The following is a 138,100-nucleotide window of genomic DNA, read 5'->3' as shown; positions in this document are numbered from 1 at the left end:
GCCAGGGGAGGGAGCCCCACCAGCCCTGCAGAGCGATCGGAGGGGCCGAGAGTTAGGGGCTCGGTCGTGTGGACCCTTGCAGCATTGTTTACCTAAAAAAAATAAATAACCCACAAGTTTGGTTGCTAATACAGGAGATCATTGTCTGGGGGTGGGGACGGGGCGTGCCGGAAGAGAGGAAAATTTGGAAGAGGAGAAAAATCTTCCGATGGGAGGATTGGTGGGGGCAGAGGGGAGGAGCAGTTCCTCCCAGATGGCAGGGAGGGTCTCAGAGTTGTTACCTAGTGGCCTTGGTGTTTTTTGTTTTTTGTTTTTTAGTGACCTGGGAAGCAAGGCAGAGAGGAGACAGGGGAGGTGAGGAGAAAATGTACCACGCAGAGAGCCTGAGGACAGAGACAGCGTTTGGAAGAGCTGCTCAGGGGGGCGGGGACAGACTCGGGAGGCCGTGATGAGGGACGGGCCTGCTAGGGCCACATCCTCACCCGACTGCTGTGTCAGGTCTGCTCAGAAGCCCGGTGCAGTCCAGTGGCCACCGCGGCAGAAGGGCAGGACGGGAGAGCCAGAGGGAAGAGAGTCAAGGAGCACAGTGAGAGCGACCGGACCAGGGACACCCAAGGCCTGGCTGCACAGGGACAGAGAGAACTCGGAAGAGACTCAGACGCAGCGGACTCAGCGGGGAGAGGCAGGAGGTCTCAGTGGTGCAGAAACCCAGGGGCAGTGGGAGTAAGAAACGTCACAGGAGAGCGTGGCCACGTGGGGCGCCTGCGGCATTTCGGTTCCCAGGAGCAGACCGGCTGCAGCTGCACCAGGGCCCGGCGTGCAGCTGAGCAGGACAGCTCCTGAAGGCCCGCAGAGCTGACGCGGAGATGCGGCCAGAGCGGGGCTCGTGCAGGTAAGACACTGGAACGGCTGCCGCGGCAAGCGTGGGCGATGACGACGGTGGGTGTGGACAGAGAGGCCTGGGAGCCGTATTTCAAAGGACGTGAAGAACGCGGGGTCCCCAGGCCAAAGATGACAGCGGCAAAGGAAGAGTGGGGGTGGTGAGCGGGACCGCGCGGGTCCCCAAAGCCTCTTCTGCGGCCAGTCCAGAGAAGCGGCAGCAGCTGGACTCGCCTCCCTCGGGCTGGCTCGTCCTTGCCTTCGCTCAGGCCGGCCCTCCGCCCGGTCCCCCACCTGCTTCCGCCTGTTCAAAATCCCGCCTTCGAGCAACCAAAGGGCGCACTCCTTTTTTGCTCCAGAAGATGAGATCTCCCCGCACTCTGACTGCCACTCAGCTGTGCTGAGACAGTCCCCTGAGGCCGAGTCGCGGGCAGCGGGACGGGAGAGGCCCGCAGCTCATCTTCGCCCCCCACCCCACACCCTGGTGGCTCCCCACCCCCCGCAGCTCTGGGCCTGGTTCGCATCCTGGAGCTTGGGGGAGAAGGCCACTCGTGAATCTTTGTCGCCTGAGCACTTCCCCTTCGTCAGGGACAGACACCACCCTGACAAGCTCCTCCCCAGGCCCAGGGGGCTCTTGGAAATAGTGCCTCTGGCCTGCAGTGACTCAGGCCTGTTGTCTGGGTGCCCAGCGGGTGGGAATCGGCTAGTCTATTCCCCGTAGGTGAGTGTTTACGTACATCTTCCTGCTTCGGGTTCCACCTTACGCTTGGCTGTAGGGGACGGATTTAGGGGAAGCAAGCGAGGAGCATGTCCCTACAACGTGGCCAAGCGCTGAGTCCCGCCTCTTCGCCACTCACGGCTTTGTGTACTCATGAACACATTCGATGTCCCCACCTTGTCAGCAGAAAGGCAATGAACGGGGGCTTCCCATTAGGGCACCATATTTCCCTCCGGTGAGAACTCGTCGTTTCTAAGAGTCTTTCGTTCCTCGTCGGCACCGGGACCCCTGGAGACCAGCCAAGGGGGATCCCATTCCCACCGACCAGGAGGCCAGCGCGGGCCCCGGGCAGATGACGGTGAACAGAGGGCAGCCCCTCTGATCCCCACGTTCCCTTGCTCCCCAGTGAAGACGCTCTGTTTTCAGCTGAAAGCAAGATCATTCTAAATGTCATCGCTCCGCACCCAGCTGGGCTCCCGGGAACAAGCTGCCTCGTTTCTGAATCCAAAGTCGTCTCCACTGCGAAGCTGCTGGCACCCAAGCGGGAGGGGACTGGCTCGTTTCCACCAGCGGGGCTGCCTGCATGCTCAAGGAGACGGTTTCTTTCTAAAGGCAGAGGATGGAGAAGAAACAGGCAGCGGGAGAGAGCCACTTCACCGCACTTCCCTGGCCCGTCCGAGGCAGTGAACATACATACAAACAGGCACGAACACATTATCCCCCACAGAGCCCCGGGGAGCACTGCCACTGTCATGAGGCTCCCGGGAGAGGCTGGAGGAAAGTAACCTAGTGGTGTAGTCTAGAGGCCCTGCACATGTCCCAGCGAACACCTGGGACGTGAGGCCGAAGGCCCGGGGACAAGTTGGGGCAGGTGGGCGGCAGAGCGCTAAGATGCTGAGCAAGTCCTGCCAAGTTCCCTTGAGATGTGGCCACACTGTCACCAGCCCCTGCCACCGAGCCTCCGTCCAGAATGACACACAGAAACTCGCGCTCAAGAGGAGAGGAGGCCCAGAGGTGCAGGGACAGGCACTTGGCTGCAGGTGACATCCCTGCGGCTGTAAATAAAAACCCCACCTCTTCATGGGGTGGGGGGCGGGGCTCGGACACCACAGTCCCCCTCATGCACCTGGACTTAAGTTCCACTTGTGAACACTGATGTCAAGTGGAGCACGTCAAAACAGACCTTCACGGCATCCAGCATTCCCACAGGGGCAAGGGCAGCCCCGAGCAGCCCCGCACACACACTGGAGGCCAAATGCGTGTGTTCACAACCCGAAATGACGGTCTAACACAAGGCTGCTGGGGTGTTGTCACACCTGGGGCCGTTTTCAGTAGCGGCGCTGCACCATGAAAGGCTTTCACGCTGCAAGCAGAGAGAGGACCTTCTTAAATCTACGTTCGACAGCTGAAACCCTGTAAGAATACGGGTACGCGGCAGAGCCATGGGTGCGCTCTACAGAACGGAAGTACGTATTTCTCCTTCCGCGTAAAGGAGGAGAGGCTGCCGTTCGTTCAGTGAACAGTGACAACGGGCCAAGTGCCTCGCACTCCTCATCTTCCCTTTTCGTCTCACCGCGAGCCTGGGAAGCACGGACTCCGCTGCGGAACGTCTTCCAAGAGAGGAAGCAGGGCTCCGAGAGGTTGAACCACCTGCCTGAGGTCACACAGGCCGCAAATGACAGAGTCGCCTGATTCCAGAACCCACGTCCTTCCCGCCGCGTGGCTCTGCCTCCTCAAGTTCCAACAAATATTTTTGTCACCTTCTCCTGTACACATCTGCAGACCTTCCTGCTAGGATAATTTTTCGAGTTTTGGAAAAATGCTGCCAGAAGCGCTGGGGAAGAAAGGAAAGAGTTTTTCAACAGGTACAGAAATGACTGAGGATCGCTGTGGGGCATTTCCAGGAGGTACAGCTCTAGAGTGCAATCTCGCGGTCAGCCCGTGTCTCATGCACGTGGGGTGGGGTGTCCTTCTGCATCCTACGGAGGAGATGTGTAAGCTGTATTTGAAGCACAGACGACCAGTGACCCGCCGTTTTCGTCCTCAAAGAACAGTCTCGATGGTGGCGGTATGGCCGTTGCCTTCCTGGCGCCTCGGCTGCATTTCCTCTTTGAAAGCCCTGGTCAGAACCACCTTCAAGGACTCCTTGAAGCGCTTCTTCGGGCTGCTGCCCACGAAGAAGTAGATGACAGGGTTGGCACTGCTGTTGATGGTGGAGAAGAGCAGGGAAACGTGGTGGAGGTTCCCGAACGTCGGCCAGTACTCATAGTACAGCAGGTACAGGAGCCGCATGGGCATGGCGAAGATGAGGAAGATGACGATGGTGACCGCGATGACCAGGTACAGCTTCGAGGTATGGGGCGCCCAGCTGTTCTTTCGGATCTTGACCACCAGGACGGTGCTGGACACCACCATCAGCGGGGTGAAGACCAGGAAGCTCAGAAGGGCTATGAAGATGATCACCGCCCTGCAGCCACTTGGAGAGTGACTCTGCCCCTCGCTGTCAATGCACATGACATATTCCATGGAAGTCACCAGGCAAGAGAGCGCCCACAGAAGGGCACAGACGAACCCCGACTGGTGCTTGGGGCGCTGGCATCGGTACCAGATGGGGTACAGGACGGACAGGCACCTCTCCACACTGATGGCCGTCAGCAGATAGAGGCCCGTGTTGTAGCCAAACAGAAACGTCACCGATAAGGTGACCATTGTGTAGTAATAGCCGGGGGAGAGCTCGAAATCTAAAGCATAGTCGACCGTCAGGATGAAAATGCAGAAGAGCAGCGAGATGTCCGCGATGGACAAGTGGGTGATGTAGACGGTGAAGGGGTGCCTCCTCACCCGGAAGCAGAGGAACCACAGGAGAACCCCATTCTCCACGAAGCCCAGGGAGGCGATGCTCATAATGAACCAGTGCACCACGGAGATTGCCTGGTACAGCTCCCCGGCGGACGCGTTCCTGCCGGCCGAGGCGTTCGCCGGCCCCTCGGCAGCGGACGCCGTCACGTTCGATGCACCCATGAGGGGGCCTTGGGCTGGCACTCTCCAGGTAAGTTTCTGCAAATAAGGAAACAATCAATCAATCAATAAAATTGATGAACTGGAGGGAAAGGGAGAATTTCAGCTATGGATCACAGCCTTGGTAGTATAATCGTACAAAAGTTATTTTGTAATCATAGCCCTGGCTGGCGTAGCTCAGTGGATTGAGCGCGGGCTGCAAACCAAAGTGTCGCAGGTTCGGTTCCCAGTCAGGGCACATGCCTGGGTTGCAGGCCACGACCCCCAGCAACTGCACATGGATGTTTCTCTCTCTCGCTCTCTCTCCCTCCCTTCCCTCTCTAAAAATAAATAAATAAAATCTTTAAAAAAAGTTATTTGTGATCATACAAAAGGTTATACCCATGTAACCTTCCTACAAAACAATGTTTTTGTAGGCTGTACAATCTGTCTCTGACGATGATAAGACTAGATAGGGCACCGAGAAAGAGAGCAGACTCAGTAACTGTTTCTGATCCCATAGTAGCCTTTGATTCTGCATTCTTATCTGCTCGTGGCTCAGAGCCCAGGGGATCCGGCAAAGCCAGAGGGCCAGGGTCCCTGGCGTCGGTCTCTGGTCCAGCTGAGCTGTCTAAATGGCGTTTGACAGGTCACCTTACTTCCCATACCTCGGTCTCCTGGCCTGAGGAACCCAGGTAAAGGCATTAAAATGTGACAACCAAGTACATGTTTGATCAAGGCGGTGGTTGTCATTTTTTAAGGCATCAAGTGCCATAAGCCATGGGGAAGGCCATTTTGCGAGAAGGAATAGCTCACAAGATTGGGTTCAACGGTGTACTGAATAATTTTAAAGTGTGAACAATTAGAGGCATTTATTTCATGTGGTCTCAGGTCTGTCTGTGCGAAGCTGGGCACCTGCTTGGACTGGGTGAGCCGCACAAACCAACACCGACAGATGGCAAGCGTGACAAGGTGTGTTTACACCCCCACGAGGCCCCGGCCGCACAGGCACACACTATTGACAGACGGTGAAGAACGCACCAACCCCGAACCCAGCAGAAACGCTGAATATTTTCAACTGCAAAGCAAACACTCTGAGAAACGTTCCCTCGCGTTTTCCGAACGGCGCCATAAGGATTCGCACAGCCTCCTCCTCCTCTTACATGACAGGTGCCTGCACCACGGCCCTGAAAGTGTGGGTTTGGGGTCTCTGGGTTAACTTGGAGCAGGAGTGGTGGCCAGGACGGCAGACGGGGTTCCGCACACGTTAGCCGCTCCCACCAGCGGAGAACAGAGAAGGCAAGCGGCCGGCAGACAGTGTCTCCTTTGTGGCAACTCCAACTTGACCTTGGCCCTTATTTTAGGCTCTTTTGTGGGTGCGCTAAAATACCGTCCTTTGCTTTTTGAGCTTTGCCCTCGCAGACCAAGGCCCCTACATGCGCTGACAATTAACCTCAAGGCAGTGGATCAAAACGATACTTTGAATTGGCGAATGTCTGCCTTTGGTGCGGAGCGGGAAGCAGACAGCCTATTTTGCGAGCCGGAATGTCTCTGACGACAGGAGGCCTGTCTGGGACGGACCGGCAGCTCCCAACACTGGCAGGGCTCCGAGTCTCAGTCCCAGCACGGCTGCGCCGGAGACCTGGCCCAGCAGGAGGGCTGGTCAAAGGGACAGCTCCCTCCCCAGGGGTGTGACCCTGCCTCCTCTGTCCTGACACCCCTCCCTGCCCATGCACACCCCCCTCAGCTGTTCTCAGGAGATGCTGGAATATTCTCCCCGGGCAGATTCCTCTTCCATTTCTCAGTCAGACAGAAGACAGAGCCCGGGACCCTCAGAGGCCCACCCAAGGACCAGAACCCACACTGCTGGGACACGGCTGACTGGAGGCCTGCAGTGGCTTGGTTCGAAGTTTGCAGGTGACACAGCCCTGTCCCCCAGATTCACGCATCAAACACTAATTCAGGGCCAGCCCCCTGCCTGGCACTGCTCCGGGCCCTGGGGTATGACACAGCGAAGGGCCTGGGTGTCACTGGGCCTCGGGCGGGGGCCTGGCTGCAGGGGTGAACGCAGGCGGCAGCAGGAGGGCAACGCCTGGTCAGGACCCTGTGGCCGAGCCCGGTCTCCTGGCTGCGCTCCTCCAGCCTCAGGGCTGAAACGCCACCTGGCCGAGCTCAGTAAAAATGCACATTCCAGGGCCCGCCTGTTTCAGAAAGCCTGGGGTGCGGCCCTGGAAGCTGAATTTTCACAGCCCAGGGGCTCCTGCTGCAGGGGGGTCGTGGGCCACGGTTAGAGAAACACATTTGCCGGAGGGGGCCATTCCAGGGGCTCATGCAGGGCGGCGATGGGACTTGGACTGTGTCTTAGGAAGTTCACGGTGGCGGCAGACTAAAGGCCGGATGGAGCGGGAGGATGGATGGAGCAACAACGCCAGCAGGAGGCGTTGAAAGAGTCCTGCAAGAAATGACGTTTAAGTAGGATAATGGCTGGAGGAGAGGATGGATTCCAGAGGCGTTTCAGAGAAGAATGGTTGGGCCTCAGCGACCGTGAAGGGGAGGGGGCGGGCGGGGAAGGGCCAGGGGACTGAGTTCTCCATCTCAGCAGGCTGCAGAGCTAAACTGCCAACCGCTGAGACCCAGGTGGGGTGGGGGGAGGGGCGGGAGGCGGCAGGGCCCAGAACGGGAACGCGGCACGTGTGCGGGGAGTGAGGCAGCAGCAGGAGGGCACGGATGAGGGCGGGTTCGGGGGCCCTCCTGTTTGCACACCCAGCTCTCAAGGAATTGTTTAATGAGCCGCACGTAACAACGCAGAGAGTAATGGACACACAGATGAGACCTTTAGAGCATTATTCATTACGGTGCATTAGCCTGAGTGTCGATTTCAAACGCGGACGTGACCTGGACCGTGTGCTCCTCTCCTACTCGAGTGTCTCTGGCCTAGACTCTCGGGGTGAGTCTCCTGTCCCCTTGGTCCCTGCACAGGCCGTCCTTCCCAGCCTGTCGCGCTGCCACCCCTTCCTCTTCCCGCACTCCCTCTGCCCACGCTGGTGCGACCCCCAGTTACCGTGTTTTGCCCTGTATAATGCACACCCATGTTTTTGGCCCAAACTTTCAGGAGAACAATCTTTCATTTTAATTTTTTAATTCAATCATTCATTCATTTATTTATTTATTTATTTATATTTAGATACTTGTTTTTTGTATTATAAAGGAATTTTTTATTTTTGAACATATGGATATTTTTACTACCTTCTAAAGTTATACTTTAAACGCAGGAGCATAAATAAAAGAATTAAAAACATTTATGCAGATACGGAATTAGTACTACCCGTGTATAATGCGCATCCTTATTTTTCCCTCAAAAATTTGGGCAAAAAAACTGTGCATCACACGTGGCAAAATACGTACCTCCGCGGCCACCTCATTCCTTCTCAGAAAAGTAAAAGCCTATCTCCCCGGCTAAACCTCCAGCTTCCTGGAGACAGGACTTGACCTTGCTCACGTCCGGACCTCCAGCACTTGGTGTCGGCACTTCCCGAATTCTTCCAAGACAGGAAGCCGCCACGGCTGCCGCCCGGAGAAGGCAGCCCCACGCCCGGACTGTCTCAGCTCACGAAAGAGTCCTCTAACGGTTAGAGCAGAACTCAGGAATCACACGTGACTCAGGCTTTGACCGTGATGTGATTGAAAAGCAAATAAAAATCCTATCAAAATTATTATCATTAAAAACTAATGGTAATTCTCCAAACTGCCGTGTTACAGAGGCGTTTGATTTAAGGGAACACATGGTTCAAAGTCACGTTCCCAGTCTCACCAGACCCAACGAAACTCCGCCCTCGCCAGCGAAGAAGTGCCTGGAACACAGCCGGTCCCACCTGCTCGCCACCCCTCGACCCCTGCCCTCCTCCGGGTCCTTGGTCATTTTGCGTATTATTCACCTCTGCTGCAGGGCGACGGGGACATGTGAGGTTGGGAAGGGTAGGAGGACAGAGGGGCCATTGCTGTTCACCGGCCAAACCGTCTAGCTCAGCAGAATTTCACGTTGCTCGGCACACAGAGGGTTCCCCTGAGGGCGAGAGGAAGCTGATGCCCCCCAGAATGAACGCCGTGGGCAGCACGTCTTGCTGTGCCCCCAGCTCTGGTGCTGTGAGCTCGCTGCCCAGACATGCACACGGTGGCCTTGCTCAGCTCCGCTTTTAGATGGCGGTCATCTCTGCAGGGGTGCCTGTGGCCTGGCAGTGGCAGGCCGGGGTGGAAGGACAGCTCGGCCCACCAGCCCCCTGATGTGGTCAGTGACACAGCAGCACGGCCAGAGGGACACCTCGGCTAGGGACAGGGAAGTAGGTAGTGGCACCACCACTGGCAGCATCCCAGCAGCATCCTCCTGTCCTCCCCTCCTCTCCCAACTTCCCATTTCCAACCGGCTTGGGGAGGGTGGTAGGGAAGCCTCATTGTCCCCGAGGAAAGCGTAGCATCCCCATGCCCTAGAGGGAAAACTAAGGACTAATAAGCAGGTCAAGTTCAGAGCCACTGGGTCACACAACTGCCCTGGTCCTCACAACTCATGCTGCACGGTGTCCCGTGCTCCCCGGTCCTGGCAGGGTGTCGGGGCCGGAGGGAGGCTCGCATGGACCCTGATCCCGGAGCCAGGCAGCCACGCGGGGGTCCCGGTCCCCACTTCTCCGGGGAGAGCTGAGCCAGTCTCCCCTCTTAAAGTCTGAAGCCACCCCTCACCCCACACGCCACTAAAAGGAAGCCGGGCAGACTGTGAGAGAGAGGCCGGCGGCGTTCACGACTAAGTGGAGGAAGCCGCGGAGCTGGGAGCTCCTTCTTTCTCTCGAGCTTGCTCTCTGCCCCGGGGCCTCCTCCTATTTTTAAGACCTTACCTTTTATAGCCTCTCTCGTCCCTGTTTCCCGAGCCAGTGCGCCTCTACTGCTTCCTACCGAAGGAATGTGACCCATCGCAGTCCCTGATGGTATAGGGGATTTTTTTTTCCCCAAAGACTTGTCTGATTTCTAACTGTGACTGTGCCAGCACAGGGCCGGAGTTACCGCGCCCTCTCTGCACCAGCTCCTTCTGCAATTCAACAGCCCTGCCGCACACGGAGCTCGCCTCTGGAACAACGCTCGTCCCAGCAGGCTCGTTTTGCAGTCTGTGTCATCTTTTTTTTTGTTTAAGATTTTGTATTTATTTATTTTTAGAGAGGGAAGGGAGAAAGAGAGAGAGAGAGAGAGAAAGAGAGAGACATCAATGTGCGGTTGCTGGGGGCCGTGGCCTGCAACCCAGGCATGTGCCCTGACTGGGAATCGAACCTGCGATGCTTTGGTTCGCAGCCCGCACTCAATCCACTGAGCTACGCCAGCCAGGGCTTGTCGCTTTATTTTCTAAGCATAAACCAATGTGTGTTCATTGGAGAAAATTTAGAAATTTTTCATTAAAAAAAAATCACACATGAAGCCACTACTCAAAATGAACCCCATGGAACATCTGGGATACGGCCTTTTAGTCTTTCTTCTATTTCTCACACACACTCTTTCCAAACACTGAGTTGTGGTTTTATCATCTCTTTTGTATCCTGCTGTTTTTCATTCAATAGCTTGTTGTAAATATGTTCCTTGTCAGCGTGTGCTTTAAAAACATGACTTTAATTGTCGCTGGTTGGATGTACCCTAATTTATTTTTAATAATCTAGCCTCAGACATACCCATCGCTTCTGGGGGTTTTTATCAGGCCCCGCTCCTCTCGTACTGTCCCTGCACCCGTCCCTAGAATCAGCCACTTCTCCAGAGCGCCCTGGTCCTTTCAGGAGGGAAGGGTATTTAGAAGCCAAGACCTGGGTGCTGGGTGTGCCCACTGCTCTGGGGGTGCCACTGCTCCCAGGCCTTTTCCGTGCACGCATGCGCGCGCGCGCGCACACACACTGATATCTACATTTCCGTATCTTTATGTGTATAAATACAATATAAATATAGATCCAGATAGCCACGGGATTTACACCAATATATTGAGTTCAGTTTTGTTTTCTTCCTCTCCCATGTGTAACTCCCTTCTATGGTGGTGAGAAAGTTGGCTCCCGTTATCCCTAATATATTTACTTATTAGGTCAAATCACCTGCCGGTAAATAATCTCCTGGGCCTGCCACGGCCCATCCCCCAGCCCTGCACAGATGTCCTGCTCGCCGTGTTGGGCCCCTGCCTCATGGCGGGCCACCGCTGCCAGTGGCCCTGCCCCGGGACACACTCCTCACCCAGCAGACACTGTCCGCCTGGAGTCAGGTCCCTCCCCTCCCCCTGTGGATGACCGCTTCACCCTGCCATGTCCTCCTCACCGCCCTCACCCCAGCTGGACTGCCCCCTGTGCATGCTCCCGCCTGCTCAGGCTCCAGAGCCTCCCAGGAACCAGGCAGAGGGCTACAGCAGGCGGTATACTTAAAGGCCACACCCTCACGCAAAAGCCAAACGAGTCCTAGGCAGGTTGGCATCTGAATGCAAAAGAGGTGCTTGAGAAGAGAGGTTTCACGTTGGCCAAATGACAACGCAGAGGGGACTGCAAGTCTGCCTGTGCCCGAGGCTGGCTCTGCCTCAGAACCACTCCTTCCGCCACACTGGCCCCTTGATGCAAGTCATGAGCAAAGCAGCCTCGACCCTCTGACCTCAGCTCCTTCACTGAGCCGGCAGTTTAATGCCGTTCTCAAGGGCTGGGGTGTCCGAGGAGCCAGAGACTGAAAAGCACTGAGCCAGCACCAGCCTCACGGAAACGCCGAGCTGAGATCATGAACCAGCCAGCAGGGAAAACAAGCACAGTGGTCCCCACAGAGGTGCATGGATGCGAGCCTGGCGGAGCCCAGGTCCTGGCCAGTCTGGGGGGAAATGCTACCTGCGTCTACCTCTCTCAAAACGGAGAGGGACCGATGAACGACAGGGCGGATAGAAAAGTAAGAATCAAATCAGGCAGAGAGGTGGGGTTTGGTTGTTGGGTTGTTGTTGTTTTTTTTCAGCTTTACTGAGGTATAAGGCAGAGAGTTTTAAATAACTACACATTTATACTTGCTGAAGTTTTCTCTCAGGGATCTAGGAAGCAAACATCTCTTTACGTGTTCCCACTTAGTTGGCCATGGTCCACCAAGGGTCCTGGATTCTCAGCCTAGCATATCAGAAGGAAGGAAGGAAGGAAGGAAGGAAGGAGGGAGGGAGGGAGGGAAGGAAAGAAGGAGGAACGCCAGGAAAACGAGGGTTCCAGGTGGGCCATCTGAAACCTTGCCTTGTTCCTAGGCAACCAGAAAGAGAGGCCTGACCCTCAGCTGGACCTCCCCGGTGCGCAGCGCCAGAGAAAAGGGCAAATTCTCTTCTGTGCGTGTGTGCAGTGACCTGGGCAAACAGAAACCCATCTGGGAGGTGGAATTTCCACGGTAGGAAGGGGCCGGGTGGGAATGCGCAGGGCAGGAGGATCTGTCCAGGTGTTGGGTGCTCATTCCCACCTTCCTAACACTTGAGCCTCCTGCACGGAGAGGCCGGAGCATCTTGCTCCCTTTCCAGGTGTACAGCAGGGCCAGCTCAGGGCACTGGTCTCCGAGGGTGGGGATGGTGGTTTTGTCTCCTAGGGGACATTGGGCACTTCTGGGGATCTTTGTTGTTACAACTGAGAAGGGGGACTATGGGCATCTTGGGGGGCACAGCCAGGGATGCTGCTGAACACCCTGCAACACACAGAACAGCCCCCACAACAAAGGGTCGTCGGAGCCCAAGTGTCGGGGCGCCCAGGTTGCGGACCCCACTCTCAAGGTGGGCTCCGTTTGCCTTTGCCTCGCTGCGTGCAGAGCAGTCGAACGGCATCCCGCACTCCCCCCCGCCCCGTGTCCCCCCACCCACCTGCCTGGGAAATACTGCCAAGACACTCACATCAAAGATCGAGACCGAGCAGGAGGTCCCTTTTCACGGACCCCCGGTCACCCGAGGGCTGCACACCTGACTTCATAAGCGACAGAGGCCAGTGCTAATGCTGCTGTCCTCCAGGGAAAGGCAAAAAAACCCCGGTCCAATTTGCCTCTGGCCACGCCCACCCCCTTCTGAAAAATCAGATACGGTGACGATGCTTCCAGACCCCCGACTCCTTTATTCACAAATTGATCCGAAGACTCTTACCCCCCATCAGGAGTCAAAAAAAGAGAAAAAGCTAGCGCAGAAGTTTCAACCCCGAAGTTGAAAAACAATGTTTGGGGACAGTTAACCCAACAGAGAAGTGGATTTTCCAAAACAAAGGCAGGAGGAAACAAAGGTCTTCGCCAACACACCCCGAACGAACAACATCTAACACACTGTGAAAACAACCAGCACGGAGAGTTGCCCGGGCAATAGCTTTTTGAAGAGGAAGAATCTTACTCTGCGTGTGAAAGGCAGCTGAGCGACGACAAAGTGGGGTGCAGACTCACTAGCTCCGAGGGCTCGGGAAGGGTCGGAGGCGGCAGCAGAGAGGCCAGCCCTTCGCATCCGCACCCCAGGGCTCTGCCGCCCCGCCGGCCTGCAGGGTCTCCGGTCCCAGCATCTTCTCCGAGGTTGGCTGCAGACTCCCTTCTCTGCAGAAATCAGAGCTGCTCCCCGAGGCCGAGATATGCCAAGCAGATGGTCCCACGCTTATTAGCAGGAGCCGATTTCAAACAGCACCCTTCAGTGACATGCCCAAGTGAAAGTCTGCGTGCCAATCTGGAGGGGGACACCCTGGTGACCATGCAAGGTGCGGCCCCTTGAACCACCAGGGCTAGAAGGGGCCAAGGAGAGAGATGAGCCAGAAGCAGGCCCCGCAGAGGGGCGAAGTCACGTGTTGGAAAGACGGAAAGGGCTCAGATTCCTGTCTCAGCCTGTCACCAGCCATGTGATCTCTGCCAAGCTCTGTAAGACTCAGTTTTGCCACCTGCAGAATGGAGCTCATCACAGCCCTGCAACCAGTAGCTGTGGTCGAATGAGATGTGCGTGCACACCTGCACGGGGAGGCACGCACTGCTCAACCACCAGGTATCTGTTCCCCTCCTACAACCCGTCCGCAGAGTCTCGTGTGTAAGTACTACGCAGCGGGGGAGAGAGAGCGCCCAGAGGCTAAGGGTGATGCCCAGGCTGCCCCTCAGCCTGGTTTGGAGGCTCTTTCCTGGAGCAGCTGTTTCTAGCAGCCACGGCTTCTCGCCCGAGCAGTGCAGCTGCTTTCCCCACGACCCCGGTTCCCTTCCCCACAGACCCCGGGGAGAGGCGCAGAGGCCAAGTGGGAGAATTCTGGGCGGCGTGACTAGCCAAGCCCCGCAGGGAAGACCCACCCACCCCACTCCCTCCTCTGCGGCAGCGCGTCCTCCCTTTCCAAAGTTTTCCTCCGTGGCTACCGTGTCAGAGCCATCCCGGACCCCTGGGACCCACGGGATCAGAACGGGGTGGGAAGGCAGTCTCAGATTCCGTGGGAAAGCAGACTCGGGCACCCGCGTATGAAGCTTCCCTCGGGCTGTTTCCGTAAGCAGCGAGACCCAAGGCCAGCCACATGGCTCCTAGGGTGAGCCGACCTGCGTGCCGTCCTCCTCGGGGGGGAGAAAGAATGGGGAGGCAGGGGAGACAGGTCCCCTAAAGCCACAGGTGGGACAAGGTGGGAGTCGGGGCGGCCACCGGACAGGCAGGTGACCTCCATCCGAGGAAGCTGTGAGAGCCCATTACCTGGTTATGATGTTCCAAGGGAGGAACGGGTCAGCCTCCTGAAGAAGTTTCCAGTCCCCAGAGGACAGCCAGGGACTGGAAAGAAAGCCAGGACCCCGCGAGGCAGAAAGGAAGGCGCACTCCGTGGAAAGGGGCCAGACGCACGGAGGGAAATGCCACGAGGAGAGCAGGGACAGGCTGGCCGAGGCGGCTCCACAGTCGCGGTGGGGAAGAGGTCCCGGGAGGGAAAGAGGCGTGAGAGGGGACGGCGTGGAGAGAGGCGCCCGCCCGGCTCTCCTGCTCACACGTGCTCCCTCTCAGCAGCTCCGGGACTGTGTGGATTTTTCCCGCGGTCCCTAGGGGGGCCGCGAAACCCCGAGCAGAGCGACCAACTGGAAGGAAGACTCCAACGTCACTACTTAAGTCAACAGGACACAGGACCTGAGCAGTTTGCTCTGTCCAGCCCCTACCAGCACACAGAAGTCCGTGCGGGCTGGCGGAGCACCAGCTGCCCGGTTTGGAGACTGATAGCGATCACAAGGTGAATGAGGAACCAGCCACCAGCAGGCCGGAGTGGCCAGGTGGCGTGTAGGTAGGGGGAGCGCGGCCGGGCGTGGTGGCTAGTTGGGGGGGAGCTGGGAAAAGACCGGCTCTCTCCCTCTAGACCAAGTGGGCAGGAGAAGGCACCGGCTGTTTTTGCGATCAGTTGGCACCGCCAACAAAAGCAGGAATGATTGCAGATGGAGCTGGAGTTTCATTTGCGGTAGATAATGATTTGCATTTAGAGAAAAAATACAGCAACTCTCTGTACAAACAAAACTGCTTGCACTTAAGCCACAAATAGGTTGGCTATTTCTGTGCCTGGCTTGTCTTTGAGGGCAATCCTCCTCCTCCCTTTGAGAGGTAAGGAGAGTCTGGAGGGAAGGGGCCATATGGAGACTGGGTCGCCGCGCCAGCAGAACCTGTGGCGTCTGTGGTCCTCAAAGACCAGGGTCGGAAGAAGTTCTAGCTTCACCTCCACAAGTCAAGTCGCACCTTCCGAAGTTTCCTAGAAAAACAACAGCCCTCTTTCCTCCCTCAAACAGGGAAACCTGGTGGGGGCGGTGTGGGGACAGACTTCATAGAGGCAAAGGAAGTGCAAGTTTAGTAACCCGGGAGGCCATGGAATGCACCTGCAAGTGGTAGAACCCATGAGTGGTAGAGCCCATGAGTGGTAGAGCCCACAGGTGGTAGGGCCCATGAGTGGTAAAGCCTCCTGGGTAAAGCCCATGAGTAGACCCACAAGTAATAAAATTCTTTTCTTCCATCAGGATGTCACTCTCAGGTTCCAGACCCTCTCAATGCCCTGGGTGCTTTGCTCAGGCCTAACCCCAGGGAGGCCCCGTGAACCCCCACGACAGCCTAGAATGCGTTCCCCATCTGGAAGGAACTCGGCTGCACCCTGGATGCCGAGCCCGTGGTTATGGGGGAAACCTGTTCAGTGCCTCACGAAGCCCAGCACTACCCCCGGGGTTAGAGAGTAGGAGTCAGGAAATCAGGGCTGGGCTGCTCCCACCGAGAGAAGGGCCGTGGGCGCGGTGACAGGCGGGAGAGCCCATTCTCACAGCAAGATGACGGCCTAGAGTCGGGGCTGAGGAACAGCGGGTCTCCGGAACGGCAGACAGCTGAGTACGAACTGTCTTGGTTCACCATTTGGAAGCAGAACAGCTTCTGGTGCGCCAGAAACAAGGACTTGCAGGTTTGTCCGGGGTGATGAGTGACTGTGGGTCCCATCTGTTTGACGGACAGGGTGTCAGGGCCCCACCCCCACCCCCCACCCCCACCCCCTGCCCTCCAGTCCTACAAGACAGACATCAGATCTCATGGGGCAGATAAGACTCCAAGATAAAACCCTGAGAACAGAACTCTCCCCGGCTGACCGGCTGACCGGATCCCATCAGCCTCGGGGAGTCTTCTCCTGGCTCGTCTTACCCCCCCCCCAGTACCAATCCGTACTCTTCAGTGCGCTTTTCTTAAACAACACATCTTACAGAGAAATGACATTCTCTCCCCAGTGTCCTTCTCCCCTGACCAGACAGGCCCACCGGGTGGGGTGCAACCCACAGCGGGTACAAAGACAGGGTGGGGGGCACACCTGTGGGGAAGTTAAGGGAGCAGACAGACTCCTGGGTAAACCCTGGGAAGGGTCCAGAACGGACCGGGGCTGCAGATTAGACCCGGCTGTGGGAGTCTGGGTCCCCAGTCCTGTGTCCCCCACTGCTCCCCCCGACCCCGTATTTGGAATCTGCCAGAAAGGAGACTCTTCCCGCCTTTGCAGCGTGACGAGGAGAATGTGAAACGACCCCAGAGGCGGCCAGCCGTGCTTCATCAAAGACAGCTCTCCGTGCCAGGGGTAGGGGCCGCACACGTACTGTGTGTGTGTGTGTGTGTGTGTGTGTGTGTGTGTGTGTGGTGGGGGGGGGGACAGACTCGGGCGTCAACGCAGACACAGGTGCTCCCGACTTGAGTAAAGGCAACGCCTCCTTCCCCTCCGGGCCGGCACCTAACTGGCCGCACAGACGCTTGCCCTCTGGATTCCTTACCTAGATTGTCATCGTGCGTTCTCGCTTGTGCAAACACCGCGAAAACATCCAGTTGTGAGAAAGAGTATTTTTGGAGCACCGCCTTGGGACATGGCGTCTGTCCATGCCTCTGGATGTTCTAAATATTACCCCGGGTCTAGCCCTGCATACTTGGCCGGCCTCGCGCCGGCCCTTCATAAAACTGTAATTTCTAAGTCATCCTTTGGAGATAGCATCGGCGAGCATGGGGAGGCTCTGAAAACAGAGACGGAAAAAGATCGGAGCCGGGTTCCTGTAGGAACCGGCTGGTGCCCTTCCCGCCGGGCCTCCTGAGGCCCTCTCGGCGCTGCCCGCACCGGCAGCGGCAGCCATGGCTAGCCAGGGTCCGGAGGACGCCCCGACGTGCGTGCGATCGCCCTTGCTCTCTCCTCCTGCCGGGAAGCCCGGAGACACGGGTCTAACCTGCCTTCGGAAAGGGACCACGTGGCTACTTGAAAGAAACACGTTTGACATTTCTAATTCAGTCAAAGGCCAAATCTGGGCACTGTTCAACTTGCACTCGCTGTCCTTTTTCTGCCAATAACTGTGGATTTGGGCAGACAATGTTTTTCCTACCTACTATATCCTCAAGGAGGCTGAAAAAAATAAGTCACCTCGGACCAAAGGACAGCGACTTCCACATTGGGACGGCCACAGTTAGCAGGGACTCCGGGTCGGAGCTGGCAGCAGTGTGCTGAAGTACGTGACAGCACCCATGAAAATACACGAGGGGGGGCCAGGAGGACCCGGAATTTATCTATAAAAAATCGTGTATTCATTCTCCCATGTTGAAACTGCAGTCACCTTCCAAGTACTCTCCATGTCATGCAACACACCTGTTGAGACTTTTTCCCACTGCTCAGAACAGTTTTCGAACTCGTCGATTTTGATGCCTTTTAGTGCTTCTGCCGTTTTTTGTTTCACCTCTTCCACATCGGCAAAACATTTCCCTGTGAGGACTTTTTTCATCCAGGGAACCGAAAAAAAAAAAGTCATTCGGGAGGAGATTGGGTGAATAGGGAGGGTTGGGGCACGGGTCGTGTTATTTTTGGTCAAAAACTGCTGAACACTCAGTGTGGTGTGGGCAGGTGAGCTTGTAAACCACCCATCGTGAAATGGCAAAGGCACTGAAAGACTCTTCAAAAAGAAAAATTCACTGAAGCCAAACACAGCCTCTCACAACAACGCCAGCTGGTACACTGATCCAGGTGGGTTCCTAGAACACTCACCCAGTGGGGAAGCCTGTACTCCAAGTGGCCTGCCCTCCGGAAGAGAATTCCGGGGTTTCTCTGGGTCCCCCTCATCTTACCAGAGTTACGTGTTTATGGGTGTTTTCCCCACACAACCCAGCTCTTTGAAGCAGAGCAACAATGCCTTACTCGTTCAGTGCTGGCTGAGTGAAAAAACAGGTGGAAGAAACCATCTATGTTTGAAATCAGGGCCACAGTTTTCAACATTGGTTGTTTTGCAATTGCTTCTTCGGTGTTAGTCTGACTTCCCCAATGAAACTGCGCGTCTCGTGCGGAAAGAACCGCACCTGTGCTGGCCGTGTGGCCTCGAGTGGTGCTGAGGATGCTGGGAGCTGAACGCTGACAGGTGGCTGGACAGATGCACCTCAGCACGGCGCACCCACCAGGGCCCCAGGCCGCCGTTTTGCTGCACCTGTCTCCCCCTGGTGACCCCAACCCTTGCTGGCACGTAACACGACCTCATACTGATGACTTGTCATTGTCTAGGGTATGTGTGGGACCTCTCTGCCATGACTGCCTGTCATATGTTAGAGGGTAAGGGCTTGCTAACTCTTTTTTGTAAAACCGGAGTGTCTTATCACGGCCAAGTATACCCTTACGAGATTATTTTGGTGGCAGATCCCAAAGGTGAAAACGTCCCCAACTCGCTGTGCTTCAGTTGTCTGGAAGCAACCTCTGCGGCCCCTGGAGCCCCCTGCAGGGCTCGCTCTTGGTGAGTCAGTGTCCCTGCGCTGCCCCAGACGGACACTCAGCAGCTGCCGCCGAAAACGGCAGTGACATTTCCGGCCACGTTACCGCGACCCAGCCACCCCCCGCCTAGTTATAGAAATGTTATCTGGCAAAACTACCACCACTCGGCCTCCGGCAGCGGAAATAAAATCCGTCCCAACTGTAACCATTGCTCAGGGTAAACTGGACGGCGCGGTCAGCTGGCCGTGGCTCAGGCCGGCCCCTCGGCCTGTGGCCTGCCGTCCCGTGTCCCCGTAGGCTCACGCCATGGCGAAGGGGAGCCGCACCAGCCCGACGGGGCTGCACCCGCCGTGCTCTCGGTGTCCTCTGAGAATGTGCCGGAGGAGGCGGCTGCTCTATTGGCCAGACTGAGAGTAAGGATTCACGGTATTCGCCCTTGAACGCTCCCTGTGCTCCAGTGACGAGGACGTGCTACGTCACCTGGTCCCCCCGAGTCCGAGGGCGCTGGCCTTGATACGTCCTCCGAGCCGTGAGGTTTGGGGAGGGGGAGCACAGAAGTGAGGGGGGCTCCTTAGTGCTGAAGAGGAGGGAGTGGATGAGGAGGAGAGGCTCCACACACGACGTGAAAATGAGGGACCCCCGGGAAGTACACTTCCTCTCCCCAGGGGTCCCCGGAACCCATGGGGAGAGGTCACAGGTCGTGGGCAGAGGCCCGTGGCTGTAGGACAAGCCCAAGGCCAACCTAGGTTAATGTCGTCATCCATCACAGTCACATTCAAGCCCCTTCAATGGTTCTGACACCCAGGAGTAGCCCGAAGTGAACATTCTAGAACAGGAAAGTTCTAGCATCCGTCTTTCCCGACCGATGCCACAGGCACCAACCCTCCAACACTGGGCTCTCTGTCGCTTCCAAGCTGGAGGTGGGCGCCGCTGCCCCGGGAGCTGCCCAGAAACTAGAAGTGAAGGGTGCCCCCCCAATACCCAGCACATGGGGGGCGGGCCTGAGGGGGGGCCTGGAGCCCGTGGCCCCTCCCATGCTGTTTCCAGACGGCGGGTCCCTAAGCTCTGCATCCAGACCCTGATTTGCCCGTGCCCTTTGCACCCCCACCCGCACGGGGACAATCCAGCTCCCCCCCCCCCCCGCCCCGGCAGGGAACCCTGTGCCCACAGCCGCCGGCTCCCAGGGGCCGTTTTACCCCCGTCCTGCGGCCCCGCCTCCCGCGGCCCCACCTCCCGCTCTGCCCTCCGGCAGCCCGAGCCCTCAGCCCAGCACCTCCGTCTGAGTGCCCAGGACATGTCAGCGGCTGCTCACGGCAGCACTTGTGTTTGTGTGTGCCTCAGACCAGCTGCCACGGGACTAGGTTTCCCGTGTCACCTCTTTCTAGAGAGGGCTGGGCAGCCTCGGCTCCCCCTCACGTCCCTCAGGGTGACAGGTCTCGTGGCGTCACGTCCAGAGACACGAAGGACACGCAAGGCCCCAACACCTTCGGACGTTCGGTTAAACTTCCCCAGGTGAGGCCACCTCAGCGGTGGCTGGGGGACGGTTCTGGATTCCGGCCCCTCCCCAGCCCAGGTGCGTGCCCTGCGCATCACCCCGACCCACGTGAGAAGACTCCCGCAGGGGGCCCCCAGGCTGCAAGGTTGGAATTCTGGCCCCGGGTGGACCCCGCTCACGTGGGAAGGGTGGCCTGGGCAAATGCACTGGAGCACGTCCCAGGCCACGCTCCTGAGTTCCTGGGACAAGGGTCCTGGCACGTCGATGCTTTTTCTTATTTCTTTTTAAATATTGACTATATTCCCTATGCTGTACTTTACATCCCTGGGACTATTTCATTACTACTAATTGTACTTCTTTCTTTATTTATTTATTAAGATTTTATTTATTTATTTTTAGAGAGGGAAGGGAGGGAGAAAGAGAGAAACTTCAATGTGCAGTTGCTGGGGGCCGTGGCCTGCAACCCAGGCATGTGCCCTGACTGGGAATCGAACCTGCGGTGCTTTGGTTTGTAGCCCACACTCAATCCACTGAGCTATGCCAGCCAGGACACACATTGATACTCTGAAGGGTCTACAGCCACGTGGCCCTGTGGCCAGCCCTCCCCGCACCCAGAGGCCCCAGTGCTCACCCACCGTCACCAACCCCGCCGTCGCTGACCGGAGACGCGCCTTCTCGGGCGTCCATAGCCGTCATTGACGTCAGGAGGAGAGACGAGCCGTTGGCCCCGACCTGGGCGTGGCTCCGAGGGACCCAGGTCCACAGGAAGGTGCCGGGGCCCTCGGGGACCCAAGCTGTGCTCTCCCCGTTTCCTGATGCCCTCGGCTCAGGACTGTCTGCCTCCGCGTCCTCCATCCCCCACCTGATGGGGGCAGCACCGGCCGGCCACCTGCGTGGGGCTCTCTCACCTGGGGGCTCTCAGCCCCGGACCCTCAGCCAGGCTGCAGTCAGGGGCTGTCTGCCGGCCTCGGCGAGTCCCGTGTTCTCTCCAGACTTCCCCAGGGAGAACTTTCAGTGGTTGGTGAAAGGGACCCGCAGGGCGAGCACCCGATCTTCACTGCTATGGCACCGCCCACACGCCATCCTGAAATCAGCCACCGCGGCTGTCTTCCTTGGACCCCCAGCGTCCGCGCCGACCCCACGAGCAGTTATGGGAGGGGACCACTGTCGGTCCTTAGCGCGGAGGTGGCCCCACACCCCCACTCCTGAACCCAGGTGCCCACGGCCAACTGGAAGAGCAGGGAATCCGATCCCATGTGGGGTTCAAGTCTGGCTTCCACACGGGCTGATGCACCAACGCTTCTCTTTGGAGGGCGTTTCTGTATGTACATGTTTTGTTTTGTTTTTTAATCTTGAAACATACATACCCTACCCTGACCAGTGTGGCTCAGTCGGCTGGACATCATCCTGCAAAGCTAAGGGTCGCCAGTTCAATTCCCAGTTGGGGCACACACCTGGGTTGCGGGTTCAGTCCCCAGTCGGGGTGGGTACGAGAAGCAGCCGATGGGTGTTTCCCTCCCACACTGAGGTTCCTCTCCTTTCCTCCCTCCCTTCCGCTCTCCCTACAAATAAATACACAAAGCACACAGCTGCCCTGGAATTGACAAGCTTGGCCATTGTCAAGTGTGCCGTACAGTGAGCGGCCTTAGGTGCAATCACGACGTCGTGTGCGACCACCACCATCACTGTCCGGCTCTGGGCTACTCCCATCTTCCCAGATGGAACCTCCGCCCCAGGTAGCGCCGGCTCCCGCCCCAGCCCCCGGGGCCCTCTCACCTGCATCCTGGCTCTAGGCTTCGACCACTCCGCTGGCTCCTGGACGTGGGCTCACGCTCTACGTGGCCTTTCGTGTCCACCTTCCTTCACTCGGCATGATGTCTTTGAGCTTCGTCGGGGCGCAGCCTGGGTCAGGTCCTGCTCCTTTTGAGGGCTGAGTAATACTCCACGGAATCGGGCGGAGCGTGTGGGGACCGTTTGCTCGCCCACTGCCGGGCCTGGGGTGTTGGAGGGTACCATCCGTGAGAGCGCGGCCCTGGGGGTCGGGGGCACAGGCTTTTATAGGTCAGCGCCCACATGCCCCTCTCGCCACCCGGTTTTCAGGGACCCTTTGGAATCGATAATCTGATACACTTCACCTAAAACAACCCCGAAGGTACTTGGCAGGTGGTCCCGGCCCGGAGCTGTGCCTGCGCCAAGGGACCTGTCTCAGGGAGGGTTTAACTGCAAGCAGCAGAAACAGACGCCGGCTAATTCGAGTAGAAAGGGGACTTATTAAAAGGACATTAGCTAGCTCGCAGACTCCCCAGGACAGAAAAATGCAGGCTAGGTCGGGCGGCCAAAAACAACGGTGCGATGCTAAAATCGTGCGGCAGGGTCAGCTCCGTCGAGGCGCTCCCGCTGCCTCCGCCAAGTCCGGGGCCACAGGGGGCCCGGCTGCTCCCTCGCTGCCACCGGCGCCCGGCGCCCAGTGCACCCTGTGTGCCCTCCGCTCCGGCCCTGCTGCCCTGGGCTCTCGGCCTCCCTAACCCCGGCCGGAGAGGACTCTCAGGGCCCCTGCCCCCTTGGCGCCAGCAGCTGAGATAACGGCAGGACCAGACGAACCTGGCCGGCTGGGTGGACATCAGATGCCCACAGGGAGGGAGGCTGGGAGAGTGTTTCCCCTAAAATGGGGAGGAGGGCGGTCCTCCACCCACCCCCCTCCCCGTGGGAAGGGGCCCAGATTCTGGGTAGCTCAAAGGAGCCATGTCAAGGGTTAATGGCATGGACCCTTCAGAGGGTCACCAAGCGTCAGAGCTGACTAAAGGCAGGAACACACCCACCAGCAAACCAGGAGCAGGGGTCCCTGAGGCCCATACTTCAAAGGTCACCAGGGGCCACCTTCACCGAGTCCCACCCATCCGAGTCCGTGGCACCCAGTGGCACTGCCCCTGCAGGTCATGCTCTGGGGGCCCAGGGCCTGGCTCTCGGGCCGAATGGTACCGAGCCTGCCCCCAAAGCCTGCACACGCCTTGTGCCCAGGGCCCGGCGCCTGAGGGTAGCTGTATCGCCCATAGACGCCGCCCCCCCACCTCCCCGGCCCGGGGCTGGCCAGAGGGTGAGTGCGGAACTCAGACGTTCCCCCGGGCAGCCACGCGGGTGAGAGTGAGGCCCCTCGTGGGGAGGCACAGGGCTGCACGCAGCAGGAGAGGAGGCCAGGGGCCGCCCTCCCCCTGTGGCTGCCTCCCAGCCCAGAGCTGCGAGGAGTCCGAGAATTCTAACCTTACACCTGCCCTCCCGACTGTCACACAGGCGGACATGTCAAGGTGCAAGGGTGGAATGTGTCCTTTTGAACACTTTGGTCGCCTGCATTTTTGTGATAAAACACACATAACACAAAACCGACCACTGGAAGCCCTGTCCCGAGGTGCAGTGTCACAGCACAAAGCACAACCGTGACGCTGCGGGGCCACCGCCACCACCGTCGTTTCTGGAGCTTCTCCGTCTTCCCACACTGACGCTCTGTGCCTTTGAATGCTACCTCCCCACCCCCAACACCCCACCCCCTCCCCAGCCCCTGGCCCTCGGGTCTGCTTTCTGTCTCCGAGTCCACTACTCTGCGCACCTCGAGGAGGGGGAATCACCCAGTGTTTGTCCTTCTGAATCTGGCTCATGGGACGTCACAGCCTTGGGGGGACCGGGTGAGCCTTAGGGGGGTGGGTGAGTCGGCCCCCAGGGGGGAACCACGAAGGTAGGATTTCTGTGCAAGGCAGGTATCAGGGACCCACCTGTGAGAACTCGGGGGCCAGCAGCAGGTTGGAAAAGCTGCCAGACCTCAGGATTTCTAAGTGTGGCCCTGCGTGAGGGGCGGGAAGGACGGCTGGGGGACGTTCCTGGCCCACCTGCAGGCAGAGGAAGGGTCCCCAAGGCCCATGGGACCTACCTGTTGGAGCCCAAGCTGGCTGGCCGCAGAGTCCCTTCCGCCTCAGCACCCTGTGGCGGCTCAGCCCCGCCGGGAGCAGCGCCTGGGAGGCGAGGCCTCGGGGGCCCACGCAGGGGTGCGTCCCCACCACCGACACCGCCCTCCCTCCCCCAGCTGTCCCTCTCCTCGCTCCGTCCCACCTCTGTCCCCAGCAACGACATAAGTGTTGTTTTCAACCCTGCACAGTGAAGCCGGAGGCCACCCCTGGCTGCTGTGCCACCCCAGTCCGCCAGCTGACCCCACTGCGGCCACATGCTGCTGGCCCGTGCAGCACGGGGGTCCCCTGGCGCCTCCACCCAGGGGACGTCCCAGGCCAGACGCAGATTGGGGTCACCTCTCCCGCAGGTCTCACCCTGCTGGGCTATCTGCCCCTCGGGGTTTGAGTGTGGTGTCAGGTGCCCCCCCTCAGTCCCCTGCCAGCTCCCGTGGGGCCTGCGTGGCTGGCACCTGACCCCACTGTCCACAGTCTGCCCTAAAACGGGCCCTCAGGCTTCCGTCCCCAGGGCCATGCCTACAGACACGCACAGCCTCCACCAAGTCCCCAGGAAGCTTCTTCATCGTCTCAGGTTCAGCTTTCAAATTCTTACACTGCAGGCCGGGCAACGAGTGTGTCCCGAGCAGGGGGAAGGAGTCGGGGTGACAGGCTCTCCTGAGAATGAAACTGCCACCCTCCTCCCAGGTTCGCTCCGGGAGAATGGAGTTTTAAGCGGCTCCCCCCAAGGACAGGAGCAGCTCTCCCCGTCTCCTGCTTTTTGGTGCCACCAAGTGGTGATGTGGGTTTTCGCACAAAGCAAGTGGTTCTAACAATTATTTTTATTCCTACTGTTTCCCCTGCTTCTGGAGGAGGTTGCATTTTTATCTCTTAAATGGTTATTTTAGGGAGAACTTCCCCCCCCCCAAAAAACAGGGAAGATTCCTTTACCTTGGCTGACCCCCAGTGTCGTTCCACAGGCTGTCTGAGTCAGGGAGAAACTCAATTTCTTGGAAGCAGCGCCCAAAGGGAGTTTTAAAAAATCCTCACCCAAGAACACGTTTATTGATTTTAAAGAGAGGGGGAGCGAGAGAAACATCAATCAGTTGCTTCTCATATGCACCCTAACCAGGGGATCGAACCCACCAACCAGGCACATGCCCTGACCGGGAATCAAACCCACAACCTTTCTGTTTACAGGACGACGCTCCAACCAGCTGAGCCGCACCAGCCAGGGCTCCAAGGGCTCTTGGACGAAGCCCCTCCGTCCTCTCTCAACCTCGCCCCCAATGCTTCCTCCGCCCTCACATCCACGCTTCTCCTCGAACGGCCCCTCAGGTCCACGCAGACACTGGAACGCGGCCCACTCACCAGGGCGGACAAAGGCGGCCACCGCTTTTCTCCCAGGGGGTGACCTGTCTCCCTCTTCTAGGCCCCAAGGTGAGGGACAACGGTGGACATCCAATTGCAACATCCCTTTCTCCCTGGGGGGGGGGTAGGGGGGACTGAGAGGTGGGCTTGCTCCATGTCACTTCAGAGACCTGACAAAATGGGAAGCATGGCGACGTGGTCACGACGCAGAGAAAGCTCTAAACGCTCAAGACCAGCTTACGTTCCTGTCCCGTCTCCTCTCGTTTTGGGAGCGCCCAGGGAAGACCCCCGGGCTCGCACGCCAGGCCTCCAGCCAGCTCCCCGGGCAGGGGTGGAGGGGGGCGAGAACTCCGCGGAGGGCCCGCCCAGCGCCTGCAAGGCCCGGCCTGCTTCCGGCCAGGGCCCCGGATGCCTTCGCGGCTGAGAAGCGCAGCAGGAGCCTCGAGGCCGCCAGAGGTCCTGAGCCGGGCTTGCCAGGCGGCCAACAGAATGCCGGACAAACAGGGATTGAAATTTTCACATACACGAAATAAACCTCGTATGGAGACTGCATTTCGTCCACGCATTTCTCAGGCGGGAAACACAGAAGCAGAGTGTCCGGTTTAAAATGAGAGACCGGCGACCCCCAAGGTGGGCCACCCCTGCCTCCTCCAGGAGTGGAAGTGGGGTCCTCGGGCCCTCGGGCGGACAGGCCACACGGTCTTGCCGGACCCCTGCCCTCCCTTCCCCAGCGACCCGGGGACACCCTTCTGCCCAGACCAGTGGGCACATCAGCACGGCCCCCACGGCAGCCCCGCCCAGACCAGTGGGCACATCAGCCCCGCCCCCATGGCAGCCCCGCCCAGACCAGTGGGCACGTCAGCCCCGCCCCCCAGCAGCCACGTGGCAGAGAGGAGTGGGAAGCGGCAGCCAGAAAAGCCCCAGAGAGACTTGGGGGGTGAGGCATGATGTCCCCTATTTATTTCCTGCCTCGTTTGCTGCTTCCCTCCTTAACGACGCCAGGGATTTAGGATAACTTAAATGCTTATACCCAACTATGTGGATGAAATTAGGACCTTAGACTATGGTAAGCTAATATTTGATTATACCTCAGCTCTAGTTTTGTTGTTGTTTCTAAAGTAAACACTAGCACTTTATGGTATAGAACCCAATTCCAAAGCATCGCCCAAGCACACAGATGCTCAGCTTCGCTTTCTCCCTTCACCAGCCGGCCAGATCACTGATTCCGCCCCCGGAAAGAGCACAGCCGGGCCTCCCTGTGGCGTCCAGCCCCTATGCCACCTGTCTGTCCATAAGACGCTCGGGGACACCAAAGCCCCAGAGGCGGTGACTTCTCCCTGGTCACTGACTGAAAGAAAAGTTCTGGCCACAGAGGTACCAGATCCAAGGGTTTCTTTTTTTTAATAGAACGTTTGTTTAGAAAGTCACAGAGGTAGAAGTGAGCTGTGGAAGAGGTGGGCTCAGGAAATGAGTTAGAGACAAAAGAGGGGGCCCCTGGGGCTCAGAGGAGAGACCAGGGTGGGGCAGAGAGAGAGACCGACAGACAGATACAGACAGATGGATGGGGGTAACGGCAACTTGCCCGGGGTAAGAAGAAGGGAGGGGACTTTCGCAGGCATGCTCCTGGGAGGGAGAGCCGCCCACGGATTTCTTTATCACTGATCGTGGTTACAGACTTTCTGGTTGAAACCGTGGCAAAATTCCTTGGAAGGACGGACCAGGCAGATCCATCTGCAAACCGAAGATGGTGCGCGCGAACGAGACGCGGGCTGGCCGTCTCGACGGGCGTGGAGGCGGAACCGCAGGCGGCCGCACAGAGTCAGGGGCTGGGTCTTCCCAGGAGGAACGCGAGCAGGGCCCAGGTGGTCACGACGCCACAGACTCTGCAAGACAGCCACACGACAGGGGTCGGCGCGGGAGGCCTGAAAGCTCTGACGCACAGGCGCGCAGCCTCTCTTCCCGGCGTGGTTCACCCAGATGTTATTTTTCCCCCCACGACTGTCCCGGTGCTGGCAGCGAACTTCTGACTCTCGAGGTCAGCACGGCTCTGGGGCACGACCAGGCACATTTCCTGGTGACCGACATCAGAGGGTGACGCAGGAAGCAGCACCACCTAGAGGCCAAGGGCTTTTCTCCAACAGCGCTCTTTCTGCAGACCGGGCTCCGAACCCGCCAGCCAGAGCCTTCTAAAGCGCCTTACCAGCAACTCCATCTTTCTCGACGCTCCGGCCAAAAAAACCTCGGGATTCACACCTGACTCTCTCCGCTCTGCCAGTGATCCCTCCTGCACTGACTCCCCTCTGCCCCCAGCCAGTCCAAGCCACAGCCGAACTACAACCAGGTGATTAGGCTCCCAAATTCCTCCCCGGCCTGGTGTCCACAGTCTGTCCACCACAGAGCCACGCGTCACTCCTCTGTCAGAAATCCCCGAGAGCTGCAGCTTCTCCCCAGTCCTCGCCCGTGACCCCCCCACGCGCTCAGGGCCCACGGACATCTCCCGCCTCAGCTCCTCACTAGTTCGCTCCCGTCGCCGTGGCCTCCTCGCTGCCCCCGGCACACCCTGCCCTCCCACCGGGGCCTCCGCCCTGCCGCCCCCTCTGCGCGGACGCAGGGCCTCCCATCGTCTCTTCTCCTTCAACAGCAGCCCCCCAAGCCCCGCCCCCCTCCAGCCCCCCCCCCGCCCCCCGAACGGCTCTCGTGCTCACTACAACACCTGTCATCCGCTCAGGCCTGCAGTTCGCCGCTCATTGGCTTCTGGCCACCCCCGCTGCGGCGTGAGCTCCGTGACATCAGGAGTCTGCTGTCGTCACCGACGAGGCCCTAGAACCTACTGACGCACCCCACACAGCAGATGCCCAGTGAACGTCACCGAGTGACATCCGTTCGCCACATGTGCCAACGAGCCCTACACAGCGCACGCCAGCAACATGCCAGCAACATGCCAGCAACTGAGCTGAGCCCCACTGAGACCAGAGGGGGACCTCGGACCGGACAACCTTGCAGCCCCGGCCCCGGCCACTTACTGCAGCAGGCAGCTCACGTCCGGCGAGTGTCTCCAGTGCCGATAGAGGGCGACCCGCAGGGTGGGGTGGCCCCTGTGCTCCTTGAGGACGCTCCGGGCACTGCAGAAGGGAACGTACTCAGGCCGGGCACGCGCTCACGGGTGCCGCACACCCAAGGCTCCGAGCAGGTTCCCAGGGGCTGCGGGTAAGGAGAGGGGGCGGGGGGCGAGGCAGGACAGCTGGCACCCAGGGCACCTACTCCTTGAACTTATTGGTCAGGAGCAGGAACTGGTTCCGCGTGAGTCGCCGGACGTCGAACTTGCAGAGGTTCTGGAACTCGCGGTAGACTTGCTCCTCGCTGACCCCCGGCCACCTGCTGACGCTGAGGAGGAGGATGGGGGGTCGGACACTGGGGTAATCGGGGCCAGAAAAGTTCTGGAAGACAAGGAGAAGAACAGGAGGAGACTCCCACCGTTCCTGCTGCCGGCCTACCCGGCGGCTGGAAACCCCTGAGAGACAAGGTGGGAGAGGCTCCGTCTGCCGGTGGGGGAGGGAGGGGGACAGAAGGAAGGAGTGGGTCCACGTTGGTTTGGCAGGAAGACGAGAAAAAAATGACCAGTTGAGGTTTCGGTGGTTCTAGGAGCCCCCTAGGGTGTCCCAGAGAACAAGGCTGCCGCCCAGCACAGCCCCTGGAGGAGGAAACAGCGCAACGAAGGCTACTCACGATCTTCGGGACCCCGGCGCGGATCAGGTTCACCTGGTTCAGGTAGGGGGCCAGCGCCTCGAGGCACAGGGCGAAGGAGGGCTCGGGTGTGGGGCCGGCACTGCATGGGCAGAGAGAACCCAGAGCACGGGGGCACGCTGGTGGCCACGCACACGTCCGGGGCCGAGGCTGCGGCTCCACGGACCCACTGGGCAGAGCTGCCCCAGACACTTCGCCTTCCCCGCCCACAGCTGCCAGGGCGCGGGCCGGCACACTCCCCCCACTGCCAACCTCAGAGCTGTCCCCCAGGGCCCGCGCCAGAGCAGAGCTTCCAGGCAGTCACCGTCTGTCGGCGACAGTTTGGTGATGATCCCTCGGCTGACACACGTGAGCACTGGGCTCAGAGAGGCAGTGAGAGGCCACTGTTCAGGGGACAGGCCACTTTGTCATCTGATGCGGCAACACCCTCAACTCCAAATGGCTGTCCCTCCTACAGTGCCTTGCTCTGCCACCTGACCGAGCGCAGGCTGGGCAGGGGCCTGAGCTGTGGTCCCAGGCGGGCCTGGGCCCCCGAGGAACCTCCCTAAACCTGCCAGGGTTCGAGTCGTGAGCAGAAGAGGAAGAAGCAGCTGTATGGCCCAGATGCTGGGCCCAAGGGGACCCTGCTACTGCGGGCGGCCGCCCTCACTGGTTGGCGCATGAGCCTCCCAGTGGGCCCCTCAACACCACCAGAGCCCGGGGAAAAGGGGGCCGGGGGGGGGGGCGGCTTCTCATCTGAGTCGTCAGCCTCACGCCAATGTGCCACAGACTACTCCGTGCGCCGTATCCGTTGCCCTGATGGACAAGCGCCGGCCAAGCCCGGTCTAACAGACTGCAGCCCAGAACTGCTTCCAAGTCAGCCACAAAGACCACGTCCCCCCTCTGACCGGCTCCTCCACCTGGCCTGCGGAGTCCCACTCAACAGGCAGGCATGTCACCGAGGGCTGAGCCGGCGCCTCGAGCCCAGGGCTACCTGTGCACGGACGTCCAGGACGCTGCTGCCGCCTCGGAGAGATGCACCTGATTCCGACCTGGGGCTTCCAGCATCCCCCCCACTGTGGGCCTGATTCTAAGTCACTGCCCGCCACCTGCCAGCTGGCCTGACTGTGTGGGCCCCGAGGACGTGTCCTTCGCCGACCTGAGCACTCTGTCCTCCTGCTGCTCTCTTAGTGACACAGTTATGAGGATCGTGGTGACAGACCAAGCCAGCACAGCATGCTGAGAAGCACTGAAGCAGGGTGACCCCTGGGCCCAACCCCAAGACAGGGCCAGGGGACCAGGACCGGCACGGGGGAGGGGCGGGGGGCAAGGCCGCCCAGGGGAGGAAGCTGCTACCCAGCTCCGGCCAGGGACTCCGTTACACAGTGACACTCTGCGTCCCCCTTTCTCTAGGACAGCCAAGGGGGCCGGAGGTTCTTGACTGACGGGAGGGCAGCTCACAGGATGCAAGGAAGGGCCACTCACCTGTGCAGTCTCCACAGGAGCAGGTGCGCCACTTTCAAAAGGACTGGGGAGAGAAGCTGGAGGTGTGACAGGCATCGAGGCCCCACCTGGCCGCCTTCAGAAGTCACACCTTCCCGGGGAGGTGAACGGGGGTCAGGAGGGTGGCACGGGTCGCCACGGATGAGACGCGGGCCTCCTGGTGAAAGGACACCCACTCTCACCTGAGCCGCTGAGGAAGGCGTCGTAGGCTGCCTCGTGCGGGTACTTTGTCTCTGCTGAGGCGGCGTTCCGGAGCAGGAGAGAGAGCGGCAGACAGGTCAGAACGCACCTGGGGAAGGTGTCTCTGCCCTGGCCCGGCATCCCCGCCCTGGTTCATCCCCACATGGGCCGGGCACACGCGACCTGCACCCGTCCTCCCTCCAGAGACGTGTGCACCTCCCCCCCCCACTGCCCGCCTCTCCCGATCCTCCCCACGCGGCACGGGCACCCCCGGGGGGAGGAAGCACAGCGCTGAGCGCTTCCTCACAGCCCACCCACCACGGCAAAGGGGAGCCGGTGCCCCCCGACCCTGCCCAGGACGCTCCAACGCCTCCAGGATGGCGCCTTTCCGGTGAGGGGGCGACAGGGAGCACGGCACAGGAGACCGGTGGGGGGCCCACCCCAGGGAGACCCGGCCCCTGCTCTGGCCCCGCGGGGCACGCCCTGGCGGGCACCCACCGTATTTCTCGCACTCGCTGGCGTGAACGATCACTGGCCCAGAATTCTTGGTGGGATTCAAGTCGCTGTTGGAGAAGAGACACAGGATGAAGACTGTTCACTAAGACCAGTCCCTTGGGTTCTCCCCTCGCTGTCTTAATACAAATAAAAATGTTCTTAGTCCCGGGACATCTTCAAGCGAAAAGGCAGGGAATGAGGGTCTGGGTACATGGGGCCTGCGTAACTAGGCAACGGGGCAGGCGAGCGAGACCAGCGGGCACCAGGCTGAAACGGCGGCTCTGAGCATCCGGCAGACACGTAGCCCGGGCACCAACCACAGCTCGACGCCAGCTCTGCCCCGAGGGCTGGCTGTCCAGTGGTCTGAGGGACAGAGACATGGTCACGCTGCATCCTGCTTATGCAGCGCCCGGGCGTGAACAGTGCATGGCCACGGTCAGGGGCCCCACCAGGCACGGGTGTCACTCGTTCTCACACTGTTTAAGGAGCACCTGCTGCTCCGTGCATGGCATCGGGCCCAAGAGAAATATCCGGGTCCCAAAGAAAAACGAAACAGAGCCACCCTGCTCTCACAGAAGGCGTCACTCCAGGGACCAGAAACAGGGCAAGGGAAGATAAAACCCTGGCCGACAGAATGCCATGTCATTGTTACACAGCTGCAGGTATTTTTAGCAGGTCCCCGCCCCTATGGAAGAGTTTCTCAGCCGCAGCACCTGTAACGTTTTGGGCCAGAGAACTCTGTGTTGGGGGCCGTTCTGGCCTCTGCTCGCTGGGTGTCAGTGGCACCCCCAGTTGTAAAGGTCGCGACATTGCCAATGTGTCCGGGGAGCAGATTCGCCCGCCTGAGGACCCCGGCTCCAAACAACGACTCCCTTACCTGTTCAGGACTTCGTAAACTTCAGAAAGATTTGAAACCCTTGGGAAATTCAGTTCCTACGATTGTGGAAAACAAATTAGGGAGAATTAAAGATTTGTGCTTTTGTTTATTACCTGCTTCAGGTATTACCAAAGGGCCATTAAAACGGCCTGAAAAACGCTGACTCCCACAGCCGCCGCCTCCTCTCTGATCGTGCTGGTCCTCATCCTTTACGCAGGATGCCAGGGTACCCACTGCCCTCGGACTGGGCTCCTGTAAGGGGCCCGCAACCTAAGCTAGGAAGAGCTGCCACAGACACAGCTCGCACTCTCGCCCTTCAAAGGTGAGGGCTCAGGGGTTCTGGACACACGGGACGCCGAGGCCTCAGACCCGGCCGAGGACACGCATGCGACACACCAGGCACTCTGAGGACCGGAGCAAAGCCAGGTCCCCATGACCTAGAGTCCGTCTCATCTTGAGTGGAAAGGGGCACCATGGGTTCCCTGAGACTGGCCCCACACCCCACCCCTTTGTCCTCGGGACTCGGGTCCACAGAGACAAGCGACCTCACAGAAGGCCGCCAGCGCTAGAAGCATGGGAAGCACAAAAGAGGTGCATCTCCGGGCGAAGGTGCCCCAAGCCCCCAGTCTCGTCCCCACGGCTCCCTCATCGGGTCGTTAACCTCGAGTGGCCAGCATGAGGCTCGAAGACCCCGATCCCACTCCACTTTCCCTGTTCCTCAGTTCAATTCTAAGCAGCATGTAAGTCAGCTGGGTGCTTGCCCCCCCCAAGCACAACAGAACTCACCTGGGAGCTTGGGCAGTCCCACCCCCGCCCTCTAAACCAGGGAGGCTGACAGTAGGGCCCAGGATCTGGCTTCCCAGGCGACCTGAATGGGCTGTGTGGGTTGAAGGCCCGGCGCCTTACGCCCGGGAGAGACGTTTTCTCAAGACTTTTCAAGAGGCGACCCCCGCCCCCAATCCTGATGTCCTTCAAGCATGCTACAAATACCAGGTATGTATCAAGCTCTAGAACAGGTTCCGTGGCCCCATCTAGAGAAGCACATGAACTTGAATGAGTGAAGGAAAAAAATTATGTGTGAGCTGCAATGACCCAGCGGTGCTACAACAGAAAAGGAAACCAGTACTGGCTGTAAGTATGAGAATGAGCAAGGGTTCGAGGAACAATTGTTAAGGAGAGAGGAAGCTGTGGTACTGGGGCAAAGCACCCCTTCACCTACAGCAGCGCCGCCCCTCACCTTCCATATGTCCTTGGTCACGTTTTTGGTGTCGATGAGGACCGGAAACAGCCGGTGGATGTTCCGCTTAAACTGATGGTAGCTCTCTGCGGGGAGAGACCGAGAACGTCGGAGGTGAGTTTGTCGGTAAAACGGGAGGGGAAGTTCTCAGCCTGGTTTGTCACCAGCGGGTTAATAAACGACACAGACTGGGAACCGAAAACATCCTTGCTCCTAAATCACCCAGGCGCTCCACCTCCAAGGCCCGCCTGCCGCCACCATCTGCAGCACGAAAAGCCAAACGGTTTTCCATCAAACTCAGGACGCTTACTGCCAACACCGCTTAACGCAGTTTGCAGAGCTCTAGCCAGTGGAGAGAGAAGAGGGAGGTGTTACTGGGACCCGGACACGAGACCACGGTTGGTTCCGAGGGAAAAACAGCCGGAAGCGTTACAGCGAGGGTCACGTGCCCGATCACGGTTCTTAGCCATCGATGGGCGTGTCTATCAGAAGCACACCTGCGTGCAGTTTAGGGGGTTCGCTGCAAAAACCAACCAACCCCCCTGCCACGTGTGCTCTTCTCCCGATCCGCCCGTCTCCTGCTCCCCAAAGGAGGCTGCTGGCTCCCCTCTTCCCTTTGGAGGCGTCACCCCCGCCCCCCACCTCCAGACGGCAGACTGGCACCAGCAGCCGGTCTCCCAGCTTCAGGGATTCACCCAATCGCTGCCTGCCTTTCAGCCCACGGCCCCAGCCCCGCCCCGAGGCCGCACGCACGCACGCACGCACCCCAGGCTCGGGGCCCGTGCGGGGCTGAGTCTCCAGCGACTTCCTTTCTCGCGGCTTGAGTTGTCCCAGCACGTTTGTTTTGCTGTTGGCATAGTTTCTGAGCACGTGCTCGTTGGCTGTGCCCCCCATTCTCCGATTCCGTTGATATCCCCAAACCGAGGCGCTCTGTCCGTCCGTCTCAGGAGGCCACCTCTCCTAGACAGAACCTCCTCCCCCCATCCCTCTAGACAAGTGCCCTGGGTGTATTTTACTAGCTCAGTTGGTCCCAAACAACCCTGCGAGACCGGTGCTGTGAACATCCCACTTTATCGGCACGGAGACTGAGAACAGGTGTGTCGGCGTGACGCGCTCGAGAACACACACAGGACGAGGGGGCGTGAGGACTCGGCCCGGGGCTCCTACGGGCAGCGCGGCACTCCCGTGGTGGGAGAGTGTGCTGACAGCTGGAAGACAGGGCCACCCAGCCGCTCAGATCACATGCATTGCGTTAACGGCATCGTAAATGCTTTTGGTATGAGGGAAAAAAAAAACCCAAACACAAATACACAGTGTGATGGAATGAGGGAGAACCCACAACACAGGAAAGACCAGTGTCGGGACTAGAGCTGAGATCGCGGGTAGCGTGTCACCCGTTTCCGACTTTGCCAAGTTTCCTACAATGGGACTGTGCACCCTCTGTCATGGGGCAGGAGTGTCAACTCAAACGTAGGCTTTTCCCCGTAAGAAAGTCCCCTGGTCCTCCATGGGGGGGCAGTGGTAAACAGCACCCAGGGCCCGAGCTCCGCAGAGACATTGATAGCAGGATTCCCTCCCAGAGCAGGATTCCGGGCCCAGCCCCTCCCGGGTGGCACACTGAAACCGAAGGCAGGAGAGGGAAGGGCGGGCCCCTACCTGGGAGGGGCCTGAAGAACTTCTCGTGCAGATGCAGCAGGTCCATCATCATATTGTGCCCCACCAGGGGCTGCTTGGAGGAAAGCGACAGGTGAGGGACGTGAAACTTCAGGCACACGAGAGACAGACACCGCGGACAAACAGTCTCTGGCAGAGGGCGTAGCTCTCGGACCCACCGAAACTGTCGCCCCGCGGTAATTCCACCCCCGCCCACCTCCCACCCCCGTGAAAAGTCGTCCGGTTGCTTAAATCCCAGAACAGAAGAAAAGCAGCGAGCAGGGGGGACGTGAGGCCACACTGGACGTCTGAAGGGTGGACCAGACAGACACTCAGTTCCCCAAGCGGTCTCAGGTCCACTAGTACCACGGTCCCCACGTGCCCGAGGGGAGCAGAGGAATGGTAACAATTCGTGTGGCAGTCTTTCCTCAAACCAGTGTCGCGATTGGGTGGAGGCAAGTGAGACCCATAAAGCCAGTGATCAACAAGAAGGAACCACTTCTCTCCAGAAACCTCATTTTACGGTTGGGGGGGTCCCACCCGTGCGACAGCCAGAAACGCAGAAGACTGTCCCCCAACTAAGAATGGAGGAGATGTTTTTCCTACCTTCTGGGCTTTCACCAGCATCTGGAAAAACACGGAAAAGCCCCTGGCGGACAGAAGCAGCTTCTCCTTCCAGCAGCCCTCTTGGTCACAGGAGGCGCCCTCGAGGTACCAGCGATGCTGCTTGCTCGCCTTCTTCACTGTCACCTGAAATGGAAAGGAGGGAGGAGTGCCCCGAATCCTGGCAATGATGCCGAAGAGGCGGTTCCTCATCTTCCAAGGGAAGGGGTGTGGGGGAGAGAGCCACGTTTCCCAGGGGCCGGGGGTGGCTGCAGGGGAGAGAGGGTGGGGCGGCCGGGGGGTGGCCCGCGGCAGGGAGGACTCACCCCGTGGTCCGTCCGCACTGCCTGGATGCCAGGGAGGGCCTGCTTCAGCACCAGCTGGACCGTGAAGGCCTGGAAGCCTACAGCAAGGGGGAGACGGCTCGCACACAGCCCCACTGACCCGCCCTGCCCTCAAGAGAGGCTGGAGGGAGACAGCCGCCGAGAGGAGGGTCCGAGGGAGAAACAGCTCTCAGGTGCGCCAAAGCACCAGGTGCACGGCAGGGCCGGCCCAGCAGCTGCAGCGTGCTAGGGCGCGGTCCAGGGCGGCGGCCTGCAGGTGTGTCTCCAGGCCGGCCACTCTTCCTCTGAGGACCCCGAAGGGTCTTTCTGAGTGTCAATGATGGCTATGGATCGCCACCATGTTAGAAATTAAAACTACACCTTAAGCCCTGGCTGGCGTAGCTCAGTGGATTGAGTGCGGGCTGCAAACCAAAGCATCGCAGGTTTGATTCCCTGTCAGGGCACAAGCCTGGGTTGCAGGCCATGGCCCCCAGCAACCGCACATTGATGTGTGTGTGTGTGTGTGTGTGTGTCTCTCTCTCCCCTTCCCTTCCCTCTCTAAAAGTAAAATAAATAAAACCTTAAAAAAAACCCCAAAAACAACACCTTAAATTTAAGATGGCACAGTTTTCGTTTAAAACAATAAACCCGTTCTCTTGCCCAGGATTTGCGACATTGCGTGTCGGCTGTGTGGAAAATACGGGGGTGCCACGTTCCGCAGACCTCCCAGTGTGCACGCATTTCACCCTAGAGCAACAACCAGGGATGCTCGTGAACGTGGCCCGTGACCTCGTCAGAAAGGCCTCAGGACTGGGGAGCTGGCACGCTCGTGGTGGCAGGCTGGAGTCTTCCAAAACCCCAGGCTGTTTGATTTTTCACCCTCATTCAAGGATACGTTTTATTGATTTTAGAGCGAGAGGAAGGGGGAGAGAGGGAAACATCGGCTGGCTGCCTCCTGTACACACCCCTACTGGGGGTCAAACCCACGACCCAGGTCTGTGTCCTGACGGGGGTCGAGCCCACACCCCTCCCGGAGTGCGGGACGATGCTCCAACTGAGCCGCCCCACCAGGACCCCAGTGCCCACTCCCGACTATGAGCTCCAACGGCACCACCAGCAAACACTGGGAGCTGTGCTCCTTGAAGAGACAGACAGACTTGCTTTTTCCGTTTGAGAAAGTGAATGAAGATACCCAAATCAAAATAACCACAGTCAATTCCTTTAAGTAAGAATAATGCTTCCCTGGCTGGCGTAGCTCAGTGGATTGAGCGCGGGCTGCAAACCAAAGCATTGCAGGTTCGATTCCCAGTCAGGGCACATGCCTGGGTTGCAGGCCATGGCCCCCAGCAACCGCACATTGATGTTTCTCTCTCTCTCTCTCTTTCTCCCTTCCTTTCCTCTCTAAAAATAAATAATATGCAATCTTTAAAAAAAATTTTTTTAAAGTCTAGAAAAAAAAAAGAATAGTGCCGCACGGGGGCGGGGGGAAGGCAGCTAATCCAGCTCTCGACTCAAAAACTTACACGAGCGCTTTCCTTCAAGACAGCCACTGTGCTCCGGCCCGCAGCCGCGCGGTGTCATGCACACTTACTTGTTTACATGCTCGCGCTGACACCCAGAGTGTTTAAAAAGATGAGCAAAGACTGAGATTGAATAAAATTACTACTACTTTCCCTGACCAGTGTGGCTCCGGTTCGATTCCCGGTCAGGGCGCAGGCCTAGACTGCAGGCCAGGTCCCCCGCCAGGGGCGTGCCAGAAGCAACTGATTGGTGTTTCTCCCCCTCTCTTTCTCCCTCCGTTCCCCTCTCCCTAAAAAGAAATAAATAAAATCTTTGGGAAAAAAAAAGAATTATTGCTTCTCTACCAAGAGAGTTGTCAAGTTAAACTGGGCCTCTGTTTTAACAGAACGCAGTGCCCCCAGCAGGCTGATGCTGCGCCTCAATCTGTGCCCAGGTGCCAACGGGTTCACCCACCTGGGCTTTGATACTGTCAGCACAAGTGGCACAACGACAATGGCAAGTGCTGGCCAAGTGACATTTTGACTATACTTTTGACCTCATGGTCCCCTTGGAAAAGGTCTCAGAGGCCCCCGGGGCGCACAGACCTGCCCGGAGGACCACGCCGCTAATCTAGCACTTGGGCACCGTGACTCCGCACCGCTCCGTGGGGGGAAAATTCGGGGACCCACAGAAGCCGACTACAAGTGCACAGGGCACCGGGATGGGGGTGAAAGGGCGGCTCCGAAAGAACCTCACTTCCTCGACCTTGAAGTTCAGAGCAGGTCAAACCGCCTTGGCCTTCCGAACTGCGGTCAGTGCCGTGTCTCGCCCCGAGGACCCCACATTGGCGGGACGGGTGACCCGAGGGAGCAGAGGGCGTGTGACCGTGACCAGAGCGACGCCCGCAGCCACCTGCCTACCAGTGATGCCAGGGAGGGTCATGCAGTCGCCTTCCTCTGCCAGGGCCAGCCACCGCGTCACCTCGTCGATCACCACCTTGATTTGGTCCTTATCCAGGGAACTGCTGGTGGGCACAGGAAAGCAGATGCATGGGGGAAAGGCCGTCGGAGCCCTGAGGCGACGCCACCGTGGGAGTCTTGGCTGCCGCGGCCTCCGGGCTTAACACCAGATCCTGGCAGAAAAACGCGCCCAGAAGAGACCAGTCATTTCCCAAGTCCGGTCCTGCCACGGGGAGCCGAGCCCTTGGCCCGTCCTCTCCCAGCGGTCACAGGAGAACGCGGCCCGCTCTCTGCTCCCCTCGGACACACGGAGGAAAAGGCATGGGTGGCTGGCCCACTGGCCGCACCACTCTCCGGCCCAGCCCGTCTCCCTAACGTGCGCTCGGAGGTGCAAGGCGCCACCATCTGGGCGGCTAAGGAAAAGGCAGGAACTCGGGGAAATGCAGCGTCTCCTGTCTTAGAAATACAAGAACATGATGTTACTTTGAGGTACGGAAAGACTCTTCTCCAACATTTGAAAATAACAGAAGGTTAAAAATTCAAATTGTCCTGGCTGGCGTAGCTCAGTGGATTGAGCGCGGGCTGCAAACCAAAGCGTCGCAGGTTCGATTCCCAGTCAGGGCACATGCCTGGGTTGCAGGCCATGGCCCCCAGCAACAGCACATTGATGTTTCTCTCTCTTTCTCTCTCTCTTTCTTTCTCCCTCCCTTCCCTCCCTAAAAATAAATAAATAAAATTAAAAAAAAATTAAAATTGTTTTTTCCCTTACAAAAAGCTACATTTCTGTGTGAAAATCACAAACAAGGAGTTAAAAAAATATAAACCCAAACTCCACCATTACGTGAGATCGTGATGGAGACGGAATAACTAAGCACAGCATTCCAGAGTTAGAAGCTGTGTCACTGCGCCCGCCCCCTGATGAAGGCAGGAAGAGCTTCAATCACTTGCTCAAAGGCAGACAACTGAAGGCGGGGCCAGCCTGGGACCCGGTGGCCTGCCCCTTCTGCCACCCACCACCCCTCCCCCTGCCCTATGGGACCTCTGTGGGAGGGCAGGGACTCGAGTATGACCTCTGGCACTGGGGCCGAAGGAAAAAAGGCAGAAGTCCTGCCCTCGGGGAACACAGCAGGCTCCGAGTTGAGGCATACAGCCGGCACAGTCAAGGTCGCCCGTGATGCACCCTGAGAGACCCCTAAGGTCACACTGAAGGCCAACGTGCCATGTCACGCTGCGTCCACCGGAGCCATCCTCCCCGCCGCACTGGAGTGGAGTTCCTGCTTCCTTGAGAACCAGTTTAAGAGGTGGTTCTTTTTCCGTTTGCTCTTCATCTTTGAACACTGACCTCACAGCCAACGCAGGGGGAGGTCTCGGCGAGGTCGGACGGAGCACAGGCTGCAGAAGCGTCCCCGGCCCCCGCGGAGGGTGCGCGCCCACCCGCACGAGACGCAGAGCAACGCCAGGCGCAGAGAAACCCGCCGAGCCCCCGGAGAAACGGGCTCTACCTGCGAACTCTCCAGTTCCCGGTCAGGATGCTGTGCTTGATGATCTTCTCCTGTTCTTCGTTCATGTAGGGGATTCCGTTTTTGAGAAACTAGAGACGGGAAGAGACAGGAGTCGGGTAGCGTCATCCTCTGTGCCGGGGAGCGGAGTGGAAGGAAGGCTTTCCCGGTTTCATGCGGATGCGAGGGGCCGGAAACGGGGTGCGGAGACGCTCGGGCCAGCTCCCCCTCCCGCCTCCCCGTGCCCTCCCGCAGGGCCATGCGTACCTTGTTGTAGTCAAAGCCATACTGATTCAAAAACTGAACACTAGAAGCCTGGAAAGAGAATTCCGAGTCCAAAATCCCAAACGTTGTGGGGAAGAGAAAGAAGTTATATGAATGGGCTACGTACCTATGGGAAAAGAGTAAACATAAGGAGAAAAAGCCACATGCATTTTTAAAGCTCTGGCTCGGAGCCGGCTTCAGAGAGGGCTCTTTCCAGCACTCTGTCTGGCCCTGGGGGTCAGTGAAAAAAGGCAGACATCCCGCCCTTGAAGGACAGGGTCCACCCCTCATGGCTGAGCCCGACGGGAGACTCTGGACAGCGTCCCTGCTGGCCGTCGGTGCCTGGGGGCCTCATCGCCCCCAGTGTAACCCAGTGTCCGTGGCTATCGTGAAGGGGCACGCAGGCGACCACGGAAACAGGGAGAGGGGTGTGCGTAAGGTGCATGTCTGGGGGAAGGAAGGGCCCCCAGAAAAGGTGTTGCTTCGAGAGACTTGGAGGACAAGCCGGAGTCTTCGGGGAAGGGAGCAAACGCGAGGGCACAGAAGCGGGGGGATACGGGGGTCCAGGCCCAAAGTGGTTCAGAGCCCGAGCAGATCTGGGGGAGCAGCAGGTGGAGAGGAGCTGCATGTGTTGCGAAGGGCTTTATACATACTTGTTTGGCTCTCCTTGGACGCTGCAGAACACAGACAGTCCTGGGGAACGACAGCAGGGGAGGGGAGGTGAGTGCCGGGAAGGGCTACCGGGAGCTAGCTCTCATGCTACAGCAAAACGTTCTGAACAGCACTTTGCTTTCAGAAAACTGTGTGGGCTTTAGGAGAAGATAAACTCTTTTAAAAAAGAAAAAGAGGCCCTGGCTGGCGTAGCTCAATGGATTGAGCACGGGCTGCGAACCAAAGCATCGCAGGTTCGATTCCCAGTCAGGGCACACGCCTGGGTTGCAGGCCACGGCCCCCAGCAACTGCACATTGATGTTTCTCTCTCTCTCTTTCTCCCTCCCTTCCCTCTCTAAAAGTTAGTAAGTAAAATCTTAAAAAAAAAAAAAAGAAAGAAAAAGAGGAGGCAGCGGAGGAGATACATTCAAACTATGAGCTGTCAAACTGTTACGCTGAAGTTACTAAAATATAATTGTGGATGGTTCTTCACACAGAAGTCAAATTAAACAGACGTTTTATAGTTTCAAAGCTAACCAGAGGAAACACCTAAAACCATGACAATTTATATATTTAATTGCTTTAACGTGTCTGTATTGTTCAAAAGACCACATACTAAGTCGAAAAGACTTCCAAGTAGCGGGACAGCAATAGAACCAGATCTATTTCCCCCACTTTTCGAAGAGGGCTTACAACCAAGTACAACCACCACAACAGAAATAACCAAGGACAAAGATACAGAGCAACACACACGGATGCCAGCGTCATTCACAGGAAAAGCAAGGGTCAGTAAAACCGGTCAGGGCCTGTAGTTACAAATAAAGTTTTATTGGATGACAGCCACGCTCCTTCATTTAGATACTATCTAAGGCTGATTTCCCATTATCAATGGCAACATTGACTAGTTGTAACAGACTGTATGGTCTCCACAACGTGATACATTTACTGAACAGCCCTTTGCGGAAAAAGTGTGTTGACACTGCATTAAAAACGGGAATCAATTGAACAATCACATCACGTCTCCTCTATTACGAGGCGGACACAAGAATTCAAGACGACAGTAGCCAGTGTGAGGGAGGGGACAGGCTCAGTCACTGCTGTCGGTGTGAGTCGCTGAACTGAGCGGGCGCCTGGTCGCAGGAGGAACAGGTCGGCGACACGGGTCCAGGCTTTATAGCACACACTTGAACTCTGCCACTCCGCTGCTGGAGGCACTCCAAACACACTTGCTCACGAAGTACAGGAAGGTATAAATACTAAGACAGTCTGTGCCACCTGGTTTTTTGTGTTTGTTTTTCATTTATTCGTTTTCGAGAGCGAGAGAGGAAGGAAGCGAGGGAGAAACAGCGATGCGTTGTTTGGCTTATGCACGCACTCACGGGGCGCGCCTGGCTTTATCCCGAACGGTAACCCAAGTGCACGTCACCAGGGAGCGGAGTCTGCAGAGCCGTGCCTGGCTTGGAACACCACTGTTCAGAGTGGACAAGGGGTCTGCGGGGGCTGGTATTACAAAGATCTCTAAACCAAAACGATGCAGAAAACAGAAAGATGCAGAAAAACATGTGGGCAGGATGCTCTTGTTGGCATGTTTTCTCTAAGCAAAAACCACACGCATCTTTCCCTGAAGGATGGTACCGGCTCCGCAACGCTGATGTGTTTCGGCACGGAGCTTCTGCTGCTGAACCAATGTCTGCTTACACCACAATGTTAGGTCTGACAGGCGCGACCAGAAACCAAACAAGCATATGAAATCACAGCTGGGTTCTTTGGAAGGTGTCAAAGCTGTTTGATCAGTAAGAAACATCCCTGGCTGGTATGGCTCAGTGGATTGAGTGTGGGCCTGCGAACCAAAGGGTCACTGGTTCGATTCCCAGTCAGGGCACATGTCTGGGTTGCAGGCCAGGTCCCCAGTAGAGGGCGAGTGAAAAAGGCAACCACACGCCCTGGCTGGAGTAGCTCAGTGGATTGAGCGCGGGCTGGGAACCAAAGTGTCCCAGGTTCGATTCCCAGCCAGGGTACATTCCTGGGTTGCAGGCCAGAACCCCTAGCAACCGCACATGGATGTTTCTCTCTCTCTCTCTCTCTCTCTCTCTCTCTCTCTCCCTCTCCCTCTCTCTCCCCTCCCTTCCCTCTCTAAAAATAAATAAATAAATAAAGTCTTAAAAAAAAAGAAAATATTTCAAAAAAAAAAAGGCAACCACACACTGATGTTTCTCTCCCTCTGTTTCTCCCTCCCTTCCCCTCTGTCTAAAATTAAATAAATAAAATCTCAAAAAAACAAAGAACCACAAAGACAGTAAAAGTACCCCTCCTAGTAATCGTGACCAACAGCTGAAGATTGGACTCACCAATCTGGCAGATCGTAAACTGCCGAGCACTCCGCCGGGCCTTCAGATACCACTCGGACGGCAAGTCGAAAAGGCTGTGAAAACACCGGCGTCTCATCCCTTAGGCAATGGCAGGGCAGCAAGGCGCCGGCCTCCGCGCCTCTCCACTGGTTTGCCTTGTTCCAGCTGGGGAGCGCTCCTAGCATTCGGTGGACAAGGCCAGGTCCCCAGAACCCCACATAAAGTAGCGTCCTGCCCGCCCAGTGCCAACAAGTGCTTGCTGAGAAACAACGCTGATGTGGCCAGGGTGCCACCCAGAGGGGCGTGGAGTGTAGGCCTGAGAACCAAAGGGTCGCTGGTTCGATTCCCAGTCAGGGCACATGCCTGGGTTGCAGGCCAGGTCCTCTCTCACTCAGCTCTGAGGCAGCTTTAGCTTTACCTGATCTGCTGAGGCCCAGACAGGCTGGTGCGGAGGCCCGTGAACTCTATGTCCAGACCTGCAGGGAAGGCAAAAAAGACCAGAGTCCCCAGGCATAGACCCCCTGTCTCAGCTCTGAACGCTGCAGGCGGGAGACTGACCCCTTGGCTCACCTTCTTTGTACTCAACAGGCCAGGTGAGTTCAGAAAGGGGAAACGGAGGGAGCCAAAGCAAGGACAAGCCAGTTGCTTGGGCTCAGCTCCATCCGGACCATGCGCGGCCGAGGGGGTAACTGCTGTTTGGCACGCCCTTGGCCAGGCCTAGCAGGAACCTCTCACTTGGAGCCTCCCGAGGCCTAGAGACAGTCTCAGCCAGACGGCCCCACCTCTCCGGCCCCACCTCTCCGCCCCCTCCGCCCCCTCCGCCCACACCACACCCTCCGCCGGCTCTCTCAGCCCAGAGGGCCGCTGCGACAAGGCCGGATCCTCGCGCCTTACCCACGAAGTCCGCGCCCAGGACAAGCTCCTGCAGCCGAGGGAGGCGCTGCTCGAACTCGTCGGCGCCCACGTCCATGGTCACGCAGCCACGCAGCGCGGCCGAGGTCACCCAAAGCGGCCACGCGCTTCCACCGCGCCGCGGGCCTTAAAGGGCTCGCGCAGGAAACGGGCCGCCCCCGCGCCCCCCGGAACCTGCGGATTGGGCTGCTGGCCGGCGCACACCTCCCGCCTGCTCTTAGGTGTTTGCTGTGCAGGCTACGAGGAGTCGCTTAGATTCGCCTTTGCAGTCAAAGTCCACCTACCCTGCTCTGCCGCAGTTTCTTTGCGGTCACGACAAAATACCCAGACCTAGAATGTTAAGCCTGAAAAACAGCGAAACCAAGACATGAACGGCCCCCACCCCCACCCCCGCCGGAAGAAGTGCAGTAAGCTGATAATGCAGGTGCGCCCTGGGGCGGGCGGGGGGGGGGGGGGCTGGTGGCACCGTTGCAGAGGCCACACCTCGCCCGTTTCCTAAATCAACACTTCTTCCCAACCCGGCGTCCTTGCCGGTATTGGCCTGTTCCCATCCCCTCCCCTACACCCCATCTTTTCTTCACTTTATTTTGCATCATCATTGTCCGTTTACTGATTGATTGACTGATTGATTGATTTCAGAGAGCCAGAGGGGAAGGGAGAGACATCGATGTTGTCGCTCCCCTTGTTCACGCAGTCACTGGTCGTTTCCTGTACGTGCCCTGAGCTGAGATCCAAGCTGCATCCTTGCGGTACAGGGTGGATGCGCTAACCCAGGGAGCTGCTGGGCCAGGGCGGCATCGTCACCGTCTTTAATGCCTCGTGTCAGCCGCCAGGAGAGCTCCAAGAACTGCCAATCAAACTGAAGGAGTCCTAGACACAATAACTAGAACAATGGTTCTCCCCGCAGGGGAAAGTCCCCACCTACGGCATCACTCACAGGTGAGTCCTGTCTCCTCATTACCTATCTCCAAAGCCCCTTGTCCTTGCCGTGGTTTTTTTTATACCTTCCCTCGAAGTCAAGACTTGACCGAACAGCCGTCTAGAGAACCGTGACTTTCAAAGTGAGGGAAAATGGAGACAACGGTACTTGAATCACAATAAAAAATGTGGAAAATAATAAAAATGTAAAAAAAAGAGAAATAATAACGTGTAGAATTAGTTTGCAGAAGACAGAATCCACGAAGCTTGTATAATACAGATACATGCACTGTAAACTCCATAAAAAAGCGAGGCGCCCCAATCAGTCTTCGGGGCGAGGTCAGAGAACAGCAGAACTGTCACATGGACATCCCAACGCCTTCCCTGGGGTACTCAGCGACCAAAAGGGGGATAAGCCATTGCGCTCCGAAGGCCTCTCAGGATCCGTTATACTGTTTGAAAGTGTTGGTGCGTGCGTATTTATTTTCTTTAACATACAGACTGAATACCCAGACTGACACTATAACGTTATTTCACACCTATATAATTAATCGGCTACGCATTTACTGGGCAGAGGGAAATGCTCTGGACGCCACCTGAACTGTTTCCAGTGCTCCCTCCTCGCACCTCACCTGATTCAGTCAACACCTTTCAGAGGACTGCGGGGACTCCCACCCACCCTTCTCCGGCTTCCGGTCACCCTGAATGCGCTCCAAGCTTTGTCTCCTATACGACCAGCGTCCACTCTGAGCCGAATCCAGAACACACTCACCTTGTCCATCCCACCCCCGTTCTCAGTGCCTTGTTGCAAGCCTCTGTCCCTTCCCGTCGGGTTCTGCCTGCTAGGGTCCGGGGGCCCCACTGAGGTTAGAACGCGCCCCTTTCTCCGCACATCGCTGTTGGTAACCAACCGGCACGGACATCTCACATTGTAAAAGCCACCTCCGCACCCTGAGCAGCATAGGCTGCCGTTCAGACCGCCCACCGGGAGCTGGACACGGCAGCAAGCGCTCCGCGTGAACCCCGCATGTGCACGCTTGCCAGAGCGAGCCGGAAAAGGGAAGAAATTTCATATAACCAGAAGCTGGGAGTTCAGAATGTGCCTTTATTCTTTAACATACAAACATTTAACGTGAACTTCGAAAGTTAATTGTAATGGGTGACAGCTTCCTCGGACACTCCCCTGAGGCGCCAGCCCCACGCACGCGAGGGAAGGGGGGCCGAGCCTGACTGCGGACACCTTTCTGCAGGTACGTTATCGCGGGACATTTTCTTTCCAGCCGGCTGCTCTGTCCGGACGGGCTCTGCCGACGGATGGATGCGCGGACGGCCGGACATGCACGCGGTCCGAACGAGGCCTCTCCCTCACTCGTACCTCCTCCGAGGCTCCCGCAGCACCACGCCGCCTTCGGTCAGCGCGCTCTGCAGTCGCTGCATCTGGGTTTAAGGCCAGAAAAACAACAGGCTGAGGTGCAAGAAACCAGCTCACCACGAGGGAGCCGACAACACACAGGCCGCTTCCGGAGGGAAGGAGACGTGAACCCCTGGTTTGCTCGTTGCTGACTGCCCCCCCACCCCCCGCCATACCGGCTTTCCAGAGAGTGGTCTTTAAATCATCACAGAGATAAGGAAAAAGGGTGTAGACGTGTCAAGGACGTCAAGCAGTATTTTAAAACTGTACAGACAAGGAGTTGGTGTGTGAACAGGGAAGCAGAGCGGCCAGCGTCGTGGCCATAACAGTCCCCGCGAGTGTGAAACCTCCTCTACGGCGACACCAGGCTGCCCGCCTCCAGCACGCGCCCCGCGTGCAGAGCGGAGAACCCTGGTCTCGCCCCGTGGGCTGCTGGGAGGGTGAGGTCAGGTGACGCTCGTCAGGATACTTGCCTCTGAGTCTGACGCATGAAAAGAGCTTGAAATATGGAACAACTGCTACTACTATGCAAGTTTCTAATGTCAAGAATGAACAAAATTAGCCCTGGCTGGCGTAGCTCAGTGGATTGAGCACGGGCTTTGAACCAAAGTGTCGCAGGTTCCATTCCCAGTCAGGGCACATGCCTGGGTTGCAGGCCACGGCCCCCAGCAACTGCACATTGATGTTTCTTTCTCTCTCTCTCTCTCTCTCTCTCTCTCTCTCTCTCTCTCTCTCCCTCCCTCCCTTCTCTAAAAATAAATAAATAAAATCTTAAAAAAAAAAAAAGACTGAGCACAACTAAATTAGCACGTGCAAACAAAGATACCGCGTCCGAGGCTGCCTCCCACGGAGTCGGCTGGTAGACCATGAAGTGGATGCCCGCCTCCAGGCACCGTTCTGCCAGCACCCGCCCCACGCTCTCGCAGGCCACCACGTTTCGGGTGCTGTAAAGGTGCTTCTTAATGGCCCATTCGCGCGTGGACGCGGAAACCACAGCCTGGCCATTGGGGCGCTCAACAAGTGCTTCCACGTGATGCTGAGTCCTTATCACTCGCAGCCTGAGTGAGGAAAGGAGAGCAACATCATGAAGGAATCCTGAGGATAAGCGACCTCAGGGGAACGCAGGCCTAAACATTGTGCTCATTTACTGCAACGCACTTGACCTGGACTTCACTTGGGAGAGGTACTTTTCCTCTGCTTCGGTGAGGATATCCTCACTAATAAATAAATAAACCATACACTTCCACTCAACCTCAAACATCGAAGAGAAATTTGGTGCTTCTGAGAGTGGAGATCTATGTACCCAGCATCTTTGTCAAAAAGGGTTTGAGGTGGCAAAGCTAAGCTGCTGCCCCTACACAGGGTACAGACAAATTTAACTCTAAGCTTTTATGTTCCGGCTAACGCCAAAATAAATACAAGATGGATCAAAGACTTAAGTGCATGTGAAGCCACCAGCATGGTTCCTGGTAAACAGAAAGTGTTCGATAAATAACCATCTTTATAACAAAGAGAGTCCTGAACGGTCTTCTCGCTTCCACCCTTCCCCTTAAAAATGTGTTCTCCCTTAACCAAAACGATTTAATTTGAATTCAGGCTCAAACTTGAAATCCTCTCTCAGCTTCTCACTGCAGTGAAAATAAAGTCTAGGCCCTGGCTGGTGTAGCTCAGTAGATTGAGCGCAGGCTGTGAACCAAAGTGTCGCAGGTTCGATTCCCAGTCAGGGCACATGCCTGGGCTGCAGGCCATGACCCCCAGCAACTGCACATTGATGTTTCTCTCTCTCTCTCTCCCTCCCTTCCCTCTCTAAAAATAAATAAATAAAATCTTAAAAAATAATAATTAAAAAAAAAAGAAAATAAAGTCTAAAGTGCTTACTCCGACTGGCAATCTGAAGTTCACAATCTGTGCCCCACCGACCTCTGCACTTTCATCTGACACCGTCCATCCCCTCCTTTGTCCACTGAGGTCCTCACACACCCACGCTACCGTGTCCGCTGCTGTCAGTGCTCTTCTTGGCAGAAAACTGGGCTTTTTCCTGGCTTTCAGAGGGGCTTTCGTAGGCACCCAGCCCCCCATTCCCCCGCCACCCTCTTTCCGTTTTCTCCCTCTGACACCCACTCGTCGCGGGTCGGCCCCTCTCCCTCCCGAGCCCCTCCTCCACCCGCCGCAGCGCACCTTCCTTAGGAGCGAGTCCGCAGCGGTACCCGGCCCTGAACCAAGGGACGAGGACAACGCGTGGGGCGCCGCGCGTGCCTCTGTCGGTCGGTCACGAGCAGAGTGAACTACCTGTGCCAGAACTCGCGGGAGGGCCACACCGTCCGCCAGCCCCGCTCCTTCCTGGCCACGGCTAACAGTTCCAGGTTCCGGGGGTTCCGGTTGGTGAACTCCGGGGCCACCGCTTCGTTTCCCAGGGGGTCCGCTTCGGGCTTCGCCTCTGGCTTGGAACTGGTTGACAGCGCCGCGACCCCACGCCCTACGAATGGACGCAACCAGGTGTGTCTTCAAATGTAACGAGTACGGACAAAACAGGAGTATTCCCATCCACTGCCCCCCATCTTCGCGCCCTGGAAGGTGTGCTTGGCCACGGGAGGTAGCCATCTCAGACCCCGGTCGCTAAAATCTCCTACGACTGTCATCACAGTGCCGTTAGCTCGTTCACCCTTCCATGGGGCGTGCTGGACATGCAATAATACCACTTGCACACGCACGTTACTGTGCAGGCTCCGGGGAGTAAATCTCAGAGAAGTGAGCAGGTTAGTTACCGGGGTTCCTGCAGACCGACAACACCTCCCAGAACCGTGACCGAAGCGCCATCGCTGAGAGGATCGTGGCCAAAGCCTAGGAAAAGCTTAGCCTCCTTTCCTCACCCGCGACCCCGCCGCTCGCCGGCCGCAGCCATATTAACTGAGGGAAAAACCTTCAGGCCGCGTCGGTCATGCACGCCTCCACCCGGAACTAACCTCCCTTCCACTGAGTGGCTGAGAGGACCATCTGTTATCTCCGCCCCTCCAATCATCTTACGCTGGGGTGCACGCCGCCGCCAGAGCCGACCAACCACTCCGCAGTAACGCACTAGAAGGTGGGCGCGACCGGTTCTTTTACACCACGCTTCTTACAGCTTTTTGTCGGGTCCCACACAAGGAACCCGTAGCTTCAGGCTACCTTATTTGGGCCCTCTGATCGCAGAGCTTGGGACACACACCCGGTGGGCACGGAGAGGGAGTGGGGCAGAGCAAGATGCACAGTTTTCAGGAAGAGTGGCTGTCATTTTGCGGGGGTGAGGAGACGAGGCGGGGGGGCGTGGCCCATGGATAGCTTTGCCCCGTCCCACCCTGGACCAAGCTTACACTCGGAGAGCAGGAACAAAGCCTGTGACTTGCGTGCTCTAGGAGCAAGTTCCTACATTTTAGGACAAGGAAAACAGGTACTGTATAAACCAGCGATTTGCAACCGGCGTGCAAGATTTCTAACCTGCTCACTCCTGGGCACTGACCTCTTTCCTTTAGACGGTCAAATTAAAAATTGCTAACAGCCAACAGAAAAACAGCTGTCTGATATGAATGAATCAAAATTTCCCTTTTTGTTAGGTGGTCAAGAAGTGTATTTTTAAGTGTGTTGCAGAACTTTAGATTATGTGTGCCAAGAGATGGAAAAAGTTGAAAATCGCTGTTAAATAAATTAAGACACAAATCGAGCTTGGAAGCCCAGCTCTGACTGTGAGAGGGGCCCGCCCCTCCCCTCCCGTCGCACTCTAAGCTCCGCCCCACTGTGTGCTACCTCTTCTAGAAGGCGCTGGAATGTACAATTGTGCATGCGCAACAAAGCACCATCTTCGCGCCCTCCAGGATCCTGACTTCCGTTCTACCTTTTGGGGCCTTTCTCATTCGTTCTCGAACTGAGCGGAAGTGCTGAACCCGCCCCCTCGCGGCTCCTCACTTCCTGCTCATTCACGCTTCTCGGCCCCCCTCCCCTCCTTTCTTTCCCGCCCTGCCCCGCGGCGGCGCCGGGGTTCTGGGGAGAGTGGAGCAGTGTTCCCGGCAGCCCCTGCGGCAGCGCCTGGGCTCCTTCCACGCCGTTGCTACCTCCAGCCGCTGGTGTGGCGGCTACCCGGCCTAGGGACCGAGACGCTAGTTGTCCGCGGTGTGAGTGAAACCCGAGGTGTACCCTGCCGCGAAGATGGAGGGGCCTTTGTCCGTGTTCGGGGACCGCAGCACTGGGGAGACGATCCGCTCCCAGAACGGTAAGGACGGACCAGGCCTGGGTTGGGCCGACGTGGTGCGCTCCCCCCTCCCCTAGCCCGCCCGGCTTGGGCCGTGGCTGCTGTCCTTGTGCTTTCTTTCTCTCCCCCCAAAAAAGGGTCTAGGGGTTGGGGTACATGTCCTACCCTCGCCGGTCTCAGCACTTCTTCGGGGGTGGGCGGCGCGGCGCGTTCCCGAGAACCGCGCGGCGTGGGAGTGGTGGGTGTGGGTGCCCAGGCTCTGGCGTAGAGAAAGCGAGCCCCGGTACTGACGCGTGCCCGGGGTCCCCTTGGGTTGCTCTGATCCCCTTTTGTTCCGAGTCTGACCACGAGGAGCGGCTCGTTTTGGGACCATTAACCAGAAAGTAGTGGTTCCAATTGCTCGTGTTACCGATGAGCTAATGGCCACCGTTCTGACGACCTGCCCCTGGTACCCTCCCGGTTGCCATCTGCAGTAGATGCCGGGTGCCGGATGTCCCGATCCAGTTCTTACCCCACCTGTCGCCGACGGCTTTTTGAAATGAAAAGATAGCCGACGAAGTTTTAGTTGAATGTTAGCATAAGGGTACTTAAAGTGAATTTATTCTGGTGAACATTGGCACGCATTACAGCGTTTGTTGTTGAGCCTCTTTTGAGAGCCTTTGCCATTTGAAGTCATGGGTGGCTGCCTGTCCATCTTAGCCTTATTTGATGGATTATTAATTTTTGTCTTAGATGAATTCTCAATAAAGTCAGAACCCTGGGATTCCCACTTTCCTGAATGATATTTTTTTAATGTGCTAATTACTGAAGAAGAAGGCTGGTATAGTGTATCTATCTACCCCCCCCCCCCTTAGGTGGCCAAACCTGAAATTATGACTAGTAGATTACCTTTTTATTTTAGGTAATCAGGAAAGATTTTGTTGATTTGGAAAATTCAGAGACTGTTAAATGTCGTATACTTTCTTGACACCCAAATGATTGCCATTTGAAGGAGTGGATTTTTCTAATTCCATTATTTCGTTCCTACAGTTATGGCTGCAGCCTCTATTGCCAATATTGTAAAAAGTTCTCTTGGACCAGTTGGCTTGGATAAAATGTTGGTGGATGATATTGGTGTAAGTACACCTAGATGTTTCTTTAAGTTAAAAAGATCTTAACTACTTGCTGTGTAAATTACTTGTTTTTAATCAGAGTGCTGGTGTTGGAAGGTATAGTAAAGGTGAACGTATATATGTTTTAACAGAATGTGTGTTGTGTTCATTAGAATGTTCTGTTTCTGTGGATGATTGTTTATTTTTTCTTCCCTGCAAATTCCTCAGGATGTAACCATTACTAATGATGGTGCGACCATCCTGAAGTTACTGGAGGTCGAACATCCTGCAGCCAAAGTCCTCTGTGAGCTGGCCGATCTGCAAGACAAGGAAGTGGGAGACGGGACCACCTCCGTGGTAGGTAGTCACCTGGCAGACCACCCGAGACTGGTTTTCCTAGGTCAGGCTTTCAGAGAGTGAACCATAGTAAGGCGTTCGCTTCTGAGTTAGAAGTAGGTTACATACATCAGAGGGAGAAAATTTAACTTGTTTTTTTGGTACCGATTTAGAAACAAAGTTCGCAAAAATTGAGGGTTGTAGCTAGTTTGCACAATTTAAATAGAAAATAAACATGATTTAATATGGTCCCCTCATTTATGGTCCCCTGCCCCATGACCTGAGACTTAGAAATGTCTAAAACCTTCCCTTTATAATTATCTGAAGAAGACAGTCTCACTGGTTTTTAAAAACAAGATGTTTTTCATGTTCTAAGTGTTGACAGGGCATTCTCACGAGCGCACAGTGGGAGTGCAGGAAGTCAGTGAACACGTGACCAATGGCGTGCTGTAAACGTGGGGGCCAGCCAGCCAGCACGTCGGTGTAGAAACACTTTTTGGGTGAAGAACAGATGATTTGCTCTAAAAAAAAATGTGTTGTGGCCACAAAAGAATGGAATCTACCTCTTCTAAAATAATAAAATGGGTTTTTGTACAAGGAGCTTATTTATGATAATAGGATTTTTTAAATAAAATTATAATATGCCCTTAAAGAAGTGGTATTTTTGAAGCCTTTCTGATGTAAAAAATTTTAGTGCTTTTTAATGATTTTTATTTATTTTTAAAGCATTTTTTTAATCCTCATCCAAGGACATTTTTTTCATTGCTTTTAGATTTTACTTTATCTCTTCAGAGAGGGGAAGGGAAGGAGAAAAACACCAATTGGTTGCCTCTCACATGCGCACAACCCAAGCATGTGCCCTGGCTGGGGGGTCAGACCTGTGGCTTCTCAGTTTTCGGGATGACTCCCAACCCACTGAGCCACGCCAGCCAAGGCTTTAAATGGCTTTTAAAATAAGCCAAGCAATAACAACCTAAGGCAGTACAGGTCATCTGAGCAGTCGGGCTCCTCACTCAGCGTCCGTCGGACGCCGGCCAAGGCAGCGGATGTGTAGTCCTTCACTGCCGTGCTGCAGAGCCAGGTTTTGGCTGGGACGTGTTCCTTGCTCTCACTTGGCTTTGGCCATTTGTATGTGAAACGCTGCAGACTTCCTCTTCTCGGGTGTCTAACTAGTTACTCATCTCACTGCCGTCGCGATTCTGCTTAGCGTCTGATGGTCGTGGTGCCCAGCCGTCACTGCACACGGTGAGTGTCGGGCGGCTGTGAGAGCGGTGCGCGTTTCCCGACAGGTCATTATCGCGGCGGAGCTGCTGAAAAACGCAGATGAGCTAGTCAAACAGAAAATTCACCCCACCTCCGTCATTAGCGGCTATCGGCTTGCTTGCAAGTAAGATTGTTTGCACTCAGAGAAAATTTTACATTATTTTGCTAAAATCATTGTAAACATTTAAAAATGTCTCGTTAATGACTGTGCTTTATTTTGAAAAACGTGTATTTTGGCATTTAATGAGTATTTGAGGTGAGTAGGGCCAGGGTGTTTTCTTCCCGTCTGACTACCACAGTTTCTCCTGAGGGTAGATCTTGGTGGCTATGCTTACGGGATGGAGCCAGGCGGCCGGGGTCTGCAGAGGGAGGGTCTGTCCGTGTCCTCCTCCTCCACGAAGTGGCTGCACAGAGCACTGTGCCGCTGGCCCTTGACACGGTGATAGAACAAGGGTTTGGATGGGAAGTTAATTTTCGTTTTCTCTCGCACACTGTCAACAGGGAAGCAGTGCGTTACATCAGTGAAAACCTAATTATTAACACAGATGAACTGGGAAGAGATTGCCTGATTAATGCTGCTAAGACATCGATGTCGTCCAAAATCATTGAAATGTATCCTTGAGGTCCAGTACAGTTGAGGCTTTTTAAAAAGACCTGCGTTAGTTTTCATGCGAGGTGACACTGTATAGAAATTCCTGTTTTCTTCCCTGCTCTTCTGGGCGGGGCGGTAATATACAGTGTTTGTGGGAGTAGTGTGAGTTGCGGATAGCGATAACAGTATAGTAGCATTTTGGTGGTGTTAATAATGCTTGTTTCCTTGCTGAGATTTCAAAAAGGAAGTGCCTTTGAATTACCCTTGACTTTCATGTGCACCTGCTGTCCATTCCAAGTCTCTTGCTCTCCTTAACCGTTGTTGCCTTAGAAATGGCGACTTCTTCGCTAACATGGTGGTAGATGCTGTGCTCGCTGTGAAGTACACGGATGTGCGGGGCCAGCCTCGCTATCCGGTCAACTCCATCAACATTCTGAAAGCCCACGGGCGAAGCCAGGTGGAGAGTATGCTCATCAGCGGCTACGCGCTCAACTGCGTGGTGGGGTCGCAGGGTAAGGCTCGGGGTTCGGTCACATGGTGAGGGGACTGGCGGTTAAAATAGCTTTTTTTGTAGACTGCATATACCGATCATCTCCAGGTGAACTGTCCAAGCTGTGCACTTACTGCATCACGTGCAGTAAGTGTACATCACGTTTCTCTTTAGTGACTTAAGCACATAGCTTAGGAAAAATGCAAGTTGGAGGACAGTACATGTGTTTAATACCATAAAAACGTGTTCGTAATGTTAAATGTAATGATCTAAATTTGTGTTTATGTATAGCTTAGTTTAAACTTTGCTACTCTATTATGCTTTGTGTCTAGGTATATGTTATCAAGTGTGTTAATAGTTGTTACAAAGGAACTTAATATTATGTTTAATTATAGGCATGCCCAAGAGAATAGTTAATGCAAAAATTGCTTGCCTTGACTTCAGCCTGCAGAAAACAAAAATGAAGCTTGGTGTACAGGTGGTTATTACAGACCCTGAAAAACTGGACCAGATTAGACAGAGGTACGTTGAGAAATTATTTTGGACCTCTGAAAAGAGGTGTTTGTAAACTGCTTCTGCTAGAGCAGGCGACAGGAACCGGAAAAGAAGGAGGGCCGCGTGTAGTAGCTCATGTGCTTGCCTAGACCAGTAGCGGAGGCACCGAGCGAGCAGCACGCTGCGCTGTGCTCCGCCCGCGTGCCAGGCAGGTGCTCGGGTGCAGATGGCGGCATCGATGATTGGCACGCTAGGGACCTAGTCAGGTAATGGTAAGTTTTTAATGGTTCGCCGCTTAGTGGTTGTTTGTTTGTTTTTAGTAACTGAACCAAATCTTCAGGAAATCTCTTCCAAGAGTCAGGAATGCCCTCATCTTTTAAATCTTTTCAATCTGACTGCAATCTGACCTCTCGTTCCTGACGTAACAGGAAGTGTCCTCCCGTGAAAGGCCAGTCCTTCTACACTAAGTGTTCCGGACTCCCTCTGCCTTAGAGCCCTGGTTCACTGATCGTTTTCTCATCTGTGTCTTCAGCTCCCAGGTCTGCTCTTCATTCCTCTCAGATTCCACCTGTAGCTCACGCATTGTGCTCCAGTTCCTCCCCATCCTTCTCCACCGCTTTACAGCCAGGTGTCTCAAGAGGGGTTTATACAGAAACGTGCCTGGCGCTTTCTCTTACTTTTACAGCTCTGTTCTCCAGCAGAAGACCACTTGCCAGGGTCACTGGTGACTGAGAGCAATTCACTAGACACTTTCAACCTTCACTTGACCTTTATCAAGCCTTTGGCTCCTTCCTTGAAACTCTTGAGGGAGGAGAGGCTTTGACACTGCCTCATCTGTATTCCCGGGCGCCTGCTGCCTCGCTGGTCTTCCCAGGATCGCTCCTCCTCCCCGAGATCTCGGTGGTTCAGAGACGCCCAAGTCTATTTCTCTGAGCTCCAAACACTCATGTATTTGTCTAGCTGGATGTTTTTTAAGCATCTCAAAGTCATGTCTGAAACCAAAATTGTGATGATACACAATCTGCTCTTGGTTTAGTGATGGGTACCCCTCTACTAAGGCAGAACACTAGAAAATATCTTTAACTCTTTCTTTTTTTAATCTGGTAACTTTTTTCCCTTTTAATTTTTCACCAAGACCACTTGATTTATGCCTTCAAATTAAATCTCAAGTTCATCTACTTTGCATTTGCATCGTTATGCAAACTATCGCACAGGCCCCAAGCTGGTGGTCTGGAGTTCACTCTGCACCCACCCGGGCTGTGTTCCACGCTCAGCACTTCCAAGGCCAGCGCCGCCGTGGGAATGCCTTAGGCCTTCTTCTCACTGTGGTCCCACCCCACAGGCGCCGGGGCTCACCAGACCCTTCCTCCACGGGCCCTGGGATGTTTGTCCCTGCGCCTGGAACATCTCTGCCTGCCTGCTTTGACGAGTTGACGTTTTACTTACTCTTTAGGTGCTCAGTCTCTTGGAGCAGCTTTTCTCCATCCCTCGGTCTACGCTAGGCTCCACCGTGACTTTCCGTGCCTTGTGCTCCCGGCGCTTGCAGTTTCTGTGTGTGTGTGTGTGTGTGTGTGTGTGTGGCTTGGGTTGTAAGCTCTGAAGGGAGACCCTGAAGGGTTTCCTTGCCTTCGTGGCCCCCCGTTTTTAGGGAGTGTCTGGGACACAGTACTCGTTCAGTATGTACGGAGGGGTTCGTTTGGAGGTTAATCTTTATTTCAAGACTTGTTTGAATGGTCATACCTGCCACGCTCAGCATGATGAGCAGCGTGGCTTCAGTCACCTGCGTGCGCACTCTCTGTCATAGCTGCTTGGGGTTTCCACCCGTCTGACCGCCTTCCGGCTTCGTTGCCTGAGTGACACGGGGCCTTCAAACTCATGTTGTTGAAAACCCAGCTCTCCTTCCTCGTCCCGCCTCCAGGCTCTTAGTGTGCGCTCTACTCCAGGCGCAGTCAGCCCCGACTTCTCTGTTCCGGCCGCCTGCGTCCTGTCATTGCCTCTTGCCGTGGCCCTTCACCTGCCCGGTGCGGCTTCCACGTTGCCATCGGGGGTCCTTCTGCAAACACAGCTCTGACCACGCTGCTCTTAAAGATTTCACTCAGTCCGAACTCTTCACTGCAGGGCTCTGCACGTCCTGGTCCTGCCCACAGGTTCCCCTCTCGAGCCCTCTGACCCCAGACCCCGGGCTTTCCTCGTCCCGTCCACCAGGACGGGTTTCTGTCCGCTGCCCATTGTAACCTCTGCGCTGGCCATGGAACGTGGTTGACAGTCTGCCCCCTGCCACGTGTTGGAGGGTAGGGACACTTCCCTTCGTAATCACCGTTCTTGGGGTTGGGGACCCAAATCTGGGGGAAGCTAAGTGGTAACTTTTCATCCCTGGAACTTTTATGTAAAATTGGACTGATCTAAATTCTAGACATAGGAGAGAAAGGTTGGTTACTGTGTAATGCGCAGTTATTCTGTGAAAGATACTTACGGAAGTGAAAGCTGCGTTATGTAAAAAACAGAAGGTGTCTTTGGGTTACTCTATCTGTAGAGAATCAGATATCACCAAGGAGCGAATCCAGAAGATCCTGGCAGCCGGCGCCAACGTTATTCTCACCACCGGCGGCATTGACGATATGTGTCTCAAGTACTTTGTGGAGACTGGCTCGATGGCCGTCAGGAGAGTCTTGAAAAGGGACCTTAAACGCATTGCCAAAGCTTCTGGAGGTACGTCTTCCGCTAGCTCTCAGGTGTGACATTTCGGGTTACTGTACATGACCATGACGCTGCCCTGGAATGTCAGCGCTGAGCAGCTTCAAAACCTACCCTTGCTTCTTTTACTTCCTGTAATGATCTACGGATGTATTTTATAGAGCCATTTTTCATGTAATTGGAAAAGTTCTTTGGTTCTACTGAATTTCTTTACGTCAGTGACAGTTCCATCTTGGACAAAAGGACAGTTGCTGTCTGATGCCTCGCTGGAAACGTAAACTTGCATTATTAGTGCATCGCCTTTTCATAAATGTTTCTAAACCTAAGACAAGCTGCAGAAATATTCGTGGAGAATAGTGCTTACAAGATCTTTGTAATTACCTCGACAGCCACCATTCTGTCAACCCTGGCCAACCTGGAAGGGGACGAAACCTTCGAAGCCTCGATGCTGGGACAGGCCGAAGAGGTGGTGCAGGAGAGAATCTGCGATGACGAACTCATCCTGATCAAAAAGTGAGCGCTGCCTTCTCGGTCACAGATCCGCGTCGGGTGGACTAGGGAATGAAAGCAGGTCCCTTTCCCATTGATTTGCTGCTCTCGTCTCCCCAGTGGCATGAGCAGTTATACGCGTGGGATAGAACAATGCCGGACCGCTGTGGACGGGGGTGGGGTGGCCGTGCCACCTCTCTTGCACGTGTGGTCCGGACACGGCTTCTGTGTGCCCGTCCTCACACAGGCAGGATTTAATCCGCGTGCTTATAATGAGTTAATTCCATGTGGACTTAATTTCATGAAAGTCCTGGTTGAAGCAGCTCACTGTATGTTTCACCAGCACCAAGGCTCGCACGTCTGCGTCGGTCATCTTACGCGGGGCGAACGACTTCATGTGTGACGAGATGGAGCGCTCCATGCACGACGCGCTCTGCGTGGTGAAGAGAGTGCTGGAGTCCAAGTCTGTGGTCCCGGGAGGGGGTGCGGTGGAGGCAGCCCTCTCCATATACCTTGAGAACTACGCAACCAGCATGGTAAGAACGTCTAGGAACCCCCCGCCCCCTTTTCCCCCAAGAAGCTCATGAGAGACCGTCTCTAGCATTTTGATAATACACCTCATCTGAGGTCTTGGCTGCTGAGAGTTTTGTCGTCTTGTGTGAAGACGCCTCCTTGTCTTCCTCCTCAGGGGTCTCGGGAACAGCTTGCTATTGCCGAGTTCGCGCGATCTCTCCTGGTCATTCCCAATACACTGGCAGTGAATGCCGCCCAGGACTCCACGGATCTGGTTGCAAAGTTAAGAGCTTTTCATAATGAGGCTCAAGTGAACCCAGAACGTAAAAACCTAAAATGGTAAGTACGCAATTTCTCTGACCTTTTCATTGTCGTCTGTAGCTCTTATGTCAGTCTTGTTTTCTGGTGATTTTTATTAGCATTGATATGTCTTAAGTTTGTCCTTGCCTCTCTGGGTAGTCACTTTACCTGCAGGGCGGTCCCACAGAGGAATAGGGGAGATTATTTGGGGCCAATCCGTAGCTGTTTTTAAGCAACCCCTTTATAAGTTACTAAATGATGTTTAGAAAGTTTCTGTGCTGATTGTGTCATTGATAAAGAACTACTTTAGTCTTTATTATTATTAAAGAGTTTTGTTTATTTTAGAGAGAGGAAAGGGGAGAAACATCCGTTTGCTGCCCCACTTATTTATGCATTCATTGGTTGATTACTGTGGGTGCCCCAGCAGGGCATCGAACCTACAGCCCTGGTGTATCGGGATGACTCTCCAGCCCACCTAGCTACCTGGCCAGGACCAACCACTGTAAAAGGATAGGGTGAGCATGTGTTGTAAGACATCACCTAACAGGTTTTTTTTTCTAAATTACAGGATTGGTCTTGATCTGATTAACGGCAAACCTCGAGACAACAAACAGGCAGGAGTGTTTGAACCAACTATCGTTAAAGTGAAGAGTTTGAAATTTGCAACAGAAGCTGCAATTACCATTCTCCGAATTGATGATCTCATTAAATTACACCCAGAAAGCAAAGATGATAAGCATGGAGGGTACGAAGATGCCGTTCATTCAGGAGACCTTGATGACTGATCTGATTCGCTCTTATTTATAACACTCTTGAGGTGTGGCTGTCTTGTGTATCCCACATTAAAGTATGACCAGCTGTCAGCCTCCCCTGGGTTCTTGTGAAGTGGAAGGTGGCGTCCAGCCTCACATTGGTCCTGTTCTCACGTCAGTGTCTTACTAGTTCAGAAGGAAACGAGGTTCAGGTGAGCCCAGCGGGCTCACCCTCTCTGGACACACATTGCTATCCCCATCCCGCCCCCGATGCACAGGGCAGCGACGCCACGGCGCCCGCCCTGTCGCTCCATCGTGTGTAGCAGGGTGACCAGGATCCGGCAGCCGGATGCCCCCAGAGGGTGCCCCAGGGCTATTGCCCCTCCTTGAATGTTGACCTAAGGGGGGAAAGATTTGTCACTTTGTGGTAATAGGTCAAAATCCTAAACTAGGATCTTTTTCCTCTTAATGTTATACCAGTAAGCTACCCTTTTCCACTGCTTAGGAACTGATTTATAGCTTTGTGACATCTGTCCTGACTGCCTTCCCTTATTTCTTAGTTTAAAAAATTGTTAAAACCCTATTCCCATTTCAAGTAAAGGAATGTTGTCAAGGATTTTTGCCTTGGGAAACAAGTGAACCCGTGAGTCCCAGCAGGGACTTCAGTCTCGTAGCCACCCGTTACGACTGCGTGGCCAGTGTCCGGGAGGTGCCATCTAACTGCACACACATGTGGGTTTTGCTGTTTCCGGTCAAAACTGCACTGCGAAAGCCCGCCTGCAGGCTCTCCTCAGGGCTGTGTGCTCGCCTTACCTTCTCCGGGTTTAATCCAAGCTCCTTAGCCACTGCGGCAGACTGGGCTGCAAAGGCTTCGTTGATTTCAAATATGTCCACGTCCTCCAGTGACCAACCTGCTTTTGCAACCTAAAGGAGAGATAATGGGAGAGCTCTAAAACTTGACCCGTTCTTCGCTGTGGGTAACAGTGGGACACACTGTGGTATTGACGGGTCTCCAAAAGCTGCCGATTGGGTTCCCTAATCAGCCTAGTGGTGATGCCACATTTTGCCTTAGACACCAATTCTAAGACAGTAAGGGTAAAACAATCCTCAGACATTCTAAACTGTCTTAAATGTTGAACAAGTAACACCTCTCATGTGTAAGAGAGGTGATACAGCAGAACTGGTTCCCCTAAAGCAGGGGTGTCAAACTCATTTTCACGGGGGGCCACATCAGCCTCACAGTTGCCTTCAAAGGGCCGAATATAATTTTAGGACAGTAAATGTAACTACTCCTTAACAGTTAAGGGAGAGCTTGGCACTGCTGCCAGGTAGAAACAAGGTGGAGGGCGGGATTCGGCCCACGGGCCTTGTGGTCGCCACCTGTGCCCTAAAGCACGTGATCCCAATGTGCAGGGCAGGAAGTGACTGAGCTCATTTGAGGCTAATTGGAAGACTTTCATAAAAGGGAAACAAAGCCAGTGAAACCTGATAGGAATGAACATGAAAGCAAAATCGAGCTCCGTCTTGGCATTTTGGTGCGGAAAGCACCTCAGAAGGTTTACAGAAGGCAGAGCTTCAGTGCAGAATGACAGGTGATTGTGCTAGTCCCCAAGACGGAAACGAACCAACATCCAGAATTAAACTCACAGCTTGCTTTATTGCTGGAATCGGTCCTGTCCCCATAATGGAAGGCTCCACACCGGCTTGTGACCAGGAGACGATCTGTGCCAGAGGTGCAAGCCCACGGGCGTCGGCTTCCGACTTCCTCATGAGAACCACTGCCGCCGCGCCGTCGTTGATGCCTGCAAAAGGCGACTGCCTCAGTGTCTAACGTGGGGCTCGGGAACTTCTGTGTGTACCCGAGTTCACTCGCCTTCTCTCACACCCGAAGACACGAGTGAACACACCTTGGCAAAGCCGTCTGCCGTATTTCTGGTGTTAGCATGTAATCAGAAATGGTACCTTAGGCAATATGGCATAACTGACCACAGGACACTCTAATGGGAGGAAACGGAAAGAGTAAAGCAGTGGGGCAGAGGAGGGTGACAAGAAATGGAAGGAACAGCCTCACCCTCACAGGAGGCCATGGACTTCCTGGGTCTGGGGAAGGACAAAGTCTGTAGATAAAGGAGGGCTCCCTAATGTGTTTTTGCATCTGTACATCCAGTTGGGCAAGCTGACCCATTCATTCAGTGTATATAGGATAAGTCAGTCAGACGTGGAGAGACTAACGGTTAAGTCTGGAAAACATTTTCCCCTAAAGCAGCAAAAACAAGGTTTTAGAATAACATGTACAGAAAGTTAATGAGATAACAGAACAAGGAATTACCCTGGCAGAGCCACCAGAAGATGGCGTGTCTCACCTGAAGCATTCGCGGCGGTCACAGTCCCCGTCCCGTCCGTGAGGAAGTAAGGTTTCAGTTTAGACACGGCTTCCATGTTGCACCCGTGGCGAGGGAACTCGTCTGTTTTGACTTCAGTGAGACCTGACCAAAAGACGAATGAACCCTGGATTAGAACAGAGATGGCAGGCAGCATGCTGGGAAGGCGGGTGCCTCGGGCCTGCTGCATGAAGATTCGTATTTAGGAGAAAGGTTTACTATAAAATACTTTCATTCCAATAAGACAAAAGTATGCACGAATAAAAATTGTTATGTTAAAACATCTGTCCTGATGGGTGTGGCTCGGTTGGGCATCATTCTGCAAAGTGATTCCCAGTCGGGACGCATGTCTGGGTTGCGGGTTCCATCCCCAGTCAGTGTGCATGAGAGGCAACTGACCAACATTTCTTTCTCCTTCCCTTTCCCTCTCTCTAAAAATAAATAAATGTAAAACATTTCATGAGCGCTGTCGTCAAGAGACAGTTTGCGTTTTCCACATCCACAGCCCTTTCTGAGGAAGGCAGGCACAGGCAGTTCTTCGTGCAAAACGGCCGTGGTCTCGGGCACAGGACTGGGCTGGGTGTAGCCGGCTGGACCCGGGGATGGGAGAGCCAAGCTCGTAAGGGTGGGCCATGAGAGATGTCAGTTAACACACTCGTAGAGCTTGGGCCCCAGCTGGTGCAGCTCGGCTGGTTGAGTGTTGTCCTGCAAACAGGTCACTAGTTTGATTCCCGGTCGGGGCACATGCCGGGGTTGCAGTTTCTGTCCCCAGCCCTGGTCAGGGTGCCTGTGGAAGGCAACCAAGTGATGTTTCTCTCTCACATCAACATTTCTCTTTCTCCCTCCCTTACCCCTCTCTAAAATAAAAGATTAAAAAAAAAGGGAGCCAAAAATATCCACCCAAGAAATACGAAATGTATATAGAAACAGCAGGAAGTAAGGGATGTTTGCTGTGGAGGAGACCCGGCCTGTGAAAGGTCAGCGGCCGCTGCCTCACAGCCCCGAGCCAGAGCCCCGGTTTCCCGGGAGGCCTGCGCCACCCCCAGGCAGTGTGGGCTCCCGGGGTCGACAGCGTCTGAGCGCGGTGCCAGTGCCCACAAACGCCCACCCCACACCCATACTCAGGTGCGTCCGGCTCTCTCCTTTAGTTACAACCCGAAAGATAGAGCTAACACTCAATTTGTGAACAGTCCCATCTGTTGTTCTTTTGGATATTGCTCTTACTTGTAAATAGCCGTGTTGATGTCTAACTCATTGGGATTTACACACCCACCTTTTCTGGAAGTGACATAAACTGGCACAATCTCTTTGTCGAAATGGCCAGCCTTCTGGGCGCTCTCTGTCCTGTTCTGGGACAGAACTGCCAGCTTGTCCTGATCTTCTCTGTTCACTTGCCATTTTTTGGCTACATTTTCAGCTGTGCAAACAATAAAGCAAAACCAAACATTTTCAGGAACTGACTTCTGGTGGCACCAGTGTTTCTGAAACAAGCACGGACCCCCCCCCAGCAGCAGGCTCCCGGGCGGGCAAGAGACCACATTCTGCGTGCGACCCTGCCTCCCCCGGCGATGGGCGTGAAAATGCCGGCAGGGACTTTATCAAGAAGCCGTTTTCTTTCTCTGCTTCCTTCTGTCTTTTCCTTTTAATGCAATTCTAAATTTTCAGAAAAGTCCTTTATGTTTATTTTTGCCCCAGCTGGTTCCTCATTCTCTTTCTGAACCATCTGAAAGCTAAAGATACCATGCTCCTTTACCCCTAAACTTTAGCTTCGGAGTGTATGTCCCCCCAAACAAGGCCATTTGCTTATGAAACTGTAGCTTCCAGAATCAGGAAGCGGACCCCTGGCATGTCACCATGATCTAACCCCTGGTCCCATGTGCCAGTTTCACCTGCCGTCCTGATGGTGTCCTTCACAGCTCATTTATTTCTTCAGGACCCAACCCAGGACCATGCGTTGCATTTCACTGTCAATTTCTTTAGTTTCTTTTTAGTTTGGAAGAGTTCCTCAGACCAACTTTGTGTTCCTTGAACCTTGTTATTTTAAAAAGCAAGGACCAGTTCTGTTGTCAAATAGCCCTGATTTGGGTTTGTTGTTTCCTCCAGATCAGACTAAGACTATGCAGAAAAGCAAGGAATCCGACCAAACGGGATTTCAGAACGAGGAGGGAAGCTCCTGTGGAGCCGACTACCATAGGACTTTCAACCTGCTCACAGTTCGTATGTCTTCAGCGATGTGTGCCTTACCTGTAATGCCCATGTGGTACTTGTGAAAAGCATCCATGAGGCCATCGCAGAGAATACTGTCCATCAGTGGTGTTTCCCCCATCCTGACTCCCGTCCTCAGGTGAGCCAGGTGAGGAGCCTAGAAGCAAGAAATACCAATGAATTTAGGCTTGGTTATAGCCAGTCCTCTCCTCAGGATTCCACTCTTAACTAGCCAGTGGTCCCTAAGTTCCCACCCGTTCCCCTTGTGACCTTCTCCCCAGCGCTGGCCCACCCCCCTCCTCACCCAGGGTCCAGGGCCCGAAAGCCCCTGGAATCAGCAGACCAGTCCACCTGTCTGCTCCCGGGAGCCTGTTACTCTCCCCCCCACACTTCCGTTTTCTGTCAAACCTATCCCTTCTGTGTCCTCTTTCCTTAAGAACCTCATTCATTCTTTCCAAAGAGGCAACTAGTTATCTGCTTATCAGGGGTATCAAACTCATTTTCACCGGGGGCCACACAGCCTCGCAGTTGCCTTCAGAGGGCCGAATGTAATTTCAGGACTGTATGAATGTAACTGCTCCTTAACAGTTAAGCGAGAGCTTGGTGCTGCCCACTGGGTAGAAACAAGGTGGCGGGCTGGATTCGGCCCGCAGGCCTTGTGTTTGCCACCTGCGGCTTAAGTGATACTAACAGTGATACTTACTTTGATGGGACACATAATCCCTACGGTGAGAATAATCAGGTTGCCTAATTAACTGATGGGGAGGGATGTGTAGGTAGGGTATCCCCTTAACGCTTACCAACTCCGTGGCAGCCACAGCAGAACACAAGGATCTGGAGCCAGCAGACCTGTGCTTGGATCCTGGCTCTGGGCCTGAGCGGATCACAGGACACCGAGTACCCTGCAGGGGCCCTCGCGGCGGCACGTACACACGCACCACCTCTGGGGCTTTACGCTCACTGCGTTCGCCACCTCCGGCTGCCCCTCCTGGGCCTCCACAATGGCTGGGCTCAAGGGGCCTCTGTCTGGGGGTCCCCGGGCAGACCCTTGAACTGCCTGTAGGAAGCAGGGGGTATACTTTTCCTCTTTGTTGTGCCAGTTCAAGGGATGGAAATTGGCGAAGCGAATCCCACCTGGCAAACTAATATTATTAGAGAAGGGCGCTGCTCGGTGGTCCTCTTTTCCACGTTTTATACCTCCCAAAGGTCAACGAAATTTGGTCCCTGAGGTCCTCCTTGTCATGTGCAGGAAGGTAAGTGGCAACATCTGTTCTTGACTTCTCCTCAAAATGAGAAAGAAGTTCAAGACCAAGGACATCTATTGACTAATAACATTATAGGTTTGATTCAGAAAATACTTTATGCTTCGTTAACATTTTATAAAAACTATTCTGTTCTAATCACGCTGGTTGACAGGCTTTATTTTCAACCCAAATTTCTCACATAAATCTGAAAAATAATGAACACTCAGGAAGGGATCGAGGCTGGGTCCACTTTTTGTCTGCTTCCTGTTTGGTCCCGGCTCCACCACGCGTCTACGAGCGAGAGCTCCGTGGCAGCCACCTTGCCGCAGGGCTCACCTTGCTCATGCTTTCCATGCCCCCGGCAACCACGATGCTGGAGTCCCCCATCCTGATGGACTGGGCTGCGAGGCACACAGCTTTGAGGCCCGACCCGCAGATCATCTGGCAGCTCCACGATGGAACAGAGTAAGGGATCCCTGCGCTCACGCTGGCTTGTCGAGTAGGATTCTGCCCGCAACCTGGTGGAAGGAACACAGAGGACTCTGATTTTTTATTTTATTACATCAAAAATAAAACAGGTGGGTGGAGGCACATGCTGAAGCAGGAGCTGGCATCTGGGTCTCCTGCTACTGTCAGGGCAAGCTCCCCCGGGGGCAAAGAGGCCTAGGCGCACTCCACACCTGTCCCCGCCCCCGCCCGGCCCTCTCGCACACGTGATCTCGTGCCGCTGCTCTACAGACATTTGTGGACACCAGCTTTCTTCTCCAAGAAGTCACTGGTGCCTTAAGAAGGAACTGTCTTCTGGACCTTTTCATGAGGCTTGCATAAGCCCACACTCCCTCATCAAGTAAGGGCAGAACATGGGCACTGACTGTGTCTCTAACTAGGCCGCGTGCCCTGTGGCCAAGGCTCCGATGCCTCAGCCGTGGGAAGGTTAGAGGGTTCCCGAAACCAGAAAATCTCTGATGAGAAGCACTTCTTTCCTGAACGCTCACCACACCGTGGTTAACTGGTTACGCAACGAGTGACGCACAACAAAAACCGCCTGTGGGGGAGAGCTGACGGAGTGGGAAGGAACATCACACACTGAACTTAATCCGGCACCAGTGCAGGGGACGGCACTGAAGGTGTCACCACTGTCTGCACCAGAGGGTCGGGCGGCGTTTGTGCGGTGGCCACTCTACTGCACACTACCCACACGCCCCTGCCCAGCGGCTTGCCTTGGGGAAGCTGCTGGAAAAAACTAGCAAACGGGTCATTGACCAAAATGTACAGGTTATAGTCATCACACTGTTATTAATCTGGGACTAGGCTGGACGTTGAGTAGATGCAGGAAAAACATGAAAGAGAATATTAAGGTCCTTTTGTAGTTCATAAGCGTGATGACTGGGTGTTCACGCTCTTGTGTGACATGTACCTCCCACAAACCTAGTTACGACATCGGCACATTACCTGTCTGACATGAAAAAAAAAAGAATATTAAAATATTCTAAGGTAAACTCATAGGACACTAGTTAATGAAGGAAATATTATTTCAGGTTCCTGCTTTTTTTAAATTGATTTAAAGAGAGAGGAAGGTAGAAAGAAACATGTTTGTTGTTCTACTCATTTGTGCATTCATTGGTTTAGAGCGAGAGGGAGGGGAAAGAAACATTGATTTATCGTGCCATCGATTCATTGCTCTTTGTATGTGCCCTGACTGGGAATCGAACCCACAAACTCTGGCACACCAGGATGCTCCAACTGAGCTACCTGGCCAGGAAAGGTTCCTGCTTTTTAAGCTACCATGAATTACATATGCATTTAAGTAAATAAGTCCTTTATAGAAATTTTAGCCCTGGCTGGTGTGGCTCAGTGGATTGAGCTCCAACCCTGCAAACCAACCCTGGTTCGATTCCCAGTCAGGGCGCATGCCTGGGTTGCAGGCCAGGTCCCCAGTTAAGGGGTGCACGAGAGGCAACCACACAGTAATGTTTGTCTCCCTCTTTGAAAATAAAATAAATAAAATCTTTAAAAAAATTTCTGCCCTGGCTGGCGTAGCTCAGTGGATTGAGCGCGGGCTGGGAACCAAAGCATCACAGGTTCGATTCCCAGTCAGGACACATGCCTGGGTTGCAGGCCACGGCCCCCAGCAACTGCACATTGATGTTTCTGTCTCTCTTTCTCCCTCCCTTCCCTCTCTAAAAATAAATAAATAAATAAAATCTTAAAAAAAATTTCTTATGTATTTATTCATAATCCTCATCTTCAGGTTCTAAAGAGTTAAGGAATGAATGTTGAGCATAATTAGTTAGTAGTTTAGCATTTTGCAGAATATGATCTCCATGAGAACGAGAATTTCCGCCTTTTATGAACATTGCTTATCTCTAGCTGTTAGGAACAGCACATGGCACACGGCCAGTGTTCAGTACATACTTGTTATGTGATTGCGGAAGACATCTGGGCTACAGGGCAGGTGTGGGTTCAGGGGCTGGCTCCACTTCAAGCTGTGGCCTTGCCTGAATGACTTAACCTCCCCGAATTTCCTTCACTCGCCGACTCACTGCTACATGAGGTTAAGGCGAGGACTAACGCCGTGCTCGGAAGGCCCAGCACAAGCAGACCCTCAACAGACACAGCTCCACGTTCATCAGCATACGTGCAGGTGCTGGAGGCGAGACGCGGAAAAGACAGCAGAGCAGCCAGTAGGTGGCTACCCCAAGGCAACTGGGTGGGTGTGAGTCCCAGGTCTGGGAAAGAGGGCAGAGCGACGGGAGGGGACGAGTCCGAGGCGGCACTCGTGTATTTAAAGCCCCGAAGAGTCACGAGAAAGCAGCGTGCCCCCGGGTTAAGGTCCATACGGAGAAGTGGGGGAAGGGGAACTGGGAGGAGAAACTACACAACTGCAACGTAAATACGCAGGAAAACGGGCCCGGTCTCAGAGAGAGTAAGGACAAAGCCGGTTGTTAGTGAGCACCGCCAATTACCACTACGGATCATTAGAACTGATGTGACTGAGTGGTCATGAAACCGGTTCTAATGAGCTAACTGGGAACTGGCAGGGACTGCTGGTCCATCACACCCGGCGGGAATGGGGGGCCGGAACACTGGGGTGACTACCCGCGCCCATCCCAGCGGTGGTTCAGCCCGCCTGCAGCAGCGGGAGCCAACCTGCCCTACCAGCTAAGTGAGATCTGCGGGGGCGGGGGCCTTACCTGCGGGGTTGGAGCCCCACCCCAGCACCCAGCACGGTAGTGCGGGGCGCAAAAGAGGATTTCGATACATTTTTATTGAATGTGCGCCACTGGAGGGAACGGGGGGGAAGGGCCGTGCACCCTCTCCCGTGTGCCACGCGGGCCCTGCTTCTAAAGAATGAGAAGGCGGTGGAGGAGGGCGGTCTGGGGTCGGTCATTCGGGAAAAGCCTAGTAAAGAGGCCGAGTGGAGAGACGCTATTCTGGGGACCTGGCGGAGGGGCGAAAGGAAGCATGCTAACGGAAGGAACTCTGGGAGCCGCGTGTGTGAAGCAAGAACACAAGTTGGGGTGGGGGGCGGGGGTCGTTGATGGGCTGCTTCTAATACACGGGACCCTCTGCCGGGGTCACGGAGGAGTTACCCGCTGCCAACACGTGTCCAAATATGACCTCCGACACCTCTTCGGGAGCCACGGCGGCCCTCTTCAGGACTTCTCTGATGACAGTTGAGCCCAGCTCGTGGACAGGAACGGTGGACAAGGCACCATTGAAGGAGCCTAGGGCAGAAGGGAACGCGGAGGCGGTAAAGGGGCCGCCCACGGCGGGGGGCCGGCAGACCCGGGCTCCCCCTCCCCCTGCGCAGGCGCCCTCCGCAGCTCCTTGGGGTGCAGAGCGGAGCGCGTGCGGCTCGCAGCAGCCGCGACCCGGGCAGGCGGCTCCCAGAGCCCGCGGGGAGCCGGCGCTCCATCCCCAGGTCCCAGCGGAGGGGCCGCGCTGCCCTCACGGAAGAGGTCGGCCCTCCCGCGCGTCCAAGGGCTTAGAACGCTACAGCACTAGGGAGGGGAAGGTCGGTCCCAGTAACCCGGGGACCACCGGCAAGACCTCCGCCGGGTGCCCCGACTCAGACCACGCCGCTGCCCAACTCCTGAGGCCACAGGGCCGAGATGGCCAATCAGGAGGTCGCGAGAGAGCGCCTCTTCCCGTCAGCCAATGACAGAGTCGGACGGCGCAGTGGCTCTATCCCGAGAGCCAATCAGAGCACGTGAAAAAGAATTATCCTCACCGGGCGAGTGGGGTGGGGCCTAAAGGGTCGGCCCGGGGAGGTGTGAGACTCCTAGTTCGGAGGGTCCCAGGCGTCCCAGGGATCCCCGCGCGGGACCCGCCGGCCACTCACCTATGGCGGTCCGCGCCGCCGAGACGATAACCACGGGGTCAGAGTCCGCACTCATCCTGCCACACGACCACTTCGCGCGCAGCGGAGGACACGGTGCGGCAGCTAGCGAAGCAAAAGCGTTCTCCTGCGGCTGACCGACCACCCTGAGGGGAGGAGGAACCGCAGGTCGCCCCGCCCACCGCCTGCGCAGGCGCGAGGGGCCGGAGGGGCGGGGCTCGGCCTGGAGGCGGGACCCCTGAGTAAGAAACTCACTGCCCACCACCTCTTGAGACCAGCGTTGCATTTTTCTGTCCACGTTTTTGTTTTGGGAGGGGTGTCGGGTTTTTTTGAACTTAGTGTTTTGCGAGTCAGTGAAAGCGTTACACCCACCACTGGAATCCCAGTGGCGAGGATATCAGTGCGAATCCTGCAGGCCCGAGGGCCGCGCCGAGGTGTGCTTTTGATGTCCTGGCATCGCGAGCACCGCCCCCACACCCCACACCCACACCCCACCCCCGTTTTGCCACGGCGCCCATTGGGGGTTCACTTCGGCTCTCTCTGCAGATCCGTGGGCGGACTCCGCGCTATGTCGGGTCAGCTGCACGTGCCTCGGTGCCGCACAAGTCTAAAGGATTGCCTCTGGCTGCAGTGTGCACAATCCGAAGGGGAGCATTTCTTCTGCGTGAAACCTTTTCCGGCTTTCCGCCCCTCCCTGGGCGAAGTTCAAAGTCTGTCAGAGCTCTGGAGGAACCTGAACTTCTGGCCCCGGCCGCTTGACAGCCCCAGCTCTGGCTGTGTTTCCCCTGGACACACCTCGCAGGCTAGTCTCCCCGACAGGGGTCTGTCTGGCTTTGTCATATTCTCTCTAGCACCTGGGACAGTGTCGGACACCCAGGAAGGACTTAGTGCTTATCAAATGGTAATGGATGTTCAGGATTGTCATCTAAAAGCTTTAACAATTCCCAGAGCTGCATGAAGTCCTGTCTCGGTAAGACAGAGGTTGGAGTCAGCCAGCGAGTGGAGGTTTCCAAGTTCTAAACCGGACCAGCTCAGCGGAGGCCACGTGGCGGCCCCCGCACACTCAGAGACGGAAAGCAGCCACGGAGGAGGATCTGAACATAAAAACCCCTCACTGAAAGTCAGCCGTGGCGAGTAGTCATGTCCCAGGCCTGCAGCTGCCTGGACAAAGGTCGATTTTTACCTTAAGCCAGCCTGTCTATTGTCTGTGCATCTGAGAACACACCCTCCCTGGAACGTCGGAATAACCCCCTTCCCAGAGCCCTCGAGGTGCACCCGCTGCACCGGAGCACAAGCCCACAGAGCCCGGCGTCGTCCCCTTGTGCCCCGCATACACCTCTGTGCTGACAGTGCTGCTCGTCCACTGTGCCGTCCCCACGGGTGTGGAAGTGTGCTCTCCCCACGTGTGCGTCTCTCCGCTCGGCTCTCTCTCCAGGCCCCAAGACCGCCCGGCTTCGCTTTCTCCTGCCCCCTAAATCTATCACCAGTGAATTTCACATAACCCGCCTTTCATCTCCTTCTTTGATGGTAGTATATAAAACGAGCTGCAAAACTGCCATTTTCTGGAGCACTTTTTCAGTCGAGATTTGTGCTTCCTTGGCAACTGTCAGTTTGGCTCAAATATACTCAAATAATTCTGTACACATCTGGATGTTTCTTATCTCGGCATGAGTATTTGAGTAATAATGAACATCGAATAACCATCAGCTGTCAGTGTTGGCAAAGTGTGTTTGAGTCAAGGGTAAACACTTGGGTGGGACAAGCAGGGATGGCTGGAATTTCGTGGTTATTAGAGATGATACATTTCACCTCTTTCCACGAATCTAGTTCTGGTGAGTGATTTCCAACATCCGTTTTACCCCATCAAACCAGCCTCAGCCTTGGCCAGTGTACAAACACGTGACCCAGTCTTTGCAACCAAACTGTGAAACAGATTTTCCTTATCGTTTGAGCCAGAAGTAAGCTGCTCTGACAAGCCCACAGAAAGCATTCTGATTTATCCAGGCTGACTTCTTGGTAGAAAGCTGAGATTTTTAGATGTTTGGTAAATCAGGGAGAAACAACCTAACGCACTAGCAAAGAAAGGGCTTCTAGACAGGCGGTGCCGCTTGTTGAGGACGCTGGAGCAGGAGACTTTGTCACAAGCTTGTAGAAAGAAAATCTGTCCACCAGCCTGGGGAATCCTCCTGAAAAACTTTCAAGTAGACTGAAATGTCATTCAGTCCTGGGAACCAACATCAGGACTTTAAAGACAGCTGTGTGGATGGGTCAGACAAAGCAGAGAAGACAACGACAGTGTAAGCCCCAGATGGGGGTGCTGGAGAGCGAGAAGCCAGAGAGACAGGCACAGGGATGAATCCGCAGTCCTCCCCAAGAGCTCAGCAGTGACTCTCAGAGTCCTCTGCCTGGCCTGTGTTCCCCGTCTGGAAGCAGGAGAGTCCAAGGAATTTAAGGAACCTGTCCCTCAGCTTCACGCTTTATTCTATCCCACGCCCTCTCACATCTTCGGCCACTCCTGTCTCCCTTGTGGGCTCACTTTGACAGCTCCTGAGTATATTCTCCGAGTCTTCCTTTGCACAGGAACCCTGGGTAATACGGTCACTCCCATGGCTTCAGTTACCTCCATTTGGGGACAGCTCTGACATCTCTAACCAGTTGTTGCCCGAGCAAACAGGCCCTCTCCATTAAAACGTCCTGTAAGCACATCAAGTCGAACGCATCTAAACCTAACTCATTATCTCTGCCTCTTTCGGCCTTTGTTGCTTCCCTGTTCAAAATGTCAGCGAGCCCTGTAACTATCTTCTGTTAACCAACCTACCACGTAGCACTCCACTCGGGGGTCTTCCTGGAGGAAATGATGCCTATCTCCTGCAAGGTGCCCCTTGGCAACCTTTGTTTCTGCTTACCCTGTATTATAATCCCTACTTCCATCTGTCTCCTCTATTAGACTCCATAAGCTTTGCAGGACAATCTTGTTATATGGCTTCATGCACAGCTCCTAGCACGTTACGGTCATTAAATACGAATACTAATATATTCTTTATGACCAGTGCTTGGCACAGCTGACTATGAATATATTCTTCTGGGTGCAAGAAAAGTATTCACCTGTGTCCTTCCTGGGGTCTCTATCCAGATGCAACTGAAGAGCAACCATTAAGGAGATAATTGCTTGTTGTTTCCTGGCCACACAGCACCTGTCCTCTGCGGAGTCATCACAGTCCATCAGTCATCTACTCAAAGCTCTGCATGAGCCAAGTGGGGACTAAGAATAATGAACAGATGACCCCTGGCTGGCGTAGCTCAGTGGATTGAGCACAGGCTGCGAACCAAAGCACCACAGGTTCGATTCTCAGACAGGGCACATGCCTGGGTTGCAGGCCACGGCCCCCAGCAACCACACATTGATGTTTCTCTCTTTCTCCCTCCCTTCCCTCTCTAAAAATAAATAAATAAAAATCTTAAAAAAGAATAATTAACAGATGAAAGGAGAAATCGTTCTGAAAATTACACCCGGATCTAGGATCACAGACCACCTCGGATGGTGAGGAGGTCGAATGAGGAACCCCTGTGAGAGCCACGCTCCGAAGCCGGCTTCTCCCCAGGGGGCCTTGTGGGGGCCCAGGCCGGATTTCAGCGGAAGGCAGAATTCACCAACCTCCCATGCAGCACTCTCTTGTTGGTCTGAAGGGCTGGGGTAGGAAGCGTGCTCCTTCCAGCAGGGGTAGCTCAGCGCTCCCTCAATGGGTCCCGGTCCAAGATCAAGGGTTAGTGGCCTTACCCAGGGTTGTAAGAAGTGTTCATTATAACCCTGGGAATAAATGACCTCAAGAAAGTGTCATCAGAGAAGAGCAGTAGGAATGACTGGGTACAGGACAAACCACTATTAATGAAAAATAACATCTGAGAGAAAACTGTTAAGAAAGAATGGCTTTGAATTATGTTTGCAAGTATCCAAAAACTAGGTTGGTCAGTTGCATCGAATACACAGCTGAGAGGCCAGGAGAACACACACCTGGCGAGCCTTTTGTTACAAGCACTTTAGCAGTTCATTGTACCCATTAAACCTTACGTGGAGATGGCAACCGGGACACCAAGGCCAGACTTGGGCAAAACGTTCTCATTCCTCTTGTCCACTGCCATCATTTCCAAGGACCCAGCGAACCACTTCTGAGACCCAACCCTCTCACCTTAGCCAGCATCGTGAACCTGTACTTCAGATCTTTACAAGTTGCATTTATTTCCATCACCGCATTACCATTTCACGTGCTTGTTTCCAACAAGTGTGTTTCGGGCACAGCAACCATTCAGACTGCTGTGAGATTTCTTCAGAGATTAGGTGACATCTAATGTCACTAGGTGAGCTCAGGTGACATTTCTTCACCTAATGCGGGGATGTATTATGACACAGTGGCCAAGTCTGGCTTCTTGTTGTCAGACTGCCAGCTCTGAGGTGTCATCCAGGGAGCTTCTATGACACCACCCTCCAGGGCGGCTCCAGCACTTACCAGCCCTTCAGCAGTTACTTAATCCTTTCAAGAGCATTTCCTGTTGTGTAACTGGGGATACCTTCCACGTGCCTGCCTCATGGAGTGGTAATGAAGATCATAATGCACATAAAATACCTGTCAGTTTCTGGCATGTACATACTCAGTAGATGTCAAAAATATTATTTTTTTACTACTTTCAACTCTCTGCAAACATGTTCGAGTAGAAACATTCTGAATCTTGGACTTCGGCTGCCCTTAAAAAGTAACCGTCTTTGGCAGCATTCATCAAGCATTTGCCAAAAGTCTGGGTTTCTCAGTTTCTAAGAGACATCTAAAAAGTGCTTTCACGCCCACTGGTCCCGCCTGAGAAGTAACAGGCTTTTAACAGAGGAAGTCAACACAGGTAGCTGCCTTTTCTCTTTGACATCAAAGGTATCACGATCCATTTCCTTCAAGCTCCTCTTTTTCCTCTTTCAGCGGGGACGGACCAGCCACTTGTATCTGGGGTAGTTTGGCTGAGGGAGATGGCCTGTTGTTTGTGCTGGAACTTCGCTCTGAGACGGCGGTGGCAGCAAACCGTCACAGAGCGGACGCTATGTGCTTGGCCCTGGGGTAAGCGCTGTTCGACTCACCGCTTTTACTGCAGTCACACCAGCAAGTAGAGCCCCCAGTTCCCGACGCGGAGAGTGCTGACCCTGCACCGTCTGAAGTTCTCTCCGCCCAAGTTATTCATCTGTTAATGCAGACTCAACAGAAGTGTGGGCACTCGTGGTGACACGTAATAGGTCTATACGAAATTTAGTCATAAGATGCTATTAACAGTTGAACAATTAATTTCCTATTGCACACCAATGACTGCATAATACCGAAAGAAAAATTTCATTTTTTGTTTTTTAAGGTGGGCAAGTTAGAAGAACATACACAACAGAAAACAAAACCAAAGACCACAGTACTTGATAAATCAAGGCAATAAATATCGTTTAGTATTTTAGTACACGCCGAAGTATTTATCACTACCATCTTATTCAGCATTGTGTAGGCTGTTTTACTTACCTGACCACTGCACAAACAGTTAAGACAGAACATGCAATACTTTAAATACACCACGTGAGACCAGATAATACTCATATGCCAGTTAAACAAGCAAAGACACAGCAGTTTTCAAGTAAGTTGTACCTCAGTTTCAAGTATCGTAACTCCACTTCTCAGGTTCCTCGATATTAAAAGTCGTATCTAAAACAATACTGAGCTGGCACAAAATCCCATTTCATCTGCCTCGCTTATATGAAAAGCTATGGGTTCTGTAACCTTCAATAACATAGGCCTTGATATTAATGTTTGTAACACGGCAAACTTTGAATCTTACGTCTTAAAAACATTTTCTCCTTCATTCTAACACGCTGTAGCCTTACTGTATAATATTGGCAGACACGTTAATAGTATAAATCGGTTAAGTAGTATTTGGCTAATGTTTAAAAACAAACATTTCTGACTACAGATACCCTAATTACCTGAAATCCATTTTGCAAAAAACAAAGTCTGCTTTTCAACGAAACCCTTCCAAAGGTTGACTATGTATTTCTTTATACTTTTCTCTATTTTTGAATATTTTATAACATTAACTTTTATAAGCCAGGGAAAAAATTTAAAGTGCAGTCCTAAACTCCAACTTTGTTTTGCAAAACAAGGCATAAGTTTTTAAAAAATTTAAGTGCACCATCAAGATTGATGCATGGACTTACCTTTCACCTTTTGTGGTATGCTACTGAAGGATAACGAGTAGAAATTAAGCAACTCAATGAAAATAAACAAGTGCTAAACATGCACACACAAATGAGATAACAACTAATGCAGGAGTTACAATAAAAATTTTTATTTAGGTTTGGTCAGTACAGGTACGATACACTGGAGTCACAAAGCAATATGCATTAACGGGGTACAACAGTTCGTAAAAACTGAGTAACTATGCACACAAATTTCTTAAACATTCAGGCACCTAAAGAGAAAATGCACAGATGTATGGTGGAAAAAACTGTATCTAACACTGAAACTACTATAGGACTCAATCAACAAGTCCAGCTTTTAGTGATAAAACTACTGCACTGGGCATACTCGGCAGTCCTAACCCCACATCTACTCTACAAGTCCGAATGGTGCGCAGTATAGTAACAGCATGAGTAAGGAGGCCCGACACAGCACGGGCTCGGGAGACACAGATCTACACAGACATCATCGTGTTATACCTTACGGGAGGATTTCCATTTACAACTTCACATTAACTCATAGAAAAATAACCTGACCCTACACAAAATGTCCTTTTAGCAACAAAGTAATTAACTGTTACAATTTCCAAAGTGGCAGAGGTATTGAAGCAAAGGAAAAAAAAAAAAAAAAAAAACCACACACACACCCACCAAAAAAGGCAAATTGTGACAAAAGTATGCATTAATTTTCTCCATAGTAACCTCTCCCAAATTAAATGATACTGTATAAAAATTTGCTGGAAAAATATTACAAAACTGAACCCTGTACATTTACACTTGAGTCCAAGCCATTCTGAACGTGGCGGGAACCCGCAGTTCGGTTACCTTTCCCGCTCACCGCCTTCTCCTCTTGCGGGTCAGGGTTGGAGTCTGTGTCATTTGAGTGGTGTGTGAGAGAGTTTTCACTGCCCGTGGGAGAGTCTACGCTTTCATACCCCGCACTGAGTTGGTTTACGTAACTACTACCTCCTCTGCCAGTTCTCTCCTCTGAGCTGTCGGAGGCCTTATTACCGTTCCCCGGAGAAGGAGGAAAGCCATCTTCGGTCGCGTCCCCCTCCCTGTGCAAGCCAGACCCAGACGTCCTCTGGCGGGAGGAGCTGCCGTTACTTGGTCCGTTGGCCAGCCGGCTGCAGTCCTTAGCTGGGGCCTCCGCCTGCCCCGCGGGCTCGGGAGGTGTAGTCCTGCTGGTGCTCGGGGCCGGGGCTTGAGACTGCTGCTGCTGGTACTGAGCCAACTGCTGGCGCGTCTCCTTCAGTTGCTGCTGAAGAACCAGAATGGTGCTCTGCATGCCCTCGACTTCTTCGTCAAGCTGGATGATGAAGTCATTCAGTTCTGCGCAAAGGAGAGCAGAGCCTACTTTAACATCGCTTACAGTGTGGTTTAGAAGACTGTGTGTCGCGTGCCACAAAGCCAGGCAGTCAATAAATATTTCGGTGAACAAATACAATTCTAAGATTGATTTTAAAATAGCCATCCAAGAATGAGTTTGTTGTAGGGGGGGAAGACAGATGTTTAAAATAAATGTATTAAAGCCACCAAGTCTGAAGTGACTCAAACCATCTAGCACACACAACTGTCACAGCCCACAAATGCGCTTCACGTTTGCCTGAGCCACGCACGGGCCCACGTGGCCACTCCCCTCACTGATGCTCTCAGCCGGGGGCTGTTCCCGGCTCCACAGCAGGTGCAGCCCCGGGAGGACAGTGCGCTCCTTTCACCAACGCTCCAAAGAGGCCTCGGCCACGTAGCCAAAGGACTATTCTACAACACCCCCTGCCAAAAAGAACTCCCAGAAAAAATAGCTTAAAATGGACAGAACACAAATGTCCATTAAGTTCTAACAGCCTTTTGGGGAAAAAAAGAAGTCCTCACTACCATACAAAATATATCTCGTATTCACTATGTTTACAAAGAGTAAGAGCTAAGAACTGTTACCTTCAAAAGGTGATTTTAAAGATATATTTGGCTCCTGATCTTTGCAATGAACTGTCAAATACAGTAATTCATAATTTAATTTTCGGAGTTTAGATATTTTCCTTACTATTAACCTTCCTTATAAAGAGGAGAAGAACTACACTTGCTCCCTGCCCCCCCACCGGCCAAAGGATGGTGGCTGACAAGTTTGGTTTGTCTCAGTAGACTTAAATATTATCACATTCACTAGATGGGACCTTTCCAGGTACAATCAATGATATACTTTTAGACCACTGCGAACAGCCAAATACTTCCAAAATTTACACTTAGAAAAATTGTTTACATGAAAATACCCCCCCCCATTTTAAGCACTGACTATAAATGGTATATCTATGCAATGCCTCAGTAATAACAGGCTTACTCTTTCATCAAATCTCACCCCTGAAAAACAAACGTTTTTTTTATGAAATTTGCAATTAACGATCTGGAGAGTGGAGGGGGGAACGGGGTGGGGTGGGGTGGGGGACACACACACACACACACTAAAATTAAACAGCTTTGTTTGATGACCTAACTAGAAACCTTTCATTCATAATTTTATAGAACCATTGGCCAGAGTAATGCACATACACGGCCTAATCTGTAATACCACGCCTGGCTGGCAGTTTTATAAAGCAGTGCAATGTTAACCAAACTTTAAAAACAAACAAACGACCCTTACCATCCTGACTGCTTTTAAGCTCCTCACTGTATTTCTTCTGTAAAGCCAACTCTGCTTCAAGTTGTGCAATCCGTCCCTGGGACAGCTGCCTTCCCAGCTCTTGATTCTCCTGGATAAGCATCCGACACTTCGCCATTAACTTTTTGCCTGTTTGGCTGCAAAGGAAAGAGCCATCCATCACAAAATGAAGAACAAAACGCTCCACAACCTTCTTTGCCTGCAATCATTACAGCGACACAGGTCCCAGGCGCAGAACGCAACCACGTCCCAGCAGACGCCTCCCCACGATTCCCATCTTCTTCTCCGGAACACCTCCGTCGTCCGCGTTTCGGTGTTCTGCCGGCGCCGCGGTAGAAACACACCCTAAACCAAAAGCACCCGGATGGCCACCTTGTATTGCTATTACATTGATAATTCTGAAATCTATTTTCATTCCAAATTATCATTTGAAATAGAAACAGGCTAGTTAATTAACACACACCTCAAATATGCCAATATTAACACTAAGCTTTATGCAACAGAAAAGTTCTTGAAAAATTAAATGCAACATGACAAATGGGCAATTCTTTAAAATACCTAATGTGTGAAAATCAGTACCTGTAAATGTAAGTGAATGAGAGGACATTTATTCTTGCCAGAACAGCATTTAATAGAGTGCCTCCTAACAGGCAGTTCTCACAGGAACAACGTTTACTGCATTGAGGTGTGTTCGGTAACTTTTTAAAGAGGCATCTAGAGCCTTGAAACTATTTCTACTCATCAATTCCCCATTTAACTTCTTTATATGAAAAACTTCATAGCTATCTTAAAATGACACTAATTTTTAAAAATTTAATAGTGTATGTGGTTAAGATTTTATTCATGCTACAAAACCTTATCCTCAGGACAAAAAAAAACCCCTCTATTACTTATCACAAATGCAGACATGTGCCGAATTAGGAGTGCCATATTTCACCAGCCAGTTTTGTAGTGCTAGCTCAACATACAGAACTTACATGCATATATATATGGCAACTGCAAAAAGCACAAAAGCCCTAACAGCAGTCTCTCAATAAAACTTTCCTGCTTTTCTTTAGCCTCAGCAATCACAGAAATGACTTTTAAAGGGGTGTGACTTAAGCATATAATTGCAATGTTACCTTTGAGACTTGGACAGGAAGTTTGATATTGTGATGGTGTTAAGTTCAGAATAACTTTATTGGGTAAAAAAAACACTTTTGCTAATGCTTTCTTTTAGTGAGGTTTTTGCTTGCCCAATATACTATTTCAGAATGCATCTGATTCTATTAAGACTTAGAACTTTTAAAACGGGAGCACTTTGTAAATGATTTTCAGTGCTGCAAGGTCCTTTTGCCGACAGCACGTGTTCTAACCTAATATAACGCAAGCAGATTTGTAACTTGAGCTCCCTTCCACAACTCTGTGGGATGTACAACCTGCGTTACTCCGTTCACTGGAGCCTCAGGCGAAAGCCACGAGTCAGCCAGCCAGAGCAGGGCAAGGGTTTTATTCTCTCTGCGGCAACTGCATTAGCTACTGGTTCCTGTTTGCTGCTTCCGGCAGCTGGCTCCCACCTGCCCTGCGCACCCTCAGAGCCTCCATGGAGCTCGAGTTTAGAAATCCAGTGAGGAATAAAGAAAGGCCGGGCGCACTGGTGTCTCTTCCTCCCGGTTCCCTGCCCGCACTCCCGCAATTCTGTCTCACAAAGCATGTACCATCCATCAGTGTCTTCCAACTGACCCGGAAAATCTTTTATATAAATTTAGTAAAGATTTTTTAAAAAACAACTTAGAACAGTATACATTAATTTGTGACCTAATTTCATAAAGTAGCACAAATTGTGATGCAAAAATGTTTCATTTATGAAGTTGTAACTTTTTATAAATGTCCTATGGCTTCTAAAATTAATGATTACTAAAACAAATCTTAACAAAACTGTTCTTTAAACATTTTGTAACTTTGTCATTTTACTAATTACGTCATGTAAAATTTGTGTTGTGTTCATTATATCACAAAAACATAAGAACCTAAGAATCTAATTGGAAGTAACTGTCTCTGAAATAAAATTTGTTTTTAACTATAAAAAAAAATCCAACCCATTCCTAAAATCAAATAACCCACAAAGAAAATACAGTAAGGAATGAATTTGGGAGGAAAATTTATACAAAAGAATGGACAACGTGCATCGCTTTGTTTTCAAGGGGGCCAGGGTATCTTAGAGAGGGGCTCACTCAATCCCCTCTGTGTTTAAATCAAGGTGACAACTGCCAAAACGCTGAAACAGACCCTCTAAAACATACATATTATCACGTGCATAAAATATTTTAACTCAAGTGGACAAAGTAATTCAGGGACTCTTTTCAAAATGAAAAAAGAATAGGAAAAAATAAGTAAACCCACCCCACAACTCATTCTATTTGAATTATTCCAGACATAATATTGATTATGTACTATTTGATTAAAATCAATGATATATTTATAGTACTTAGAATACCCCAGGCTTATAGCCTACTTTAAAAAAAAAAACAAAAGAAATCTATTGATAGATGATTAAAATATACCAATACAATGGGAATATTATGTAACCATTAAAAAGGAAGCCAAATGAGAGAGAGAGAAAAAAAAAAAGTAAAAATGCCCAAGGGACAAAGGAAAACAAAGGCAAAGCAGCAAATCATCTGTAGGTATGTTCACATTTGTTTAAAACCAATACATGCACAGAAATGATCTCGATACCCAAGAAATTGTAACAGTGGTTTCTCCTCCTGGAGGATAACGGGGGAAAGGCAAGGTCACATCCAGGAGTGACTCTCACTTTTCGTCTTCACCTTTCTTCACGCTGTTTCAATTTTATTCATGATCATGTATTATCTCATTAGTTAAAAAAAAAGTCAACAGTAAGAAGGAAAAATCCCATAGACCCCAAAGTGACTGTTACCTAGATGCAAAGAAACGTGCTGGCTATATTGAAGTACATGTTCATTACACATTTTATAAGTTATTTCTTGACCTACTAAAAATATTTAGGCCGTTTCTACTATGATCTCAAATGGCACAAATTATATACAAAAGCCTTAATGCAGGCACAATAAGCTACGTTCCAACAGATTTGGTTACTTACCCTCCAACCCCCACAAACACTGGGACGTTCAGAGGCAGGTTTCTCGCGGCAGAGCCACACAGACCACTCCAACCCACCCTCTGCCCACATCAGTTCCCTAGAGCATAAACATACGTGATACTTACAATTGACTGGAATGATTAAGAGAGAACTTAAGTCACCCTTGTTAAAACTGCACTTAAACGGTGGAACAATCTGGAACATTTATCTTCCACTCATCTTAGACTTCCATTATCACCAAGAGAAAATTCGAATTGGTGACTTATAGAATGATCTGAAGAAAAAAATTCACCTCCAGGACTGGATGGAAGCATGAAGAAAATGCCTCGTTTATCTAAATGATCAAATGAGTTTGCTAGAAATGATCACTATACCTTTTTTTTCAAGTCACAAAAGGTCCCCCTTAGGCCAGCCCACAGGTCCAGCACATAATCTCCCCAGTCTTCTGGCAGGCACCCTGTGGGGCTGCCCCACTTTAATTTCTACTTCAATATCCCGGGACAAGGCGTCAAAAAGTAACAAGTGTCAAGTCTCCTTGTCTTTTACGATGCCAGCTGGAAAACAGAGGCACGGCCTCTTCCTTTCCTTTGAAGAGCACGGCAACAATTTGTCCAAAATCAATCTGCTCTCCACAGCGCCCCCCAAATCAAAATGTTAAAAGTACAACAAAATCATCATAATATTCCTTGAACTTAAAAACCAACTATTTCGAGGCACATTTAATTTAATATCAAGAGTGCGATACAAAAGGCCCAAATACAATGAAGGAACACACTCCCCCGTGAACACCAGTGACAATGCTCTTCCAACACGGGCCTGCCCAATGGAACGGGGGTTCGACCAATTTCACTACTAGGAAAAGAGCGCAGTGCGTCTCATCCCCGCCGATACCCTTATACAATCTGGTTGTGAAATGGATGTTTATAATGCTTCAGACAGTTGAAACCTGGAGTTTGATACCACACCTTCGCGTTTGTACAGTCCTCAGTGAGGTGATCTACAGGGTTAGCAAACTTCCAGAGAACAAACCATTGATTAGAGCCACATTGATTGAAGGCTCCTGCAAGTAATACAGAGCCCCCAACTAAATGGTTACGTATATGAACTACTTGCACTGATATCTATTATTCGGTTCTCTCATAATTATTAAGTTGTTTCTTAGCAAATAAACCCTTTAAAGGCAAAATTCACCTCATTTGAGTTTTGACCAAGCAGTTCAACAACATCACGAAGTCCACAGTCTTATTGGCAAAACTGACATACAGTGTCTCTAAGTCACTGTGCTCAGGGTTAAGAGCGATGCACATTCCATTTTTGCATTTTACTGGAATTTTACATGTTCAATTCATGATTTTAAATCTCTAGGTTTTCATTCCTCCAAACTGTCTGAAGACACAGTGTGCCACAGACTTAAGACTTCTGTTTCTCCCTCTATTTTCTTCAAACAGAAACATTTCTCAAGTGTCTACATGTTCTAGAAGGGGACTTTTCGGAGGTGGCCACTTCTTCGGATTAGTCCGACGCCATCAGGCCTCTGAAGCAAGGGGAGGGGGAAGAGAAAAAAGCTGAAACACAAGGTTCATCTGGTAAGTTTTACACATTAACCATTACAAGCTGGACAGGATAAGAATGTGGCTTTTTTTGGCTCAAAAAGTCTGAGTCTTGGAGTGGAAACGAGAACTTGGCCGTCCCACCACCGCTTTCTCGCAGCGGGACTGTCAGGGAGTCTTGACTGGGGAGTATGATTTGTTTACCTATCAGGCGTAAACTTCCAGGCACTCAGTTCATTTTGGGCTTGTTCCAGTTTGTCTTTAGTCTGTTCCAGTTCACCTTTCATTTTTAGGAAAAACAAGTTGATTGCGGGGTCCACCATTGTTGATCTCAGTTGGGCAACACTGGGCTGCTGGACTTGCTTGAGGTACTGGATCTGAGTCTGCGCAAGGCAAGAGAGACAGTCACCACCGTGTCCAAGGACACATACACGGGAAGGGGGTAAAAACCCTTTCACTCACTGGATTTACTAACTTGTTTATTATCCCCGCCCTTTGATCTTAAAATCCTCTAGAAAAAGTAAGAATTAAAAACAACTATTTAAGGTTATCCATTAGAAATTAGGGGCGTTTGGCCCCGGCTGGTGTGGCTCAGTGGACTGAGCACCAGACTGAAAACCAAAGGGTCACTAGTTTGATCCACCAGTTTGATTCCCAGTCAGGGCACATGCCTGGGTTGCAGGCCAAGGCCCCAGCGGGGAGCATGTGAGAGGCAACCACACACTGATGTTTCTCTCCCTCTCTTTCTCCCTCCCTTCCCCTTTCTAAAAAAAACAAAACCTTAAAAAAAAAGAAAGAAAGAAATTAGGGGCATTTCAGTGTATTACATATTTGGAACCTTTAAATAAAGATGCCATATCTTACTTTGCAACCAAAACATTACACAAAAAAGTTATATTTATTTAAAATGCTAGTGCCCACTGAAGAAAAGCCAAGTTTAAATATTAATCATATAACACTACAGTGTGCTTTACTCATTCAAATTTGTGCCTACTGAAGTTATTCTATGGGTGCAGTACAAACCCCCTAAAAATACGCCAGGTACAAGATTATAATTTAAAACACATATCTGCATTTCCAGATTTAAAAATATGTAGTATTTATATTTACATGAGTTGACATTACTTTACAGACAGTACCTTATAAAACAGCTTTATAAATAGCACCTTAAGCCAAAATAAATTTTGTTTATTTTTTTCCTTCGGAGTGGATTTGAATACTAGAATTGTAGAGCCGGACAGTGACTGACCTAGTCCAAACTGCTTATTTTTGAGACATTAAATGAACCACTTGTCCAGGGATGCAGTTAACCCAGCGCCAGAACTGGGCCCGCTAGTCCAGACCTCAGGCCTCCTGACTCCCAGTCTAGGGCCTCGTCCACCAAGCCAGAGCCCCTCTACTTACATACGGAACCTCCAATTTCCACTGCAGTTGTACTACTTCCTAGCACATTAAATACACCTTTTTAAAATATGAAATGTAGTTTAGTAGCATTAAGTGTATCACTTTCTTCACACCCAAAGAAGATATGGTTCGAGATCCTACTTCACACTAAGGCTTAAATAAGATTTAGTTAACATTTCATAAGTAGCTACTTCCTATCATGAATTTAGTAAAAGCTAAATATATTATGACTGGAATATATTTATCATTCCACTCAACAAACATACTAATTTTTACTTAAGGCAACTTTTTTAAGGTAACCCATTTTAAACAAAAGCGTAACTGCTTATTCAACGCAAGGCCAATGGCTAGGACAATTCAACAGAATGGAGCACGCCACATAGCACGTGCCACACACCGCCATCACTACCGAAGACACCGCCTCTCCGACACCGACACAGTCACTCTGCGGCTGGAAAAGGTCAGGTTCTAGGCCGGTAACCTTGAAATCTAGGCTGAGAAGACTCGGGGTGACGGGGCACCAACAAAGCCGAAACCGCCAGGGTACACGGGACAGCGGAGGACCCGAGAGGCGAGTCAGGAGCACACACCGTCTGAAGCAAGAGGCGGGGGCACCTGGATTAGGGCATCAGAGGAGGACTCAAGAAGAGGGAGCTCAGGGCACAGTGGTGGAGGGAGGTACTATCGCAGAGTCATCCGCTCCCGCTCTACCCGGCAGGTGTGAGCACTTGCAAGGTGAGATTCCTCCTTTGCGTTTGCAAGCATCTAGCACAATGCCATGCAACCAGGAAGAACTAAAACTGTTAAATGAGTAGATGGTAGAGTCTAGAATCCTAAATATCAGAAAAAGGAGGAAAGAATAAAATGGTTTTGAGACTGGGCACCTGGGACGCACTGCCCACTCCATTACACGTGAAAATCATAAGAGACAAAAATTTTGTCGGAGAGGTGGGGTGGGGTGGGTGTTACATAGAGAGAAAAACAGTAATACTGAAAATACTGGCGAGACTTCTTGGAATCACTAGCAAAGTGATGGTTAACAGTTGAAAATACAGAAGTGAAGACATGGAGTACTGAGAAAAAGAGAAATTTATTAGTGCGTTAGTGACCTCAGAGAGAAAAATCAGTGCTGATGAAGATGGAAACGGGGGGGAAAAGTGGTGAGAAGGTAGAGGAAAGGACAAAGGCCACTGTTTTCTCAGGTGAAGTGACAGGTGCGTCATTCGGACACAGTGACACAGGGAGGACCAGACACTCCGTGGAAGGGGGGAGTCTCTGCAGGAGCAGGACAAGGGCAGGGACTGAGCCCCGAAGGACTGTCCTCCAGGCGAGCAGAGCGGGAGACAGGACTGCGCCCCTCACATTAGTCCCCAGGGACCAGAGTGCTGCCTGCTCGTTCAACTTAATAAACACGTGTCCAATGAACGCAGAGCACACGGAAGAATTCAAGAAAAGGTCAGACCTTAAAATTAACAACAACAGGGAGAGAGCTTGTCCTATTTAGTATAACATAGACACAAAAATGAAAATTTTTAAAATGGCTAAAACTACTGAAGACAACATAAAACTGAATGTAAATTCGAGGAGCTAACCCATCAAGTATGTCTGATATATGCAGACACGGCACATGGTCCGAGGGAAAGCTGTAACAGTAAAAAAGGAAACGTGGTGCAAGCTGGTGATACTAAGAAAAACAGCTTTCCACACGGAGAGGTGAAGAGCACGGAGGAGAAACAGATCGGACGGTTACTTAGGGAGAGCAAGTGCCCCCCCTTCCACCCTCAGATGCCCGATTCTCATAAACCCTGGGGTGCCAGGGGGTCACTTACAGCTTCTGACTTCTTAGTCGTACAAAATATATTCTCAATCCAATGATGAGAGGCTATCTACTGAAATTTTACAGTTAGCTGCTTATAGCTCAAAGCGCATCTACCTTAACAAAATGTGCATTTATAATTAGCATTAAGTATATAGAAGTAGCTGAGTGCTCATTAGCGCACGTAACGTGGACTAAAAACGAATCCCTCAGAAAGAGGCAAAACATCCGGAATACTTACAGTACACTCTTGCATCTCTTGCTCCTTGGTTGCTAGTCGCATGACAAGAATGTTTTCCCTGCGTGCAGACTCCTGCTGCTGCTGCTTTAGTTTTTCTTCTGACTCCCTTAAGCCAGTTACATCATTAGCTGATGATCAAAAGAAAAAAGGTCAAAAGATTATGAAATGCAATTTCAAAATCAAACTGAATTAACCAAAAGAAAGTTCTAATTGCCTTTGTGAAGGATGTAAACACCAAGGTAAAAAAATGCGTCAAGTCTTTAGTTTCCGTGCTAACTCCTTTTAGAACGAGGAAGTGTGTCCCCGAACCCAAGTGCTCCCGTAGGAGCAGCAGTGCGACAGCGGCCCCCAGCCGCCTCACTAGTGCTGGGTGGGGTGGCGCTGCGACAGTTCCTCTGTTCCGGCAGAGCAGGAAACTTCAGCACTTGCATCTGTTTGCATTATACGGTATTCAGAGTCCTTGTTAGCGTTCTTTTTATCCTATTCAATGTAATAAGCATGCCAATAACTGCACGGACAATTATTACTTTAAGTTTTCATAATTTCTATGGATTATAACATAGTTGTTCAATAACTGAGATTTACGGGCTTGAACACTACACTGGCTTTCATACTCACATATGGTGCGTTTCTCTCAGCGAAAAGTGAGACTAAAATGGTTTGAAATTAGCCCTGAGTGGTGTGGCTTAGTGGGCTGGGTGTCATCCCTCAAACTGAAAGGCCTCTGGTTCTATTCCTGGTCGGGGCACGTGCCTGGGTTGCGGGCCCGGTCCCTGAATGGGGGGTGTGAGAGGGAACCGATCTGTTTCTCTCTCACATCGATGTTTCTCTTTCTCCCTCCCTTCTCCTCTCTCTAAAAACAAATGAAATCTTAAAAAAATTGGTTTGAAATAAAAATCCTTGCTGGTATTATTAGCAGATATTGAAACTATCTGTGAAAACATAGCCATATCCTATTGTTACAATTTAAGTCTAGACTAATTACTCACGCTTTAATTCAAATTCCTCCGTGGAAGGGTTAAGGGACAGACCGAGGAAAGTTACAAGTGGTTGAGTTTCACTATCTATTCACTCTCCACGCTCTCTCAGAACCTTGTCCGTAATTATGCTCCAGCAGTTGTGCTGCTGTATCATTACTGCTTGTCAGTCTTCCCCAGTGACCGGGAACTTCCCGAGAAGAGACCATGTCTCATTCATCTATTCCCTAGTCCCCAAACAGTAACTGGACACAGTTCCTTAACATTTCAATAAAAATGACATCTGCTCAGCAAAACCAATTCTCCTGCACGTCTGCCACAGTCTACAGGGGCTCTCCCACACAGCTGTTAAACGTAAACTCAGACTCACAGTTCAGGTCTGTGTACTTGCCCTCCAGAGCTTGCACGTAGGCTTCGTACTGTTTCCATCTAGCACAAAAATAAAGTCATGTTAGCTGTTAAACTGCAACTGCTTTATTAACTAGAAAAATCACATCTGTAAACTTATGAATTAAGCACCGAGAATTCCACTGCATGATTTTTAAGGTCTCTTCCATTTTGGGATGATCATAAACCTAGTCTAACCAGTAATAAATTAGTCACTTCGTTCCTCCTTCTCAGGTATAGGAGCTATGCAAATGCAATCCAAAGAAGAGTGTCCTCTCTTGAGCACACACCAGCTGTGCTTCCCGGGCCGGAGCCCACCCCATACAGGACTCCATGCCCTTCGGCACAGTGCCTGGGTAAGAAGCTGAGTGAAACCCCTACTGCTGCTTTCGGATATGCTGCCCACCTCAAACGAAAGGCATATACAAATATGCCTGATTATGAGGGACTGAAGGTTATCTTGGCTCTTCTGTGAAAATACCATGTGACTCTCTCAAAATACTTAATTTTTGCCTATACAAAAAGGGAAAAAGAATATACTATTTTTCAAGACAATTTTTAAAGCCACATCTAATCGGCATAAACGACTTCATAAACGCTGTACGCCATCGCAGTACGAGGAGGCTTTTCTCCCTTGTCAGATTCCTCGGCCCGCACGGAACAGGCTACACGCACAGAACAGGCTACACGAGCTGCCCTTGTGATTACTGCACGTGAACACCATGCCTCTCCCCAGTCGTGTGACCGACTGCTAAGGCACGAGTAGACGACCCCGAACGTCATTACCTTGCTGACTGAGCCCTGTGTCTTCAAGTGGCTCTTCAGTTGCAGCTAGCCAAAATTTCATTTCAGAAGATCTTCTTCTAGTCTAACAACCTTGACAGGTCTGCTATAGATAATTACAACCTAACGAACAAACAGTATCTCCTAACACCGAGCTACGCTACCTCCCACATACAGACCGCTGCTCAGCCCAGAGCATGCTTATTCTTACAGCCCCACTGGCTCAGGACACGGCCCGAGTGCATTCAATGTTTGGGGATGGATAAAGGTCTTTTTATGGGGGGCTATATAAGGACTGTTTGTTTTAGAGCGACAGAAAAATGTAAAAGCTCAACAAGAATATCCTTATCAAAAAATCAAAAAGCAGAGACTAGGTAAATAAGTAGTGGATGATTTAAAATCATCAAGAGAATTAATGAGGAAAAACTCACTTAACGCATTGTATGCGGGAAACGTATTTATACGTTTTACATTGACTGGTAGTAGAGAGCGCAATAAAAACTACCCGCAAACAATATGTTAAAAATCATTGAGAATTCCCTAAAAAAAAAAAAAAAGTTAAATTGACTTCAAAAATATACACATGATTTTAAAACCTTAAAGGCAACAATACTAAAAATTGCTACTATGATTTTTATTAAGATTGTAGTACTTGTCCTGGCTGGTGTGGCTCAGTAGATTGAGTGCTGGCCTGAGAACTAAAGAGTTGCTGGTTCAATTCCCAGTCAGGGCACATGCCTGGGATGCAGGCCAGGTCCCCAGTAGGGGGCACTCAAGATGTAACCACACACTGATGTTTCTCTTCCTCTCTTTCTCCCTCCCTTCCCCTCTCTAAAAAATAAACACAATCTTAAAAAAAAAATTATAGTATTGATCACTCCCCAAACACGCACAGTTAAATCAAGAAAAAGACTGAACATAATAACCAAAGGAATTATCTAAGTAAGGATAAAAGGCAAGGACTGCCCCATATCAGAGGTTCAAAGAGAACAGGTAAGTGGCAGTATGTCATAAGGAAGTGCAACCTCAGCAGGAGAGGACAGATGCATTTTAGCATACTAAGGATTCAAAATGTTACGTGGAGGAAATTGAAGGTACGTAAAGAGAAAACTGTCTCACACACGAGATCACGGCCAAGGAAGGTAAGAGCGTGTGTCCGTGACAGGGGCAGAGGAAGCAGAATGCGGGTGGGAAGGTCTCAGGCCCGAGGCAACAACAGAAAAGTCATCTGTGTCCATCTTATGAGAGAACTCTCCTCTCCCCGCCCCTGCACTTCCAACCTCTTAAATTTTCTTAGTTCTTCAAGTAAAAATTCCATGAAATTTCTACAGAAAAAAGGTTCAATGACACTGAAAAGTAATTCATTTTATTTTTCCTAAAGATGTCATGTAAAAAACTTACCAATCATAGTAATAAAATACAGAAAGAATGTATTTAAATTATAAAACACATGATCCCCTTTTCGATTTCTTGCACTTAGAAAATGAATACCGAGCCCTGGCTGGTGTGGCTCAGTGGATTGAGCGCTGGTCTGCAAAACAAAAGGTCGCCAGTTTGATTCCCTGTGAGGGCACAGGCCTGGGTTGTGGGGGGGTTCCCCAGGTGGGGGTATGGGAGAGGCAAGGGATCGATGTCTCTCTCACAAGTTGATGTTTCCCTACCTCCCTTCCCCTCTCTAAAAGTGAGTAAAATCTAAAATCTAAAAAAAAAGGAATACCGTAATGCTGCGCTTGACAATGTACTTTTGCAAGACATTTATCTGATAACCACAGACATTCACAGCTGCAAGGAACTCTTAAAAGTAATTTAATCTAACTCCTTTAAGTTGCAAATGAGCAAATGAAAGATACAAAGAGTTAAACGTGCTGACCAAGGTCATTGCCATATGATAAAGAATAACCTGCCGTCATCAGTAAATCCTACATTTCCCCCGTAACTAAAAACACAGCCTTTAGAACTACAACTTTTTAACACGGCAAACAGAAAAGGAAGAAATAGCTACATTAAACCAAGCCAATATATTTGTTAAACTGAAAGCAGAATCTTTCCCCATAGCAAGTTATACTTTTCAATGCAAAATTCTGAGTATTTTCTCTTAGCAAGAAGAACATTCAGTTACCTATTAAAAAAAATCAGCTTACCCATCACCTAGAAGTTACCGAGCCTAGTGCTTTTCAGATCTTTAAAGTCTTATGCTTTCCTCAATGTTCATAAGAAACAGGCCATGTAAAATACATTCCAAAAGTACATTAAATGATTTGAAGATGTAGTCACAATAAAAATAAAGGGACATAGATATAAACTTTATAGTGATTATATATAATACAATGTTCCATAGAAAAGTATATTTTGATAAAAGACATTTTACCTTAAAATTAACTCATCTCGTGCCATAACTTTGAAGTCTGTCTCACTCAGTCGAACCTATAAAGAGAATCAGAATGTGAGCGGAATGCTTGTCCTAAAAACTTAACTACCAGGGGCACTTCAGCTGTTCACACTTTATGGAGACAGGATCGGAACTTCTAACCTCTCAACTGCTGGTTTCCATTAGGAATTCCTTTAATTACTGAAGACACACAAAGCCCCTCCCCAAAGGAGCGCTGCAATGGAACATCTTCCGAGTCTGAGACTTAAATGAGCCAGTACGTACTATAATTTAAAAAAAAAAAAACAAAAAAACAAAAACACAACAACAGACCCTCATTTTTCCCTGGCTGGTGTGGCTCAGGGGATTGATTGCCACCCTGCAAACCGGAGGGTTGCTGGTTTGATTCCCGGTCAGGGCACATGACTGAGCAGCTGCCAGGTCCCCAGCTGGGGTGTGCGAGAGGCAATCAATTGATACTATTTCTCATCAGTGTTTCTCCCCTCTTAAAAAAATAACTCCTCATTTTGTTGGAAAGAAGTTTTTTAAAAGGTGAATTACTTGTTAATTTTAAAATGAGTATTGCTTATCAGGGAAATGCAATCTAAACCCCAACGAGCAATCGTTTCATACCTATTAGAACAGCTAAATAAAAAATAGCAGAAACAGTACCAAATGGTAGATAAAGATGCAAAACCCCTGAACTTTCATACATTGCTGATGGGAGTGTAAAACGGTATGGCTGGTCTGGAAAACAGTTTGGTGGTTCCTTTTCAAAGTAAAAAATGGATGTGCCTCATAAACCAGCGGGTGAGCTCTTAAGCACATATCCCAGAGGAATGAAAACTTATTTTCACACAGAAACTTGTACATGAATGTACAGCTTTATTTATAACAGCCAAAACTTGCAAAGTACCGAAATTTCAACAGGTGAAGAGTTAAACTATAATACACCCACACCACGGGATACTAAGAAACAGACCAGCGGTACATGCAACAATTCGGCTAAAGCTCCAGGAAAAATTATACTGGGTGGAAAAAAAAAATCTCAAAAGGATACACATACTGCAAGATTTCACTTCTGTAACCCTTGTGAAGTAGCATAGTTAACATGGGAAACACATTAATGTTCCTCCGCCAGGTGTTAGGGATGGAGCGGGAGAGGACAGAGCTGTGAACATGGCACCGGGAGGCCTGCGGTGCTGTGCAGCGCAGCCAACTGTTTAGGTGGCGGTGGTGGTGGTCACACTGAGCTGCGCGAGGAAGAACTGCATGGACACGCAGAAGCACACACACTGCATGATAACCGGTGACATCTGAACGGGCTCTGTGTCAGGTTCCTGATTTTGCCAGTGTTATGCAAGGTGTCTGGGAGTTATGCAAGACGCTAACGGCAAGGAGGCTGGAGGAAGAGTGTGCAGAACCTCCCCACACATTTCTTTGCAACTTTCTGTGAATCAGTAATTATTTCAAAATAAACTTTTAAAAAATGGGCATAACAGCCTGACTTGTCAATGGAGAAACACTGTGTTTTTCCTACACCAAATGAAGGTTGTAAAGGTGAGGGGCCTCTCTTGCGCTACGATGAAATTACGGCTATGTTACAGTTCCCCTTATAAGACACACACCTCACCTGTTCACTTAAACATTCACTTGTTAGTAAGCACACACCCTGCCTTCCCGACTGAGCTATAAATTCCTGTTAGAAACTATGTTACTACTTCTTTAAAAAATAAAAATAAGCCCTGGCTGGCGTAGCTCAGTGGATTGAGCGTGGGCTGGGAACCAAAGTGTCCCAGGTTAGATTCTCAGCCAGGGTACATTCCTGGGTTGCAGGCCACGGCCCCCAGCAACCGCACATTGATGTTTCTCTCTCTCTCTCTCTCTCTCTCTCCCCCCTCCCTCCCCTCTCTAAAAATAAAATAAATAAAATCTTTTAAAAAATCAAATAAATAAAAATAAAACAAGTATGACTTAACGAGTAGGCACACATTTAACTTTGTACCAAGCAGGCTAACAACTAGAATCTGAAGAAGCCCCATCTCCACTACGTCCTTTCCCGTGTTTTATTGAAGTGACCGGGGTGACTCTAGTTGTTAAAATCACACAGGTTTCAGGTGCACAGTTCCACAACATGTCTTCTGTACACTGTGCTGTTTATCACCCCAAATCAAGTCTCCTTTTACCACCATTTACTCACCTATGCCCTCCTCCAACTTTCTCCACCCACTTCCTGCCCCCCGCAATCACTACCAGTGGCTCATGGCCTCAAGTTTGTATTTTTTTTTTTGCTCAACCACCCCACCTCCTCCAATCCCCTCTCCACAGCTGTCAGCCCACTCTCTAGTCTGCCTCTATTTTGCTTGTTAGTTCGTTTTGTTTGTTAGATTCCACACATTAGTAAAATCATATGGTCCTTCTCTTTCTTTGACTGGCCTACTTGTTAGCATAACGCTCTCACGGTCCACCCATGCTGTTGTGAAGGGTAAGATCTCCTTGTCTTTCACAGCCAAGTAGTGTGCCATTGTATAAACGGACCCTAGTTGTTCTGTTCACCAGTCTACTGACGGACACTTGGGCTGCTTCCACATCCTCGGTATTGTAAACAACGCTGCCATGAACACAGGGGTGCACATACTCTTTCAAGTTAGCGTTATAAGGCAGTTCCATTTCTAGTTTTTGGAGGTAATTCCAGTTTCCCACAGTGGCTGCACCAGTCTGCATTCCCACCAACAGTGCAAAAGGGTTCCCCTTCCTCCGCATCCTCGCCAGCAAATGTTGTTTGTTGGTTTATTGATGGCAGCCATTCAGACCGGTGCGAGGTGACATCTCATTGCGGCTCTCGTTCACACCTCCCTGCCGACCAGTGAGGTTGAGCATCTTTGCCTATGTCTGTGGGCCGCCTGATGTCCTCTTTGCAGAAGGGTCTGTTCGTGGCTTTCACCCACTTTTAAATTGGGTTTTTGGGGGGATATCTTGAGTTTTATAAGTTCTTTATAAACTCTGGATATTAACCCCTTATCAGCGAGTATGTTCTTGAATCCAGTGTTTTTTCTTTTCATTTTGTTGGTTTCCTTAGCTGTGCAAAAACTTTTTAGTGTGATGTAGTCACACTTATTTTTTTCTTTTCCCTTGCCTGAGGAGATATATCAGAAAATACAGTGCTACAAGAAATGTTCGAGAATTTACTGCCTGTGTTACTTATATGTGTAACAGTAACTAAACTGAACCAAGGGACACAAAACACGGTACTAGGAGACCAGAGAAGAAGGCAGAAACTAAGAACTAGACAGCTGTTGCCCCTTTTTTGGGAAAAACAGAGAAGTGGCTTTACATTATAATTAAAGGAATTTAAATTAGGAGACAAGAAAATAATTAACTAATAGGAACCTGTGAAATAAGTCTGAGGATATTCTAAAAATACACTGCACGGAAGACACAATGTTGAGCAGACCACACAGCACAGCGCGGTGACTGCCGCGGGCAAGGCAGTGGGCAGTGAACGAACAGTCCAGACAGTCCTTTCAACTCTGCTATCAAAGAAAAAAGGGGGAAAAAAAAAAAAAAGAGGCAGTTTAAAAACTGAGGGAAAAAACACACCTTTTTGGGAAGAGGTTCCTCGTTGGTCATCTTGAATCCTAGAAAAAGAGAAAAGAGATGAGATTCAGTTATTTTCCACTGAAGATAGAACAAAAAAAAAATACTAGCCTTTTCAAACCAATATATCAGTAAACTCAACTATGATCAAATCATTAGCGTTTCTTTTTACTTTCGTTTTAGATTTACAGAACAGCCGCAGAGATGTCGTGGGGTTCCACACACCCCACATTCAATTTCTGCTTTGTTACATCTTACATCAATACTACTATTATATGATGCTACTACTGTTATCAGGTTATTTTTACATTTCTTTTGTAAGGAAGTTCATTCTTCCTGATGTCGCTATAAAGGAAGGAGGGAAGTAATTTTTCAGTGCATTCTTACGCCTGCCCTATGAAAGACAAACTTTGCAGAGGTGATAGCTCTGTGCTGAAGTCAGACATTGACCTCAGGCAGTATCCCAGGCATCTTCCTGAAATGATACAGAAGGGCACCATAGCTACGCAAAACTTTATTTATAAAACGTAAGTATTATGGATGCTATTTAATATAGACTGAATTCCAGTTAACCAACTAGTATATGCTTCTACAACCCGACTCTTTCCCCAGCTCTATTTGTTCATTCTTTTCTAACTACTTATTTGTTCAACTTCTTATTACACTAAAATAAAATTAATTGCAAGTTTAATTAGCAATAAATATGCTAAACTATTTTTTAAAAGGCATTTAAGGGACCGAGAAAGACACTAAGGAAGTCCTGACAGCCCTCCTTTTCTGGAACAGGGTGAGACAAAATAAAAACATTGCATTGGCTAAGAAGTCCGTTATGTTTTTTCCACACAATGGCTCTAGCAGTACTTAGCTGTCTTTAATTTCATTCGAAACAATTCTGTTTGATTGTACTGATAGCAGTCATAGCATGCATTAAAAAACAAATAATCAGCCCTGGCTGGTGTGGCTCAGTGGATTGAGTGCTGGCCTGCAAAACCAAAGGGTTGCCAATTTGATTCCCAGCCAGGGCACATGCCTGGGTTGTGCGCCAGGTCCCCAGTAGGGGGCAGGTGAGAGGCAACCACACACTGATGTTTCTCTCCCTTTCTCTAAAAATCAATAAATAAAATCTTAAATAAAAAAAACAACGAAATTCATGAATTTTTGTGCAGCCATTTTAATATTGAAGATGGAAGAAGATACACAATATTTTTGGCATTATGCTTTATTATTTTTGGAAAGGTAAAAATGCAACTGAAACGCCAAAAAGATTGCTGGGGGGAGACTGGTACAAGGGGACTAAATGGTACATGGAAAAGGTGCTATGACTGATCAAATGCGTCAGAAGTGGTTTGAGAAGTTTCTTGGTACTGTTGACATTTTGGCCAAATAACCCTTTGCTGTGGGGCTGTCTCGTGCACTGGAAGATGTTTAGCAGCACCCTTGGCCTCTACCCACTACAAGCCCATACCGGGAGACAGCCAACATACTCAAAATATCCAAATGAATGAAGTCTTTGGTGAAAACGAAAAATGTCTTCCATTTTATGGAAAAAAACCATACGGACTTTTCAGCCAACTCAGTGAAAAAGGCAACGTAACCTCTGGGCCTCAGCCCCCCCACCTCAAAAAGGATTACCACCACCAAGGCTCAAAATTGTTGTGTTATTTTTGAAGATAAATATCAGACTTTAGCATGGTGTTACTTTTTTAATTATTTAATTAAAATAAGCGTTTAATTATTAGTTTCTTTCTCCCCATTAAAAAAAAAGACCCCCAATTACTATTTCTCGAAAAACCAAAGGGAGAATTGACAGGTTGAGGAAAAGTCTTAAAATGTTTAAGAACAAAATTCTTGGTGATCTCGCTTATGTTCTCTTTCCTTAAAAGTTAGATGCTGGGTAGATTTTAATAACAAACTGTTTAGAGGATATTTGTATTTTCTTTTTAATAGCGAATGTCTCAACCTGTAACACAAGCGGGGGGTAAGTACAGGTTCTGTGTCAATCTCTGCACTGCTCGCGTCAGTTCTCACAGCCAGGGGTCATGCCACCGGTCCCAGGACCCGCAGCTGGAGGACTCCAAGCATCAGCATTTAGAAACTCCTCTCTTATCTTCAGCTGATTAAAAGTCAGTCTTGAGTCCATGATATTGCATAACGGTTAAATGGGCAGTCTGGCAAAGGCAAATTAGGCCAGGTTTAAAATTTGAAAGCACCAACATCCAACTATTTAGTCAAAATAGAACCTAGTCCTCAAATTTGACTTTCACAAATGTGCTAAGAAATTTATCATTTCCAAGGCAATTTTGGGGGCACAACTAACAGCGCAGTAACCATCTACAGTCAATTCTAAGTCGTAAAGACAGCGGGCAGTCCAGGTTCTCAGTACAATCTGTTCTCGTATCAGAAAAATGAAATGACTGAACGTCATTTGAGTTGAACCCTGGAGGAAAAAAATGAATATACGTTCAGTGCTATGAGCCACTTTGAAAGTCAGTCCCCATTTTCCAGATGATTAAATGACAAAAGTTGGTAACTAATGAAGATGGGTAATTCCCCACTCTCTCGTCTAGAATAATGATCAAGCAGCTTACAGCTAGCTGAAGTAGAGAATGCAGAAAAGCAAAATAAAATTCAGAACTGGCCAATTTGGTTAACTTTTAGCATACTTAAGAAAACGATGAAGCATGATTTTAAAGTTATGTAATGGTTTCCGTTATTTATATGGCCAATTCAGAGACAATATCTCTCAAGTTTACAATGTCAGAAGCTTCCCCCACTCCCGATGCCCTAACACTGAAAACCAGCACCCGACGTGGAGGCTCGGTTCTGCTTGGCTGGGGGCCCAGCATCCCAGATCCCAGGACCTCCCTGGCTCTTAGCACCAAGATCTAAGTTATGCAACTCAGTCCTCTCTCAACTGAGAGGCAAGCACCAGGCAACACAACTTCAGCATGAAAGCAGGTACGAATGACTAATCTGACCTCGAACTAGCCTTGGCACTGTAGTAGGAAAGGGTACTAATCAGAAACGGGAAGACCACCTTTTCCTGACTCCTGTACCTTCTCAGTCATGTCCTTCTGAGCAAGTCACTCAACTTCCTGGGCTACAGTCTCTAAACCAGCAGAAAGGGGACACAAATTCCGCCTGCCTCATAAAGTGCTCTCAATGCTTGGAGTGCCACAAAAGCACTATACCAAAAAACAAAAAAAAAGGCGGGGGGGAGTTCCCATAAAATACAAACATTTAACATAAAAGATTTTAGTGTGCATTTAGGAAAAATTTCCATCACCTACATTTTCAAGAGAGAAGAACATTTATTTATAACATTGATTTCTATCCTGATGCACCACCTTAATAGTCAATATACTATTATGGGAATATTAAAGTTTTATCTCTAATAAACTTAGTAATAGAAAATTACTTAGAGTCACAAAAGTAGGAGATAATTTAATACTATCTAGGTCTTGTTTTGCTAAATGATCCACCAACATAAAATTTTTAAGAGCAAGAAGAAATTTTTTTCAATAGCTACATAATATACAATTAATGAAAACCATCAAGACTGCTACTAAATATACCGGGTGGGGCAAAACCTACAGTTGAATAAAATGTTTATTCTTGTATTTTCTTGTATTATTAATTGTTGTATTATCTTTTCCACTAACAACTGTAAACCTTTTGCCCACCCCTATATTTTCAAGGGGAGTCTATACTACATAACACAAGACTCTAAGTGACTCTGAAAAACTGTAATATCCTGTACAAACGTAATTATTATTTTACGATTATTACAACTCTCATATCCACATCGTACGGCTGTGGTGATAAAGCTGACTTCCACTTCTTTTCCAGCAATGGAATTAACTAAAGTCTAAGAGATGGAAAACTAGATGGACAATTTACAACTGTAACATGCTCATGGAAATATTTTTCTGTCTCGCGCAAAAGAATCGTCTTTTATTATATAAACATGGTTATTTAGAATTTTTAACATAGTCCTTTGGGATCCAACATAACTGACCTTACGAAAACAAGAACTTGGGCTTTCTACACTAACAACAACAAAAAAATCCACGAACAGCCAGACAAGGACCGAAGACGAGACTTTACATTTTCACGAAAATCTGTAAGCAATTCCACAGAGAATGATCTTTGAACTCAGAATGCACCAATCATTCAAAAATGGAAGTCTACAGGAGAACGCAGCTGCAGCAACAACCTACTGCGCGACGTGAAATTGGGGGAACGAACGCCGCCGCTTCCCTTCCCCTGCTGTCCTCCTCAGCACCGCCAGCCCCGGGATCCGGCCAGTGGGTGGGAGGGGGCGAAACCGAGGCGGAGACAGGACGCACACCGAGGGGGCGGACTCCCGGTCTCGCCAGTCCGCGGGAGAGCCCACCGCGCACCCCGGGCCCAGGGGACGGAGGAAAGAGGTAATGGCCTCGAAGCAGCGGAAGTGTCCCTGCAGGCGGGAAGGCGGCGCGGCTAACGGGAAGCCGGCGGGCTCGGAAGCCTGGAGTCGCCCGCCGGGCTCTAGGCGCCCCTTCTGGGCCAGGGCGGCCGCGCTTCAGCCCTGGGGACCCAGATATCCTCGCGGCCGCTCCCGCCGGCGGCTCGCACCTACCTCTCCAGACGGAGGTCGCGCCGGCGCCGCCTAGTCACATAGGCCGAGGCCACGCTGCCCGATCGCCGCCGAGGCCACCCGATCACGGTAGCGACGGCCCCCCACGCTCCCCTTTATTTGCGGGTCTCGCCGCCACAAAATGGCGCTGAGGGAGGAAGCGAGGCCTCGCCGCCCCACCCCCTTCCCTCTCCTCCCGCCGCCCCGCCCCGCCCGCAGCCCTGCCCTGGCCCAAACGCGCCGCCGCCCGCTCACTCCCGCCCCTTCTTGTTCGCGTCCCGCCCACTCACCGACCTGTCGCCTCGCGACACGGCCGCAACTCCCCAGTCGCCGCTGGGTCCCGTCACAGGAAGGAAGGGCGAATGGACGGCGCCCGACCCGGGCACTCTAGGAGCGAAGGAGGGGCTGCGCTCCGGTGGCACCCCCCGCGGCCGCGGGAGCGCCGCAAGCTCCCCGGGGGCGGGGAGATGCGGCCCGCGGGGCGGGCTGGACCGCGAGGTCAGAGGTCAGCCGCGAGGCATCACGGGAAGGGCTGCGGGGTCGCGATCAGCGGCTTGGGGTGGACGCGCTCGCGGGCCACCTGCGGCTGCGGCGCGGCCTCTGGCGGAGGAATCTGAGCCAGGGCGGCGCGTGATTGGACGTGCACTTACAAAGCCTGTCTGTGATTCCTCCGCGCGCTGGCGGGCCGGTGCAAGCGCAGGAGTGCGGCCGTGGGCCGGGTGGGGAACGGGTTGGGGCGGCCTCAGCCTTACAGTTACGAGTTTTAAGAGCTTAGAAACCGACGCCTTCTGTTCTGTCGTGAAGTGCGGCCCGCCTAGCCGCTTGGTTGAGACCTGATGACATCTCGAGGTGAAGCGCAGGAGCTGTTGTCTTGTAGATGGACGCTGTGCCTTTGTCAGCAAGTCTAGGGGCACCTCGCTAACCCAGAAACGAGAGGAAGCTCACCTTGTGTGCTTTTAATGAACCCGATTAAATAAGTTTTATAATTCGAATATGCCGTCTTAAGAGGAGAACTTGGTGTCATCAGGACCATTGCGTAAGAACGATGGTGTCACCTGGTAAACGAGAAACCGTCTCTTCTCACACTGACTCCTAGGGTCAGATAATTCTTTGATTGGTCCGCCCTTATCCAGCTTTACCAGAACTGTTTTATCCCCAAAGGTGTCCTGGAACTAGGTGGTTTATGAGGATAAGATTAAAGTATACTCCAGATGGTCAAAGGGATAATATCCCTAGGAAATCAGATCAGTGTGGAGAAAATATTTGCAACTTACATCACAGGACTCTTCAAAACTGAAAAAGACCACAGTTCAAGGAGAAAAATGGGCAAGAGCGTGCACAGACAAGTCACAGAAAAAAAATAGCAGTGGCCCTTAAACATAAAGGACTGTTCGTCCTCACTTGCAGTGGAGTGCATGCACATTATTAGGACGATACTGTTGCTTTGGATTGAGCTCCAGGTTTTGTGGAAAATTGGGAGGCCATCCCAGGAACAATAAAAATGGTTACTTGTAGAGGGAGGTGGGGGGAGGGAAAATAAGCAGGCAAGACTAACCTGTTTTTGAATTTTTATTTACATAGCCAGAAAATAAAAAAGGAAACGAAGTAAACCCAAGGTTGAAGGCAAATTGGTGACATAACCAGGTTGTTAAACAGAGAGAAGGATTATTCCCCAGAACTTGTAAACATAGTACACAGAGAGGATGTGTGGTGGGATATATCCTAAGGATGAAAAGAGAACTGTGAGGGAATCTTCAGCTTCACTCAGTGGTGTATAATTAATGGTAATATCGTTGCGATATAGTTTTGGAACTGTATAGTAGGATACACAAATATTTTAATGTTACAACGTATGAGACTTTCAGTGTAAGAGAGAATGAAATACACATATAAGATGAAGAAAGTTCAGAAAAAAAGTGTCATGTTGAAATTGGAATTACCAATGTGAGCACGCGATTTTTAAAAGTGAATTTCTTAGTTCTGTGCACTGAAAGGGCCTGGATAGGGGCAGTAGGTTGACCAGCGGTTCCAGTTTGCCAGGGACTTGGATTTCCCGAGATGGGAACTTGGAGCATTAAAGCTAGAGCTGAACTGTCCCTGTCACACACACCTTGGGGGCAGGTCTCTGTACAGTAACAATGAACACAGTTGCCGATCACATCGTGGTCTCTAACTTCCATTTCCCACAAAATAGACCCAGAGCATCTTGGAGAATTGACTGATTCCAGTTCTGGGGCGGGGAAAGGTGCATAGAAAGTCAGATGTTTTGTTGTGCCTGAATGCAAGGGAAACGCTTAGGCTAGTGGTAGTATGTCCCCAGGGTTTAGGAGAACAGGCAGAACTAATCTCTAGTGATAGAAGTCAAATCCGTGCTTGGCAAAGGAGGGAAAAGGGGCAGGAATCAACTGGAAAGGAAAATGGGAACTTCGGCGGGTGATGAAAATATTCTACGTCATGGGTGATGATTACCCAGGTATATATGTTTGTCAAAATTCATTTACCACTAAAATGGATGTATTTAATGTAAATTATACTTCACATCTATTAGACATCATGTAAGTTGCACCTTCGTATGTATGCAAATTATACCTCAATAAAGTGTGGAAATACATGAAGACGAAATGAGAAAAGCAAAGGCTACTTAATTCAGAGGTTGCTGTAGCAAGAGAGTGCCCCCCCCCCGCCCCCGCTTGGGTTGGGCAGAGACTCAAAGGCGGGCAGAGGAAGGGGTGAGCCTCTCTGGGGGACACGGAGGGCCCAGCTGTGCCCTCACCGGGCTGGGGGGGGGCGGGGGGCTGTGGGCAGGGAAGCTGGAGGCGGCTGATTAGAGGTGAGGCAGCCCTGGGATCAGTTAAGGGGTGTGGGTTTGGCTTTCTTCCGCTGGTTCTAAGTTGGAAGTGGGACAGATATCGGGGAAGCTGTTAGTTTTTAATCAAATCTGTCCATTTCGAGCTGAGTGTTACCTAGACGGCTTGTTGAGGCTTCTGGGTTGTTACAGAGAGAGCAGCCTGACTCGCTTTGACTCTGACCTCCAGCAGGCTGGCTTCCTGGGCAGGTTACTGGGGGTGAGGGGGTGGGTTTCCTGTGCACTTTGCTGCCAGCTGTGTCACAATTCTATTTTTATACATGGTCTGGCCATGTCTGTATATTTGGTCTCTAAAAGTAAATTTAAAAAAATTTTAATTGTTGTTCAAGTACAGTTTTCTGCCCTTAATCCTCATTCCAGCCCACCCCCCCAAGCCCTCCTCTCCTCCCTCCCATCTCCATGTGCCCTTGTTATTCTCCATGTGCCCTTTATACTTGTTCCTGCAAACCCTTCCCCCTTTCCCCTGAAATTCCCTCCCCTCTCCCCTCTGGTCACTGTCAGCCTGTTCTCTATTTTAGTGTCTTTGGTTATATTTTGCTTGCTTGTTTGTCGATTAGGTTCCTGTTAAAGGTGAGATCATATGGTATTTGTCCCTCACTGCCCGGCTAATTTCACTTAGCATAATGCTCTCCAGTTCCAGCCATGCTGTCACAAAGGGTAGGAGCTCCTTTCTCTGCTGCGTAGAATTCCATTGTGTAAATGTACCATAGTTTTTTGATCCATTCATTTACTGATGGGCATCTAGGTTGCTTCCAGCACTTAGCTATTGTGAGTTGTGCTGCTATGAACATTGGGGTGCGTAGGTTCTTTTGGATTGGTGTTTCAGGGTTCTAAAAGTAAATTTTAAACAGACAAGAAAGCCAGCTTAAAAGATCACCCACAGACCAACTTAGAGCAACTTGAGCAAATGACTACAATTGATTGTAAATACTGAATAGATAAAAATCTGTGCTCTGTGGTTGTACTGGATGAGAGAGAAGGGGGCAGGAGACTATGGCCGTCACTGGAAACGACTGCATACCGACTTCGTACTCTGAAAATTATATGGTGCCAGCAAATAAATGTAGAATAAACAATGTAGTTAGAAAATGACTATTACACAAATCCTCAAGAAATAATCAATTTAGGCAAGGGTTATCAATGGACTTTAAAATCTTTAGAGATGATAGATTGCTGCAAAGTAGCAGTATTCGTGCGCCACCGAAATATCGCTCCACGGGTAATTCATCTAATTCCAGAGAACACGCTTGTATAGGGAGCCATCTGGTGGCCACCACCTGAACCAAATGATCACATTTAAAATACGTAAGAGTGGGGTAACCGTCCATTTGCAGAAAGCACAGGAGCAAGAGTGGTATTGCAAATCTAAAAGTACTAGCAAAATTAATTATTACCCTTCCAAGAAAACGTTATGAAACTATCAACAATAAATGTTCACTGAGCACCTGAGTTGGGCCTAGCATGGTCCTCATTATTCATGCCAGTTGAAGCTGCAAGTTCAAATGAGATATCGAAGTCTGGTGATGTTTCGTGCGCATTGCTGTTTTAAACAGCACATGCTCAGTCAGTTGGCCACTTCCTTTCCATCCGTCTGCACTGAGCCTCTAACCTTTACTCCTCCTACTTTGATTTAGGGACCACCTAATAAAATGTTAATAGGGAGACCAGATTTTTTAAAAAGAAGAAAAAGACACCAGCAGTCAGTCTGGCCCGTGTCATTGGCACCCAGAAAGTCCAGGGGCCCTGGATGTGGCAGAATTGGCAGTGGAGGAAGCTGACAGTGATCCACGGAAGCTCCCCTGAGTCTTAGCGCTCGTGAGATCAGGACCCTGGGCATGCTCTCCCAGGAGCCAGTGCGCTTGCGCAGATCCTTTCGCTCTGTCTGCAGTGCTCTTTGCACTTGGCCTCACCAGGCTACCCGCCGTTCATTAGCAATTAGCTTCAGAGGCATTCTTTATTTAGCTTTTTATGGGTCAAACATAGAGATGTGGTTGTATAGGTATGAGAGTTAAACCAAGCTTTTGAGAATCTAGCAAGGGGTGTCAAACTCATTTTCACTGGGTGCCACAGCAGCCTCGCAGTTGCCTTCAAAGGGCCGAATGTAGCTTTAGGACTGTGTACGTGTAACTATTCCTTAACTAGGGGCAAGGAGCTCAGCGCTGCCGCCGGGCAGAAACAAGGTGGAGGGCTGGATTCGGCCCTTGGGCCTTGTGTTTGCCACCTGTGTTCTAGACTCATTTTCTCTTTCTAAGCTAGTATGTTCTATGCCATCTTGCACAAGTTTTCTGTGAACAGCAATGCAGCATGCCAACCCCACATATGTAATGTTTCAAATTGTTAACATCTAAAACTTTAACTGATAATTAAAGCTAACAATGTCTGGTCTTCATCTTCTTTGCAGACCACAGAGAGCTCCACTGACACTCTAACAATGCATTTTTAAATGATAGAATCAGCCCCGGCTGGCGTGGCTCAGTGGATTGAGCACCGGCCTGCGAACCAAAGGGTTGCCAATTTGATTCCCAGCCAGGGCACATGCCTGGGTTGCTGGCCAGGTCCTCAGGAGGGGTCATGTGAGAGGCAACCACACACTGATGTTTCGCTCCCTTCCTTTCTCCCTCCCTTCCCCTCTGTCTAGAAATAAATAAATAAAATTTTTAAAATTTAAAAAAAAATTTTAATTATTTTATTGTTTAAAAAAAATTTTAAATCCTATTTATTATACCTATCTCCTTGCTCATGATGCTGACCAATTTTTCCGGCTTTGTGTCCTTGTATTGTTTTGAATCAAGGTATTTGTCATATACCCAAGAAACATTTTCTGAACACCTGCTCCAGGTACCAAGTACAGGGTCTTCAAAGGAGATTTTTACCCCCCAAGTGCAGCTCTACAGTTGGGTTTTAATTATCCTGAGCCCTGGTGGGGGCAGGGGGTGGAGAGAGTAGACGCGTGGGGAACTCACAGCCACTTCTTGGACACAGACTTGTCCAGTTCCCGGGAAATCCCCTTCATTAGGAAAAATTAAGTCAGCCCTTGGAGACAGTCCTGATTTCTGTCGTTTTTTCTTTGCCACCCATTCAGTGCAAATAACAGTGCTTTCTGCAGAGCATTCGCTGTGCCAGCGTGACTGCTCACCACGAACTCCTGACTTCCACCAGGGGCACGGCACACACCGCCGGAGCCGAGTTCCTTTTCTAGCTGATGGTCTGTCCCCTGCTCGTGTTTTTTGAGTCATAGTATCTTCAGCCCGGGGGATGAATTACGGTTGGTCTAAACCAACGTTTGCTAAAAGGAGTGGTATCAGAATTTTGTGTAGGGCGAAGCTTTTGTTGCGTGCAAAAGTGCTCCGTGCGTTTGAGGACCGTTAGCACCCCTAGACCTACCCACTGCACCTCAGTAACACCTCTCTGTCTGTGTGACAGCCGAAAGGGCTCCCTCTACATTTCCAGCGCCTCTCGATGGGCAGGAGGCCTCTGGTGAGAACCCCCAGTCAAGTGTGGGTGCAGTGACCTTCCTTACCAAACAGTGGCGTTTAGTCTTCTTCCAGGCAGAACTGGCCAGCTGACCAGTCCTGGCCCCAGGCCAGAGGAAGCCTCCTGCGGTTTCTGAGAAAGGTTATCTTCCCTGGCAGGAGAGGCGTGTGGGAGGAGAAAGTGCTTTGTTCGGCCCCCCTTCCCCCGCCCTTCTTGTCTGTCGGCAGTGGCGGGGAGAGGAGGCTGTAGTGGAGGGGGGGCATCCCCAAATCCCGGATGCCATGGTGAGGCTTCCACACTAACCCAGGGACAGCCAGTCGCTGGGCTTTTGATGAAGTAGAATAGGAATGTCTTCGTGTTTTAAATTACCGCCCCTCAGGGTCACTGTTGCCGATGGCTTAACATATGCTGACTTACACAATTGGAGAAAAAGGGAGTTTACATTGTAAACAAGTTAAAGAAAATGGAAAAGGACCAACAAAGCTAGGTTTTTCTCTGAAAAAAAAAATATATATAATAAAGCAGTTCACCTCCAGAGAGTTGAGTGAAATCTAAAAGCTCAGAGAGGACTTGGTTTCCTTCACTGAGCGCACGATCAAACGCAGCCGCTCTTCCTGGGTGTGTTATTGCGCTTGTGATCGCAGCCCTCCCGCTCAGCGAGGAGCGAGAGCAGACGCTGAAATACCGCGATCTGCTCCCGGAAGACGGGACTTTATGACATAGACCTAGCTCCATGGGGCTGGACAGTCTTATTCCCCACACTTTTCAGAATCCTCTTCTGTTGGCCTCTGCTGCATGCTAACTGTGCTCAACCTGTGGGTACACCAGGTACGTTTTTGGCGGGGAGGGTGGAACACTCATGAAACCCCTTTTAATTTTTACAAAGGGCAACTCTTTATTACCAGTGAACTAAAAGACCCACTTGTTTCAGAAAACAGTGCATCTAAGAGCCTTGTGCCAGCCCTGGCTGGCGTAGCTCAGTGGATTGAGCGCGGGCTGAGAACCAAAGTGTTGCAAGTTCGATTCCCAGTCAGGGCACATGCCTGGGTTGCAGGCCATGACCCCCAGCAACTGTACATTGATGTTTCTCTCTCTCTATCTCCCTCCCTTCCCTCTCTAAAAATAAATAAATAAAATCTTTAAAAGCCTTGTGCCTGTTTTCCCCTGGACACATCACGAAGCTGTACTTCCGCCAGAGCAGAGCCCCAGGCTTGAGGCAGCTGTAAGTCTGTATGATCGCACTGACCGCCTGCTGTGGACATCGGTTAGGAACAACGTAAGACCTACATCCATGGCTCTCTCCTGCCTTTATTAACCTCCTAAAGATCGTCCTCTGCCCTGCTCATCTGTGTCCATGTCTTCATCTCTTCTCATGGACCGCTGCACCGGCCTTATAGTTGGTCCCCTGCCACCCACAAAACCTTCTTCCACACGGCAAGCAAGCTGGTCCCTAATACAGTTCTGGGAGGTGTCCACTCCCGGGGAGATGGAGTGGGCACATGCTTCCATGTTCCCCTTATTGAGCACCACTGAAAAGCCTGGACATTTTCTGTAAAACAAGCACAAGGCACCCTGACTAGGTAACTGAGGATGACACAGGGGCGAGTCCCTTCGGCTTTCTTTTTGCTGCCTGAAGCCCAGAAGCTGGCAATCTGGAAACACCACCAGGTGCAGACATAGCATGCTCCCCAGCAAATGGGCTTCCTCTAAGGGCTGGGGAAGGGTCAGCCCCACAAGACAGAAAACCGTAGACAGCAACCATCCTCTCCAGCCAACACGCCCATCCACACCAGCACAGCCTCCTGGTCAAAGCACCGGTGACCTGGGATGCGGTGGACTGGGGTGACACCAGGGCAAGGTTATCTCACAACCTGGGCTCCCTGAATCTGAGTGTTTCGTTACACCTTTTCAACAAATGGAAAGGCAGTGCTTTGTAGAACTCTGGGAAAGAGCGCCACCTAGCGAGGGAATAAAAGCAAAAAATCTAAATGCTGTTTGTGCTTCCAAGCCCTGGGTCAAAGCCAAGTTCGTGTGGGCTCTTAGAAGGCCACACTCCAGGTCCAGACTGGGGAGGAAGGCAGGGGTGCACAGTCAGGAGAAGGGACTTCATTAGAAGACCAAATGGAGTGTGCTAGTTTGTCCCGGATCAAATCCAGGCTCGTCCTTCTTGGAGAGGTTCAAGTCTGTATGAGACGTGTCACCCAGTGGGAGACTCAGGGAAATCCAAGATATGCTGGGCTTCTGAAGAGGAAAAAAAATACAAGGAAAGGTGTAGACAGAGAGGTGGGAGGTGATGGCCAACACTTTGGCAGGTCTTCTACGTGCTTTGTTTCATTAGTCCCCACAGAGGGCTCAGAGACAGCAGGTAAGGGGGAAAACCTCACCTCGGATGAAAACAAGCTGATTTCAGAGTCCACTCTCCTAAACACACACCACAGGCTTCCCTTAGGGACCTGAGCACTACTAGAAACCTTTCACAGAATAGTGGTATAACCGCTGCAGCGAATGTGACTTAAGGTAGGTTTCATCTCATCAGACGGATAGCCCTAAGTGTCTCCTTTTCGGGACGTTCTTACATCATGCCCATTGGTCCTTGAGCTGAATGAATACCAAGTCCTCCTCTCAGTAGGAGAGAGCTTAGACACGGGAAGGCTGTCTCGTTCCTAGGAGCGAAATGCTTCCGACAGCCAGATGACCCAGCACGTCTGTGCTGTGTTTCTGCGCAGACGAAAGATAGCCAAATGGTCGAGGGCGGGTCTGGGTGGGAGGTGAGCTAAAAGGGGCGGCGGTCACAGAGTCTTGAATTTTTTTTTTTTTAATTTTAAGTTTAGAAAGAGAGAGAGAGAGGAAGGGAGAGAGAGAGAGAAATATCCATTTGTTTTTCCACTTAGTCATGCATTCATCGGTTGCTCATTTCTGTGCCCTGACTCGGGATGGGACCCACAACCTTGGCTCACTGGGACAACACGCCAACAGAGCTACCAGCCAGGGCGAGTCTTTCTTAGAAAGGAACACCAGGCTGTCCAAGGCCATGTGCTGACAGCATGGAAAGCTTAGGCGTGTTCAGGCATGCCGAAATTTCCAGAGGCTCGTTCTTCGAGCCGGGGGCCCTGGAGGTAGAAGTGGTTCCGGATGGAGGATGGAGGTGGGGCCTTGTGCTGGCCAGCTACTTTCCGAGTAGGGGACCCGGCCCCTCGAAGACGGGACTGGGAAGGGGTGGGGGAGTGTTCCAGGGCCTCAGACATTGAAAGCAGGGAATGAGCGAGATGTGGAGGGCAAACGCCAGGAGGTGAATGTGTTGGTGCTGCGTGGGAGTCTCCCCTGAAGGCATTGAAGAGATAATAAGTATTTACTAAGTTTGTAAAGGATAAACCCTGGTATGGCTTTGACCTTGGTGTTTTCTGAAATTCGCTGTGTGTGTGGCTTTAGCCTTGGCCTTTGGAAAAGCTGGAGTTCTGTTGTCATGAGCTTCAGCCATGACCTCAGTAGTAATCTAGCAGCTGACATGTTGGGAAATGATTATAATGAATTTATAAAAATGAATTTAAATTTAAACTACTACTACTCAGTATTTTAATAAGAGAGTAATTTTATTTATTTTGAATAAAGCCTCAGCTTTATTCTTGATTTTCTAAAGTTCATTCTGTGGTGGTGTTACTTGTCTTTGATGAAATATTGATGATAACAGTTTGGCCATTAGGCATCCAGCTGGAGTGTGCATTTGTTGCATTTCTAAATTCTTTACAAAATGACTGAAGGAGAGCAGAAGATGCCACCCCACAATGTGCCACTTTGGCTTGTAGGTTGTTTTGAGCGGAAGTCAATCAAGGCCCAGCAGACCCAAGAAAAGTGTCTGCCTCCCCCTGACCTAAAAGAGTGCACTGGGGGGCCGGGTCCAGCGTGAGTACTGTTATCAGAGATAACTTTTTATTTGTAAAACCTATCTGTGTGGCAGGGCAAGCGTCTAATTACCAAACATCTCTTCCCCCACCTGAGTCACCACCCTCCTCTCCTTGGGAGACCCAGCCCCGGTCCCATTCTGAGCCTCAGGTTCCTGCTTTGCCCTTGAGTCTTGTAACTTGGGGCTCCTGTACATAGACAATTAAATTTGTGGGTTTTTTTCCCTCCAGTTAATCTATGTCAATTTAATTATTAGATCAGTCAAAAGAACTTGGACCCTGGCTGGCGTAGCTCAGTGGATTGAGCATGGGCTGCAAACCAAAAGCATCGCAGGTTCGATTCCCAGTCAGGGCACATGCCTGGGTTGCAGGTCACGACTCCCAGCAACCGCACATTGATGTTTCTCTCTCTCTCTCTCTCTCCCCCTCCCTTCCCTGTCTAAAAATAAATAAATAAAATCTTTCAAAAAAAAAAAAGAACTTGGAAGCATGGAGGAAAATTTTTCCTCCCCTGCATGATGAATATAACTATGTCATCACGCTTCATGGTATCCTGTGAATATTAATTTATATCTTAACAATGACCAGTTGTAGAAAAAAATATATATATATATATTTGTGTGTGTGGACTGGACTTGTTAAATACTCACCGACTCTCCAGACCCATTTCCTCTTCTTCCTGGTCACAGAGGTGAGCTACGGGGTCCCTCTTCCCTTGCGGTCACGTGTGGCCGTGTGGCTGAGTTCCAGATACTGGCATGTGAGAGGGGATGTATAGCGTTTCCAGGCTGGGCCCCAAACAAGCTTTCTCGTCCTCTTCCCACCTTCCAGCTGATGGGGAGGAAGGCAGGGAACATGCATGCTGGGCTGCGACGGGGTTTGGTGATGGGGTTTACATATAAAAGGAAGAGACAGGAGTTGAACTGTCCAAGCAGCTGATGTTTGTTATTCTTCATGCTCTTCTGAAAGAATTCCCAGAAATGCTTAGAAAAAAAAAAAGGAAGCCATAAATGTCTAGAACAATCTAAGTTACAAATTTGCATATTGTTTCTAAATTTAAAGGGCACCTTTGGGTGATCCTAGGAAAATGGTGTTGTAAGCTCTAAAATCCCCACTGAGATGACTCATGGGGGAAAGAACTCACAGTCCTGCTAGAAATCCAGAGTTACGCTCCACTGCCAAAAATAAGAGAGAACTTTCCTAGTAGACATTTTATTACTCGCTAGTACAAGTTGTCAGTACATTGGGTAACCATCCCATTGAGTAACAGCATCTCATGGGATGGGATCATAAGGTGACTTCCTTCTTGTTACTCACGGTGTCTTGCACTGGCCTGATGAGTTAGTTTGTTTTTCTTTGTCCCTGGACCCGCTGCGGGTCACCTGATTCTTAGGTAACAAAAGGTCACGTAATCACTTCAGCCAGAACACAGCTGTGTCTTCGACGCCCAGTCCTGTGTAACAGAACTCGGACTTAAAATGTGGAGGCTTCGCCCTCTCTGTCGCAGGTCTGAAGCCAGCCAGCAGCCCTGGGAGGGGGGGGGGCGTGCGGGAAGAACAGGTGGGAGCTGGTTGGCGGCTCCTGTTTCCCTGCCCGTCTGGCCCCTCCTCCGTGAGCCGAGGTTTCTGCCTTCCCGGGGAGGGAGGAGGTGTGGGGCAACTCTTCCGGTGGTGGCCTGTGACAGGCACGTCGTGAGGGCATCGTGCTTGACTGCTGTTGTCTTTTTACTTGCCTGGCAGTTGTTCCAAGTGGACTCTTTCTGTCCACGATGGGGTTTTGCAGCCCACCCCATCGCTGAGAATGTCTCTTCTAGAGCTCAGTCCAAAAACTGAGCGCTTCTGCCATGCTTAAGAAAAGAAAACCAAACCTGTCCTTTGAACTTCAAAAGGTTACGCTAAAGCTAAAAGAAAAGTAGGCCAATGGAAAGTCGAATTTTAACAAAAATAGACATTATGTCAAAGACCATTTATTTTCACTATCTTATAATTTTATTTGTCAATCATACCTCAGTCAAAGTGGGGGTGGGGGTGGGGGAAGAAGAATGGAATAGCCACAGTGTGCAGGTGCGTGGCATCGCCCAGGTGGAGAGACAGCGCAGACTGAGCTCAGGCCCCGTGGGACCTCAGAACTCACACAGCCAGGAGCTCCGGGGGCCAGCAAAGACCAGGCATTGGAACGCAGCTTCCAGAGTGCACTGTGGAGGTATCTGTCCTTCAGTCAGCTGGAAGACACGAAGTCTTTTTATTTCATGTGGTCAAAGTTGGGGGCCGAATAAAATGTCACATGCTTACCTTAAAAAATGTATCTGAACTCAACACATACGAATGCAGGATCCTTCAGTACTTTTCAGATGAGGAGACGGGAAATTGCCATCTCCACCCTGCTGATGCCTTGTCTGTGATTCCCATGTTCAGTTCTCTGAGGCGGAGTGGGAGTGGAAAGACCCCTGCAAAGCAATCTGCTCCTTTAGCTTTTTTTAAAAGATTTTATTTATTTTTAGAGAGGGAAGGGAGGGAGATAGAGAGAGAGAAACATCAATGTGCGGTTGCTGGGGGTTATACCCTGCAACCCAGGCATGTACCCTGGCTGGGAATCGAACCTGTGACACTTTGGTTCGCAGCCCGCGCTCAATCCACTGAGCTAAGCTAGTCATGGGCGATGCTCCTTTAGCTTTTTAACCACTTCCCCACTCCGCCCCATTTCTTTTGCCCGCCTCTAATGGAACATTGATTGCTTTCAGTGGCTCCCCTTTATGGAGTCTTTCCAGGGCGTTCCATGTACTTTTCATTAAAATTATTTTTTCCTTTTCAGACTCATTTTTTTATCAGCTTTAGCATTGAATGAAATTACGTAATTTCAATAACCGGGAAGTAGGTAAAACGCGGCCTAAGTGTTTTGGGAACAAATACGCCCGGCGCTTGGTAAGCAGGCGGCTCGACTGTTGGCGGCAGTAGTGAGCACCCCAGCCCTGGTCGCCGCAGCGCCGCCCGTGGCGGCCGCTCTGGCCGCTCTGCAGGGGAACTGGAGGACGTCTGTTCACCCGGAGAGTCGTTGACGTGAACTCTGTATCACAAAGCTATTATGCAGGCGTGGGCACAAGAGGGTTTACAGTTGTTTGAATGGAAAATGATACAATAAATCATAATACAAGAATAAATCCCGTGTCTTGAATACTCGCAACTCTAAACCGGCTTTTGCCCGCCCCTGCCTTGATTCTGCCTGGAACAGCGCGGCAGCGTGGAAGAGCATGGGCCCTGGGGTCAAGCTGATCTAGGTTTAGATCCTGTGTTACTTGTTTCTAGCTCAGGGCCTTTGGGGAAAAAAACTTCCTCTTTTCTCAAGTTCTTTATATCTGTAACACTTGGCAAACCATGAGGATGAAACAAAACCAGCGGGTAAAGATTCTTGCGTGTAGGTGTTCCGTAAGAAAGAGTTTTTACTGTTATCATTGTGGTGTGTGGTTGCTACCCTGTTGATCGCCAGCAGTGGGGGGAGCTGGCTCCCTCTCCCGTTTCCCCCTTTGCCCGATCCCCCGACGTCCGGCACGCAGCCGTCCACGTGATGCCGGTCAGATGGCACGTGCAGTTGTTCCCAGCTGCGTTCACCTTTGATCAGAGACGCGTGCGTGACTGCGTGCCCAGGGTTCCCCTTGTGGCCAGGACGTGACTCTTCCCCAGCTTGCTGTCATCATTCGGCCTCACTCGGCTCTAATGTATCGGGTTTTGCTAACTGGTTTTTCCTCGTAACAGATACGAAGGACTTCTTTATTCTTCCTCAGAGGCTCTTCGCCTTCCGACTAAGTGCTAGCCCATCAGACCAAGCTTCGGGCCAGGACTGTGTGGAGGCCAGGTGAACTTGAACATGGAGAGCTGGAGCGCCATCAAACCCCGCGCCTCACCTGCCCCGAGCCTCACCTGCCTGGCACCTCGGGGTGCAGCCAGGTGCCTCTCGTCTTCCTCTGCTCCCTTCTCGGTTCCTGCTCCTGCTCCTCATTTCGGTCATAGTTTTCTCTCTATGACAGTGGTTCTCAATGTTGGGGGCGGGGGGCTGATTTTGGCCCCCAGGGGACATCTGGCCCTGCTGGAGACATTTTTGGTTGTCGCAACTGGAGGTGGGTGAATGCCGCTGGCATCTGGCGGGTAGGGGCCGGGGACGTGCATAAATGCCCCACCCGACACAGGACAGCCCCTGCAACAGAGAATCAGCTGGCCCAAAACGCCAACAGTGCCGAGGTTGAAAAGTCCTGCTCTCTAGGTTGTGGCCTTTGACCCCAGGCTCCAGTCTTTGGGTAGCTTCAGGCCGTCCTGTCAGCTCTCCCAGACACCACTTCCTGAGTGACAGGATCCTCGGGACTGTGGCAAAGGTCCTGAGAGTGGGGACGATGGCTGGTCCCATACCCAGCTTACAACTGGTGAAGCAGCCAGAGGCCTGATGGGTTTGATGGGGTCGGCACGCTGTCACTGGAGGAGCACGAAGGTTAGGACGCTGACCGCAAGCCTTTCCCACCACCAGCTGCAGCCCAGGGAGTCAGCCGAGGGATTCCCCAAAGCCTGGCGCGCAGGTGGGGAGGCTCGTGCTCTGGACAGGCTGTGCAGGTCGGGACCCCACTCCCGACGGCTGGGCGGGGAAGAAACCGGAGCTGTCTGAGGCTTTGCTTTAGCAGAGTGCTGGGCTCTCCCCTTTCCCATGTTACTCCTCTCTTGTGCCCTTGGAAAAACGGGGGTCCAGAACCTCTGCCCCCTGCACATTTGGGGTGAACTAGGACACGGGCATCCACTTTTCCTCGGGACGGCTCTGAAGGGGGAGTCATGAGCCGGTCTTAGGGAGCAGGTGGGGGAAGCATGAAACAGGCCACCCTGGTGGCTGCACGGCTGCTTGAAGGTCCTTCCCCCAGCAGAGGGGCAGGGGCGCCACACCTGGGCAGGCGCTTGGGCCCCACGTGACTGACAGCCAGGGTGGGGGTGGGGGAGGGGGTGAAGCCGAACCAGGCACGTCGCCTGTACAGAGCCTGTGAAAATGAAGTCGAACTAGACCGGGAGAGAACACACACCTCTTTTCTCTCAGCACCTGACTGCGGCTGGAGCCGACGTCCCCAGTGCCCGGGCCGGATGACAGCCAAGCAGGAGCCAGCTGAGAAGGGCTGTCCCTCCTGAATGCAGGTGCCGCCAGCAAGGCCTTTGAAGGAGCTGGTGGGGTGCGAGGGGAGTGCGGTGGGGAGGGCCCCGGTGGGAAGGAGACCCTGTGACCGTGACGATGAACTCCACAGTAGCTGACACTGTGACAGGAGATTGCATTACAGAAATTGCTGAACTGCTGCGCGAGTTTGCTTGGGCTGCCGCGACATCATACTGCAGCCTGGGCGGCTTCAGCGACAGAAATCCATTTTCTCACCGGTCTGGAGGCTGGAGGTCTGGAAGCCTGAGACCGAAGTGTCGGCAGGGCGGGGTCTTTCTCGGGTCTCTCTCCTGGGCTTTCGGACGGGCGTCTTCCTGGTGCACCCTCTCACCCGGCCACCCCGCGGCCCGCGTGTGTGCTGTGTCCTTCCCTCCTCGTCTCTTTAGGGCGTCAGCCGCACTGGTTCGGGGCCACCCCGGGGTTCTGCTTTTCACGTAATTCCCCGGAGGCTCTCCTTCCAAACACAGTCAGTCTGCGGTGTTGGGGGTTCGGACTTCAGCAAAGGAACTTGGGGGACAGGAGGCAGCTCCGAACAACGGGTCTACTTCCTGAGCTGGCCTGGGACAACACTAAGGCGTGTCTGCTTAAGGGGGACTGGAATGTCCAGGGTCAATGTTGAAATTGAGAGAGCTTCTAGTTTGTACATCACCGATAGGACATGCACATTAACTGTCGCAGGGTGAAAACACAGGCTTACTTCGCATGCTTTTATCCGATTTCCCATGGAAGGGCTAATGCAGCCGTGAGCCAGCACCAGGGCAGGGCGGCGGCGGTGGTGTTCCGGGGCACGCCTGCATGGGACCCATGTCTGTACCTCTCCCAGTGGCCCGAGTGCTGGCGTGAGCTGCCGCGGTACCCGAGGCCACGTCTCCTGCATGCCTGCTCTGGTTCTTCAGAGTGGACCCCACGGTGTGGGGTGCAGCCCCCGGCCCGTGCTGGGCAGGACGGGCAGCCAGCCTGTGAAGCTTGTGCTTGGTCGCTGCCTCGGTGGCCTGGGTCCGTTCACCTTGGGCAGCTCCTGAGAGCCATTCTCCTAGTGGTGCCCATGCACCTGGCCTCACGCCATGAGGCGCCCCGGGGTGCTCTAGCTGGAATTGTGTGGTGTAATGACCGACAGGGCTCCCTGCCCCTTATGTAGAATGCCCTCCTGGCCTTGTGGTTTTTACCTAGTGTGCTTGTTAATTTTGTGTGTCCACTTGGAGGTGTTCTGGGGTGAGGTTCACATTTACATCAGTGACTCTCGGGTAGAGCAAATTGCCCTCCGTAAGGTGGGTGGGCCTCGTCCAGTCCGGGAAGGCCTGCTGGGAATGACACTGACCTCCCCCGGAGCGAGGGGAGCCTCCTCCTCTTGAGGTTGCCTTCGCCCTGGAACTGCCCCTGTGGCTGTCCCAGGTCCCCCCCTCTGGCAGTTCACACTGCAGACTTGGGACTCGCCGGCCTCCATCATCACGTGAGCCCATTCCTCATGATACATCTCTTTCTGTCTTTCTCTACACATCCCGTAGGTTCTGCTTCCCTGGAGAACCCCACCTAATACACCTGGCGCAGTGACGATGGCGGTGCTTCCGGGTGGACACTGCAGGCTGAATGGAGGGATCTATGGAGGAACCTGCTGGACCCTAAATATGGGGTGACTCTCTCTGCGCCCTTCCCTCATTCCACTCAGGTTCCCAGGTTCACGGCTCGAAGGTCTGATTCTCTCCATAGACAAGGGCAGGTGGAGTCAGTTAGGTGGGCCAATGCCAAGGGCAGCTCCCGGAAGCTGGGTCTTCCCTGAGGCTAAGAAGCCAGTGTGAGGAAAGGGGCAGGTGGCCCAAGGTGAGAACCCAGGAGCAGCATCCAGCTTCAGGTCCAAGAGTTATGACCCGAGTCACATGCAAGAGTCGCTGTTCATGGGAAGGAGGTGAGATGGCTGGCGCTGTGGAAACTATTACGGATCATGAGGCAAGCAGAGGACAGGGAGCCCGCGTCTGCGATGATGCTGTCATCCCAGCCCTGGATTGCGGACTCCAGGTCTCTCTACAGGAGGGAAGCCATTCCTCCGCGTTTGGGACACTGGCTGGTGCTCGGTTACTCGATGCGAATGCAGTCGGTAACAGGCTCACAGTGACTTCACCTCCACCCACATCTGCCTCCTCCGGCCAGTGGTCTTCAGAGGTTCATTCAGCGGGAATCCACGGTCACGGTGCCCTGATGCAGCAGAGGGCATGCTGAGCTGGCTGAAGGAGTCTGGGACGGACCCCAGTCAACTGGACTCTATCCGACTCCTCGGGCTAATTGGATTGAACGAGTGCTGCTTGCAGTTGCCGCACGAAAAGGAAAGAGGCCTGTGTGTGGGGCATGGTAGGTGAAGAATGTAAGAAACTTCCTTCTCACCCTGGCTGGGGAGCTTAGCCAGTTAGAGCAGGGGTCCTCAACCTCAGGGCCCAGGGCTGTGGACCGGTACTGGGCCGGCCTGTCAGGAGCCAGGATGCACAGCAGGAGGTGAGCTTGAAGGAATGCATTTGAATCATCCCAAAACCATCAGCCCCACCCTGGTCCATGGAAAAATTGTCTTCCATGAAACCTGTCTCTGGTGCCAACAAGGTTAGGGACCACTGGGCTAGAGCATGGTCCTGATACACCAAGGTTGTGGGTTCGATTCCCACGCAGGGCACATATAACAACCAACCAAAGAGTACATATAGTAAGTGGAACAAATTGATGTTTCCCCCTCCTCCCTCCCTCTCTCTAAAACCAATAAATAAAAAATTAAAAAAAAAAGAAACTTTCTTCTCATTACCTCTTATACCCCCAAACCCTTGGTCTCAATCTCAGATGCTCCGAGAGCTGGTGTCGTCCTTCTGGGAGGGTGGAGCCGGTGACAGACATCATGTTGGAGACACTTCTGCTTGGCTGGCACAGCCACTTCACTCCACCCCAGTCTCTGTTGCTTGTTCAAAAGGGCGTGTCCTTTGTCATAACCACGTAGGGTGCCAGGTGGGGTGCTAGACCCATCCAGGGGGTCACTTCTTAAATTATGTAATTGTCTAACCACTATGCCGTACACCTGCAACTAATCTAATATTGAACGTCAACTATAATAGAAAAAGCAAATCGTATTCCTCAACAGCATCTCCCACCCTCCTTCTAGAGGTACTCGATATTCTGTACCTGGTGATGATTATCTCCAATTTCTTTTCTTATATTTTTACCAGCTCACTCTGTCTCATTCTCGTTTGAACAGTACACAGCAAGGTACCTCTAAACCTTTGATCTTACCCTGTGCCCACTGTACTTCATCCCCTTCATAGTTCATTCCCATCTTACTGTACTTACCTGCTGTGTCCGCAACTCCTTTACCCCATTCTGGTCTCACCACATCTCATCCGATACCTGAGTAAATCAGAACATCCAGTCTGTGCATTCCTTCTCCCCTGCGAAGGAAATGCAAAAGGGGAGGGAAATATAGTCAATAATGTTGTGATAGTTTAAGTTGGGAACTGCTCTGCCTGGTTTCAGAAGCTGTAACCCCCCCGTGGCTAAAGCTGAGTGCGTGACCTTGGGACCCTAAGCCACTAAGGAGACAAAGCTTCTCTCCCTGGCAGGGGTGCCACCTCTGCCCCCTTTACTTCACCCTGCTTGGCCCCTGGTGCATGATCGGTTAGCCAATGACGGGTAAGATTCCTCAAGGGAGGGATGACCTAAGACAGGCATAGTCATGAAGGGGCACCCCAGGGAAAGACTTGGGGGGCTATGGAGAAAGGGGGTGATGGACCCTTGCCCCTCGGCTTTGACAAGGCCTGAGTCCTCACTCTGCCTGCAAGAAGTCTCCTAATCTCTTGGCTGCCTTACTTCCTCTGCCTGACTTAAGCCTGAAACAATGACAGAAGGCGGTGCAGCCCTGTGCAGGAAAGGGCAAGTTCCCCAGGGCAATCAGGCCTAAGAAAGAATGCATAAACTCCTGTGAAACCTGCTTTGCTAAGAATGCCCTCAATTTTCTGGTAAGAGTTCAAGCATGAAATGAGTTTCCCAAAGCTTTATAGCCCTTTAGCCAACTGACCCTGACTCAGAATAAGCCCTCCTAGTTCTTTGTATGTTATCTACTGTTTGATCCTCACTGCCTGACAATGACTGATGAGCTTTAGCTATATTCCTGCACACACTGAACCCAATAAAAGCCCACTGAGGAAAAGGCTCCTGGCCCTTCTCCTTTGGGAGCTCATGTCTTGGTAGACTTATTCTCATGTGTGGCAGACACAGGGCTCTGCAGGCAAAGCTCCCCCGAAGGTTTACACAGGAGATAGCACACAAGTGACAGGTGACTGCTGGAATTAGTGGGGGGATCACACTGTTAGGTATAAAAATGTCAGATCACTATATTGTACTCCTGAAACTAATATAATCAATATAAGATTGTATAGCAACTAAAATTAAAAAAGGCCCATCCTGGGGGCCAATTTAAGTCTCATCATCTGCACAAACAAGAAGCACATCACTGCTTTCTGACTGGACAGTCTCCTGATAGTGATGTTTGTTATCCTCACTAGATCAAGCCTTTTTATTTTTATTTTTAAAAATATTTTATTTATTTTTAGAGAGAGGGGAAAAGAGGGAGAAGGAGAGGGAGAGAAACATCAGTGTGTGGTTGTCTCTTACGCACCTTCTACTGGGGACCTGGCCTCCAACCCAGGCATGTGCCCTGCCTGGGAATCGAACTGGTGCACTTTGGTTTGCAGGCCGGTGCTCATCCCACTGAGCCCCACCAGCCACAGCGAGATCAAGCCCTTTTATTAGGGACTGGTCTGTCACTGAATTCCATTGTACCATCCTTCAGAAATCCCTTTTCTTCCAGTTTGCATAGCTGGTCCCCTGAAACTGGCTCTTGGTACCAAACGCTGGGATTCATACAGCAGCTTCCTGACTAGCCGGGCCCTTGTGATATCAATGTCGCCCTATTTTGCCTGAAAAACTACTTTTGGTGTGTTCAGCGAAAACACTTCTCAATTTCCTGTTACCAACCATATGTTTGTTTTAAGAACATCCATAATCTGCTTTCAACCCAAATTTCCTCCATCACCCAAACACACCCTGGGTTGCATTCTCTCCACTGCCAGCAAGCCCGGGCCCTCTTGCTGGGAAATCACTCTGGGTAGTTCCCCTTGCCATTCCCTCATCCAGACCCGGTCACCACCCTTACAGGGTTGTGCAAGAGGCAGAAGAAAACAAGTGAAATTCTTGTGTTTTTTTTTTCCATGCTCGAAAGGATAATTTTATTTGAGCCAATTAATTTCTTTTCACTCAAAATTGTGGAGCTAAAGCAACATAAACTATGAGGCAAAGGGAAGCTGGTTTTCAGGAATTTGTGTCTTCCAGTTTTTTGTAACATAAGAATCCTTCAAGCCCACAGCTACCCAAAGATGAATGATGAAAATGAGGGAAAAAAAAAGCTTTATTTCCAGCAGGTTCGGTGGCACGTGTGCTGGAAGCTAGTTGTAGCGAAGTTTCATGTCAAACCTTCATTGATAGACATGTTAGCCATTATTTGGGAATGATGGGTTTCTGGTGGATTCAATCCCACATTAAGCCAATGTATGCAGTTACTGTAGACCCTATGTGAAGTATGAGAGGTTAAATACCAGGCCTGACCTCTACCCCCGGGCCCACCTTTAACACTCCTTTTAGAATACTGCCACCGACCAGCCACACGCCCCTAAAGTCAGCTTAAGGTTTGTCGATGTCAAAGGATCTAATAACAATAAGTATTTCAATATCGTGGTCCAGCTGAGCGGAACTTGGAAAGCAGGAGCTCCTTCTGCTACTGCGCCTTGTGTACAAGGGCGGGGGTGTGTCCGCACTGTTCTTTAAGGGCCGGGCTCTCTTTTACCAAATCAGTTTTATTTTCTAGGATCAAAATATATGTTATTTTCACAATTTCTATAGCAACCAGGCGTTCAGAAGTCTGAGGCTGAGGACAAGACTCATGACCAGCTAGCTGGGTATCAACCGAAGAGCCGCACTCATCTGCTGCCGGGTTCAGCACAGCAGCCATCAGAATACCCCGGCCAGGGCAATGGACAAGGGAAAGGTGCCTGGCTGACTTGCAGTTCCCTTCCGTCCCTGAGCGGTCCGTAGGAAACCCATCAGGTGTGCTGCTGCCGCAGGGTCTGCAACATCCGGCCGAGGACAACCTGAGTCACCAAGTTTATAAATCTTCGCATCAGCATATCCAAGCTTGATTGTAATATGTCTTTCTAGTTCATTTTTGACCCGGACAGCGTGACCTCCAGAAATAGCTTTCACAACTGGATGCCCCATCAGCTACATGACCATTGTATCTATGTTAATTGTGGCTCATCTGGTGATACCTTCGTGTGAAAGTGGTGGCAATTTGGTAACATTGAAGGTGGCAAGATCCCGGCGAGATGCTAGTGAGGAAACAGAGTCGCTCTGCCCGCCCGCCCCTTCTGCTATCTTGCCCGGAGGGGAAATTCTTTATTAAGCACCAACTATCTATTTCCTTTTATATGATTCCATTCAATAAGGGCCCAACTCAGGCCAATAACAGTGTTAAAGCTGTCCTAACTTCTTTGTCGGGAGGGTCCACACAACTCAGGAATTTTTTTAAATTGTTGAGAAAGCATTCGATACAACTTATTAGACTGTGAGACGCTGTAAACAAGAATCTTCTGCTGTATTTCTTTATATTTTCCCAGCAGTTAGCTCATGGAAGTCACGCCTAACAAATACTCAAGACTTGACTGGTAGGTCTTAGTACTCATGACAGTATGAACTTGGAGTTGTAATCTTGACTCTTTCACCTACTAACTGTGTGTGACAAGTACAGCCTGCCTAACCTCCATGAACTCTTTAGCCGTAGGCTGGAGTCGAAGATACCGATCCTCCCGGTGAAACAGAGATAAATGTCTGCGAGCCCTGCGGCGCAGTCCCTGGCCTCAGGTGTTTAGTAACCGCCCTCCGCCTGGCTCGGGCCTGCAGGAGGTCCCAAGGTCACTTTTCTCGGAATGAAAGGCCATTCGCGGCACTGGGGGGGGGGGGGGCGGGCAATGGCCCTGCAGCTTCCCAGCAACCTGGACCCACCCTCCTTACCGACCCGCTGGAGCGCATCAAGGCAGTTCAGGGAAACAAGGGAGGTCTCCTCCGGGAAAGTCACCTGATCCCGGGGCTGCCCCAGCTCGGACACCAGGGAAGGAGGGTGGGGGAGCAACTTGCAGACCCTGCCATCCCGCGTCTTCTTCCAGGACCCGAAGGGCGGTGCCGACGCAGGAGGAGCTAAGGACCGTACCATCAGACACCGGGGGGGGGATAGCGGCGTTCCCTTGGTGACACGTAGAGAAGCTTAGCAGGTGGGCACTGCGGCTCCCACAGCCCACTGGAGAAGGTCTCTGCGACCCCCCTTCTCGCGCCCCTGGGCCCGGGGCGCGGGCTGGACGGGGGCGGGGCAGCCCCCGGGACAGCACACCCCCTTCGGTGGGAGCGGCCAGAAGGGGGCGGAGCCTGCTGCGAGCGGCAGTGCCCTTGCGGCGCAGCGACGGTCGCCGGTTCACTCCGAGCGGTCAGCGCGGCGCGGCGGCTCGGACTCGGAGAGGCCTGCTGTCGGCGTCACCATGTTGTCCCGCGCAGCATACAGGTTAGGAGCCTGGCTGCGACGCGCGGCGGGAACGCGGCTCCTGCCCCAAGGGCGAAGGGCGGGGGCCTCGGCGGGGACGGCGCGGTGTCGCCTCCCCGGTCGTCTCTCTGCTTTGCCGCTCGGCAGCTGCCGGGCTGGGTCCCGGCGCGGTCTAGGGCACCTTCTGGGCCGAGGTGTGGCGGGGACGCGGCGGGCGGCCCTGCAGAAAGGCAGGGGTGCGTTGAGCGCGTCCAGGTGCTGCCGAGGCGCGGGACAGCGGCGTTAGTTTAAAGAAGGTGGCGGGCGAGACAGCGGGCAAGCCGGGCAAAGGCCCAGGGGCGCCGCTCGTCCCGCAGCCGGGCACGCGTGAAGCGGACGGCCCGCGTGAGCGGATCGGTCTGTGTTTGTCTTCCCAGCACGAGCCGGAAGCTGGTCCCGGCCCTGGGGTCTCTGGGCTGCAGGCAGAAGCACAAGCTCCCCGACCTGCCGTACGACTATGGCGCCCTGGAGCCTCACATCAACGCGCAGATCATGGAGCTGCACCACAGCAAGCACCACGCGGCCTACGTGAACAACCTGAACGTCACCGAGGAGAAGTACCTGGATGCGCTGCAGAAGGGTAGGTGCGGGCTCCCCGCTCGGGGAAGCTGGCGGCCGGGCGCGTTTCCCCAAGGAGACGCTCCTCCGTTTGGTAGATCTCTCCACGTGTTCTTGACATCCACAAGGAAAGTATCCATTTGTGGGAACCTGATACAGGCTTGTCTTTGTTTACTAATATTTAGAATTCAATTAAAACATGTGGAGTTGCTATATTTTTTAAAGGGCCCAGCTGACAAAACCAGTAACATGTGGACTTTTTGTGTTTTGTGTCTGGGGGTGTGTGTGGGAATACTACGCCTTGATCTTTCTATGCAAAAATGATTACACTTTTCAGCCTGTTAGTTTAAGCAGTGGTTTGCAGAGGAAATAATTGGCAGTCGTGTTTCCAGACTACAGGTATGGCTTCGTGAGCTACACAGTTTAAAAAACGTATTTTTTTCCTGGAATATACGTATTTTTATTGAATGTTAAGTCCTATGAAATTGGCGTAGTAAATTTTTGACGGCGAAATCTTGCTTACTGGGGGCACCTAGTGGAAAGACGCAGTATTTCACCCGGATTGTGGGTGAAGTAAATAGCAAAACAAAAACAAGAGGAAGTTGCCACACTTTGGAATCTTGAGTTCTGACGCTCAGAAACCTCAGGTGCCGACAGACGGGAGGTTCTGCAGACCGGAAAAGTTTTGGTGACTCAGGACACAGCAGAAGCGGGAAGGCTGTGGTCGTAGAGAGGCTGGGGAGTATCCCAGTTGTGAAAGTATGTCCTCCTTGAGGACATCTGACACCTACGAACCTCTCTCTTCAGTAATTTCAAAATAGCTTACTTTCTCTCCTTTGCTTGTGCAATGGAAGCAGTGATTCAGCGATCTACTTGTTTAATGAAAGCCACTGGGCGGGGGGGGGGGAAGCTTTACATTATAATTCTGTGCTGCTCACTAATTATTAAGCACCTGCAGAGTTGTCTTTAATCTAAAGTGCTACATTTTAACAGTTGTGCAAGGGCTGAGTTTTCATGTTTGAAACTTGGGGTTAAAGGAGCAGAAGTAAAATTACATCGTCAATCTCATCACGTGTAAGTAACAAACTCATTTAGCTTTTATTGTGTTTACCAGAAGGGAAAAAAGGTTGAGGTGAAACCAAAGGAAAAGTTGAACTTCGGAAAAGTTATGGTGAACGGGATGACGCTCCAACCGACTGGGCCACCCGGCCCGGGCGACAGCAAAGTTTCCCTCCTTCCAAGCAGATACTAAGCCCTCCAAATGGCTATTACAATTTAAAAAACGATTAACTCAACTTTAAGAGGTTGAAATTGTTAGACTAATTCTGATTAAGTGTGTTTCTTTTTCATTAGAAAAATGTAGTTACTGTTGACTTATGAAAACACAATTTAATAAACTGAAATTTATTTTCAGGGTGTCTTTCCAAGAAAAATTAATCAAGGGAGACACCGATTTGTGAGAAAGTTGTTTTACAGACATGACAGCAGACAGTTGGCATCTTAGAAAAAACTTCCAAAGATCAGCTGTGCATTCAGATATCACGTGGTCCCCTCCTATCTGAATTGCCTGCCAGCTGGAGGTTCGGCCTTGTTTAAGAAAACAGTGGTGTTTCTTACGCATTTGCACCTGGAGACCAGCAGCAGCAGCGAGCTTGTTCTGTTACATAAGCTCTGAGCAGCGTCCTCGGTGGTTCTCTGTGCCCTTCACCTTGTCTCTCGCTATCTTGTGAATAATAAACACTCAAGTCATTTAACAAGGGAATTTCCCCATTTTTATCTGATAGTTCACTTCATCTGTAGCTTCTGGAAGGCATCAAAATATCTTGCCTCCTTGTTAGCAAGGTCTAACGTCTTCAAAGGTGACATTTTGTTTTGAGTACTACAGATGTCAGAGAATTTTTTTTACCTTGGAAACTACATTCAATATATTCAATTATCTAGTCAATCAACAAACATTGAGTGCCTGCTACATACAAGGCAATATATTGGGCCCTGGGTCACAGTAGTGCATGAAAGTCCTTGTCCTCACTGGAGCTTTTATTTTGGTGGGGAGACAGGTGAACAAGTAAGTGTGTAGTATGGCAGGGGGTGTAGGGAGGAAAAGTAGGGGGACTGCCTGCACGGTGAAGTTGGCAGTGCAGTGGAAACTCGAAGGAGCGATGAGGGAGTGAAGCCTGAGGCTGCCTCGGGGGATGAGTGGTCCCGCACAGGAAGCCTCGGGGTACCCTCAGCTGACGGCGCGCTGAGCCTGCAGCTGGGCCAGCCTGGGGCTGCAGAGGGTCCCATGGTGTGTGTGTATCTGTAGCCCATTGTAGGGACCTGGGGTTCAGGCTGAGAAGAGCAGCGATCATTGTGGGGTGTAGAGGAGTCCTCTGGCCACTCTATTGAAAATGGACTGTTAGGGGCAGACGAGGAAGCAGGAGGTCAGTGCCCCGGGGTGGCAGGAGCGCTGGGGGCTAGAGGCGTGTGTGGGGGATGGATGCTGCTGGTCTGCGCCGGGTGTCGGGGGAAGGGGTCGGGCCCTGTGTGTGTGTGTGTGTGTGTGAACGGGAGAGCTGGCCTTGCTGGTGGGTATGTGGTGGGTTGTCAGATGAAGGGTGTGAGGGGAAAGGGGTCAGAGATGACCCGGTTATCAGAAATGTCCCGAGAAGACAGCTGGCCCCTCCTGAGGTGGGGAAGCCCGCAGGAGGAGCACGTTTGGGGGTGAGACTCAGGAGTGCAGTTTGGCCTGTGTGGCGATTCCCGTTGATGTAACCTTGAGACGTTTCCCAGTGAACGGCTGTCTGCCTAGACAGGGAGAGGGGAGACTGTCCCGCAGTCTGTGTGGGGCCGTACAGTGTGGCATCCCGCCACTGCTTCCTGTGCTTGTGCTGAGGAGGCTCTGGCTCTCCGGAGCTCAGGACTGAGTGTTCTGCCGGCCCCGCCCCGCCGCTGGGCCTCCCTTGAGGTGTCAGCGTGTCGCTCATCATCACCTGGCAGTCCGCTGTGACAGAGCATTTTGCAAAGGCCTTTCTGTGTAGAGCCCTGAAGTTGTACAATTTGAGGACCTGTAGGATGCTATAGGCAAGCTGACCCAATTACCTGACATTTTACAAAGAACACAATAGTGTACAGAATGGCTGAAAAAGTGAGAATTTTAAAAAACGTACGTGCCTTTTAACGTTTCAGGTGACGTCACCACCCAGATCTCCCTCCAGTCCGCGCTGAAGTTCAACGGCGGAGGCCACATCAATCACAGCATCTTCTGGACAAACCTGAGCCCCCACGGCGGCGGGGAGCCCACAGGTCGGTGTCCGTGGGTGCGGGCGGAGCGACACCGTGCAGCATAGGGGTGACTGGGGGGTTCTCACGTGACCCCGGTTCTCTCGGAGGTGTCGCCGTGGCACAGTCTTCGTAGCAAGGGCGCAGGCACGAGCGGTGACTTTCAAAGGGACGTGGGTCAGAGTGGAGCCTGCGTGCGGGGGCTCGTGTCATCAGTCACTGTGACACGCAGTGTCACGTGCAGACCGGGGGTGGGAATGTGCGGCGCTGTCCCTTAGGGAGCGACCGAGGCCCCGGGGTCAGGAAAGACGACCCTTTCCGGTCCTGGCTCCAGGACCCGGGGCGAGATACACAGCCGTTCGTTCCTGCGCCCTCCTGTCTTCACCTGTGGGATGCGGGGATGACAGCAGGGCTGTTCTGAGAATTGAATAAGTTGCTGCACGCCAGGTGCTTAGAGTAGTGCCTTTTGCTATTGTTTAACTGCTCTTCCTGAGCGGTAAGAAGTCAGTTGTCCCGGAGAGTCAGGCTTCCCAGGTGAGACTTCTGCTCGCCACAGGTGACACGGACTCAGGGGTGCAGAGCTGAGGGTCTGGCCCGCAGCCCTCGCCTTGTTTCTGGGCTTCTGGAACGTTCCTCGGGTTTCTCCAGTGTGTGTGTTTCTGAGTGTGCCCTGGAAGGCACCTGTGGCACTTGAAATCGGCAGCTGCATTGGGACGTAAAGGCCAGTGGGGGGGTTAAGTGTGGGAGGCGGGACAGTTGATTTTCCGTGGGTTAGGTCTTCAGACCGTGATTTCATCCTGTCGGTTTTGAGAGTTCCCGCAGTGCCGGGTGCGCCCCTCTTCGCCCAGCGGGCGTCAGCGCTCTGCCGTTCCTGTGTCCCGTGTCACCGTGCTCCATCTCTTGTGCTTGTAACAGGCGGTTACTTTGAGCAGAGAAGTGATGACGCCCGGCCGAGCCGATGTAGTTGGTGTGCTCAGTCTAGAGCTATGGTCTGTGTTACTGCGGAATAAAGGGCTGTAGCCCTTGAGGGGAGCCTTAGTTCAGTGGTGGAGGAAATCACTCGTTAACCGACATCACTGAGCTAGGAAAGATCTCGGCTGCCTTGCCGAAATTACCAGATACCAGCTATGACGTTTCATTCCCGGATCGTGGCAGAGTAGACGGGGTAGAAAAGTCCAAGCAAAACTTCTGACGAGCGGGAACGGGAATGGAAACTCTTCTTTCCTTCCTGGAGGCCGGGGCGCGGTGAGGGAGGAGGTGGCCCGCTGTGCTTTGGGGACGGGCATGCGGGCTAACGCTGAGGGCCCGCGACCCCGGTCTCGGGGCCGGGTGACGGTCTCAGGGCCGGGTGACGCAGGCCGTGGGGGCCCGCCGGGTCTGGGTGTGTCTTCTCTATGCTGTTGTCTGACGGGGACACTTTCACCTAGGTAATAAGATACTGTCCCTGTTGCCGTTTGTTCATTTGTGGGACTTCTCTGTTTTTTTTTTTTTCTCTTGAATAGGGGAGTTGCTGGAAGCCATCATCCGTGACTTTGGTTCCTTTGCCAAATTTAAGGAGAAGTTGACCGCTGTCTCTGCTGGCGTCCAAGGCTCAGGCTGGGGCTGGCTTGGTTTCAATAAGGAGCGAGGACGCTTGCAGATTGCTGCTTGCTCCAACCAGGACCCCCTGCAAGGAACGACAGGTGAGACTGCAAACGTGTCGCACGTGCCCTGGGGGCGGGGTGGGGGGCGGCTCCTGAGAAAGCATTTCGCTTCCGACACGAAACCCCCCGCAGGGCTCGAGCCCGTGATGAGCGCACACTCGTTTGGGTGAATCCTCACAGGTGCGCCCCAGGGTCTGCATGAGCCTAGTCGCCTTCAGAGTTCTCGCTGTTCTGAAATCTTAAATCTTAGCAAAAATAAACACACGCAATTTTAGAAACATTGACCAAAAATATCTTAAACGTAAACTGCTTCATTTGACAGGGAGTTCGTAGTTCGTACCCGCTTCCTAACAGCATGCGGTAAAATAAACAAGCTAGAGCTGGATAGACGGCAAGAGCGAGGAGGAGGCCCCCGTCTCAGACCTCGGTCGTACTCTGTGTCCAGCGCTCGTGGCCAGACCCGGAGGAGCCTTTCCGGGCGTTTGGGAGTCTGACACTGTCTGGCCTGAGAGCGCCAGGCTGCGCTCACGCGTTGCTTTTTTGTGTTGAGCCGGGTTGAGTTAGCAGCTTTTTTTTTTTTTTAAGGATTATTTTTATTATTTTTATTATTTTTTTTTAACAAATCAATGTATCTCTCTCTTTTTTAAGGTTTTATTTATTTATTTTTAGAGAGGGAAGGGAGGGAGAAAGATTGAGAGAGAGAAACATCAATGTGCAGTTGCTGGGGGTCATGGCCTGCAACCCAGGCATGTGCCCCAACTGGGAATCGAACCTGGGACACTTGGGTTTGCAGCCCGTGTTCAATCCACTGAGCTACGCCAGCCAGGGCGAGTTAGCAGCTCTTTAGGAAAAAGAATCATGAGTCATCCAGCGGTTAGGTGGAGTCATGACCTTTGATGTAAAAAGAAGCTCAAGTGACACCTTCACATCAAACAGCAGCGGCACTTAGCCGCCTTTTCTCCCTCTACACACGCCAGGGGACTTGGTTACGTGACTCTGCCTGCACCTGCTCAGATTTTTCTAGAACCTAAAACAGCTCTTTTGAGAGAGGGCGATGCCCCAGAATTGGTAAAAGCAGCACAGACTTCGTGAGTGCTGAGCGCTGCCGGCAGTCGGGTGCACCCGCGCGGGCGCCTGCCTGGGGAGGCGGAGGTTTCCAGGGGGGCCCGGGCCACACCCGCTGCGGGTCTCCTTCTTCAGGCCACCTCGGTTTTCCTTGTTAGCTTGTTCCCTCCACCAGTGTCTCCTGAACGCTTTTATTCTCCAAGACTGACGCTGGCCTTGGGGAGCAGGGCAGGTTTCTTGCAACCCCCCTGAGGGCTCAGGACCTTGGCAGGGTCCTCGCGCACCCCCACAGACAACACTCTCTCGCTGGGACCCCCAGTGGGGACGACCGAGAGCAGGCTCCTGGATAAATCTGTTGGTAGTTTAGGAGCAACTGTTAAAATATGGTAGTGGACCGATTTTCCCAGGTCCATTCCGATTATTTTTAGTACCAGTCACATTTTCTTCCAGAATTAAAGTTCAAACCCTTTTGATGGGAACATTCTTACGCACACTCCCTGCTTATACAAGAGACCGAACCGTGGGGGAGGGTGCTGTGCAGGGTGACTGCGGACGCGGAGGGTACAGGGGAAGTCGAGGAGACGCAGTGCTCGAGCGGAAATGGGCAGTTTTGACTGTTTTTCTTCCTTCCTTCGGGCAGGTCTTGTTCCACTGCTGGGGATCGACGTGTGGGAGCACGCGTACTACCTGCAGTACAAAAACGTCAGGCCCGACTACCTGAAAGCTATTTGGAACGTCATCAACTGGCAGAACGTCACCGAGAGATACGTGGCCTGCAGACAGTGAGGCGTCGGCACGGCGCCGCTGCCGCCGCCGGGTGCACAGAGCCAGCCCCCCCCCCACCCCTGCTGCTTCGGTGGCCGCGCTCGGCACCTCGGCCGGCTCTGCCACGGCGCCTCTGAATGTAGCCCCTTCAAGTGTCTGATGCACAGTACTTTAGCGCCACGAATGATGTCTCGTGTTAAAATTTTTGTTGCTGGGCACCAGTTTGGAAATACTAACTGCTTTGTATGATTTTAGTCTCTTGATTGAACGTTTTCTTCAGGGAGAGAAAGTGCCAGGAGGTCACAAATGCCACCATCAAGCCATCGAAAGTATCGCGTCCCCATGCTCTTGGGGCGTCTGGGGAAGCCTTTCCGATCCTGTTCTGCCGCCATTAATAGAAAATCTAGTCCTTTCACCCAGTTTAACAATAAAGTATTCAATTTTTTCCCAAGGGAAATGTTTAGTTTTTCTATCGAAAATTGCTTATTTTGTAAGTAATCCTACTTCTGGTATTCCTTCTCGTAGATGTCACGCAGTGGTCTTCAATTGTTTGTAGTCACGTGTTGCACAGAGTTAACACCGTTTTGTCATTAAAAAATATATATATATATATATATAATGTGGTTGCTAATTGAGAGTCTCTTCATTATGAGAGGGAAACAGTTGCATGCGTCCGTGTTTCTGTGGGGGAGACGTGAAGGCTTGCTCGAGAAATGCCCTCGAGTGCACACACGTGTGTTTGTACAAGTGCTCAGAAGGGACAATCTCGGGCCCCGCTGATACCATCGAAGACTGGGATGAGGCCACCATCCCTGGGGCGGGGCGCTGGCCCCCTCCTTGCGCCCGGCGCTGAGCAGCGCTGGCGGAGCACCTGCCCGCCCGGATCACCTGCCCGGGAGCCAGCGGCTGCGTGGTCCCCAGGTGCTTCAGCAGTGCGCCTCCTGCTGGGATGTGCCTTCTCAGAGACGTGCTGATGAGTCATTCTACCCATTCCAATCTCCTTTTAGAAAATGTGCAGTCACCGTAGAAGCTTTACATTGTTGAGTTTTTCCAATAACGGGGAGACTAGGCACACGGTGTGGCGACGCAGCCAATCAGATCAGGCTCCCGCTGTGAGTGCACCTGGGACAGGCCAGTGTGCATCCCTGCCCTGCGGAGGGCTGGGGGGCCAGTGGGGGGCCTTATTTCTGGTTGCTTCACACTTGGCCACAAACAGTTGAGGGGAAGGACCCCTTATGGGCCCGTGGACGCAAATTGAAAGAATTTTCAGACAAAATGGGACACTGGGGAGCAAGTCCTAGCCTGCGCACAGTGTGTCCTCTGGTCCCTTGTCTCTCGCTGGCACCCCAACCTCCTGCACATGGGGACACCGCTTCTCCAGGCCTCAGCCGGCCCCCCCACTCCCTGAGGCACCAGCTGGGGTCCACTGTGGGGTCCCTGCTGAGACAAGCCCCTGGGAAGTGTCCCACTCACAGTGCTTCCTCCCCTCTGTCCGCACCCGCTGCTGGCACCCTCGGGCGCCCAGCCCTGGGTGACCCAGCACCACGTCCTGTGGGCGTGGACCGCTGTGGTGGCCCTTTGTCGTCTCGCCCGACAAGTCCTTCGTGAACTCGTCCTTCAGGCGACACTACATGGTCTAAGAGTTCCTCCTTCAAATTTTTAAGACTAGATTTTAAGACAGTTGTTCCTCTTCTCATACTTAAAACTCAACTGTCTTTCCTTTAGTTAAACCAGTGGTTCCCAGTCCCGGTGTGCGGTGGTCACCTCGGGGAAACTCCACAGTGGGGGCGCCCAGACTCCCCCGCGGGAGACTCCCACTCAGGTGGCCCAGGCACGGGCGTGGCTTACTGGGATTTAAGTTTCCCAGGTGACCCTCCTGTGCATCCAGGACCGAGGATGTGGAGTGACACACTGGGGCCGGCCCAGGGAGGCACGGGTGGGGTAGGACCCTGTGCGTCGTGTTACCCCTGTGCGGGGCTGTGTGGGGCTGTGTGGGGGGCTGTGCTGGGGGGCCGTGCGGGGCCGTGTGGGGCTGCTCGGGGTGGGTGACAAGCATACAATGACCTGCACCCACCATAAAAGTGTCAGACAGAAATGATTTTACTGCCTGAAAATTCCCCTGCACCCCACTTGTTCATCCCCTCCCCCTGCCCCCTGGAAACCACCGATCCTTTCATTGTCCCCATAGTTTCATGTTCTTCCGGAAGCTCACGTAGCAGGAATCACACAGGACGTCAGACTGGCTTCCTTCACTTAGAACATGCATTTGAGGTTCCTCCGCGTCTTTTCATGGCCTGACAGCTCATCTCTTTAGCGCCGAGTAGTATCCCATTGTCTGGAAGTGCCCAGTTTATTTGTTCACGTACCGAAGGACACCTTGGTGTTTCCGAGTTTTGGCAATTGTGAATAAAGCTACTGTAAACCTTTTCATGGGCACAGATTTTAACTCATTTGGGTAAATACCAAGGATAGAGATTGCTGGATCATACACTAAGAACAGGTTTAATTTTCTGGAAGTGGAGTTGAAAAAAACCAACAAATAATGTTAGGTGGTTCAGTGTCTACCGCACCATAGGAAGACTCTCGCCAGTAGCCAGGGCCCCTGCATCTGACTGGAGGGCTGTGTCCCAACAGGGTGTCGGGCCCCAGGGTGCGTGTTGGGCCCAAACGCAGCCTCCCTGCCGCTTGCGCGGAGCTGCACCTGTGCAGTTCCCACGGCGCTACCTTGTGAGCCAGCTGACATCTCGGTAGCGGTCTCCGATTTCTTCTCTGTCCTGGAGAATTAATCCTCTCCAAGGCCTCCGGGGGTGGGGTGGGGGGATGGAAAATCACTGTGCCTTTATTGTGCCCCCTAAACTTAATCCCTTCCTCCTAAACACCCCATTCCAGAGCTTGTCCTGGACTCACGTGAAACCAGAGTCATCTGTGCTCCGCTCCCAGCCTCAGGGTTTTTTTTTTCTTTTCTTTTTTTTAGGCTTTATATCCTTGTACACATGACCCAAATCACAACTTAAACACAACGACCTTTATTTTGTTTTAGTAGCCTTCTTCCTCGTTACTATGTACTTTAAATTTATATTTTTACTTATTGATGAGAGAGAGAGAGAGAGAGAGAGACCGATTTGTTGTTCCGCCTATGAACGCATTCATTGGTTGACACCTCTATATGCCCTGACCTGGGATTGAACCTGCAACCCTGGTGCGTGAGGACGATGCTCCAACCAACTGAGCTACCCAGCCAGGGCTCCGGGTCTCAGATTTAACTCGTGTGCAGCCTCAAAGCTCAAGGACCTGTTTCTCTTTTTCTCCAACAGCCTTCAAAAGTTACCCCCGCCCCCCCAAAGCTCTATTCTTCCCCCATCCAGAGAAAACCTCAGGATTGCCTCTCCTTCCCCATTACGCTAAATATACAGGGTGGAGAAAAAGCAGGTTTACAGTCATTTATATGGAAAATAATACGATAATTAGCAAACAGTAATAGAAGAATAATGTTGTGTACTAACAACTGTAAACCTGCGTACGCCTGCCCTGCATTTGCCTTAAAATCCACCAGGTGGCAGTATTTCCACGCTTTTGCCCCTCCAGACTCTGCTAAAAAACAGGGTTTAGGGCAAAGCGGACTGGCTCAGGGTGTTGGAAGGGCGTTCCAGGAGGCCCCCAAGGCACAGAATTCTGAATCTCTTTTGTTCATTTGGGGAAGGGGTGTTCTTTCACTTTTTCTTTTTATTCTTTTAATTCTTTTTATTTAGAAACAATCTCACATGTATGTTCAGGTAGCAGTTAAAGTACCAGAATGTTAGTTTTTTCAGACTCTTTTGAGGATCCGTTGCCCCAAGGATGCCCGTCTTTGCCCAGCCAGGACTTGGTGTTTCCTGCAGACTAGGACGTTCTCCCGCGCCGCTCCCGGACAGCCGTCGGGTCGGAATCAGGAAACCAGCGAGCACGCACACCGCTGTCCTGCGGTTCCCAGACGCCGTGAAGTGCTTGTCCCCAGAATGCCCGTCAGGCAGCAGGACCCTTTCCAGAGTCTGCACCGGGCTCAGTGATCCCGTCTCCCGCGCCAGAGGCTGCCCTGGTGTGGTCGCAAGGCCCCGCCTCTCGGGCCCTGTGCAAACGGGGAAAACGCTCCTTCCCCTGTGGTGCCGCCACTGTCTTCGGACGCGCGAGCTCGCCCGCACGCCCGGGCTTGCAAAGCTTCCAAACACGAAACTCCTGCGTCTGCCAGAGGTGCGCTTCCCGCGGTGTGCCGATCTCAACGCGCCCTGGTTAGTCCTCTTTCTTACGCAGCTAAAAAATAATTCCCTTTGGGCAAGAGCTCGTTTTTCATGGTCGTTGTTCTGACCCATGTAGGTTATGGGACTGCCACCCGGCGCTTTCAGAGGGTTGAGAGAGGCCCGCTCCTGCGGCGAAGAGAAGCGCGCATGGGCATCGACCACGACATGGTGTTTGATTTTATTTTCTCCCCTTCTCGCCAGGGAGTTTCTTCCCCCGAGAAGGGAATCAGATTTGGGGAGGTGATAAGTCTTATTTCTTCAGATATGTCCTTGGCTCCTTCCATCTCTTTCCCTTCCTGGAAAAATTCACCTGTCTCTCATGTTTAGTGCGATGGGGCCCCTGCGTCTGTCCTCTGCGCTCTCTCCACCCCTCTCTCTGCCCCGGCGCTCGCGCTGCAACCGTTTGCGTCTCCGGGGTGGGAATTAGGTCTTTCTTCATTGTAGACCCCTAATCACAGGGCTTGACCCCGAGCACATGGCCAGTTGAACAGGGAAAACACCTAACAGGTCTTCCCTTTAGATGTTTTCCTCGTGCAGTTTAGTGTTTTTCTCAGTTAGGCGGCGCGCGTGGAAAATGGAGTGGAAAGCACTGCCGCACAGGCTGAGGCCCCCTTTTGTTACCGGTGACCAGGAGTGGCCCCGCGGACACCCGAGCAGCGCCAGAGACACGACGTGAGACGGTCCGTGAACACGCAGGCCGTCCTTGGAAAGCTTGCTGCTAATCACATCACAGTTCAATCACTTAAAGCTTCTTGAAACGGAAAGTGTTTCAAGACATTTCTGACTCTTTACTAAGACTTTTTAAGTGGCTACAAACAGGGCTCGGTAAGTAGAGCGATTTAAAAACACTGGTGGGAATTACCGTGGGCATCGTCGATGGCCCACAGCGGGCACTTGGAGGGCCCGTTTGCCTCTGGGTTGAAGTGCGCCTGGACCTTGTCCTCCGGGGAGACGCGGGCCCTGCCTCCCACTGTCCCCAGGCCTGTGCCTTCGGGGGCGAGCGGCCTTCTGTTGGAGCGCACTGTGCGGGATTCACCCCAACCCAGCCCACCACACGATGGAGGGGTGCAGACTAGCCTGAAATTTGCATAATGTAATTCGCACTTCAGATGCTCGTCCAAGTGAAACCCCACACTCTCTGCTGACCAATGTTTATGAAAACCAAGAAATAATATTTACAGGAGTTCGCCTGAAGCGTGACTGCTGGGTACTCGGCCTGGGCGGCCTTCCTTGGGGGGAGGTGCGCCCCCTCCTCCCTGCGCTGATTCCGGTTGTGATCAAGGGGGTGCGGTCCCTCCGCAGGCGCCAGGCCCTCCACCCACCACGCTTGGACTGGGCAGCCCCCTGGGCCGCCGCCCGCGGGCCCGGCGCTGCTTCGGTCTCGCGTAGACCTCCGTTTACGGAACAGGTGAGCAGACTACGATGGCGGGGGGTGGGGGGAGCCGGGGCTTCGGGGACAGACATTCCTGACCCGGGTCCTGCTCTAGTCCTGGCTCTTCCTTATGCCGCCGGCGTGACCGCTGCCAGATCTCCCGGTTTCCCCAGCCTCAGTTTCCCCGTCTGTAACACAGGGGAAGAACATCCCCGCGATGATTAAACCAATAACAAGTGCGGCAGCTGGCACAGAGCCTGGCCGGTGGTATGTACTCTATATGGATTTTAAACGTTTGACGTCATTATGAAGTGCACACTGGTGTCCTATCCTTGGCCTGCGTGGGGATGACCTGGTAACAGAGGTCCCAAGTGGTGCTGTGGTAGGGTTCCCCAACGTGATCATCCATTCATCTGTCCATTCATTCGGCACCTATTCATGGACAGACTCTAGTGGCCAGTGCTAGAACAATGGATAAAACCGTCAACAGTCCTCCCCGCAAGGAGCTGGCCTTCTAGTTGGTGGAGAGCGGGGCCACGCAGTGAGCACACAAGTGGGCGAGTGATTTAAAACACTGTAAGGTGAGAGTGCTGGGGAGACAGGGGGGGAGCAAGATGGGAGGGCAGAGGGGGCACTGCAAGAATGTGGTCACGGCGGGCCTCCCCGAGGAGGTGTTGTTTGGGCACACGCTGGAAGGAAGTGGGGCTGAGGGGTGCAGCCAGCTAGGGGAGGAGCACCCCCGGAGCCTCGGTGTGGGAGTGAACCCCTGGTGTGCTCCAGAAATTGCCTGGAGATGGAGGTGCCTGGAGGGCAGGGGGGCTGGGGGAGTGGGGGTTGGTGGGGGGGATGGGGGAGGAGTTCCCTTAGGCCTGTAGCCTCGGGAAGGATGTTGGCTTTTGCTCTGAATGAGGGGGGAGCCATTGGAGGGTGCGGGTGAGGGACGTGATCTTCAACTTGAACCTCCCAGTTCCCTTCCCTCCCTCGTTTCCGTTCTTTCTCCTTCCATTTTCTTTTCCTTCCCCCGCACCCCTCCCCCTCCCACCTCCTCCCCTTCTTCAACAACTACTACTTCTTCTTCTTGTTCTTCTTGTTCTTTTTCTCCTCCTTGGTCTACTTCTTATTCTTCTCCTTCACCTCCTCCTCCTCCTCCTTCTCCTTCATCTTCCTCTTCCTCTCTTTCTCCAACTTCTGGGAGATCAACGGGAAACCTCCCCTCACACTGCAGTGTCAGTCCGGCGATGCCCCTGAGCGGCCGGCTGGTGTTCAGACGAGATTATGGGAAGTCTGACTGGTGTGACCTCCAAGGTTGCGTTGTCTGTGTTGACCGCCGGGAAGCCCGTCTCCAGCCGCTGTCAGAGCACACGCCGCGGTTGGTCTCGACTCCCTGGCTGCGTGATTGCTCGGTTCCCAGTGAGTTCCTTCCCTGGCGGGTCGGCTCCGTGGGGGCGGGGGCCATGGTGCAGCCTGAAACACGAGCCATGCACCCCCTGGACCTGCCACACTGCCCTGTACTTCACACAGACTGGCTGAACAACTGAACACACTGACTCGATGTGGTGGTTTTTATTTTCTGTATCGCCATCGTGTGAACCCTGCACATCATGAAACCTCTGTTCAGAGAGCCAGAGGCAATTGTGTTATTGAATAAAAATCTGTCTGTTTCAGAATACGTTGCAAGACTGAAATTCAGGCCCGCAAGGTGTGGGCCAAGGGGCCCGGCTCTTGCTGTGATTTGGCGGCGGGCTGACAGGCTCCCATTCTGCCAGGGTGCTGGAAGTGGGATGGGAAGGTTTCAGAGAAACGGTCAGATTAGGTACGGAAGCCCATTTGTGTGTGTGTGTAAAGAAAAGAATTTAGGACACTCAGTTGAGTGTTTTTTTAACTTAAATGACCTTATTATATATATGTGTGTGTGTGTGTATATATATATATATATATATATATTTTAAAGTTTCCAAAACCTAGTTCTTTTTTTTTTAAGATTTTATTTATTTTTTATTTTTAGAGAGGGAAGGGAGGGAGAAAGAGAAGGAGAGAAACATCAGTGTGTGGTTGCCTCTTGCACGCCCCCTACTGGGAACCTGGCCTGCAACCCAGGCATGTGCCCTGACTGGGAATCGAACCTGCGATGCTTTGGTTTTGCAGCCCGCGCTCAATCCACTGAGCTACGCCAGCCAGGGCTACTTTATTATATTTAATATGGATATGTAAACATTTAAACCTACATAAACACTCTATTTTGACAGCTCTTATACAACTATAACATCAAATAGATGTATTATTTAATGCAAACAC

The 138,100-nt window shown here is 52.0% G+C and overlaps 7 protein-coding genes, 1 long non-coding RNA gene, 3 other non-coding genes and 1 pseudogene across 14 annotated transcripts; 6 read left to right on the top strand and 6 right to left on the bottom strand.

Annotated features, from left to right (window-relative positions):
* Positions 1-3,640: 3,640 nt before the first annotated feature.
* On the bottom strand, positions 3,641-4,618 carry MAS1 (MAS1 proto-oncogene, G protein-coupled receptor). The gene has a single exon (XM_045844161.1). It carries the CDS (start codon positions 4,616-4,618, stop codon positions 3,641-3,643), a length of 978 nt encoding a protein of 325 aa, XP_045700117.1.
* Positions 4,619-27,162: 22,544 nt separating this feature from the next.
* Positions 27,163-44,407, bottom strand: PNLDC1 (PARN like ribonuclease domain containing exonuclease 1). The gene is made up of 19 exons (XM_045843686.1): positions 44,303-44,407; positions 43,827-43,884; positions 43,409-43,482; positions 41,063-41,102; positions 40,413-40,536; positions 40,149-40,237; positions 38,608-38,708; positions 36,191-36,267; positions 35,868-36,011; positions 35,265-35,334; positions 33,609-33,694; positions 32,372-32,427; positions 31,498-31,562; positions 31,002-31,055; positions 30,802-30,844; positions 29,320-29,419; positions 28,855-29,030; positions 28,617-28,715; positions 27,163-27,476 (listed from the first exon to the last, which is right to left on the bottom strand). Exons 1-19 carry the CDS (start codon positions 44,376-44,378, stop codon positions 27,413-27,415), a joined length of 1,596 nt encoding a protein of 531 aa, XP_045699642.1. The 5' UTR covers positions 44,379-44,407; the 3' UTR covers positions 27,163-27,412.
* Positions 44,408-46,323: 1,916 nt separating this feature from the next.
* On the bottom strand, positions 46,324-49,571 carry MRPL18 (mitochondrial ribosomal protein L18). Its single transcript, XM_045842743.1, has 4 exons — positions 49,415-49,571; positions 48,939-49,125; positions 47,476-47,707; positions 46,324-46,675 (listed from the first exon to the last, which is right to left on the bottom strand). The coding sequence occupies exons 1-4, from the start codon at positions 49,464-49,466 to the stop codon at positions 46,604-46,606; spliced, it is 543 nt and encodes a 180-aa protein (XP_045698699.1). The 5' UTR covers positions 49,467-49,571; the 3' UTR covers positions 46,324-46,603.
* A 1,077-nt stretch (positions 49,572-50,648) lies between these two features.
* TCP1 (t-complex 1) lies at positions 50,649-59,997 on the top strand. Its single transcript, XM_045842741.1, has 12 exons — positions 50,649-50,892; positions 51,901-51,986; positions 52,191-52,319; positions 53,588-53,685; positions 54,063-54,173; positions 54,484-54,665; positions 55,039-55,165; positions 57,672-57,847; positions 58,222-58,345; positions 58,665-58,857; positions 59,010-59,173; positions 59,703-59,997. The coding sequence occupies exons 1-12, from the start codon at positions 50,829-50,831 to the stop codon at positions 59,917-59,919; spliced, it is 1,671 nt and encodes a 556-aa protein (XP_045698697.1). The 5' UTR covers positions 50,649-50,828; the 3' UTR covers positions 59,920-59,997.
* LOC123822315 lies at positions 53,840-53,979 on the top strand. Its single transcript, XR_006786285.1, has one exon. It is a non-coding gene; the product is annotated as a small nucleolar RNA SNORA29 (small nucleolar RNA).
* LOC123822305 lies at positions 58,409-58,543 on the top strand. Its single transcript, XR_006786275.1, has one exon. It is a non-coding gene; the product is annotated as a small nucleolar RNA SNORA20 (small nucleolar RNA).
* A 75-nt stretch (positions 59,998-60,072) lies between the features above and the next one.
* ACAT2 (acetyl-CoA acetyltransferase 2) lies at positions 60,073-70,240 on the bottom strand. The gene is made up of 9 exons (XM_045842742.1): positions 70,062-70,240; positions 69,310-69,444; positions 66,053-66,234; positions 64,512-64,629; positions 63,541-63,684; positions 62,250-62,372; positions 61,534-61,688; positions 60,700-60,810; positions 60,073-60,284 (listed from the first exon to the last, which is right to left on the bottom strand). The coding sequence occupies exons 1-9, from the start codon at positions 70,114-70,116 to the stop codon at positions 60,114-60,116; spliced, it is 1,194 nt and encodes a 397-aa protein (XP_045698698.1). The 5' UTR covers positions 70,117-70,240; the 3' UTR covers positions 60,073-60,113.
* On the top strand, positions 67,075-67,178 carry LOC123822335. Its single transcript, XR_006786302.1, has one exon. It is a non-coding gene; the product is annotated as a small nucleolar RNA U13 (small nucleolar RNA).
* Positions 70,241-76,400: 6,160 nt separating the features above from the next.
* LOC123821736 (WT1 associated protein) lies at positions 76,401-100,411 on the bottom strand. Of its 3 annotated transcripts, none has more exons than XM_045843441.1 (8): positions 100,100-100,411; positions 95,191-95,228; positions 91,591-91,646; positions 88,423-88,481; positions 87,076-87,203; positions 83,819-83,997; positions 78,944-79,098; positions 76,401-77,640 (listed from the first exon to the last, which is right to left on the bottom strand). In XM_045843441.1, the coding sequence occupies exons 2-8, from the start codon at positions 95,218-95,220 to the stop codon at positions 77,057-77,059; spliced, it is 1,191 nt and encodes a 396-aa protein (XP_045699397.1). In that variant the 5' UTR covers positions 95,221-95,228; positions 100,100-100,411; the 3' UTR covers positions 76,401-77,056. The 3 variants fall into 3 exon arrangements, with proteins under 3 accessions (XP_045699397.1, XP_045699396.1, XP_045699398.1); XM_045843440.1 differs by lacking the exon at positions 100,100-100,411 and adding an exon at positions 99,809-99,986; XM_045843442.1 differs by lacking the exons at positions 76,401-77,640; positions 78,944-79,098; positions 100,100-100,411 and adding exons at positions 82,372-83,598; positions 99,809-99,984.
* Positions 99,465-117,971, top strand: LOC123821739. 2 transcript variants are annotated; one of them, XR_006786159.1, is made up of 4 exons: positions 99,465-99,617; positions 113,823-113,985; positions 115,109-115,203; positions 116,725-117,971. It is a non-coding gene; the product is annotated as an uncharacterized LOC123821739 (long non-coding RNA). The 2 variants fall into 2 exon arrangements; XR_006786158.1 differs by having other exon boundaries at positions 113,794-113,985.
* Positions 117,972-120,464: 2,493 nt separating this feature from the next.
* LOC123821886 lies at positions 120,465-122,507 on the bottom strand (annotated as a pseudogene).
* A 66-nt stretch (positions 122,508-122,573) lies between these two features.
* Positions 122,574-130,790, top strand: SOD2 (superoxide dismutase 2). The gene is made up of 5 exons (XM_045843443.1): positions 122,574-122,849; positions 123,245-123,447; positions 126,594-126,710; positions 128,189-128,368; positions 130,035-130,790. Exons 1-5 carry the CDS (start codon positions 122,827-122,829, stop codon positions 130,178-130,180), a joined length of 669 nt encoding a protein of 222 aa, XP_045699399.1. The 5' UTR covers positions 122,574-122,826; the 3' UTR covers positions 130,181-130,790.
* Positions 130,791-138,100: the final 7,310 nt, after the last annotated feature.

The sequence above is a fragment of the Phyllostomus hastatus genome, unplaced genomic scaffold (genome assembly GCF_019186645.2).
Source record: "Phyllostomus hastatus isolate PE091 unplaced genomic scaffold, TTU_PhHast_1.1 phas_contig_40, whole genome shotgun sequence".
Classification (NCBI taxonomy): Eukaryota; Metazoa; Chordata; class Mammalia; order Chiroptera; family Phyllostomidae; genus Phyllostomus; species Phyllostomus hastatus.
Note: the sequence above shows the minus strand (reverse complement) of the source record. Positions and strands in the feature narration are given on the sequence as shown.

Coding starts and splice junctions, on each gene's coding strand:
- MAS1 (XM_045844161.1), bottom strand. CDS start 4,618: ATGGGTGCATCGAACGTGACGGCGTCCGCTGCCGAGGGGCCGGCGAAC.
- PNLDC1 (XM_045843686.1), bottom strand. CDS start 44,378: ATGGACGTGGGCGCCGACGAGTTCGAGCAGCGCCTCCCTCGGCTGCAG. Junction 43,885..44,302: donor CCTGGGCGCGGACTTCGTGG/GTAAGGCGCGAG, acceptor CCTTCCCTGCAG/GTCTGGACATAGAGTTCACG. Junction 40,238..40,412: donor ATGGCTTTGACTACAACAAG/GTACGCATGGCC, acceptor TCCCGTCTCTAG/TTTCTCAAAAACGGAATCCC.
- MRPL18 (XM_045842743.1), bottom strand. CDS start 49,466: ATGGCGCTTCGGTCACGGTTCTGGGAGGTGTTGTCGGTCTGCAGGAAC. Junction 49,126..49,414: donor GTCGGTCTGCAGGAACCCCG/GTAACTAACCTG, acceptor GTCCATTCGTAG/GGCGTGGGGTCGCGGCGCTG. Junction 47,708..48,938: donor TCCCGCGAGTTCTGGCACAG/GTAGTTCACTCT, acceptor TTCCTCACTCAG/GCTGCGAGTGATAAGGACTC.
- TCP1 (XM_045842741.1), top strand. CDS start 50,829: ATGGAGGGGCCTTTGTCCGTGTTCGGGGACCGCAGCACTGGGGAGACG. Junction 55,166..57,671: donor CTGGACCAGATTAGACAGAG/GTACGTTGAGAA, acceptor CTCTATCTGTAG/AGAATCAGATATCACCAAGG. Junction 57,848..58,221: donor CATTGCCAAAGCTTCTGGAG/GTACGTCTTCCG, acceptor TTACCTCGACAG/CCACCATTCTGTCAACCCTG.
- ACAT2 (XM_045842742.1), bottom strand. CDS start 70,116: ATGAGTGCGGACTCTGACCCCGTGGTTATCGTCTCGGCGGCGCGGACC. Junction 63,685..64,511: donor GTACCACATGGGCATTACAG/GTAAGGCACACA, acceptor TTGTTTGCACAG/CTGAAAATGTAGCCAAAAAA. Junction 61,689..62,249: donor GACCGCCGCGAATGCTTCAG/GTGAGACACGCC, acceptor CGCCTTTTGCAG/GCATCAACGACGGCGCGGCG.
- LOC123821736 (XM_045843441.1), bottom strand. CDS start 95,220: ATGACCAACGAGGAACCTCTTCCCAAAAAG. Junction 87,204..88,422: donor CAAGTACACAGACCTGAACT/GTGAGTCTGAGT, acceptor TTTGATCATCAG/CTAATGATGTAACTGGCTTA. Junction 83,998..87,075: donor AAGAGATGCAAGAGTGTACT/GTAAGTATTCCG, acceptor TGCCTTGCGCAG/ACTCAGATCCAGTACCTCAA.
- SOD2 (XM_045843443.1), top strand. CDS start 122,827: ATGTTGTCCCGCGCAGCATACAG. Junction 123,448..126,593: donor CCTGGATGCGCTGCAGAAGG/GTAGGTGCGGGC, acceptor TTAACGTTTCAG/GTGACGTCACCACCCAGATC. Junction 128,369..130,034: donor CCCCCTGCAAGGAACGACAG/GTGAGACTGCAA, acceptor TCCTTCGGGCAG/GTCTTGTTCCACTGCTGGGG.